The 144,179-nt window shown below is 45.1% G+C and overlaps 5 protein-coding genes across 7 annotated transcripts in view; 1 reads left to right on the top strand and 4 right to left on the bottom strand.

Annotated features, from left to right (window-relative positions):
* Window positions 1-160, bottom strand: part of LOC130124088 (complement factor H-like) — a 20,911-nt gene extending 20,751 nt beyond the window's left edge. The window contains exon 1 of the mRNA XM_056293482.1: window positions 144-160. The gene's annotated coding sequence lies outside the window, so the exon portion shown is untranslated. The remainder of the gene's footprint in view (window positions 1-143) is intronic.
* Window positions 161-57,689: 57,529 nt separating this feature from the next.
* Window positions 57,690-100,434, bottom strand: cdc73 (cell division cycle 73, Paf1/RNA polymerase II complex component, homolog (S. cerevisiae)). Its single transcript, XM_056293036.1, has 17 exons — window positions 100,297-100,434; window positions 99,427-99,532; window positions 99,166-99,235; window positions 98,410-98,472; window positions 98,005-98,057; window positions 96,794-96,882; window positions 96,323-96,536; window positions 94,128-94,226; window positions 91,153-91,228; window positions 89,970-90,034; window positions 74,376-74,433; window positions 69,466-69,501; window positions 69,097-69,184; window positions 65,158-65,319; window positions 64,949-65,049; window positions 61,953-62,094; window positions 57,690-61,648 (listed from the first exon to the last, which is right to left on the bottom strand). Exons 1-17 carry the CDS (start codon window positions 100,425-100,427, stop codon window positions 61,612-61,614), a joined length of 1,590 nt encoding a protein of 529 aa, XP_056149011.1. The 5' UTR covers window positions 100,428-100,434; the 3' UTR covers window positions 57,690-61,611.
* LOC130123753 (beta-1,3-galactosyltransferase 2-like) lies at window positions 80,194-85,284 on the top strand. The gene is made up of 2 exons (XM_056293037.1): window positions 80,194-80,215; window positions 83,330-85,284. The coding sequence occupies exon 2, from the start codon at window positions 83,593-83,595 to the stop codon at window positions 84,865-84,867; it is 1,275 nt and encodes a 424-aa protein (XP_056149012.1). The 5' UTR covers window positions 80,194-80,215; window positions 83,330-83,592; the 3' UTR covers window positions 84,868-85,284.
* Window positions 100,435-100,944: 510 nt separating the features above from the next.
* Window positions 100,945-111,166, bottom strand: ro60 (Ro60, Y RNA binding protein). 3 transcript variants are annotated; one of them, XM_056292978.1, is made up of 9 exons: window positions 111,088-111,130; window positions 109,476-109,934; window positions 108,912-109,132; window positions 106,653-106,799; window positions 105,777-105,914; window positions 105,554-105,670; window positions 104,066-104,182; window positions 103,695-103,841; window positions 100,945-102,782 (listed from the first exon to the last, which is right to left on the bottom strand). In XM_056292978.1, exons 2-9 carry the CDS (start codon window positions 109,891-109,893, stop codon window positions 102,630-102,632), a joined length of 1,458 nt encoding a protein of 485 aa, XP_056148953.1. In that variant the 5' UTR covers window positions 109,894-109,934; window positions 111,088-111,130; the 3' UTR covers window positions 100,945-102,629. The 3 variants fall into 3 exon arrangements, 2 of the variants coding, with proteins under 2 accessions (XP_056148953.1, XP_056148952.1); XM_056292977.1 differs by lacking the exon at window positions 105,777-105,914 and having other exon boundaries at window positions 109,476-110,077; window positions 111,088-111,166; XR_008811345.1 differs by lacking the exons at window positions 100,945-102,782; window positions 103,695-103,841 and adding an exon at window positions 105,038-105,145 and having other exon boundaries at window positions 104,118-104,182; window positions 109,476-110,077; window positions 111,088-111,166.
* Window positions 111,167-143,849: 32,683 nt separating this feature from the next.
* Window positions 143,850-144,179, bottom strand: part of LOC130124376 (regulator of G-protein signaling 8-like) — a 1,521-nt gene continuing 1,191 nt past the window's right edge. Inside the window, exon 5 of the mRNA XM_056293832.1 lies at window positions 143,850-144,179. This exon is cut by the window's right edge and continues 36 nt beyond it. Within this exon, the coding sequence (XP_056149807.1) occupies window positions 143,850-144,179 (330 nt within the window).

Below are 144,179 nucleotides of genomic sequence, written 5' to 3'. Positions count from 1 at the left end.
ACTTAAAAAAATATGAATAAAGTTGCAAAGGTTAATCCCATCTTTGTGAACCAGACAAATGCCCTCTATTCAATAATGATAATTGAATTTATCACTATCAAATAACTATATTGAATTATAGATGCACCATCAAGCATACTCACCCTCTCTGGCAAAAAGCTCTTTAACTTACAAACTGAAGGACAGCTGTTGGGACTTCAGATCGTTCACAATGATTTTGTGCACCGCTGGGATCAGAGTTCAGGATGTTGAAATATTGATCAGCACAGACAGGCTCTAGGAGTTAAAATTTAACCCAGTGGCAGGGATGACAGTGGGTCCACCATTTACTAAAGATGATGTCGTTAGATAAAATAATGGATAACCACAATATAAAGGAAAGAAGTGGCTTTTTGTCAGCACTGTTAACCCACAGGAGGATGGCCTAGCATCAATCCCAATCCTGCTGTTATCCACTACTATAAAATCAGGCAAATCACCTAATCCCTTCAGCTCCTGGATATTATCTGTAACTTTTTTGTAACATGCACTAAGTCTTTCAGGATTTTTTCTCAGTTTTACAGATGATGAGGGATCTAAAGCCTTTTCATTGCTTTTCTGTAGGCTGGATTTACATATGAAGCATAAACTCCAGTCACGAGTTTCCATGATGGCAACATCTAAGTGTGTTGTGGGACTACTTTATTGTTCGCATTAATACAGTGGCCTATAAATGCTACGTTGCCGCTAGAGGGCATTGAGTGTAGTGACAGCGCATCTGATTGTAGTATTCCCATGTACCAGTCGTTCTCTATTAAACCAGTAAACTTATATCTTGCCTCCTCGTGATACTGCCACCTACAATACATGGTGTCAGAAGTCTACGTATCCATAGCCACAGAAGACAATCGGACGAAATGGCGAAATTCTCACCACCAGAAAACTTTGATTTAACTCACCCAGAACAATGGCCGGAGTGGCGCCAACGCTTCAAACATTACAGGACTGCAACGGAGCTCCGTAAGAAAGACGGAGAGGCACAAGTCAGTACATTGCTATATTCGTTGGGCAAAGAGGCTGAACAAGTCTACAAGACGTTCACGTTCGGAGCGGATGAAAAGGAAGATGATTATGAAATGGTGTTACAGAAACTAGAAAATTATTTTGTGCCCAAAGTCAATGTTATTCACGAATGCGCCAAGTTTCACCAGCGGATGCAAAGGCAGGGTGAGTCTGCAGAAGAGTATATTAGGAGTTTGCATAAGCTGGCATCCACATGTTCATTCGCAGCTGTAAAGGAGGAGAATATCCGAGACAGACTGGTCGTAGGGATATTAGACAGAGAGCTGTCAGAGAAATTACAGTTGATGCCGGATTTGACTCTAAACAAAGCAGTCGAGCTAGTGAGGCAGTCAGAGCAAGTGAAGAGTCATGTTAGCGAGCAAGGAGCTGCAGCTAACTGTAGCACACAGCTAGACGAAGTGGCTAGCAGCAGATACACACCCCGTGGTGGTGAGAGAGGGAGAACAGCAGGCTACGACAGGACTGGACAAAGAAGAGCCACAAATGCACAAGGAACAAGAGGTAACACAAACGGATACAAGTGTAACAGATGTGGCAGACCTCATGGAAAAGCAGACTTTTGTCCTGCCAGAAATGTAGAATGTAGAAACTGTAGAAAGATAGGCCATTATGCTGCAGTATGTCTCACCCGTGTGGTCAATGAAGTAACTACACCGCAAGAGGAGGTAGAAGTGAGACATTTTCTAGGAGAGATAAACCAAACTGACTCAGACAAAGCATGGACTGTGAAGCTGCCAATAAAAGGGACTAATGTAAACTTTAAAATCGACACGGGAGCTGACGCGACCATCATATCTGAAAGCACCTTTCAAAGCCTAAAACACAAACCCCAACTGCAGAATGCTACGGCCAACCTAGTGAGCCCAGGAGGCAAACTGATGTGTGTAGGGCAGTTCACAGTCACAACCAGAGTAAAAGGCCGCTAGTTTATGTTTACAGTATATGTGATAACAGGGTCAAATGTTAACAATCTGCTAGGCAGGAACATAGCAGTTGCCATGGGCTTAGTGAAAAGAGTAGAGGAGCTCAGTAGTGCTTCCCCACCCCAGATAGGTCTCTTAAAGATAGAGCCAATCAAGATAAGCCTGAAAGAAGATGCTGAGCCGTATAGTGTCAATACATCTTGGCGTGTCTCGGTACACATGCTTCCTAAAGTGAAAAAGGAGCTGGACAGGATGGTTAAAAGTGGCGTGATAGAGGATATCCAAGAGCCAACACCTTGGTGTGCAGCCATGGTTCCTGTCCCAAAGAAGAACAGAGAGGTGAAAATCTGTGTTGACTTCAAGAGAGAAGTACGTCCTACCTACCATGGACGACATTCTTCCAGAGCTAGCCAATACACAGGTGTTCTCACTCTTAGATGCAGCCAGTGGCTTCTGGCAACTGCCACTAGATGAAGAAAGCGCCAAGCTCACTACTTTCATCACACCATTTGGAAGGTACTTTTTCCATTGGGTCCCATTCGGTATTACTAGTGCTCCAGAAATATTCCAACGAGAAATGTCAAAGGTTCTGCAGCACCAGGAAGGTGTCGTCGTCTTCATGGATGACATCCTGGTATATGCAAACACGCCAGAGAAACATGAGCAAAGACTTCAGAACATGCTCAAAGAGGCAGGATTACAGCTCAACAACGAGAAATGTATCCTGCGCCAGACACTGTTCCGCTACCTAGGACACATCATAGACAAGGATGGGGTCCGTCCAGACACAGCGAAGGTCGAGGCCATCACACAGCTGGAGCCACCAAGGAACACCACAGAACTCAGACGGGTGCTAGGGATGGTCCACTACCTGGGCAGGTACCTTCCACATCTATCGGAAGTGACAAAACCACTCAACAACCTACTGAGAGGCGACACGGCATGGGTCTGGAGTGCAGTACAAGACGAGGCCTTCAGAAAGGTGAAGCTACTCATCTCAGAAGCACCAGTGTTAGCCTTCTATGATACCACCAAGCCCACAATAGTCAGTGCTGATGCTAGTAGCCACGGCCTAGGGGGGGTTTACTACAGGACCACGATGGACAGTTAAAGCCAGTAGCATATTGCTCACGAACCCTCACGGACACAGAGGTGCACTATGCACAAATAGAAAAAAGAATGTTTGGCAGCTGTGTGGGCATGTGAAAAGTTCTCTAGGTTCCTCTATGGTTTAGATAGCTTTACCCTTCACACAGACCATAAACCACTCGTACCACTGTTCAACAACAAAGACCTTGATTCAGTGCCATTACACTGTCAGAGGCTACTTATGAGGATGATGCGGTTCAATCCAACGGCAGAATATGTTCCAGGCAAGCTGCTGGTTGTTGCTGACACTCTCTCCAGACATCCAAGACCGGCAGTCACCCAAGAGATCACAGAGCTCATCAGCGACATCGGGGCAGTTGAGGAGGCAGTCCACACTGCGTGGCCCATATCACCCACAAACCTAGACATGGTCAAAGAGCAGACCGAGCAAGATGAGGAACTACAGATGGTGAAGCAGTACGTGTGTGCTGGGTGGCCCAGACACGCAGCTGACATCCACCAGGTAAAACCATACTACACCGCACAACAGCACCTCTCTTACTCCCAAGACCTGTTGTTACACGGAGAAAGAACAGTCGTGCCGCGAGCTATGTGCAGAGAAATACTGCAGCGCATTCATGATGGCCACCAGGGCATCGTTAAATGCAGGGAGCATGCCCGACCAAGTGTCTGGTGGCTTGGGATAGGGAAAGATATTGAGAACATGGTCAGTAGTTGCAGACACTGTCAAGAGTCAAGGCCAAGTCAAAGGAGAGAACCTCTCATGACAACTCCATTACCAAACCGCCCCTGGGAGAGGGTAGCTGCAGACATCTGTGAGGTGGACAAGAAACATTACTTGGTAGTTGTAGATTACTTTTCCAGATATATAGAAATAGCCTACCTACAGAACCTGTCAGGAGAGACTACTAGAGCACGCTTAAAGAACATGTTTTCACGCTGGGGATGCCCTGATGTTCTTGTAACAGCTAACGGCCCACAGTTCACTGGACAAGCCTTTGACCAGTTTGCTACTGACTTTGATTTCCAGCACATCACCTCGAGTCCCCACTATGCTCAATCCAATGGAGAGGCAGAAAGGGCGGTGCAGACAGCGAAAAAGATCCTGAAACAGCCTGACCCCTTCACAGTTCTGATGAGCTACAGAGCAACACCACTTCAAGCCACTGGAGTGAGCCCAGCACAACTCATGCTGGGCAGGCAAATCAAGACAACGGTCCCCACACTCAAGTCAAACCTACAGCCGGCATGGCCAGACTTTGAGCAGGTGAGACAAGCTGATGAAAGGGCAAAACAAAGCTACAGACGTAACTACAATAGGAGAAACAATGTCAGAGACTTACCAATACTCCATCCGGGTGCCAGAGTGGCTGTAAAGCTGGACAATGAGCAGGGATGGGTGAGAAATGCAACAGTCACACGACAATGTGACACACCTAGGTCTTACCTTGTACAGACAGATAGAGGGGTCCTTCACTGAAACCGACGTCACCTGAAACCAATCACTAGCACTGCCGCGCTTCCATCTGAAGGACAACATGAAAGCGATGTACCACACCCACCTGCTGCCAACGACAACCAGACCTAGCTGCTTCCCACGAGGATCTGCCTGCTGCAGCAGAGGCACCACAAGCCCAAGAGAAAATGACATCTCGTGGCCGAGTTGTTAGACCCCCAGAAAGATTTAGACTTTGTTCCAGAATAGTACACAGTATGCATTGAGTGGCAGAATAATCCACTGCAACTGTGCTGGTGACTGGCAGTCTACACAGATCATCTTAGAGTAGGACTAATTCTTGTTTAATGACTTGATGATGTTCAGTTTGGAAACGCAATCATTTTGAAATGTTTCCTAAGTTAACTTTAACAAAAGGTTTCCTTATAATATGTTCATATAGAAAGCACTGTCTCAAGGACTCAAAGGAAAGGAGATGTGTAGTGGGATTACTTTATTGTTCGCATTAATACAGTGGCCTATAAATGCTGCGTTGCCGCTGGAGGGCATTGAGTGTAGCGACAGCGCATCTGACTGTAGTATTCCCATGTACCAGTCGTTCTCTATTAAACCAGTAAACTCAAATCGTGCCTCCTCGTGATACTGCGACCTACAATACACCAAGTACCAATCTGAAATGAGAAATAAACTTATCATGAGATAGATAAGATGATAAATGACATGCATTCACAAAAGTAAAAATCAAACAAATAATGTAGCTAACTAACTAGCTAGCTACATGTAGGTATTACCAACATGTGCTTGCTACAATCGAATAATGAAGCAACTAGTTACTAGCTAGCTAGTTATTAGTTATCTAATGTTAGAAAGGTTTTGTACTCAATGAGAAGGTAATACAAACCTCAAAGTGTTGACTTTAATCTCAAATTTCTGCCATCTCCGATCTTCAACAGCTGTCACAGCTGTCACAGCCCCTGGCGCTTGGATGTGTTGTTGCAGCAGCAACCGATTTGCATAGGCTACTCCTGATTAGTCTAAATCTCATGCTACTAAAGGACACATGTAATGTATAGAAGTAGCTGCACCGCTTAAAAAAATAAAAAAAATTAAAAGAAAAGATATGGAAAGTCACCCTGACAACGCTTGTTTTTTTTAATTAAATTTGCGCACACCCCCCCCCCCCCCCGCCATTGTCATGGAAAGGAGAAAACTATTGGGGGGTTTTTTAGCCTTGAAACCAATTTAACTGGATTCCTTGACCCCAAAAAATGTAAAATTGCCACCTATTTTGTCATTATAGCTATAACGGAAACAAAGATATCAGGTCTGGTGTATTGTCGGCGCATTCAGCGGCCATTTTGAAAAAAAAACGCTTGTATTTCAGATACAAAGGGTGATCTCACTTGTGTCTTTGGATACATTTCTATGGCCCTAAGGTACTTCTATACCAAAGGGGACCTTTGCATCATGACTTGAAGTCAACATCCTATCTTTTGCGCTTAACCTCCCTACTATGTGTGGCATGTCTCTCCAAAGTTGTGCATGGTAAAATAACTGGGGAATCTAAATTGCCCATAGGTATTGTCGCGGGCTGATATTTACACCTCAGTGTTGACGAGTGGCGTGGGCGAATACACGATGCCGCGACAGACCGGGTGGCCGTTAGCTACTGTTAGCTAGCAATAGCGGCTAGCGACCGCGCTATGCTAACCTGCTGTCCTGACGCTCGGTAGCGTCACGTTAACTTTATGTTTGTAGACTCACCCTTTTGGTGTTCAGCGACGAAAGGGGGTCTAGCTGATCACTCTGTCTCTCTGGCTCTTTGCTGGTATAGGGGTTTGCTTGGGGCTGTAACCTGGCGGGTCCCGGCATAGACGGGAGGAGCAGCTCGACTCGCGTCTATACTTGTAGGATTCCAGATAACAACTGCCTACGCTCCTGGGTCAAGCTGGCTATCCCCGCGACAGCGCGTGCCCCCCATCCAATAGCAGCTTCCCTCTCTAGTAACCCTGACAACAGCCCCTGTCCCGACAATCTAGCTCGGTATTCGCCACACTACCCCCCCCCCCAGACTGCTGAGTCCCTTCAGCACATAATCACTAACTTATTAAAATAACAGAACACGCTGCCTAGTAACTGCAGTAAACGTAAAAGTAAAAAGTCTGGCCTGAACCGCCAGCTATCTTCAATTGCCCAAACACAACTAACAGGGCCTCTCAAATATAAAAACAAACACTTAACTTATCTAACCCCAATTATCTCTGCAACTGACCTGACTAACCCTTAACTAATGTCAGTCAGTCGCGATCTCCGTCAGTCAGGAGTCGTGTTGGTAGCGGGCAGGCCTGGTTATGGACCTGCCCCTCCTGGTAAGTTGGGCTGGGTTGACAGCTTCTTCGTCTGACCCAGAGCTGGAGCCACTCGGGGGTGCCGGTTGGGTCTTTGCTCTTGCTCTTCGTCGGCGACGACGTGCAGCAGGCTGTCCACGGCGCTGCGTCGGTCGAGGAGATATCGCGGAGAACGCTCTGACCTCCGGCGGTCGCTTCATGGAGAGATCGGGGGCATCTGTGTCGTCCTTGGCTGGATTCCCAGGATGAGTGGGGGTACTTGCAGGAGAGCTGGTGCAGACAGGAGGTGTATGTGCATCCTCCACTGCGTCCTTATCTTCATCCTCCTGCAGCAGTGAGTGTTTTAATTGGTTCAGCCATCCAGGCACAGCGTCAGAGGAGCAGGGGATTAGCCGGTCATGATGAAGGACTTTGTTGTTCTTTGGTTCTCTGATTTAGTACAGAACTGGGCCTAAGCATTTGGTGACGAGACAAGGACCCTTACATGGTGCCTTTAACTTAGGGCTCTGGCCTTTCTTCTTGGTACTGTCTCTGACGTAGACAAGGTCTCCTACTTTATAGGCTCTTTCTCTTGCACGCAGATCATGTTCTTTCTTCTGTCTCAGTTGTGCAGTCCGCAGATGTTTTCTCGCCAACTCACGTGTCGTCCTTAGCTGTTCTTCCAGTCTGGCCACAAACTCCAGTGGTTGTGTTCTTGCAACACTGACGTCAGCGACCCCCAGCGAGACATTCTGAGGCTGAACTTCACGGCCGAACATCATGCGATTTGGTGTGAATCCCGTGCAGGCATGTGGGGAGCTCCGGTATGCAGCTGTGAGGAGCGGTGAGTGTTCGTCCCAATTCTTCTGGTTTTCATTGACGTAGCATCTGACCATTTGCAGGAGCGTCCGGTTAAACCTTTCCACTTGGCTGTTAGACGATGGATGATAGGACGTAGTCCTGGTTTTCGCCACTTAAAGGAGACGACAGACTTCTCTGAAGAGCTCACTCTCAAAGTTCCTGCCCTGGTCTGTGTGTATTTCGAGAGGAGAGCCGAACCTGGCGATGAACTCATAGACGAGCTTCTTGGCTGTGATCTCGGTGGTCTGTTCTGGGATTGGGACAGCTTCCACCCACCGGTTGAACTGATCGATAAGCACCAGGATGTTGCGGTTCACCCCACCGAAATTCCACATTCTTCCCCTGGAGTTCGTGAAGGGGGCTGCAGATCTCAGAATGCCTTCAGTTGCGGTTCACCCCACCGAAATTCCACATTCTTCCCCTGGGGTTCGTGAAGGGGGCTGCAGATCTCAGAGAATGCCTTCACGAAGCGTCGGTAGTAGCTGCAGAGGCCCAGGAATGCTTGAAGCTCTGGTAGGTTCGTGGGAGGGCTCCAGTCCTTAACAGCCTTGATGACTTCCGGGTTTGGGCTGATACCTTGTCCGCTGACAACATGACCGAGAAATAAAACTTCATCCCTCAGCAGGTGACACTTGGCTGGTTTGAGTTTCAGTCCGTACTGTTTCATGCACTCGAAGACTGTTGCCAGGTTGCCTAGGTTGTCGTCAATCCCCTTCCCCAGGATTATGACATCGTCGAGATATATGAGCAGACTCTGCCACCGTAGACCTCTGAGCACGACCTCCATGGCCCTCTGAAAAGTGCTTGGGGCGTTTTATAGCCCGAAAGGCATTCTGGTATACTCGTGCAGCCCATACTTCGTGATGAAGGCTGTCTTGCACCAGTCTTGCTCATGGACTTCGATTTTCCAGTAACCACTCCGAAGGTCAAGTGTTGAAAAGACAGTGGGGCCCCCAAGGGTGTCGAGGCACTCTTCGATCTTCGGTAGTGGATAGGCGTCCTTCAAGGTCAGCTTGTTGAGCTTCCTGTAGTCGATACACCACCTGACTCCGTCGTTTTTTTTTCTCGAACCAGCACAACCGGAGACGCCCATTCAGAGGTTGAAGGGGTTATGACACCAGCTTCCAGCATTGCTCTGAGATGTTTCTCTTCTTAATCTTGGAACCCAAGTGGTGTGCAACGTGTAGGTTGTCTAGCAGGCCGTCCATCGCCAGTGTCTATCCTGTGTTTGACTACATCGAACTGGCCCAGGTCTCCATCGGTTGCCGCAAAGATGGACTGGTACTTCAGGAGAAGAAGGAGAAATGCCTCTTGCTGTTCTTCACTCAGGCCCTCACTTGCTGAAGTGAACAGTTCTCGAAGATGGAGAGGCAGGTCTAGCACACTCGCTGGCTTCAGACGTCCTATCTGCTGTGAGAGCTCAGGAGCCGGTGGTGGGGTTTTGAAGAAGAGATCAGAGGGTTCCTCCATGGCTTCGATGAGGATTCCAAGGCAGGTGCCTCCCGGAAGGTTCGTGGTGGAAGGAGACAGGTTGCAGATTCTTATAGGCACCCTTTCATCCATGTCTACAACGACGCTGCCTGACGACACACCGTCCGCTAGTCCAGCTGGCTCCAGGACTGCTGTCACTCCAGGTTTGGGATCCTCCACCACACCCCATACGTCACATTCACTTTCCGGAGGAAGGGTTGATGGGTTCAAGAGAAGCACTCTGGAGACAGCATAGTTCTCCACTGACCTCCCAGCGATGAAGCTTGTTAATGGCTCTCCCTCGATGAACACCTTGCCTCTGCTGAGTACTGTCACATCCGCCGCCAGCATGAAGTCTAGTCCCATGAGGAGGGATACGCGGATAGGTGCTACGTACACATCCCAGTCCCGGCTTTTACTGCCCATCTTAATTGTCACACTGTATCCTTGTGCAGTCCCCATCGCCTTTCCAGTATTGGCATTCAAGAGGCAAGCTGGTTTACTGTTCGAGTGGTCCGCTAACTGGAGCTGCTGGAACACTTCTTGTGACATTACAATGGCTTCCGCACCTGTGCCGATGACGCACTGGACGGGGATGTGATTAACTGTGATCGGGACCATTAGGCCGGGGCCTTCGCCCTTGGCTCGGGCTATATTGATGACTTGTCGATGCTCAGCTTTTTCATTCTTGGGGGACTCCGTTTTGCCGCTTGTGGAGCTGGCCAGGTCTGGGCCATTGGACCTGGCCAGTTCTAGTTTCCCGACCTCCTGGGGCTGGGTGACCTCGAACAGTCCCTCTTGAAGTGACCAACCTCCCCATAGTGGTAGCATGCGCCCTTTTGAGTGGTAGATGGGCTTGGCGATCTGGGTCGAGTTGTCGTGTTCGTGGAGCCCGGCGATTGTGTGGGGGAACTCCCGCGCTCCTGGTCGACCTTGGGGGTGGAGCCTGGAAGGGCTAGCTGCAGCTGTCGTTTCATTTCTTTAATCACGTCTGCTACCAGGACCTGCACTTCCTGCTGTAGCTGAGGAGCTTGTGTTGATGGCGTGGCCGAGGCTATCTCTCTTCCAGGATTCTCATCAGCCCAGGAAATGCACCTGACTTTCCCTTTCCCCTCCGCATCTCGACCCAGGGTTGCTTTGTAGTTATACTCATGGCTCTCCGCAAGCTTCTGGGCTTCTGCCAGTGTTTTTGGATCAGCGTTCATGACTTCATAGGCAACCTGCTGATTTCGGAGCCCCTTGAGGAACGCATCCACTGCCTGCCAGCTGTTCCTGTAGCTCTAGGTCGACCCCGGGGTAGGCTAGCGTGATGAGCCGGCGGACCTCTTCCGCGAACTCAGCTGAGGAGGCCTCCTTCTGCTGACGGACCTCACTCAGGTTACGCTGCGCGGTGGAAGGTGGAATGTGCTTCCCATAGCGCTGTCTCAACTGCTCTGTGAGGCGCTAATAGTCTTCTTTGATATGTTCTGGCAGAGAACTGATAAACCGTACTGCAGGGTGTCACGTATCTGGAAAAACCAAAAGGAGACGGGACAACCAGGTAAGGGAAAAAATCAAGTCTTTATTGATGTAGCCGATCCCAGGAGTAGAGCAGGCGTTGGGTCAGTGGCAGGGAGACTGGCAGGCTGAAGTCCTGAAGAGCAGAGAGCAAAAATCAGACAGGCAGGAAAGAATGCAAAAACTATGAACATCAGAGAATGCAGGCTAGGACTGGGACTGGATGTGCAATAACCTTTAGGCAACAAACCATGAATGGCAATGTTCCAGCGAAGACTGGTCCACAGTGGTGGCTTCTAAAATCTGAGGGTGATTGCTTGATGGCCAGCAGGTGTGTTGATTGAAACCATGGGCAGGTGTGCCAGAGTGAAGGAGGGGTGAGCAGGTGTCAAGGGAGAGGGGGTGATTGCTTGATGGCCAGCAGGTGTGTTGATTGAAACCATGGGCAGGTGTGCCAGAGTGAAGGAGGGGTGAGCAGGTGTCAAGGGAGAGGGGTTGTGACACAGGGCCTCTCAGCCACTCGTGAAGCCTGTCCAACCGGTCTGCAATGGTCAATCCCTTCTTACAGGCCATCCTCTCGAAAGGCACAATGAACGCATTCCAGTCCTCACTTCCGTCGAAAGCGGCCAGAAACTTCGTACTGGGGCACCATGCAGATGGGTGGGGTTGACCAGGTTGGGGGTGACTCTGCTTGGTGCAGAGCTATGATTTCCCAGACCATTGTCGGCCCGCCTATTGACTGTGCTGGCAGGGAAGTTCACGTTGACAGGGGTGGTGATGAACCTATTAGAATTAGATGTTCTGTCTTCTCCTCTGTGCCGTCGGCGGGCAGCTGGTTCCATATCCGTGTATTCTTGGCCATCCATGATTAACCTATTAGGTGTTGGATAATCACATCTTCTGTCTTCTCTGTGCCGTCGGTGGCCAGCTGATTCCACATCTGTGTATTCTTCTCTGTCCCAACTAACCAATGGTGTGCTCTGGGAGGGTCGCTAGATCACGTCGAGGACAGGAGCGAACTCCGGGCCTTGTTGGGAAGCTGGAGTCGACAGTCCTCCAGCTGCAGTGTCCCCTTGGTTTGGGGTGCTGTTTGGAGAGAGGTCAGGAGGGCCCAGGACGGAAGCGGACGCCGCTCCCAGGTGTACACTCGCATCTGCACCACGATTGTCTGCGCCAACAGGTTGCTGTGTTGCGGTTCCAGCCCCCTCCTTCTTCATTATCCCCACCTGCTCCGTCCTTAGCTGCTCATGCATTTGTTGCACTTGCTGCATTTGCAGCATAAACTGCGTTTGTTGTGTTTGCATAAACTTTTGCTGTTGCGTTTGCATGTGTTGCATGAACTGTTGCATTCGCAACATCGTTGGCTGTAGCCATACTGGTGCCTGCTACTGCGGCCTCCCTTCCCCTTCAGCTAGCTCTCCCTGGTCATTCTCTCCGTTCTCCCCCATCTTCTCTGCCTCCCCTCCTTTTCTTCCTCTGCGTATCCAGGTTTGAACCGGCGCCTGCGCGCGCGATAAGAGGCACCGACACGCAGTGTTAGCGTTCCGAAGCTAGCTAGCTAACTAGCTGTTAGCACAAACGGCTAAGCTACTGGACTGTTCCGAGACTTCTTCTGACAGACACAATCCCGTTTCCTGACACCATTTGTCGCGGGCTGATATTTACACCTCAGTGTTGACGAGCGGCGTGGGCGAATACACGATGCCGCGACAGACCGGGTGGCCGTTAGCTACTGTTAGCTAGCAATAGCGGCTAGCGACCGCGCTATGCTAACCTGCTGTCCTGACGCTCGGCAGCTTAAAGTTAACTTTATGTTTGTAGACTCACCCTTTTGGTGTTCAGCGACGAAAGGGCGTCTAGCTGATCACTCTCGGTCTCTCTGGCTCTTTGCTGGTATAGGGGTTTGCTTGGGGCTGTAACCTGGCGGGTCCCGGCATAGACGGGAGGAGCAGCTCGACTCACGTCTATACTTGTAGGATTCCAGATAACTGCCTACGCTCCCGGGTCAAGTTGGCTATCCCCGCGACAGCGCGTGCCCCCCACCCAATGGCAGCTTCCCTCTCTAGTAACCCTGACAACAACCCCTGTCCCGTCAATCTAGCTCGGTATTCGCCACAGTATGACTGGGAGTGTGAAATGGACCCTATGAGGGACATGGGACCAGTCCGTGTTGTCTCCCACCTTCTCCTTTTAACCAATTGCCCACGAGGTCAATAATAATAATAATAATTTATTATATTTACATAGCGGTTTATCTAGACACCCAAAGCGCTTCACATTGAAGGGGGTAACTCATCCCAACCACCACCAATATGTAGCACCCACCTGGATGGATGCACGGCAGCCATTTTGCACCAGAACACTCCCCACACATCAGCAAGAGGTGAAGAGGGAGGAATCATTGAACCGATACATGGGGGGATGACTAGACGGCCAGATGGAGAAAACCAGGTTGGGAATTTTGCCAGCACACCGAAGGACCCCCTACTCTTTGCAATAAGTGCCATTTGACCTTTTTTGGGGGGGGTGTTTCTGCCCCCGTTTTCTCCCCAATTGTATCTGGCCAATTACCCCACTCTTCCAAGCCGTCCCGGTCGCTGCCCCCCCCCCTGCCCATCTGGGGAGGGCTGCAGACCACATGCCTCCTCCGATACATGTGGAGTTGCCAGCCACGTTTTTTCACCTGACAGTGAGGAGCAGTGGTGGCAAATAATGAAGTGAAAATACTTCGTTACTTTAAGTATTTTTCGGGGATCTGTACTTCACTTGAGTACGTTTTATTTATGTCTACTTTCACTTACTCCACTGCAATTTTAAAGACAACGTTTACTTTTTTACTCTGATACATTTCCCCCGCCAAGTGTTTGTTAAATTGGTGTTCCAAACCAATGAAAAACGTTTTCTTTTTGAAAAAAAGAGTGCACAAACTCTTTGCCAGCATACTAATTCCGCTTGCCCTGTCAGCACAACGAGAAGAAAAGCTCGATGGTGTTTTAAACCCCCAACGTACTCTTCAAGGCAGCGCTGCATAGAAGGCACTCCCCGCCCCCTACAGTTTCAGCCAATCACAGCACTGGCGCTAGATTTCAACTTTTTCCCTCCTTCTGCAGTGAAGGAATTGGACTCAAATAAACGTCAATCTTAAAAGTGCAGCGTTTGACGTAAATATCCTTTTAAACGAAAGTTTGACTCGTGTACATTCACAAAAAGACCCTAGATTGCATTTTGGCGACAGTTTTGCTTTAGCTTACTTAGCTGCTATGTCTAGATGTCTTACAACTTACCTAGCAACAACTGGATGCCTAAAGGAGTTTTGGAAAGACACCCACTCAACCATGCCTTTGTGCAGCTCACTTAAAACTAGGTTGTCTCGTAGTTGTTTAAATAAGCAGATTGGGAGACATAGGCTAATGCCTAACTACATAGCAATAGCACTACTCAGTCGCTCTCATAACCACCCCAAAAATGAATTGTCTGCCTGGAACTTAGCTAGTGCTAACTGCTAGCCCATTACTAAGTAAACTCTGTCCTGCACGGATAAGTTTAAAAGTAGTACATGCCAACATAAACTGAATGCTCACCACTGCCAGCTATTTGAACAGATTGACTGCATTTGAGCTAACCTTGGCTTAAAATAGTTAGCTAAAATCTACCACTGCAATCTGTTTACAGTTAGCTAGCTGAGGTGTCCGTTCAGCAAAGAAAATCCTTAGCAGCTAGTGTTGGCTATATTTCAAAGCATATGTCATTAAAAAAACATTTTGATTGGATGAAACTGTTGGGGGCGGGGAGTGCCTTCCATGCAGTGCTGCCCGGAAGAGTACGTTGGGGGCTTAAAACACCATCGAGCAGAAGAAAATGCAGCTTTCGCTGCGAGCAGTGCCCCGGCTGAAGTCTTTTTTTTTCCGGGTCACTGAAGTCAAGGGAGATTCTTATCGGGTGAAATGTCTTCTTTGACTGCCACGGGTGAATGAAATTTCGGCATCAAAAATTCACCCTCAAATTTGAGAAAACATGTTGAGGTGGGTTAACGTTAATGTTAACTATTGTTAGCCAAGTGATTTCATATTTAAACTTGCCTTGTAACGTCAGTCAAGTCAGCTAACGTTAACAAACATATTGTTAACTCACTCTGGCAGACTTGGGAGTGTGTGTGATTGAGCCGTAAGGTGGTTGCAGGAGAGAATCAAGCTAGTGGGCTAGTTCTCCCTGCATGCTGTCGATCGGGTCATGGAGGATGCAGACGGAAAAGCTGACCAGTCAGGTTTGGAGCTGGAAAGTGTCCTGGAGCCTTGGCAGCTTTGGTGCTCCGCGGCTGACCTGGCACGACCACCAGCCCTGGGATGTGCCGTCCTTATAAGCAAGGTAAGTGTAATATTTGCCCTGTGGCACAATTACAAACTTAATAAAATAATAAATGCATATTCCGGCTCAGTACTGTGTTTAGCACTGTGTTTATTCATTCCACCATCTTGGATCACATACATGACTGCTCCAATCTCGTGGGACCTGCCGATGTCACTATTCTATGGCAAGCTGTAAGGTACAAAGGTTATGCTGAATAGAATATCAGAATGTTGCATCTCCCTTTTTCTGAAAAGTGTTTTCTTACACGCTACCAGAACAATGCTATTGGTGTAACGTTTCTCTAATACAGAACAATACCTTTGTCACCACAACACATGCTTATTGTAGAACATTAAGCTGGGACAACATAAATTCCACATCACATATATTCTTTGGTCGACGCAATGCTGGTAGCTTGAACCTGCCCAACAAATGGAAAATGTCTCTGTTATAACTTCAACAGAGAAACGATGTGCCCTGTATGAACATCCAGTATGCGGGAGGTACTGGATCTCATCAAGTCATCAAGGTGCAAAAGCTCTGTGATGACAGATGAGGAAGACAAAGCATGAACAGGTAGGATCACTACTGGTTAGTGCATTCACAGGAATATGAACAGGTAAGTGCAATAACATTACAGGTAAGTGCATTCACATGCATTTTTTCCTTTTTTTCCCCATACGGCAGTGATCCGCCTACACCTGTCACAAATTCTCACAAATCAAGAACTTGCCTTGGTTTGATGGTGCGACCTGATCGTGTGGTATAGCCAAGCTGCTGTCCGTTTGGCTGACTGTCCAGGTCTGGAGGTTCAGCATGTTCCTGCTGATGAACCTGTGTGTTGCTGGTGCTGGGCTCCGTCTGCTGGGTATCTGTTGCACTTATATCTTCTTTGCTTTCGCGGAGGTGTTGGCGGTTGCATCGATAGGTCTGTCCTTCTTTGGTTTTGATGTGGTAACTTCTATCTGTGTCTGCAGGCCGTGTTACCATTGCGGGTTTCCAGGATCCATCTTCCTGCCAGAAACGAATTGGTGCACCTACGGGCAGGTGGGGCAGAGGTCTGGCAGATCTGTTATAGTATGCCTGTTGGCGGTGTTGGCATACCTCTCTCCTCTCGTGTACAGTCTGCTGGCACGTGACCTGTGGCTGAAGTTGTTTTGCTGTTGCTGACAGGATCACCCCCGACTCATTAGAAGCTGTGCTGGTGAGTTCAGGTTGTCTACAGGTGTGTTGCGATACTCCAGTAGACTCAGGTAGGGGTCTTTGTTTTCGGCTCTGGCTTTGTCCAGTATGCGTTTGGCTGTCTGGACAGTCTTTTCTGCGAGGCTGTTGCTCTGTAGGTAATGGGGGCTTGTGGTGGTGTGAGTGAAACTCCATGTCTCGGGGAATTGCCGAAACTCACCTGAACTGTAACATGGTCCATTGTCACTGATGACAGATGCAGCTATGCCATGTCGAGCCATCACTGTCTTGAGTTTGGTGATGACAGCTGATGAAGTATAGCTGTATAGTCTCTCTAACTCAAAAAACCTGCTATAATAGTCCACTATAACAAGGTAGTCCTGTGAGATCCATGTGAATAAGTCTGTGCCTATCACTTGCCATGATCTCTCAGGTATGGCATGTGATAGCATGGGCTCTTTTGGGTTTGCACTGCATCACTCCTGGCATATGCTGCAGGCTTCCACTGCCACCTCAATCTGTTTTCCCATGCCAGGCCAAAACAAGATCCCTCGCTTGGTTTTTGCTTTTTTCCACACCCATGGGACCCGTGTGTATGCGCTTCGCTCAGAGCTTATGGGGAACGATGATTTTCACACCTTTAAACAAAATTCCGTCCATTTCAGAAAGTTCGTCTCTGTGATTCTAGTATTCCTGGATGCTGGGTGGACAGCTTTTCTTTGTGACAGGCCAGCTGGCCAGTGTAGCTTTTCTCAGTGCGGCAAGCTGTGGGTGTTGTTGCCTCTTTGATTTCTGTCAGTTTCTTGTCACCCACAGGGATACTGCTGAGGACCGTGTGCACCTGGGCCTCCATACCTTCATGCAGGGCGTTACCATGGTACTTGATTGACTTTCGTGACAGTGTGTCAGCCACCGGTATCTCTTTTCCGGGGCAGTGGAGGATGTGAATGTCGTATTTTTGTAGTTGCAAGATCATCCTCTGCAGCCGTGGTGGCACTGCTGCCAGTGTTTTTTTTTTTTTTTTAAGTATCGCTTCCAATGGTTTGTGGTCTGATTCCACAGTCACTCAGCTCTGAAGTAGCTGACCTCCAGCACGCGAATGCGTCATTTGTCAGGGTTTAGCCTCACCCCTCTCTCCCTTGTGCATTTCAACATAGCCCTGAGGCGCCTGTCATGTTCCTGTTCGGTTTTGCCAAACACCAGTATGTCATCGACTATGGCTGCTACGCCATCAAGGCCGTCATATGTTTCATCCACACCCTCTGGAACTCGGTTTGAGCCGAAATAATGCCAAATGGCAATCTGAGAAAGCAGTATCTGCCAAACACTGTGTTGAATGTGGTCAACATCGATGAATCAGTGCTTAATATTATAGCCCAATAGCCTGACCTAGCATCTAAGAGACACAAAAATAGTGCTCCAGCAAGCTTCGTGGTGACATCCTCTAAAGTAGGAAGGGGGTAGTGAGGTCTTTGTATCACCTTGTTAAGGGATCTGGGGTCTAAACACACTCTGAGTTTTCCTGTCTTGGGCTTTTCAACTACAACGAGTGCATTCACCCATTCTTTGGGTTCCATGGCCTTGCAGCTTATGTTATTTTTCTCCATGCTGTCGAGCTCGTCTTTTAGTCTGCTGCGTAGCACGATGGGGATCCTGCGTGGTGGGCACACTATGGGCGTTGCGCCTGGGGCAATGCGAAAGGTGCACTCGCCTGGAAATTCGCCTATGTCTTGAAATACATCTGCGTACTCCTCTGGTATGCTCTGTGAGCCAATGTCTCTCATCTCATCTCATCTTCAGCCGCTTTTTCGGGGTCGGGTCGCGGTGGCAGCAAGCTAAGTAGGGCACTCCAGATGTCTCTCTCCCCAGCAATGCCCTCCAGCTCTTCCTGGGGGGATCCCAAGGCGTTCCCAGGCCAGATTGGACATGTAGTCCAAATGTTTCTAGAGTTGAATCCACATTGTTCCTCCTGGATCTGAGGTTTGACAATCGGTCAGAGCCTCCTTTCGAGCACCCTAGAGTAGACTTTCCCAGGGAGGCTGAGCCATGCGATGCCCCGATCATTGGAACACACCCTCTGGTCCCCCTTTTTGACTATGGGAACTAGGGGTGCAACGGTCCAGTTAGCCCACGGTTCGGTTCGTACCTCGGTTTTTGGGTCACGGTTTCGGTTCGGTTTCGAATTACATTGTTGGTGAAATAAGTTCGGGAGGGAATAACGTAGCGCAGATCGAGCGTATGCATTAGATGACGAAAGCCCACATCTCCAACCACCGAAAAGGGCTGCATGTCTTTAGCGATGAACACCCCCGCTGCACGGGTTATTTTTTTGTGTTTCTCTGAGCTGACGCTATAGGTTTGTTGAAAAGCATCTCCGATAGACGGTTGTTTTGTTCACTGGTGCGGTTACCTGTGCGTCTGTCCTGCTTCCAGAGAGCGAGACATCTGGGTGGTGACGGCGGAGATGCTGGCTCATATTGGAAGTGTTTCCACTTGCGTAGTACGGGACATGGGTCAAGCAATGCTTGCAGCACACAGTGTTATTTCTGTCCACTGTTTTGTCTCCCTCATCGTTGTATTCAACAGCAAACCCGAAATGTCCCCAGATGTGTATGAAGATGGTGCTTCTTCAAACTTTTCTCTCTCTACTCCTCCACTCGCCATGACTTTTTTTCTGCTTCTGCGAACTACCGCCATCTTTTCAAATCGACTGTCTGCTCCAGTTACAAGGGGGGTGGGGTGTTATGTATGCACACATCGACAGTGCTGCATTTGATTTGGTGCTGTTCTATTGTGCTGGGATCGATTGGTGATGCCTGCGGGCTCTGGGTTGTTTGATCGGGTCTGCCTTTGATGCTGTGTCAGTCTAAATAAAGAATGCCACGGAGAGGTTGTGTCGAGCGACAGCGCTGTGTCCTGACGTGATTTCTAAACTTAATATTGGCGACGAGAATGGCTGATATCTCCCTCCCACCACCTGCCCCCTTCCTGGCATTACCTGGCGAGCCTCCGGTACCATGGACTCGCTGGCTACATAGTTTTAAAAATTACATCATCGCTTCAGGGCTCGACGACGTGAGCCAGGCTAGGAAGACGGCTCTGTTGCTACACTGCTTGGGAGCAGAGGGTCATCGTGTGCTCGGGTCTCTGGGGAACGTCACAAGCTTTGCCGAAGCTGTGGGACTTATGAGCACCCATTTCGCTGCTCCACAGAGTGCCCTCCTTCGGCGATTTATATTCCGTCAGCGACACCAACTGCCTGGTGAGTCTGTGCGGCAGTACGTAGCTAATTTGCGAGGGCTAGCTAGCTCATGCAAGTTTGGCGCGCTTCAGGACGAGATGGTTCGCGACCAGCTAATCGAACACACCAACAACGCAAAGGTGCGTGAGACTCTCCTGCTGGAAATAGACGATCTGCTGCTGTCCAGAGCAATTACCATCGCACTACAGGTTGAGGTAGCAGCTGAGTGTGCTGCTATGCTAAATACACAGCAAGTGGCCACCTCCAGTCAAGCTGCCAACGACTCCTCCCTCTACTCACGGCTGCCCCTCGGGACGCAACCCAGCCAGAGCGAGGCGGGCGCCGACTCCACTGGGGACGTCTTGCAACTGCAACGACGGCGTTCTCGGCCCCGCCCTCAACAGTCCTGTGGTAACTGTGGATCTCGGTCTCATGTTTCAAGGGCTCAGAACTGCCCTGCCCGTGGCCAGACATGCCGTAGCTGCGGTAAGCACAATCACTTTGCCAACGTCTGTCGATCTTCCCCGGCTGGGTCAGAGGGCCACACCCCCCAGTCTTCAACCGCCGTCATTCACAAGGTGAGCTCTGCGCCAGTGTCATTCAAATCATGCACAGTCAACATTAATGATGTGTGCATTCCCCTGCTGTTGGACACCGGTGCAAGTGTGTCTCTCCTGAATGTTGATACCTACAGTCAATTTTTCGATTCACTGCCACTGTCCGCACCCTCAGCTGTCCTCTGTGGGTATGGTGACTCCAAAATCGATCTGGTTGGCTCTCTCCAACTGACTGTCCGCTATGGAACCAAGCTGGTGCCTAATGCAGTTTTTCATGTGGCACGCCGTGGGGCCAACCTGATGGGCCTGGACCTGTTCTCCGCTCTGGGGTTCTCCCTCTTAGACACAAGGGGGGCAGCAATCCTGACTGTCGCCACACCTTGGCAGCAGAAGTGGCCATCGCCGTTTATGGGGCTGGGCTGCCTCTCCGCCTTCACCCATCAACCTCTCCTCAACCCTGCTGTGAAATCTGTCATCCAACCACTGCGCCGCATCCCGTTGGCTCTCCGTGATGGGGTCTCCGCCGAGCTGCAACAACTGCTGGAAGCTGGCATCATTGAACCGGTGGACGCGTCAACTTGGGTCTCAAACCTCGTGGTGGCTAAGAAGAAGTCGGGGGGCCTGCGTGTCTGCGTCGATCTACGTGCAGTAAATAAGGCAGTGGTCCCTGATAAGTATCCACTGCCCACCTCAGAAGAACTCACTGCTCAGTTCTATGGCTCTGTGGTGTTCTCCAAGCTCGACCTCAGACAGGGGTACTTACAGGTGCCCCTCCACCCCAGCAGCCGAAACCTCACAGCCTTTGTGACACATGCAGGAGTGTTTCGCTATACCAGGATGCCTTTCGGTCTCAGCTCCGCCCCTAGCTGCTTCCAGAAAATCATGGTCTCCGTGCTGGCTGGCATACTGGGCGTGGCCATTTATCTGGACGATATAGTGGTACACGGGCCCACCAGTGAAATCCACGACAAGCGCCTTAACATGGTCTTCGCAGCCCTGTCCAAGCACAAGCTAACTCTCAATGCTGAGAAATGTGTCCTCTCTGTGCCAGCCATCGACTTCGTGGGGTTCCGGCTGTCAGCGAGCGGTGTAACTCCACTACAATCCAACGTGGACGCCATTCAGGCCATCCCTGAGCCCAGCTCGGCCGCCCAGGTCGCCTCCTTCCTGGGTATGACAAGTTACTACCTGAGGTTTCTTCCCCAGTACTCTGCGACCACAGCCCCCCTGCGCCAGCTGCTGCGTAAGGACGAGCCATGGGTGTGGTCAAAGGCATGCAGTGATGCTGTGCGTGATCTCAAGACTCAACTGACTTCACCACCAGTGTTGGCTCACTTCAACATCTCCAGCTCCACCTTTGTGACCTGTGACGCATCAGCCACAGCGATAGGGGCCGTGCTGTCTCAAACCCAGAACGGTGTGGAGAAGCCCATTGCCTTCGCCTCCCGTGCCCTCAACCTGACCGAGCAGCGGTACTCCGTGGGTGAGCGTGAGGTGTTAGCCTGTATCTGGGCTTGTGAAAGGTGGCACCTCTACCTCTATGGCCGCTCCTTCACCCTCAGGACAGATCACCAGGCCCTGACAGCGCTGCTGTCCACATCTGGGACAGGCCACAAACCCCTGAGGCTGCACCGCTGGTCTGACCGCCTCCGCCAGTACAACTTCAGCCTGCAGTTCACCCCAGGCAGAGACAATGTTGTCGCCGACCTGCTCTCTCGCTCTGTCTCCACCCCAGCTCCACAGACGGACACTGACTGTGTGGAAAAGGACATTGTCCAAATGCTACACACACCCCTCCAGGCCACTGTCTCTCTGCAGGAGCTGAGGGCAGCCTCCGAACAGGACCCTGTCCTCTCCCAGCTCCGCACCTACATCCAGAACGGCTGGCCTCACAAGGTCCCAGAGGAGCTGGTTGCGTTCGCCCGAGTCAGACAGGAGCTCTCCTGCTGGAACGACACCTGCGTGGCACGTGGGTTTTGCACAGTGGTCCCAGCTGCTCTCCGTGCACGTGTTTTGAATACGGCGCATGAAGGCCACCTGGGCATTGTGAAACTGAAACAGCGCTGCCGAGACCTGGTGTGGTGGCCGGGGATAGACAGAGAAAGCGAGGCTCTGGTGAAGGACTGTTCTGCCTGCCTTGTGAGTGGCAAGACTGGCCACCAGGCTCCCCCACCCCTGCAACCTCTCGCCTGGCCCTCTCAGCCCTGGGAACACCTGCAGTTGGACATTTGTGGTGAGATCCATGGAGTTCCCCACCACCAACGCTTCATGGTGGTCGCCTACGATCTACACTCAAAATGGCCTGAACTCACCACTTCCGGCACTGTGACCTCACAGATCATCATCGACTTCCTGGACTCTCTTTTCTCTCGCTGGGGCCTCCCAAAGGCCATCACCACTGACAACGGCCCTCAGCTGGTCTCTGCTGAGTTCGCTGCTTATCTCGAAAGCAAGGGCATCCGTCATATACGCACTGCGTACTACCACCCCCAGGCCAATGGCAGCGTTGAACGTTTTCACCAGTCACTGAAGAACGGCCTCAGAGCACACATGGCCCAAGGGTGCTCTTTCACGCAGGCCATCCGTCACACTCTGCTGCACTATCGGGCCACACAGCACTCGACCACAGGCGTCTCCCCAGCCTCTCTCATGCTAGGCCGGGAACTGTGCATGCCCCTTGACAGGATCCGCCCCTCCACACCTCAGGCACCTCACTCTGGGGTCAGAGCCTCAGTCACTCGTCAGCAGACGCGGATGAAGCAACGGTTTGACCAGTCAAAACGAACCAGGGTGCCAGACATCAATGTGTCAGACTGGGTCAGGGTCCGCAGGCCCCACAGGGACAATAAAATGGCTTCATACTGGTCCTCTCCTCTCCAAGTCACCCGTCAGCTGGGCCCAGCCACTTACCTCCTCAGCGATGGCACTCGGTGGCACTCCAGTCGTCTACGGAAGGTGTCAGCTCCGCCACACACAGCTGGTGACACAACCATAGCGATTCCCTCAGCATGGCGAGACGCCCCGGGGCTTCATGCAGCTCCTACACGGGCCCCAGACATTTCTGGGCCTCAGCTCCCCCTGCCATCTCCCTCCCCACCTCGGCCTGCCCAGCCTCAGGCCGCCCCGCGACCTGTTCGCACACGTTTACGCCCTGGCCACCTAGAGGACTTTGTGTCAACCTTTCATGTTTGAAATCCTGCCGGGGGGGGGGGTGTTTTGTATGCACACATCGACAGTGCTGCATTTGATTTGGTGCTGTTCTATTGTGCTTGGATCGATTGGTGATGCCTACGGGCTCTGGGTTGTTTGATCGGGTCTGCCTTTGATGCTGTGTCAGTCTAAATAAAGAATGCCACGGAGAGGTTGTGTCGAGCGACAGCGCTGTGTCCTGACGTGATTTCTAAACTTAATATGGGGGGCTAACAGTGATTGGATATTTACTCGGGGGCGGGGTTTTCTGCAGCAGCACACAGGCACACAGTGAAAAATCCATTCTCCGGCAGTAAGAAACGCCTGTCAACTATTCACGCACATTTTAACTGCAAAACCGAAAACCCACGGTCCATATGTAGCCCGTGGAATTAGATACCACACAGGACACAATTACTTCCGGGGTTCTTGTAGCTTTAATTTTATTGTTTGAACCTTCGAATGCAAATCGTTTTACTGAGTGCATAAATTCCTGTCTCTTTCGAGCAAACAGCTCATAAATGTTCACAGATGTGGCAAGTTTAACAGAAAAGATTTTAAAAGCAAAATAATAAATACAAAATACGGTGCAAAATACGGCAGTGGACTATGTATGTTAAACAGGGTTTAACAAAGACATGTGGAACTTCCTGAAGATTGCGCAACTTCTCACTCTGTCAGTTACTTTTAAGCAGAATTAAAATGCATATATAACCTTTACATTTCCCTTACTACCCAAATACAATGGCATGGTGTGGCTTTATGCACGCCAACATTACCTTGTCATGCCTGCAATGGCGAACAGTGGTCGACGGCTCGCGCCCAAAATCACCGAACATCAACTCCAGTAGCGTCTAAATCAAATCATCGTGTCAAATTACCGACATACAATATTGTTTGGAATAATGTTACAGGTATATTTCACAAGATATTTACACCTACTTACTACGGAGTCAGAGCACCGTCACGCCGCAATCTTCAGGTGGTTCACACAAGAAAAAAGGAAAGAATACCCAAGATGCACTTGGATAACTTGCAGAAAGAGTACCCAAGATGCACTTGGATAACTTGCACGGAGTTACAATAAAAGTCCGCAACACTGCCACTTACTGGTCAAAACATGCAATGACAACCAAAACTAAAAATACACTCACAATCTGCTTCACAATTTAAATACATCAAATGACATTTTACAAGGCTTGACAGTGTAACGATTACATATATTAACAGTTAAACTATACTAAATTTAAGTGGAAAATCATTTAACATATTTAACAGATTTACCACCCGGCTACACATAAGGGCGGATTGAACCGTACAGGGTGGACCGTACGGTTCGGTTTTAAACCGAAAACCGTTGCAAGCCTAATGGGAACCACCACCCCGGTCTGCCACTCCACAGGTACTGTCCCCGACCTCCACGCACGCTGAAGAGGCATGTCAACCAAGACAGCCCAACAATTTCCAGAGCCTTCAGCATCTCAGGGCGAATCTCAGCCACACCGGGCGCCTTGCCACCGAGGAGCTTTTTAACTACCTCAGAGATCTCTGCCAGGGATATGGGTGGGGCTTCCCCTGAGTCTTCAGACTAACTCCTCTACTTAGGAAGTATTAGTTGGGTTTAGGAGCTCCTCAAAGTGTTCTTTCCACCGCTCGACAACATCTCCAGCCCGGGTCAACAGTTCCCCTCCCCGGGTGAACACAGCCTGAGTCAAGCCCTGCTTCCCCTTCCTGAGTCGCCGGATGGTTTGCCAGAACTTCCTGGAGGCCAACCAAAAGTCCTCCTCCATAGCTGCGCCAAGCTCCTCCCACACCCGAGTTTTTGCTTTCACGACCGCCGAAGCAGCAGCCCTTCTGGCCTCCTGGATTTCAGTTGAGAAGGAGTAACTTTCGAAACTCCAACAAGCAGGAGACTTTTTCAGTAAAGTCATGAAGGTGTTCATTCACAAGGAGAGACACATGGATTTCGTGTTCAAGTAAAGTAAGATAACATATTTCTATAACTTAATGTTATGGCTGTTGGTTCATACTGTTTGTTAGCCTGATAAGCTGATAGTGATCTGATTTAACTGCTGTGCTAAAAAAATAAGAGGACCAAAGATTGGAACACTGGTGAAATCGATGCCTTTGCCAACAATCAAAATAACAAGACGCAGTTCTTTTATGAAGACATCTAATGGTGAGTGACAGTCTTATAATGGCGCTGTATTACTAGTTACGGTATTACCTTATAACAGTTGTTCTCATGCTTCAGCATTATTCTTTATGTTCTGTAAGTTATTCTGTATTCGACGAGCTGTGCACTCATTGCTTACTAGGGAGCCAGCAGTATTGCTATATACCTGGAAATGTATGTTATGCTAGGTGTCTAACGGTTTGTTATGGTTTTTTGGGCTATTGGAAAGAAATGGCAGTCACGTTGTGTTGTATCGCGTTTGTACAGTTTTGGTTTTGATCTGGCTCGAGGTCTGATACACTGTTTTTAGGCCAACAGTGGTGCATGAGGTTTCTGTCGCTGACCCGGTCTGTTTGTTTGTGTTTGTGTATGCGCATACAGTGTGCGTGCACACTGTTTTGAGCTTGAAGCTGATTCTGTCGTACTTTTGTATTGCTCAGTGTGTGTGTATAAGCCACTCTTAATACGTGCAATTACATTTGGTCATGCGTGCATATACTGGTATATCCACAGTTCTGTAGCACCCTCAATTAATAGTCAAAATCCAAATCCAAAATCCATTGAGCTGAGCACCCCCAATAAAAATCCACTGGCGCCGCCAATGCTGTTTAGCTTCTGTCATTCAGCAGAATCAGGGTACATGTTGGTATGGCTGCTGGCCAGCCCCCCCACAGATAGATCTGTTGTGAGATTTTACCTGATCATTGCTGAACTCACTTTTCATATGCAGCCTTATCATTACAGAATTATAAGTAGTATGCTATCTTAGTTTAAGTTTACCAATATCTTTGCCCTTCATGTCAAGTCTTGATAGGAGGGATATTCTCTGTGCTTTGTATTTCTCACCTGTACAGGATGTCCTTTGCTGTGCAAATGTGCCGAAAATGCATAGACACATGATTTCCAATGCTTTGTTTTCCGTTCTTTTTCATGTACATTGGTAGAATACAAATTTGGAATAATACAAGAATAAGTAAATACGTGGCAGCATACGAGCAAATCTTCTTTCTGATACAATTCAGAAACTAATCACTTTCAATTAATGTCTTGATACATGCTCAATAATCCAGGTAAGAAAATCAAAGAAGGTTGAATCAGTTCATTTGGATACAACGTTTATTGACATACGTTTCATCACTTAAGTGATGAAACGTATGTCAATAAACGGGGCTTTTTTTTTTATTGGGAGTTCACTTTCAATGAAATACAAATATCCATTTGAATGCAAAATTCAATGAAGTGTGTGTGAAAGGTAAAGCTCAACTCTTTCCAGACTGCTGCTGCAAATCATTGCTCACTTCATGCTCCTCCATATTGAGATGTTTGGAGTATTTTTTCTGGAAGAAAGCAATGGAGGGAGGCACTTTAATTTCAGATTGTTTAGCCCCCCTCCCCATAAGATAAGGAGTGAGTGATTTATCAGTAGAAAAAGACTGATGTCATTTTGTCTGCTGCAAAGTTATACAGTGGTGATCACTACTTTTATTGTTTTGCAGACTTTGAACTCTGGGCCTGGATACATGGGAAGGGGAATCTGATGAGACTGAAAAGCCCTTTTTTTACCTCCCCCCCCCTTTTCTTCCCAATTTTGTCCGGCAAATTACCCTACTCTTCTGAGCCATCCTGGTCGCTGTGCCACCCCCGGACCTTTTATGAGTGAATACAATAAGTGCTAAGAACAAGTAACAGGGTAGTAGTTTTTGAAGAGGTGAGTTTTCAACCTGCGCCGAAAGATGGGCCACGACTCCGCTGTTCTGACATCAGTAGGGAGTTCATTAATTACGTCATCTGCCTCTTGAAGTTTTCTGATAAAATATGACGCAGCAACATGCAATAACTGAACCAAATGATAAGCAACGACATTGGCTTTGAATTGTCTATTCACGTCATTTGAAAAAAAGCCATAATGCCTTTGAAGATGACCTTTACCATGATTAGAGATGCTTTAGTGAAATGTGTGGTGTCCAGCTGACACCTGTAACCCTACCACATTGCCAGCACACAGTCCAGTGTAAGTGGAGAGTTTTCTTTCAAGTATAGTTTGTGTATTTTCCAGAAAGCGCCATAATCAGCATAAACATTGCACACTTAGAAACACCGTATACGAGATGTACTTAGCTATGATCCTTAAATGCTCATGTGTACAATTTTTTCTTAGATAGGCCTTACTGCAGTGTTGCGTTAATATTGTAACCGGTTATTTTCTTGCCCGGTGCGGGATTCGATACGGGGTGTACTGCACCACAAGGCAACATCACTAACCGCTCGGTTAAAGGGTCAGACCCGTTAGCTAGGGACTAACGGGTCTTATTAGTAGTTTACCATATTACTCATCTCACATGCTCCGAATGCATGCGAGATGAGACTACATTCAGAGGTTGGGTTCAATTTAAAGTTGAGCCGCACATAATTTTACTCCTCTTCAAAAATAGCTTCATAATCTCATGTGGCTTGGTTGTTTTGTGCGTTTACCCTACAAATCCTTCTAAAAGCATTTACATAACCCACACCAAGACTCATACAGCTCCTCCCCCCTTCAAACGCACACACACACACACTCGTGCTAAATGTAAAATATTCTTCTTGATAAGCCATTCTCTTCCGTTTGATCCTCTTCCCTCTCATGCACATCGGTGGCTGTCAATGTTAGAGTAACGAAAATACGCCATCGCTACCCCCCCCCAGTGTCACTGAAAGCATGATGAAATGTGATGATTTTTGAAAAGCAACATTATATGACTATGTCACACCCGAATCCACTAGCATTCTGTCTTCTTTACACCCCTGGCATCCTTCACCATGGTAAGTATTAGCTTGCGGAATAGACCTCAGTTTTACCCTGACTTTAATGCTTTTTTTTTGTTTGTTTGCACAAATCACAAAGCTACAGAGATACTATACGCCCATTTCACGCTGCGGCCATCTTGGATTTAAAAAAAACAAGCGGTGGGAACTTAGCCACGCCCCCTTCTTCATTGAAAACACTGCTGGAAGCAACATGTCGTACTGCTGTGTACAATCCTAAATTCAACTGACACATTAAGATGCCATATGGCTAAATGTTTACTCCTCCTGCTATTATTGCAACAGACATTATGTACATGTAGGCCTACTGTATGCATTGAGCTGCAGAGGTTGCACCATGTACAGCCAGTTACATAATATTGGGGTGACCAGTTTTCCTGTGACTAAAACATTAGAAGGGAGACAGAACTTTGACATTGAAAAATGTTTGCAGTCGCATTGGTGACTTAATAGCGGAAGAAGATGAAGAGGAACATGAGGGAGATAGGCGAGTTGTTAGTCAGTACAATACAATTTTTCAAACATGTAGATTACTGCATTGTATAATATATATATATATATTCACTAATCTTTCAATAGTGGATAGCTCTGTTCTGACATATCATCTTGATAACAGGAAAATGTGTGGATTTATATTGCTTCCCACATGTATGACATATCCTCATGTGTCCAGTGAGGTTTGGGCGACTCTACCTGATCATGACGACTACGACGTGAAGCCCCTTTCTGTGGAAGACCAGCTTGACGCAGTAAAGAAACGCATCGCTTTCCTGGAAGACGAAAATAAAAAGCTAAAAAGGAACGTTTTGGTCTAGAACGCTTCCAGTGTGCGCCCAATCTGATCAGGTTTTACACTGGTTTTAAGGATTACCACACCCTCAAAGCGCTCTTCCTAGCTTTACAGCCTACTGCAGAGTCCATGGTGCGATGGACTCAAATGCAAAGGAACAGCCATAACCTAGAACACATTTCTGTGTCTGGCTTCCATGCAGAGCATTTATCGCTGATTGATCAGTTTTTCCTGTTCTTATGCCATGTGAGGCAGGACTTTTTTGCTCTGGATTTATCTGTATGATTCAATGTGTCGCCGGCCACAGTCAGCAGGAGCTGTACGACATGGGCCAACTATTTGCTCTTTATGTTAGCCTAGTAGAGCAGCAGTAGACGAGCCAATGCCACCAGTATTCAGGGAATTCTACCCAAACACAAGAGTGATACTAGACTGCACAGACTCGCATTGAGACAGCTAGTTCGAAGGTTTTGAACACCATGACATACTCCCATTATAAAACACTACACTGAAATCACTCCCTCAGGGTCAGTTAGCCTGGTAAGTAATCTATACACAGGATGTATTTCTGATAAGGAGATAACTAAGAGGTCAGGTGTTCTGGACCTCTTAGAGTCAGGTGATGAGGTCATGGCCGATAAGGGCTTCCTTATCAAAGACCTGCTCGATGAAATAGATGTAAAACTTGTCATCCCTGCATTTTTAGGCCCAAGTGGACAGTTTAGCTGTGATGAGCTCACAGACAGAGTATTGCTGGCTTGAGAATACACGTCGAACGGTCAATAAGACGCATAAAGGAGTACCACATTTTTGATGGAGCCATACCCCTTTCACTAAGTGGAACAGTCAACCAACTGTGGACGGTGTGTGCTCTCCTAACACATTTTCAGGGACCAGTTTTAAACCTTTGTTAAATTCAGCTGACAAAAAAATAGTGCACACAAACCTTAGATAGATTGAAACATATTTAACTTCATTTCAGTACAGTCCCATTTTTTAGCCCACACCTTGAGATGAGCAATCACTATCTTAGTTTAGTAAACAATTGATGATTTGAGTTGGTAGCGAGTTCCAGTTTATTGCTACAACAGAATGACAGTTGACTGGACATATTTTAGTTTAAAATGAACCTACAGTTTTGTTAAATTTAAAGCACAAGAATGAAAATATTGTAGATGGGACAGTCTAATGTATAAATATTGAATGTACAGTATAAAAATGAAATGTGTAGAGGAGCTCAAGCAGGAGTCGTGTTCAACTTTCTCTTTCGGCTACACAACGTGCACCATTTATTCCTTCCACCATTACAACAACAAAAAACCCACACAGCGGGAGTGTACCACTGTAAACCCGAACCGAGAAAACAGCAGCTGTAAACAAACGTTCCTACCAGCTCAATAAGGGGAATTATGTATCCCCATAACCACTGCACGTCCCCCCAGAATTCGCCTTAAACGAAAAGTCAGTGTGGCGAGGGGGGCGGATCTCTTTGCCCCAACGGCTCCGCTGAACAGGAGCTGGGGGCTGGTTAACCGCAGGCAAAAGCAGCAGAGTCCTCACAGCTGGACCGGGGAAAGGGAGGGGAGGGGGGCAGGGCAAGACCAACAGGGCGGTCTAAATCGAGGTGAGCAGGCTTGAGGTGGTCCACAGAAACCCGCTCCAGCCTGCTGCCAACCTCCACCACAAAGTGCTTATCTCCAGTGTCCCGTACCCGAAATGGGCCGTCGTAGGGTGGCTGCAGGGGACCGCGGTGCGCGTCGTGACGGATGAAAACATACTCCGCCGATCGCAGCTCCGTGGGGACATAGGACAGAGCCGCCATGCTGAGAAGTGGGGACCGGTGCAAAAGCCCTGGCTTCCTCCTGCAGCGCAGTCCGTTGGCAGCTGGCGGACCAGGGAGCTGTGGCGGTGGGAAGGAAATCCCCCGGGACCCGAAGTGGCTGTCCGTAGATCAGTTCGGCGGATGAGGACTGGAGGTCCTCCTTGGGGGCCGTCCTGAGCCCAAGCATGACCCAAGGCAGTCTGTCGACCCAATGGTCGTCCTTGAGGGTAGCCCGCAATGCGGCCTTCATCGAGCGATGGAACCTCTCGACCAATCCATTTGCCTGAGGGTGATACGCTGTGGTGCGATGGAGCATCACCCCTAAACCCGCGGCGATCTCCTCGCAGAGCGCTGACGTGAATTGCGGCCCTCTGTCCGAGGAAAGGTCAGATGGGGTGCCAAAGCGGGCGACCCAGGTTCCGATGACCGCTCGGGCAACCTCAGGCGCTGTTGTGGATGAAAGCGGGACGGCCTCGGGCCATCGCGTGGTCCTGTCGACCATGGTGAGCAGGTATGTGAAACCACAGGAGGGGGGTAAGGGGGCCTACCAGGTCCACGTGGTCGAACCTCTTCTCAGGTACCGTGAAAGGTATCAGGGGCGCTTTGACGTGCCGGAGCACTTTGGGGCGTTGGCACTCCACACAGGTGTCAGCCTAGTCCCTCACATCCTTTTTAAGTCCATGCCAGACAAACTTTGCCGCCACCAACCTCTGAAGGCTTTCTGCCAGGGTGAGACAGCCCATGGACTGCGTCGGAGACCCGCCGCCTCCAAGCAGTCGGAACGACGGGGCGGGGCTGACCCATAGAGACGTCGCACAGGAGCGTGGCGCCGGCGTCGTCGAAAGCCGCATCCTCCAACTGCAGCCCTGTGACGGCGGTCCTGCATGCCTGCACTCCTGGGTCAGCGGCCTGGTCAGCCGCCATCTGGCTGTAGTCGATTCCCAAATGGGCGGCACCAGCGATGGACCGGGAGAGACAGTCAGCGACCGGGTTGGACTTCCCAGCGACATGCCTCACATCGGTGGTAAACTCTGAGACGTAGGCCAACTGTCGCTGCTGGCGGGCTGACCACGGCTCTGCCACCTTGGCCATCGCGAACATCGAAAGCCGTGAACTGACAGCCCTCCAGAAGGAAACGAAAGTGCCTAACAGCGAGGAAAAGGCCAAGCAGCTCACGATCAAAAGGTGCTGTATTAGCGCTCTCTCAGGTTCAACTGCCAACTGAAGAAGGCAAGCGGCTACCACGCGCCGCTCACCCACTGCTCGTAAACCGCGCCGACAGCGTAGTCCGAAGCATCCATCGTGATGGCGATGGGCGCCCCAGACACGGTGTGCCAGCATCGCCGCGTCAGCCAGGGTGGCTTTCACATCCTTAAAAGCCTTGTCCCTCTCTGCAGGCCAGTCCATGGCGTGTTTGGGGGCTGTGCCCTTCAGAACCTCATACGGGGGGCGGAGGAGATCGGCAGCCCGAGGGATAAACCGGTGGTAGAAGGACACCATGCCAATGAACTTCCGGAGGGACTGGGCCGTGGAAAGTCTGCGACGGCCTCCACCTTAGATGGAAGGGGGGCCGCCCCGTCTTTGGTGACCCGGTGGCCCAGGAAGTCGATGGTGCTCAGACCAAAACTGGCATTTGGCCGGGTTAACTATCAACCCGTGCAGGCTGAGCCTCTCGAAAAGGGCTCTGAGGTGGGACAAGTGCTCGGACACGGAGGTGCTAGCGACCAGGATGTCATCCAGGTACACAAAGAGGAAAGGCAGGTCCCGCAACACTGAGTCCATGAGGCGTTGGAAGGACTGCGCGGCGTTCTTGAGCCCAAACGGCATGCGCAGGAACTGAACAGTCCGAACGGAGTTGTCACAGCCGTTTTGGGGACATCAGCGGGATGGACGGGCACCTGGTGGTATCCACGGACAAGGTCCACCTTGGAAAAGATCACTTTCCCAGCCAGGTGGGCGGAGAAATCTTGGATGTGAGGGACCGGGTAGCGGTCCGGTGTTGTTGCGTCACTGAGCCGACGGTAGTCACCACCCACCGCCAGGCTTAGGCACTATGTGGAGGGGTGAAGCCCACGGGCTGCTGGAGCGACGGATGATGCTGAGGCGCTCCATGTTCTCAAACTCCGCCTTGGCGACAGAGAGCTTGGTCGGGTCGAGGCGCCGAGCTCGGGCGTGCACCGGCGGGCCAGTGGTGACGATGTGGTGCTCAACCCCATGTTTGGTCGTAGATGACGAGAATGTGGGCTGAGTGAGGTCAGGGAACTCAGAGAAGATGGAGAAACACGTCCTCGTTGGAGAGCATGCTGGACAGCCCGACGGAGCCTGTATCGCTGAGTGCACACGCGTGTGAAGCGAAGGTGACGGCATCAATTCCTGACGTTCACCAGCAGCCCATGATCACAAAGGAAATCTGCACCGAGGAGGGGAAATGCCACGTCGGCGGTGACAAAATCCCAGCTGAACCGTTGTCCGTTAAAACATGTCAATGTGTGCCTCGTGCCGTACGTACGGATAGAGCGGCCGTTAGCAGCTTCCATGGGAGGGCCGTGAGCGCCCGACAGGGCGTCCACACTCGATGCAGGTACGACACTCCTCTGCGCCCCAGTGTCGCATAGGAAACGCCGCCCCGAGATGGAGTCTTGCAGGAAAAGTAGCCTGTTGTCCTCCACGCCGACGCCCATGGTCACTAGTGAGCGCCAGCCTTGGCGTTTCCCGACGAGCTGAAATTGCACTTTTACGCCTTGGCCCCGAACTTTGCATGGTAAAAGCACAGGCCAGGCTCCTGTCGCCGACCGGGGGTTGCCGCGGCGACCACCATTGAGTCACCAGGTGGTGGCGTGTGGGGGTGGGCAGGGGTGAGCGCGGACGCGCAGTGCTGCTGTTGGCTGGCCAGGAAGAACTTGTCAGGTTCTTCAGCTAGCTTGCGGCAATCAGTAATGCTGGTGTTAGCCAAAGCGGCCCCACCTGAGCAGGCAGTTGTCGCAGAAACAGTTGTACAAAGAGAAAATCAGGTGTGTGCGCCGGTCCCAGCAGATTCAGCATTTTGTCCATGAGCTCGGATGGCTTGCTGTCACCCAAGCCTTGCAGAGAAAAGAGAATCTTCAAGAGGTGATCTTTGAGCCCCTTGTATTTGTCTGCCGCCAGAGGATTTGTAAGGAGACTCACCACTCTAGTTGCAGTCGAACACCCGAGCGCCGATACCACGTAGTAGTATTTAGTAGCCTCATCTGTTATTTTGCGGACAGCAAACTGTGCTTCCGCCTGAGCGAACCATGTCGTCAACCATGTTCGTCTGAAAGATTGTCTCTGATAACTACCAAGAGACAAACGTCGGGGTCACCAGTGTGGAGGAGCTCAAGCAGGAGTCGTGACAACTTTCTCTTTCGGCTACACAACGTGCACCATTTATTCCTTCCACCATTACAACAACAAAAAACCCGAGCAGCGCAAGTGTACCACTGTAAACCCGAACCGAGAAAACAGTAGCTGTAAACAAACGTTCCTACCAGCTCAATAAGGGGAATTATGTATTGTAATAAACAAGCCCGATATGGGCTTCGTCAGAGACCCAAAAGACACACTACACCAGTCGAGGAACATGGAAAAACAGACAAACCTTTATTTCATCCCAAATGATATTAAAAGGCATACAGAGTTGAACAGATAGGCCTGAGGACCGGCGACTACTCACAGATAAGTACAGTCTGTTTACTGTAGTGCAAACCACACACATGGACTAGGGCACACTTTAAGATCAGGCACGGCACGCATGCATGCAAACACCACACCCTTTACGCTCCGCACGCTGGAGACGCTGCACACGGGGAATAAAACACTAGGCTACACCTCCACTCAAGGAGTAAACGGGTGCTATAACGCCTGCTCAGACACTGCAAATAAAACAGTAAACGTCCCCACCACCCGGGTAACTTCAGCCACCCACTAGCCCTCTGCTTCTCTGTAAAAAAGCCGGCACAATAAAACTCACCAATGAATACTTATATAAAACATATTAAAAAAGGAATAGGGAAATAGCAAAAGTTAAAACTTAGCTCGCTCGGCTGGCGAGACCCTCCCCCAGGGTCTAAGCTTTATTGGCACCGTCCGACAGCCGGGGAAACAATCGCGTGCAGTCGGCGGTACAGGCAGCGGGCGGCGGCGTGCCGACCACCGGAACCAGGGCTGGAGAGCGGAGGTCCGCGAAAACACTCCTAAGCGTTCCCGGCCCTCTCTAACTAAAGGAGGCAACTAGCCTCCCCTCCTAATCTGGAACAGCTCCCCTACCGTTGTGTCTTCAGCGCCGGCAATACTATAAACTGCGAACGCCGCCTCCCCCCAATGAGTGTATCCGCAAACCAACCAAGTCAGCTCTCTCCAGCAACCCCGAGGGACTGCTTAGCCCTCTCTTTTAACTTACGTCTCCTCCAGTCTAGTTGCGCGGCTGCAAGCAATCAATTCATTAAAGAGCCACGTCTCATGTCAATCACCTCCCGCCGCAGGTTTACTACAGTATCCCCATAACCACTACAAATGTATCTTATTTTTTATTTTATTGTGATTAAATAGCTTCTTTGAATACAGCCCTGTGTGTGTGTGTCTCTCCTCACTGGCACAGGAGAGGCAGAAAGTACTCGAAAAAGAAAAGATCCAGCTTAGTTTTCATATTGTGGTAAATGACGGTAGGTGCTCGAGGTTGGTAGTCCAAACCAAGTTTGCTGCTGGCCCCGGCTGCATTGATTTCCGATTGAGTAAGAAGGGGCGTGGCTAAATTCCCACCACTTGGTTTTTTAAAAATCCAAGATGGCCGCGGCGTGAAATGGGCGTATACCTCTAAATAAGCTACGCTGGAGCAGGGTCATGGAAAAAGAGATGCAGGGAATCAGGTGAGGTGGCTCACAGCAAATGTGGAGCATGGTAACATGCTCCAGTGATAATGTTCTTCCACATTGTCTTATCTCATCAGATAAAGGCTCGGAGCAGAGGCACATGAGGCATCTCAAAAGGTTTCAAAAGATATTGGAGAAGCACTCATCCTTTGATTGTGAAGTCCAGAGTCCCTTGCAATGGTCTTCTCATGTGACATTTAACCTCTGCCAGTAATTATGAGCTGGGAGAAAAAGACTTCCAACATGTTAACTATGATTGAAAACTGGCCGACAGTCTGGAATACCATTTTTCCCTCATCTAAAAATAACACCCATCAGATAATCCACTTTAAATTTGCACATTAAGGGGCATCTGGGTAGCGTAGTGGTCTATTTCATTGCCTACCAACATAGGGATTGCCGGTTCGAATCCCCGTGTTACCTTCGGCTTGGTCGGGCATCCCTACGGACACAATTGGCAGTGTTGTGTCCTGGTCGCTGCACTAGCGCCTCCTCTGGTCGGTCAGGGCGCCTGTTCGAGGGAGAGGGGGAACTGGGGGGAATAGCGTGATCCTTCCATGCGCTATGTCTCCCTGGCGACACGCCTCACTGTCAGGTGAGAAGAAGCGGCTGGCGACTCCACATGTATCGGAGGAGGCATGTGGTAGTCTGCCGACCTCCCCGGATCAGCAGAGGGGGTGGAGCAATGACCGGGACAGTTCAGAAGAGTGGGGTAATTGGCCAAATACAGCTGGGGAGAAAAGGAGGAAATTTAAAAAAAAATGTGCACATTAAAAATTGCTTTTGCCCGGAGTGCAGATTTAGACCAAAACTAGTCACCAACACCTTATGTCCTGACTATCCCGGCTCTGAGAGAGGAGGCTATTCACACATGTTCTGGCTTTGGCCCAAACCTATTTGGGGATGTATTAACATGATTGTTGGGACCATCACTGATAAAGTTCTTCCTGTCTGCCCTGCTGTTTTTCTTCGTTTCAACTCAAATACACTGTACCCTATTCATCTCAAGATAAACTAAGCATTTTGACAGCCTCCGAAAACTATAATTAAGAATTGGTTTGACCCCACTTCAGTCATGAGGAGAACGTGGCTATTTATTTTTATTTTTTCTTTCAGATATTTGTTCACTTGAAAGCCAAAATCCGTGATGCAAAAGTCGACGCTCATCAACTGGTCTAAGGCTATCGAGGTCATTAGACCTATCCTGTAGTCCTAAATGGTAAATGGGCTGCATTTATATAGCACTCTTCTAGTCTATCAACCACTTAAAGTGCTTTACAATGCATGCCTGACATTCACCCATTGATTGATGGTGGAGGCTCCCATGCAAAGCGCCAATCTGCTCATCAAGAGCAGTTAGGGGTTCAGTGTCTTGCTCAAGGACACTTTGGAGCCGGGGATCGAACCAGCGACCTTACAATTACTAGACGACCGCTCCACCCCCTGAGCCATGCCGCCCTAACCTTTTCTTGACCTCAACCCCCTATACTTAGCCCTTCCTGCCCATACTAAAGGCTATGTATGTTTTTATGTGTTTAACTTGTACTTCACCCTGGTTTCTCATCGCTCACATAGAAACACACACACACACACACACACACACACACACACACACACACACACACACACACACACACACACACACACACACAGCTAATGGTTCTGGCCATGTAATGTGACTGTTGTAATATCAGCTGTATCCGAGGCCACCGGTTTATGAGGCTGCCAGGCGGTGTGTGAAGCGGCAGATGGAGGGAAGGAGGCAGTGGAGGAAAATGGGAGGGATGAATACAATCATGAATATGTTCCAGTCCCTCAGGGATGGTCATAGTTAAGTCCAGTGCCCCTGCCAGAGACCCGTAAACCAGGGGGTGATGTGGAGCAGTCCATCTTTTTGCCTGCTTGAGAGGATGGATAATGATTCCAAGCCACAATAAAGCCCTCTGTCAGCCTTTTAACATGGACCTGTATTGGGTTGTTGATGACCTCTGTTAACCTTAAATAGGGTTGCAATGGACACCCCAGAGATTTACATGATTTGATTTCATCGTTTCTCTGCAAAAAAAAAGAAAGGTAACTTTGCTCTCATATCAATGTGGTTCTGCTACGCTATCACCCATGTATGAAGCAGGGAATCATTTGCTTGGAATTCATTTATCCTGACTACGACCTCATTTCTCCTAGAGAAGAGTAATCCCCTGGAGGCCAATTATGAAGCAGTGCAGTAGCCCTCCGTGGGCCATAGTACATAGATTTCACATTCCCTCTCATTATAAGTGCAGCGCTTCAGCATCAATGGTTGCCTTTCCTCCTGCTCTGCTCCTGTAATTTGAATGATAACTTGAACCCTCATCTATTAGAGCAGTGTCTAGAAACTTGGGGGTGGGGGGTGGAGAGAGCATGCGTATTTAAAATGGATTGTAAACTCAGTTGACACTGCTGGAATCGGGCACTTGTGCCAGCAGCTCTTGCTAGCTTCTCAGTTCTGCTTGAGATAAGAGATTTCTGCAGAGCAGGAGTGAACAGAAAAACAGATTATAAACAGGCCAAGAATAAGAGAACATCAGTGCTTGGACTATAGTAAAGAATGAACATCACGCTTTAATTGTAAGAAATGTGACATGAATAAAAAAAATTACAACTGATATTTCAACATTAGATATTTTATTTTACGGGCTAGGTACTGTGCCCTCACAGGGTACCGATGAAAACTGTACAATCCGCTGTGGCGACCCCTGAAAAACGGGAAACAAGCTGAAAGAAGAAGAAGTAAGAAGATATTTGCAAATAACAAATCATCAGTGAAACTGAATCACACTTTTTCTACTTGTGAGCTCAACAAGTCAGATTATTGGCATTGTAGAGAGGTTTTTGTTCCGTACAGGTTTAAAAACTTGTTTATCATTTTTAACATTATCCTTTCCTGGGGTGTCCGGGTAGCATAGCAGTCTATTCCGTTATCTGCCGACATGGAGATGTAGGTTTGAATCCCCGTGTTATCTCTGGCTTGGTCGGGCGTCCCTACAGATCAAATTGGTCGTGTCTGCAGGTGGGAAGCCAGATGTGGGTATGTGTCCTGGTTGCTGCACTAGCGCCTCCTCTGGTCGGTCGGGATGCCTGTTTCGGGGGGGAGGGGGAACTGGGGGGGAATAGTGTGATCCTCTCACGAGCTACGTTCCCCTGGCGAAACTCCTCACTGTCAGGTGAAAAGAAGCGGCTGGGGACTCAACATACACTATATGTACAAAAGTATTGGGACACACTTCTTAATCATTGAATTCAGGTGTTTCATTCAGACCCATTACCACAGGTGTATAAAATCAAGCAGCTAGCCATGTAGTCTGCATTTTAAAAAATTTGTGAAAAAATGGGTCATTCTGAAGAGCTCAGTGAATTCTGTCATAGGATGCCACCTTTGCAATAAGTCAGTTCATGAAATTTCTTTCCTGCTAGATATTCCACGGTCAACTGTAAGTGGTATTATTGAAAAGTGGAAGCATTTAGGAGCAACAGCAACTCAGCCACGAAGTGGCAGACCACATAAAGTCACACAGCAGGGTCAACGAGTGCTGAGGCGCATAGTGCGTAAAAGTCTCCAACGCTCTGTTGACTCAATAACTGCAGAGATCCAAACTTCCTCTGGCATTAATATCAGCACAAAAACTGTGCACCGGGAGCTCCATGGAATGGGTTTCCATGGCTGAGCAACTGTATGCAAGCCTTACATCACCAAACACATTGCCAAGTGTTGGATGGAGTGGTGTAAAGCACGCTGCCTCTGGACTCTAGAGCAGTGGAAACATGTTCTGTGGAGTGACGAATCACGTTTCTCTGTCTGGCAGTCTGATGGACGAGTCTGGGTTTGGCAGATGCCAGGAGAATGTTACCTGCCTGACTGCATTGTGCCAGCTGTAAAGTTTGGTGGAGGAGGGGTAATGGTATGGGGTTGTTTTTCAGGGGTTAGGCTAGGCCCCTTAGTTCCAGTGAAGGGAAATCTTAATGCTTCAGCATACCAAGACATTTTGGACAATTCTATGCCTCCAACTTTGTGGGAACCGTTTGGGGAGGGCCCTTTTCTGTTCCAGCATGGCTGTGCCCCAGTGCACAAAGCAAGGTCCATTAAGACATAGTTGGGTGAGTTTGGTGTGGAAGAACTTGATTGGCCTGCACAGAGCCCTGACCTCAACCCCATCGAACACCTTTGGGATGAACTAGAATGGAGATCGTGAACCAGGTCTTCTCATCCAACATCAGTGCCTGACCTCACAAATGCGCTTCTGGATGAATGGGCAAAAATTCCCACAGACACACTCCAAAATCTTGTGGAAAGCCTTCCCAGAAGAGTGGAAGCTGTTATTGCTGCAAAGGGGGGGGGGCAACTCCATATTAATGCCTATGGATTTAGAATGGGATGTCATAAAAGCTCCTGTAGGTGTAATGGCCAGGTGTCCCAATACTTTTGTACATATAGTGTATATCGGATGATACATGTGGTTGGCTGCAGCCCTCCCCGGATCAGCAGAGGGGGTGGAGCAGCAACCAGGACGGCTCAGAAGAGTAGGGTAATTGGCTGGGTACAGTTGGGGAGAAAATAGGAGGATTTTTTTTTATCCTTACCTGAGACAATCACTAGGCCCAAAAATGTGGCTGTGTCACTGTGATATTCTGCAGAATTGGATTTCCATCGGCCACAAACTGATTCCATAACTTCTTACTGCTTCATGAGTTCAGCAGAACATTTTTTGTTGTCCTTTGTTTAGACAATCCAAATGGGCATATGACTTGTATGCTTGTTCAGATGTGTCTAGATGTAAACGCACATAGTGAATAGTATACCCAGGTAATTTGTCTCGCGTAAATGACCCACCTGTCGGATATTTGGTAGCTTGGCCGTTTGATTACATGGCTCATCATCATTTGACTCATAATGCAGGAGGTTTAAAGAGAGACAAATCCTGTTGTATCATATAATTTTTCTTGAGCAATAATTCATAATGTCAGTAGTGTTGACTAGACCAAAGATTGAATGAGCTGTAGTGTTAGCTATTTTGTCTACCTGAGACCAGTCATTAGTTTATCACAGCAGAGGACACGTCTGACCTCTGTGGGAAAACTGAGTTCCCATCTGGAAAAAAAACCCTGTGTGGAAAAGGGGCTCTTCCAAAGGAATTGAAACAAGTGCAACTGTACTTGGTATATATCCGTGAAGACGTTTCACCTCTCATCCAAGAGGCTTCATCAGTTTGTGCCTTTCTGACTAGACCAAGCTAGTCTGACTGACTGGTGATGAAACTAAGATATTTATCCTCTTTGGAGTCGTTATCAGAGCTATCGATGTCCATGGCCCTTTGTGTTCCGATGTGTAGCAACGCCCGTCGCTATCAGAGGTATTGATATGCGTGGCTCTTTGTGATCCGATGTTTAGCAGCGACGGTCGTTGGAGGTGTTAGTTTCGACTTCGTTAGTGCTCCATTTAGTGGTCATGAGTCGGAGCAGTTAGTGACCGACTGTTGTTCTTGGAGGCTAGGCTTCTTGAGTCTCCTGGGTAGAGATGAAAGGACGGCATTGTAAGTGGGAGGTAGGTGGTGTCGCAGACCTCTTCCTCTGTTGAGGGATGGTTTTTCCAGTTTCGCATAGATGGCTTCCTTCACTCTCTTTCAAACCATCTGTCTTCCCTGTCCAAAATGTGTATGTTGCTGTCATCGAAGGAGTGTGTCTTCTCCTTTAGGTGTAGATAAACTGCTGAGTCTTGTCCTGAGGAGTTTGGCCTTCTGTGTTGGGCCATCCGTTTGTGTAGTGGTTGTTTGGTTTCTCCTATGTATAGGTCAGTGCAATCCTCATTATATTGTACAGCATACACCAGATTGCTTTTCCGGGTGTGTGGTACATGGTCTTTGGGATGAACCAGTCTTTGTCGGAGTGTGTTGCTGGGTTTGAAGTATACCGGGATGCAGTGTTTGTTAAAAATTCTCCTGAGTTTCTCGGAGACCCCAGAAACATACGGGATGACTATGTTATTCCTTTTTTCCTCATCGCTCACCCGGTTGGTCTTTTTGGAACGTGTTGCAGTTTTCACAAAGGTCCAACTGGGGTAGCCGCAGGTTTTTAAAGCTCCCCTCATGTGTTTGTGTTCTTCTCGTTGGGCCTGAGTGCTGCTGGGCACATTGTCAGCTCTGTGTTGCAGAGTTCTGATGACGTCCAGTTTGTGTTCCAGAGGGTGGTGTGTGTCAAAAAGTAGATATTGGTCTGTGTGTGTGTAGGTTTCCTGTAAACCCCAATGTGGAGGCTCCTGTCTTCCCCAAAGTGGATGTCACAGTCCAAGAAGGGCAAACTGTTGTTCTTTACGTCTTCCCTTGTGAACTTAATGTTCCTGTCCACTGAGTTGATGTATTTGGTAAACGCTTGCACCTCTTGTATTTGGATTTTGACCCATGTGTCGTCCACATATCTGAACCAGTGGCTCGGAGGTGTTCCTCTGAAGGAGTTCAGGGCCCTGTGTTCTACCTCTTCCATATATAAGTTGGCCACAATGGGCGATACTGGTGAGCCCATTGCACAGCCGTGATTCTGTCTGTAAAAGTGGCCCCTGAATTGGAAATATGTAGAGTTCAGGCAAAGGTCCAGTAGTTGGCAAATCTGGTCTGGGCTGAGGTTGGTCCTATCGTGGAGGGTGTCATTCCATAGCAAACGTTGCCTCACAGTTTCCAAAGCCTCCATGGTTGGGATGCAGGTGAATAACGAGGTCACGTCATAGGATACCATGGTTTCATTCGGTTCCAGTTTTACACCTTGGACCTTGTTCACAAAGTCAATGGAGTTTTGGATATGGTGGGGTGTTTCGCCCACTAAAGGGGTCAAGATGTTGGCTATATGTTTGGCAATGTTGTACGTGACCAAGTTTATGCTGCTGACGATGGGCCTGAGGGGGGTTTCATCTTTATGGATCTTAGGGAGTCCATATATGCATGGAATGTTATCTTGTGGGAAGAGACGGTGGTATTGTATCCGATCAATGGTTCCTCCTTTCTGTAGTTTCTGTAGGTATTCTATTATTCTCCTCTTGTAACCACTAGTTGGATCGCGTCTCAGAGGGTTCATAGGTGTCGGTGTCGCTGAGTAATGACGTGATCTTGGCGTGGTAGTCTGTTGTGTTGAGGATAACCATGCATCTCTCCTTATCTGCTGGAAGGATAGTGATGTTTTCATCCATGCTCAGGGCTGTCACGGCTTTCCTTTCCTCCATGGTTAGGTTGGAAGGAGGGAGTTTCGCATTGGACAGAGCTGCTGATACCTTTAACCTAAGCTGTTCCGCCTCGGTTTCCGTTAGATTGTTTTTCCTTATAGCTGATTCTGTGGATGTGATGAGGTCAACTATAGGTAGTTGTTTGGGTGTCATGGCGAAGTTCAATCCTTTGGCTAAGACCTCCTTCTCTGATTGGGTAAGTGCCTTGTCCGACAGATTTTTGATCCATCTGTTCTGTGTTCCGTTTTGTGTGGGATGTTCTGTCTTTTGTCTCTCAGTATATCTGCTTGTTGTTGTAATGTTGTAATGTTGTTGGTTTGTTGCTGTAAGTTTTGAAACTTCCTTGTCTGCCTTTCTTTGGTTTTGTGGTGTTGAGATAGTTGGGCTTTATTGGTGAAATCAGTGATCCTCTCCAAGACTGCACTAACATTGCTGCTTAACATCGGATCACAAAGAGCCACGCATATCAATACCTCTGATAACGACGGGCGTTGCTAAACATCGAAACACAAAGGGCCATGGACATCAATAGCTCTGATAATGACTCCAAAGAGGATAAATATCTGAGTTTCATCACTAGCCAGTCAGACTAGTTTGGTCTAGTCAGAAAGGCACGAACTGATGAAGCCTCTTTGATGAGAGGCGAAACGTCTTCACGGATATATACCAAGTCCAGTTGCACTCGATTCAATTCCTTTGGATAACCATGACCTGGATGAATGAGAACATTCACAGACAAAAGAGACTCTTGTAATACAGGACTTTAGACAGATAGTGAAGATGGCATAGAAATGTCTTGATGTATGCTCAATAATCCTGGTAAGGACATCACAGAAAGTTGAATCAGTTCATCTGGACACGTTTATTGAAAACGTTTCATCACTCATCTAAGTGATCTCTTCAGTCTCAACTGATTGCAGGTGTCCCCACCCTTATAAACAATACAGGGGCATAACGACCGAAAACAACAATCAGTTTCATATGCAAACGTGGGCGTGACCATTAACTAGAGTTACAATGGCCATGTGTACTATTCACAGACGATTTGGGAATGTTTGCAATCATAGCATTGTGAGATGGCGACTGATGTACTCTTAGGCCCCCCCTCGGTTCAGGGATGGTCATTCCCTCTTAACATAGACGGCCTCTTTGACTCCCTGTTCAAACCAATGTTCCTCCCTATCAAGGATGTGCATGTCCTCATCCTTGAAAGAGTGGCCCCTGGCCTATAGATGGGTGTAGATGGGGAGTCCTGGCCTGACGTGTTAACTGTCCTGTGCTGTGCCATTCTTTTGGCCAGCGTCTGTTTGGTTTCCCCAATGTACAAGTCACGGCCATCCTCCTGGCAATTGACAGCGTGCACTATAAGGTTTAAAAGGGTAGTGATACCTGCAGTCAGTTTAGACTGAAGGAGGTCACTTAGATTAGTGATGAAACTTTTCTCTCAATAAACGTGTCCAGATGAACTGAGTCAACCTTCTATGATGGCATAGAATTGTGTACCTTAAATGGGAGATGTGAAAATAAATGGGTCAAAAGCGTATAAGGTTTTCAATGTAGCAAAAATATAAAACAGCAATCACAATTCCCTAAAAGGCTTTTTTATGTTCATTGTAATGTCACATATGCCCATATAAGGGCATAGGTGACATTCCAATGAATTATTGGCTTTATTCTTTAATATAACTTCTATAAAAGTTATATTCAAGAATAAAGCCATTAATTTTTACTCTGATTCACATGAATGTACCTTGGTAAAATATCATACAGTATAACTGTTTTTATTTATTTATTTAATTTTATGCCCATTTTTCATAATCACAGGTCCATGCTTAGACTGGCAGAAATGTAACTACCCGGAAAAAAATGACATTATTTTATTTTGAATACCACATATTTGACTTGCAGTCAAGATGGCGGAGGCAGCTGGTGGAGGTCCCACTTTTTTATCTCGACTAAAACCAGAGATATACACAGCTGTCGATGGTAAAATTATTGTGGAAGATGAACTCTTAAACTTCCTTGTCATCAAAATGAAAACGTTGAGCCAGGACGACATTATTTTACTGGCTGTGAACCACTTTGGATCGGAGTGGATTGAGAACTCAAAAAAAGCTCTTTCTGAACTCTGCCCAAGTTCTACCCAGTGCTTTGTATCACACAAAGGGCCACAAAAAGACACTAACAACGTTAAGAGTTGTTTAAAAATACTTAACGAGGTTAGTGAAAACATCCCTTGCTTTGTGTCTCACCACCTAGATGAGTTTCCACCTGTGACTTTCAACAGTCTTGACGTTTCTTGCCTGCTTAGCAAAATTGAAAGTCTAAGGTCAGACATTTCTACCATGAAACAGGTGATGTTTGTGCAGACAGATGTCTGCGAGGATCTCCGTACGGTAACAGCGGATATTAATCAACGCTATGCGTGATTGACCAACCTGGTCTGGGCAGAGGGGGTACGCCCTGCGAGGAGGCCCTGAGCGAGGTGTGGAGACTGTGGCGCAGGCGCCTGGAACCTTGGGCCTGGAGCGGCCTGATTTAAGTGGAGGGGGTGCCCTCACGCCCCAGGTCTGCGAGGAGGCCCAGGGCTGTGGTGTGGAGAGTATGATGCCAGCGCTTGGAGCCCTGGCCCTGGATGTAAGCACAGCAGAGGGAGGTTCGAGCATGGAGCGGAGCAGTGACGCGGTGGTGTCACCTGTGTGGAGCCATGTAGGAAAGGGGGCTCCCGTCAAAAACATGGCAGTGGAAATGCTATTATGCAGTCCAAAACCCACCTGAATCCTGCCAGAGAGAAGAAGACAAGCGGCATTGTTGGAACCTGCACTGGGGGGAAAATACGAGTAATAAAGACTAAGCTGGTGAGTGTTTTCACTACAAAATTCTCCTTTGACTTAGACTCTGAGACACTGATTAAATACCTGAAAGACCAACTCCACCTTGATGTAACACGTCAAAAGCTAGACACTGCTCAAAGTCGGTCCAGCTCCTTTAAAATATCCGCTGAGTGCAATGATGTGGGAGAAATGTATGAACCACAGCTTTGGCCAGAAGGGATTTTTTGTGCGGCATTTCTATGAGGCGCGCAAGCCCAGGACTACTGCAGGGCCAGTGGATGTAAAAACACTTATTGCCACAAAGAATATGCATGTACCTGAGGCTGGGGCATCTGATGCAATGTAGACATAGTTTGTGATTCATGAGAGTTGTGTCATATAACTCGCGTGGCTTGCGCCTTGGTCAGAGCGCTGGGGACAAAGCGTAACATATTGTTACAGACAAGCTCCTGGAGAACGCTGATATGTAGCTTGTGTATACAAGAGACTTTATTAGCTAAACAAGACCTAGACAAACTTAATTCTGTTAATAATGATTTCCACGGGGCAGGGGAGTCCACAACAGACCTAAGCATGGGGATAGTGCGTGGCAGAATATCTGGGGGAGTGGCCATTCTCTGGCACAAGAAGTATGAGCCACTGATCAGTGTGATTAGAGGTGGACTGGTGCATAGCAATCAAAGTTGTACATAAAAAGAATGTCTTTATAATTTTAAATGTTTACACTCCTTATGAATGTTACCAAAATGAGGATGAATACCTTAATAAGCTCGCTTTTATTAGTGCATTTATTAACGAAAGTACATATAGTACTTGTATATTTGTTGTGGGAGACACGAATGCTGATATCTTGGATAATAATTCCTTATTTGGTCAACACCTAATCCAATTTTGTCAAGATTACAAGTTGGTTCTTTCTAGTAAAGTGCTGCTGCCCATAGATAGCTACACATATACCAGTGAAGCATGGCTACAACATCCTGGCTGGATCACTGTATATGTACAACTGATGCTCATGAATGTTTAGAGAAAGTGGAGATCTTGTATGGTCTGGCCACAACAGATCACATACCTGTGTCTATGATGTTAAATGTGGAGAGTCTACCTGAGTTGACCAGTTATGATAACCATGAACAAAGTGGGAAAGTATATTGGTCTAGGCTTACAGAAGATGATTTAAAGCATTATAATTCACTGACTGATAAGAGCCCAAGTAATATGCATATACCATCTGATGCTATTCTGAGTGGCAGCATTAACTGTAAGACCCAAAACCACAAGCATGATCTATATATAATGTATGATAAAACTGTGAAATGTCTAAATAATGGCAGTAAATCATTCCACCAAAAAGGGCTAAACAACACAACATCAGGCCAGGATGGAATGAATATGTAGCTGAACTACACATAGAGACCAAAGAAGCTTTTAGAAACTGGGTCTTATCAGGAAAAGCTAGGCATGGCCCAGAGTGTGAACACAAGAAACAGGCTAATGCAAGACTTAAATATGCTGTACGTTTTATTAAAAGAATGAGCAGGCCAAGAGGGCAAACTCCATAGCCAAAAAGCTTCAGCAGAATAATGTCTTATGACTTCTGGAAGGAAGTTAAGGTTATCAATAATAGTAAGATGGCCTTGCTGTCCAGCATTGATGGGATTACTGGGCCTGAAAATATTGCTGAATTGTAGAGAAAACACTATAGAGACATTTTTAATTGCGTAAAGAGTGATGGATTTAATGTTGGTGATGTCTCTAACAATGATGATTTGGTTATTAGACCTGATGAGGTGTGCTATGCCATTGAGAAATTGTCAGTGAACAAAGCATGTGGCCTTGACCAAATAACAGCAGAACATCTGAAGTATGCTATCCACAGAACCTCAGTGTTACTGGCTGTGTGTTTTTCTGGATTGTTAATGCATGGCATCCTACTTGACTCTATGTTGTCTGTCTTACTAGTGCCAGTAATCAAAGACAAAACCGGTAAAATATCCAGCATAGAAAATTATAGGCCAATTGCTCTGGCTAGCATACTTTCCAAAGTATTGGATAGGCTTCAAGAATATACAGTGCTGCTTGAAAGTATGTGAACCCCTTGAGCAGTTTAGATTTTTCTGTTGTTTTACCATAATTTTCTTATTCTATCATCACCAGTTTTTATGTATGAAATGTCAGATATACGTTTATCAGTTGCATGTACTTGTTTAGTGGGACTTGTTTAAGTAGCCCAAAAACTGCATGAAACATGGAATTAGTGTATGTGCAAAAGTAAGTGAACCCCCAGCTGCATTGATTAAGTCAAGCAGGTAACAGACTCGGGTGAAACACATTTGGGTGCTTAATTAATCATTTAAGCAGACCAATGAAATGAGACATCCTTGGGAAAGGGTTTGGCCTGCACTAATTAAAAGAGAGAGGAAACCAACCAAACCACTGTGGTCCCATACAAATCAACAATGCTGAAAGCAAAGGAGATATCCGAGGACATGAAGAAGAGGGTAGTGGTAGCCCATCAGTCTGGGGAGGGCTATAAGACCATCTCAAAAAGATTCCAGCTCCATCCATCCACTGTAAGACAAATAATTTACAAATGGAGGGCCTTCAACATGACAGTAACTCTGCCTAGAAGTGGATGCCCATCAAAACTATCACCCAGAAGCACCAGAAAAATAATAAATCAGGTAAAGGCCAACCCACACATCACCTCTAGAGAGTTGCACACCTCTCTGGTAGCATCTGGGACAAATGTGCATGCGTCTACAATCAGACGAAAATTGAATAGCCATGATATTCATGGGAGGGTTGCTAGAAGGAAGCCTCTGCTCTCAAAAAAGAACAAAACTGCCCATTTCAACTTTGCCAGAGAGCACTTGGACAAACCAGAGACCTTCTGGAAGTCCATTCGCTGAACAGATGAGTCCAAAATAGAATTATTTAGTCACAATCAAAACCAACATGTTTGGAGAAAGGCCAACACTGCATATGAAGAAAATAACCTCCTCCCAACAGTGAAGCATGGTGGTGGAAATGTGAAGGTCTGGGGCTGCTTTTCTGCTTCTGGACCTGGACGACTCCATATTATCCAAGGAACCATGAATTCTCTGGCATATCAACAAATTCTTGACCAGAATCTCCTGCCATCAGTCAGGGAGTTAAAGCTGGGACGAAAATGGATTATGCAACAAGACAATTACCCAAAGCATTCCAGCAAAACTACAAAGGAATGGCTTCAGAGAAAGAGGATTCGTACTCTGGATAGGCCCAGTCAAAGTCCGGATCTTAATCCAATTGAATTGTTGTGGCGAGACCTGAAGAAGTTGGTACATACCAGATGTCCCTCCAACCTCTCTCAACTGGCTGAGTTCTGCAAGGAGGAGTGGGCAAAAAGCCCCATAAGTAGATGCGAGAGACTGGTTAGTGGTTACAGAAGACGTTTGGTTGAAGTAATGGCTGCAAAAGGAGGAGCCACAAGCTACTAATACAAGGGTTCACATACTTTTGCATATGTTAAATTTTCCGTTTTTGTGAAATAAACCACCTTTGTTGAATTAAATAATGAAAATATATCTCTTTTTGTGTGTGTGTCCATTATTTGGAAGGTGTGCTTTACAAATTGGGATTTGGATGTATGTGTAATAAGCTTATTTTCATGTTTATAACAAAAACAGTGACCATGTCTGGAGGGTTCACAAACTTTCAAGCAGCACTGTATATCAACTACTGACAATCAACTTGGTTTTAAAAATAAACACGGCACAGATTTGTGCATATATGCACTGAAAGAAGTTGTTAGTAAATATAGAAGACATAACACTACAGTATTTGTGTTTTCTGGATGCATCAAAAGCTTTTGACCGAGTTAATCATGGCAAATTGTTTGTTAAACTACAGGAGCAAGGGCTGCCCTCTTATTTGATAAGGATCTTGCATTTTTGGTATTCATTTCTAACCATGATACTGTAGCGAAGTCGCTACCCCGTCAGAATTGTGCCGTCCTGTTTTCCCCATCAGGCACTGTGTGCAGATTGTCAGTTGTTATTAAATGTTTTGTAAGTGTTTTATGTGGTATATGTGTTTATGTGATTACTATTTGTTGTGGTGTAATTGTAGTTGTCATTCTGTTGTGTTGTGTAACCTTGGTACTGAAACCCTTGTTCGAGTAGATGACCCCCATGTATTGTGTCACATTTCTCGTAAGTTCTTGTTTCTGCGTGAGTTCAATAAAGGGGCTGCAAAGTTACCTTTGTCGTTACTTCTACGTTCACCACAATATGAATACCAAATTAGATGGGGTAAGAGTATATCTGCACCCTTCCCAGTAACCAATGGGGTCTGATAAGATGGAATACTGTCGCCTGTTCTCTTCAATGTGTATATGGATGTCTCCTTATAGTGCTGGCTTACAGCAACGGCTCAGAGTCTGCTCAAGTTATGGTGTGCAGCATGACATTAAATTTAACTCTGAAAAGACTGTTGTCATGATTGCTAAAACCAAGGAGGATCAGAAGCAAAATTTTCCTTCTTTCTTCTTGGCAGACCAAGCACAAAATTAGACAATGGCATCTACAGTGTAAATATAATGTGCCTTGACATACCTTAAAATGTCTTAAAACAGTTTAAAATGATATTCATACAAGTAAAGATGAATTGCATGATGACATTTTGTAAACTAGTGAAAACATGGGATCTTTTTTTGGGGGGGGGACCCTCGGGGGGGGACCCTCCCCCCCTTTTTGTCCCCCAATTGTATCCAACCAATTACCCCACTCTTCTGAGCCATCCCGGTTGCTGCTCCACCCCCTCTGCTGAACCAGGGAGAGCTACAGACTACCACATGCCTCCTCCGATACATATGGAGTCGGCAGCCACTTCTTTTCACCTGACAGTGAGGAGTTTCACCAGGGGGATGTTGCGCATGGGAGGATCACGCTATTCCTCCCAGTTCCCCCTCCCCCACGAAAAGGCACCCTGACTGACCAGAGGAGGCGCTAGTGCAGCGACCAGGACACATACCACCATCTGGCTTCCCACCTGCAAACACGGCCAATTGTCTGAAGGGATGCCTGACCAAGCTGGAGGTAACACGGGGAGATTTGATCCGGCAATCCCTGTGTTGGCAGGCAATGGAATACACCGCTATGGTACCCGGACACCCCCTGGGAAAAAAAAATCTACTGTCAGTCAGCATAACAGATGACATTTTGGTATAACACGAAACTTTTGTTGTGTTGAAGGACAAAAGTGTGATACTGAAGGACGGATTTCATACATAAACATATTTAACAGGTAGTTTCCTTGGCGACCTATATAAAGTAATGACCTTGACCTATAAAGATTATCCGTACTTTTCATATTTAATATATAGCTTTTTTTAAATAAAATAATAACATTAAAAACATGTTTTCCGTGGTGTACTGAAGGACATGCATTTTTGTTACAAAGGTTACAAGAGGCGAAAAAAAAACCAGCCACTGAGGAGGTACAAGCCAGTGCATTCTTAGTGCTGGTCCCAAGCCCGGATAAATGGGGAAGGTTACGTCAGGAAGGGTATTCGGCGTAAAATCTTTGCCAAATCAAATATGCGGATCATAAATCAGATTTCTGTACTTGATCGGTTGAGGCCCGGGCTAGCAACAACTGCCACCGGTACTGTTGGCCAGCAGGGTGCTGGTGGAAACTATGCTACTATTTGGCAAAGGAGGAGAGGAGGAAGGCATGTCCAGAGGCAGTGCGAGAGGAGGAAGGGTAGGAGTGTGGAGGTGAGAGTCGGAACTTTGAATGTTGGCACTATGACTGGTAAAGGGAGAGAGCTGGCTGATATGATGGAGAGAAGGAAGGTAGATACACTGTGTTGAAGAGACCAGATTGAAGGGGAGTAAGGCCAGGAACATCGGAGGTGGGTTCAAACTCTTCTACCATGTTGCGAATGGGAGGAGAAATGGGGTAGGGGTAATTCTGCAGGAAGAGTATTTCAAGAGGGTGTTGGAGGTGAAGAGAGTGTCAGACAGAGTGATGAGTATGAAGCTGGAAATTGAAGGTGTGTTGTTATCAGTGCATATGCCCCACAAGTTGAGTGTGAGATGGAAGAGAGAAGAATTCTGGAGTGAGTTGGATGACGTGGTGGAGATGGTACCCAAGGAGGAGAGAGTAGTGATTGGAGCGGACTTCAATGGATATGGTGAAGGCAACAGAGGTGATGAGGAGGTGATGGGTAGGTATGGTGTCAAGGAGAGGAATGTGGAAGGACAGATGGTGGTGGATTTTGCGAAAAGGATGGAAATGGCTGTGGTGAATACATATTCAAGAAGAGGGAGGAACACAGGGTGACATATAAGAGTGCAGGGAAGTGCATAAAGATGGACTATATCTTATGTAGGAGGTGTGATCTGAAAGGGATTGGAGACTGCAAGGTGGAGACAGGGGAGAACGTAGCTAGGAAGCATCAGATGGTGGTCGGAGGGATGACTTTAGAGACCAAGAAGAGGAAGAGAGTGAAGGCAGAGCCCAGCATTAAATGGTGGAAGTTGAAGAAGGAAGACTGTTGTGAGGAGTGAAGACAGGCACTGGGTGGTAGTGAAGAGTTGCCAGATGGCTGGGCAAGCACTGCAGAAATAGTGAGGGAGACAGCTAGGAAGGTACTTCGTGTGTCATCTGGACAGAGGAAGGAAGACAAGGAGACTTGGTGGGGGAAGGAGGAAGTACAGCAAAGTATACAGAGGAAGAGGTTGGCAAAGAAGTGGGATAGTCAGAGAGATGAAGAAAGTAGACAGGAGTACAAGGAGATGCAGCATAAAGCAAAGAGAGAGGTGGCAAAGGCAAAGGCATATGGTGAGGTGTATGACAGGTTAGACACTAAGGAAGGAGAAAAGGACTCGTACCGATTGGCTAAACAGAGGGACCGAGTTGCAAAGGATGTGCAGCAAGTTAGGGCAATCAAGGATAGAGATGGAAATGTGCTGACAAGCGAGAAGAGTGTGTTGAGAAGGTGGAAGGAGTACTTCGAGGGGCTGATGAATAAAGAAATGAGAGAGAGAGAGGGTTGGATGAGGTTTTTAGGACAGATGGCAGTGGAGTTTTTAACTAGATTGTTTAACACAATCTTGCCTGAGGAGTGCAGAAGAAGCATACTGGTACCAATTTCCAAGAATAAGGGCGATGTGCAGAACTGTAGCAACTACAGAGGTATAAAGTTGATCAGCCACAGTGTGAAGATATGGGAATGTAGTGGAAGCTAGGTTAAGAGGAGAGATGATGATTAGTGAGCAGCAGTATGATTTCATGCCATGAAAGAGGACCATAGATGCAATGTTTGCTTTGGGACTGTTGATGGAGAAGTATAGAGAAGATCAGAAGGAATTACATTGTGTCTTTGTGGCTTTAGAGAAAGCGACAGGGTGCTGAGAGAGGAGGTGTGTTATTGTATGAGGAAGCCGGGAGTTGTAGAAGTGGTGCAGGATATGTATGAGGGAAGTGTGACAGTGGTGAGGTGTGCTGTAGGAGTGACAGATGGGTTCAAGGTGGAGTTGGGATTACATCAAGGATTGACTCTGAAGCGTCCAGGTAGCATAGCAGAGTCTATTCCATTGCCTACCACCACGAGGATTGCTGGTTCGAATCCCTGTGTTACCTCCAACTTGATTGGGCATCCCTACAGACACAACTGGCTGTGTCTGCGGGAGGGAAGCCGGATGTGGGTATGTGTCCTTGTCACTGTACTAGTGCCTCCTCTGGTCACTTGAGGCACCTGTTCTGGGGGGAGGGGGATTTGGGGGGAATAGCGTGATCCTCCCATGTGCTGCGTCCCCCTGGTGAAACTCCTCACTGTCAGGTGAAAAGAAGCGGCTGGCGGCTCCGCATGTATCGGAGGAGACATGTGGTAGTCTGCAGCCCTCCCTGGATTGGCAGAGGGGGTGGAGCAGCAACCGGGACGGCTCGGAAGAGTGGGTTAATTGGCCGGATACAACTGGGGGGAAAATTCCAAAAAAAAAAAAGGATCGGTTCTGAGCCCTCTCTTGTTCCTGTTTGTAATGGCGATGAACAGGTTGATGGACGAGATCAGGCAAGAGTCTCCATGGACTATGATGTTCGTGGATGACATTGGGATTTGTAGAGAGAGTAGGGAGCAGGTTGAGGAGAGCCTGGAGTGGTGGAGGTATGACCTAGAGAGAAGAGAAATGAAAATCAGTGGGAGCAAGACGGAATACATATGTGTGAACGAGAGGGAGGACAGCAGAATGGTGAGGATGCAAGGCGTAGCGGTGACGAAGGTGGATGAGTTTAAATACTTGTGGTCAATTGTTCAAAGTAACGGGGAGTGTGGAAGAGAGGTGAAGAAGAGAGTGCAGACAGGGTGGAGTGGGTGGAGAAGAGTGTCGGGAGTGATTTGTGACAGAAGGGTACTAGCAAGAGTTAAAGGGAAGGTTTACAAGATGGTAGTGAGAACAGCTATGTTGTATGGTTTGGAGACAGTGGTGCTGATGAAAAGACAGGAGGCAGAGCTGGAGGTGGCAGAGTTGAAGATGCTAAGATTTTCATTGGGAGTGACGAAGAAGGACATAATTGGGAATGAGTATATTAGAGGGACAGCTCAGGTTGGACGGTTTGGACACAAAGCAAGAGGCAAGATTGAGATGGCTTGGACATGTGTGGAGGAGAGACGCTGGGTATATTGGGAGAAGGATGCTGAATATGGAGCTGCCAGGGGAGAGGAAAAGAGGTAGGCCAAAGAGGAGGTTTATGGATGTGGTGAGGGAAGACATGCAGGTGGCTGGTGTGACAGAGGAAGATGCAGAGGACAGGAAGAGATGGAAACGGATGACCTGCGGTGGCGACCCCTGACAGGAACAGCCGAAAGTAGTAGTAGTTACTAGAGGGTGAAAAGGTGAAATCATCAAATATTTCAGAGATTTACTCACCTCATCACTTTGATAGAGGGCATTCAATGGGTCTTCTTTGTGACGTCACACAGTGTCACATAGTTACCATGTGATATGCTTTAAAATGGCTTTTTGTCTTTGTTATTAAACATAACCAAACAAAGAAAACATTCACACAAGGTATACATAAATCAGAGAGTGGGAAAAAAAAAGAAAAGCTAGGCACTTAAACTCTGGATTTTCTAACTACACACAACTACAGTACAGTTAGCACGCTCTCTCTGATGTGTGTAGCCCGGAGACTATTTAAATGTGTTTCTAAAATTAAGATCAAGACTAGATATAGAGCCACTGAGCAGCAGTATTTGACGTCATTCCCACATCTTATCCATATAAAACCTCAAAGGTAAGCTGAAGACCGACTGCTTGGAAATATTCATGGAAATGTTGAACCGATTTCAAATTCATATTGATAATTTTTAAAGAAGTACTGACCCCATATGAGCCTGATGGAAGGGGCTCATCTTAGCGTCTAAGAGGCTGTTTACACCTGGTATTAAAATGTGTCTTGGGTGATCCGATCACAAGTGGACAGCTCTAAGTACAGATGTGAATGCACCCAATGCATTCTCAATGCGTCGTCAGATCTGATCGCTCAGGTCACATTCAGAGGTGGCCTAGAACGCATTTGTCCACATCGCATTTGAAGAGTAAACGCACATGTGTCCCACGCCACATTGAAGGACCGCCTAGTCAACTAAAAGTCCTCTGCCTACCAAAGCCTCCTCTGGCTTTAGTTTTGTTTTTTGTTTTGCTTACCTTGTCTGTAATTTCTGACACAACTGTGGGAGAGCCCCCGCCCACTTGCACATTCAAGTTCAACTTCAGGTTCAAGTTCATTAATCCACCACAGAGCAGAGCCCGACCCTCTCAAACCCACTGGAATAATTAGATAATCTGAGCTTGAACTGACGTGATTGGGTCGAGCTTGACAGGGTTTAGGTTGAGAATTTCAGACTCTAGTGTTAAGACATTTACATTTTCCCACATAACGAGTTTTAAGAAATTTGATAATGTCTTTCACTCATTCACTTGCATGGGCTAGTCTCCCGCGAGCCACGCTCTCTCTCTCCACTGGCAGCCGAGGCTAAACCACACTCCCTACCACGTGACGTGCATGCTTACATGCATATAGAGCAGGGACGTCAGATTCAGTCCTAAGTGGTCACTAGGACGCATGTGGTGACGCATTCTAATGCCAGGTGGGAACTGATGCACTTAGAGCTGTCCACTTGTGATTGGATCACCCAAGACGCATGTTAATATCAGATGTAAACAGCCTCCAGATTTATGACCAGAGGGGACAGGGCCTTTCCAACAGTTTGTTGTGTCTTTCTGCACAAGCTCAGGCCAAAATCTGTCTCATTTTTGAAACACTCCTAAAAACTAATCTTTAAGGACAGGCCATTTTGTAAACCTATATTTTAGATCCTTGATCCTTTCTGTCTCTCTAGATATAAACAGACGGGGGGGGGGGGGATCCATCCAGCCATTATCCAAACGGCTTATCCTGCTCTCAGGGTCATGGGGATGCTGGAGCCTATCCCAGCAGTCATTGGGCGGCAGGCAGGGAGACACCCTTGACAGGCCACCAGACCATCACAGGGCCCACACACACACACCTAGGGACAATTTAGTATGGCCGATTCACCTGACCTACATGTCTTTGGACTGTGGGAGGAAACCGGAGCACCTGGAGGAAACCCACGCAGACACGGGGAGAACATGCAAACTCCACACAGAGGACAACCCAGGATGACCCCCCAAGGTTGGACTACCCCGGGGCTCGAACCCAGGACCTTCTTACTGTGAGGCGACCTCGCTAACCACTGTGCTACCGTGCCACCCATGAGACAGAGACAGAGACTACAGGTGACAAATTGAACGCTTGACAGCGAGAGGGTCTGAGGGCCCTGTTATGCTGTGGGGGGACATTTTCTTGGCATGGTTTGGGTCCACTTGTCCCCTTAGAGGGAAGGGTCACTGCAAATCAATACAAAGTTATTCTGAGTGATCACCTTTATCTTATGATGAAACATTTCTATCCTGAGGGGAGTGGTCTCTTCCCGGATGACAATGCCCCCATCCACAGGACACGAAGGGTCACTGAATGGTTTGATGAGGATGAAAATGATGTAAATCATATGCTATGGCCTTCAGTCACCAGACCTCAACGCAGTTAACCACCTATGGGAGATTTTGGACCGACGTGTTAGACAGCACTCTCCACCACCATCATCAAAACACCAAATGAGGAAATATCTTTTGGAAGAATGGTGTCCATCCCTCCAGTAGAGTTCAGGGACTTGTAGAATCTATGACAAGGAACATTGTAGCTGTTCTGGAGGCTCCTGGCGGCCCAACACCTAAGACACTCTAAGTTGTTTTTTCCTTTGTCGCCTGTCTGTGTATGTGTAGTTATGATGAGCAATTCTGATATTGTCCTCAGGTATGAATGTAACTCCATTTCCAGGGAGGAAAAACCCTGCCCACCATCTCTCTTATGACTGAGGGATACACAAGCTTTTTTGCTTTGCTTCGAACATACAAGTACAAAGCCAAAACCAAGGTTCAGACAGTGAAGATGTTTTAAAAATCTCTACAAAGGTGCAATACTAAAACTCTTTACAGTACTGTATTGTGTATGCCCTTAATTTTAAAACCTTGCAACTACTTTTCCTGATTTGGTGCCATTATGCTCATGATTTAGTCAATCCACATTCCTCAAACAGTTACTCATTATTCAGTCCGCTCTGTTACGGCTCCAATTTTCCTATTATACCACTGAGCCGATATTAGGTACATCTTGGTGCTCTGGATTTTGCTCCATTTGAACTAAGTATTCCTATCCTGATATTCAATGACCTTGTTTTACCAGGCCATGTTTGTGAATTGATTTGTAGTGACAGTTCATGTTGACTGAAAAGCAGAATGAAATAAAACTACAAACAGGACACATCAGGCGTCCAAAGTGTATTATGGGCAACACACACACGACCTGAAGATGGTCTGGCGATATTATATGAACATAAATTACAGGTTTTACGAGTCTATGGATGTGCTTCCACAGCATAAAAAGACAGAGCCCTGGTCTGGGTTTTTCTACAAGGCTTTATTGCCCGTTTTCGTGTGAGGACAAAGCAGTACTTGCCAGAATTTGGGTCCTTCTTTCATAACCCCGTCAAGCAACAGAAGACCTACATACAGTGCCTTGCAGAAGTATTCGACCCCCTTGGCAGTCATCACTAATTTCTGGATTAGAAAAGATACTCACATTTGTTCCTGAACAATGCTATCTTTGTGAACCCAAAAGCTCTAACAGTATTTTGATTTTGAGATACTTTATTGATCCTCGTAGGGAAATGACGCTCTGCATTTAACCCATCCTAGCTGTGTAGCTAGGAGCAGAGGGCAGCGCCATGCAGCACGTGGGGACCAGCTCCAGTTTGTCTTGCCATGCCTCAGTCAGGGGCACAGACAGGAGTATTAACCTTAACATGCATGTCTTTTTTTGATGGTGGGAGAAACCGGAGCACCCGCAGAAAACCCACTGGAGACACAGGTAGACCATGCAAACTCCACACATAGGACGACCTGGGATCAGGAATCGGGAACACTTTGTCATTTCATGTCATGCACTTGCGTACATTAAATGAAACAAAATGCAATTTCCCCCTGCCCACAGCAGTACAACACAAAGACAAAAACACGTCCAAAAACTACAAGAACACACATATCCAAACTAAACAAAAAATAATTATCCAAGGGAACAAACGCCAGCCAGGATGACTGTTGGAACCGCCGGTCTGCATGGGCTAGCGGTTAGCTTAGCCTGCCCCACTTCTGCATCCTGTCAGACTGCCCTTGGTGTTTCCTCCTCGGGAACAGCTCCAGGCAGGGCCCATGGTCCCCAGGCCCACCGAACAAAGCAGACCAAGCTCTCCCAGCCGATCCAGCGCCAGCTCTCCCAACCAGACACCCTCGACAAACCTCCCCACAGTCCTCACGACAACATTAAAACTACCACAGTCAACGCCAGGTGGAGCTGCCGCCAGACTGCCCTCGGTGTTATCGGAACTGCCAGTCTGCATGGGCTAGCAGTTAGCTTAGCCTGCCCCGCTCTCCCAGCCATCAAACGAAGACAAAACTAAAGACGCAGACAAAGACACTACATGGATGGTTACTCGGTGAGGCCGCTGCCAACATGAATTCGTGCAGCCATCTTCCCACATTGGAAGCAGACTACCTCCAAGGTTGGACAACCCTAGGGTTTGAACCCAGGACCTTCTTGCTATGATGCGACAGCGCTACCCACTGTGCCGCTCAAATGTTCTCAAACCCAAAATAAGCTTTGTTTTGCTGACTTTTTATTAATAAATTAAAAACTAAAATATAGTGCTTAAGTAGTCCCACTTCCCCACTTAAGTATTCAACCCCTTGTGCTCTGAAAGCTTCAAGTTTACACAAATGACAAATTATTCCTAAAACAAACTCAGGTTAACACAACTGGACTTAGTGTGCACCTGTTATTAAAGTAACGGTCAAGTCAAGTCAATTTTATTTGTATAGCCCAATATCACAAATTACAAATTTGCCTAAAGGGGCTTTACAGCAACACAACGTCCTGTCCTTAGACCCTCGCATTGGATAAGGAACAACTCCCAAAAAAAACCCTTTAACATGGACAAAAAATAGGAAGAAACCTCAGGGAGAGCAACAGAGGAGGTCTCATTTATGGGTATAAAAAGCACTCTTTGTAAAGTTCATTAGCCGGGTTTGAACTCCATCAGAAAATGAAGACAAAAGAGCATAATACTTAAGTAAGAGACAAAGTGATTAAAATGCAGAATGTGGGAAAGGGATACAAAACAATATCCAAGTGTCTGGGTGTCCCACAGAACACTGTTGGAGCCACTGTCAGAAAGTGGAAGCTGTATCACACCACCCAAGTGTTTTGTAGGACAAGCTCTCCCTCAAAGCTAAGTGTCTGAGCAAGACGTGGGCTGGTGAGGAAAGCCACAGATGATCCTGCAATCACTTTGAAGGAGCTCCTGAGGTCAGTGGCTGAAACTGGAGTAAATGTGCATGAGTCAACCATATCACGGGCTCTCCATAAATCTGGCCTGTATGGGAGGGTGGCAAGAAAGAAGCCGTTGCTCAAAACTATGCATATAAAAGCAGACTTGGAGTTTGCTACTAGGCATGAGAGACCCAGTTAGGATGTGGGTAAAGGTTTTGTGGTCAGATGAGACTAAAGTTGCGCTTGGCTAAAAGTGCAGTGCAAAACTAACACTGCTCATGCCCTAAAAAACATCCTCCCTACAGTGAAGCATGGCGGCGGCAGCAGAATGCTATGGGGTTGCTTTTCATCTGCAGGCTCTGGGAACCTTGTTCAATCTGAGGGAAGAATGGATGGAGCTAAAAACAGGGAAATATTGGAAGACAACCTATTACAGTCTGTCATAAAACTGAAGCTTGGGAAAAGGTTCACCTTCCAGCAGGACACTGACCCTAAGCACAAGGCTAAAGCAACAATGGCATGGCTCGGCAACAAAAAGGTGAACAAAATGTTTTGGAGTGGCCAAGTCAAAGTCCGGACCTCAACCCCATTGAAAATCTGTGGCACAGACTGATAATCGCAGTCCAGGGGCACCATCCCACCAACCTGCAAGACCTGTACAAATTCTGCCAAGAAGAATGGGCAAAAATTACTCCAGAAGAATGTGCAAAGCTTATACATACTTACCCCAAGAGAATCATGGCTGTTATTGCAGCAAAAGGATACTCTACAAAGTACTGATATGTTGGGGTTGAATACTTATGCAAGCACTATATTTTAGTTTTTAATCTATTTACAAAAGTCAGCGAAACATAAGTTTTGGCTTTGGGAACATGCTGTTAGAGCTTATGAGTTCACAAAAATAATATTGTTCAGGAACAGATGTGTGAGTATCTTTTATAATCCAGAATTTAGTGATGACTGTCAAGGGGGTTGAATACTTTGCAAGGCACTGTATGATCATCGCATTACCCAGTGAGGATCTGTTGAACACATTTTGAGGCCAATTTGAGCTTGTAAATAAATGAGGTGTGGATTAGCGGAATATTTTGTAAAACAGAACCAGTAAAATAATATTCTAAAGGTTTTAGTTTTAGAACTCATCTGCCACCTGCCCTGCTGCCAAACCCACAATCCAACCCCTTTCTCAAAAACCACTGCTCAAAGTCCTTTAGCTCTGAGACATTTTATCATATTTACACTCTGACCACAGATAACCCCTATGATTTAGATGCTTTACATTAGACCATACTGTGAACTAAATCCAAAACAAATAGAAAACACCAGATGTCTTTTGCATAAAGAGAGCAGACAAAAACAGTGACAAGAAAGTCAAACTCCTCATGCCAAGCCACAGTTTTAGTTGTACCAACAATCACTAAGATTTTCTTTGACTAGCCAGTTCCACATTTAATTCAGGAGGAATCCATTCTATAATGGAAATAGAGGGGGGGGGGACAAATTGCCCCCTCCCCAACACATGGGTCTTTCATTTCCCCATCCCCTTTTTTACACTTTCCTGCCCATTCTGTTGCTTAATATGTCTAGCTGACCCCTCTCCCCCCTCCAGTGAGAATCACTGTTGATATAAAATATAGTTTTGGTATATTGTTAACTAAAAGAGACCATCTCATCACACAGAGTCCAAAGTATCATATCCATTAGCATCAAGAGTCCTCAGAAAGGGGGATGGTGGTGGTGGTGGAAGGGGCAGGTGGAGGGTCCACTGGCCATCACATCCATGTGTCTGGGTGAGCAGGGGGAAGGAGGCGTAGGTGGGCTCAATAGGAAAGTAGAAGACTTCACCAGTGGTGACTGGATGCCACAAAATGGACTCAGAACCTGAGGTGGGATTTGTGCTTGACCATGTATCTAACAGAAGAGGAGAGATAGGACAATTTAAAGAGGAAAGAAAAAAAACTGCTTGACAATGCCAACTGTGTGTTTCTGAAAGTTTGTGTAAATCAGAAGCAGAACAGGTTAGAAAAAATACTATCCCAACAAGCAAGTGCGCGCACACATACATAAGCGCGTGCGCACACACACACACACACACACACACACACACACACACACACACACACACACACACACACACACACACACACACACACACACACACACACACACACACACACACACACACACACACACACACACACACACACACACACACCTGTCAAGGGTCTCCCAAAAACGCAGAAACACAGGTCGGTCCAGATGGCGTCTGTGGTGACTCAACTCCAGGACGGTCACATCCCACTTCTGCACGTTGGGGTCTGTCTTCGCCTCATCATACTTCAAGTGAAAGGCTCGAACTATGGGGAAAAGGACACTCGTAAATGTAGTGACCTGCAGGTCAATACTCTCTCTGCATGCTCAAATTAAGATCCCTGAAGGAAAAGTTGTAGATTAGTCCCATGGCCAACTTGTGTTTTTGCCAAGTACAGCTAGTTAGTTTAAAAAAAAAAATCAGCACACACAAAAAGACAAATTTATCAATTTAGGGATGTCCCAATTCCAAACTGATACGAGAGATCGGTATCCAAACTAATAAAGGCTTATTTTAATTGATCAGCATCGGCTATCTTAAACTTGATCAAATTCCAATTCTTTGTTTATATTACTCCCTTGCTCTCTGTCCATGCCAGCTGTAATGTAGGTGTTGTTAACGCCCCATCGTACTCCGTCTCGGTGTCATGAGGCACATGTTTAAGAAGTTAACAACAACAAGCTTCTAAAATGTCTGCAGTGTGAAACTCTTTTGAGCTGTAAAGTGAAAGCAGCCCAATAGTCACGTGAAATGTCTGCAATGCCCGTGTTTCATGAGGCGGTAGTATAACCGAGTGACCTTCAACATGACTAAATGTATAGGGCACTTAAAATTAAATTATTTGAAGGAGTATAACAAGTTCATATAGTATTCGGAGTAAATTTGTCATTTTGTTTAAAAAAAGGGCCACAACTGTCCATTAATGTTTCTTTTCTTTATGCAAAGCTATGAAATTGTCAAGCATCTCGCTTAAACTAGAATGGTTCTGCTAACTTTAATGTGATTGGTGCGCACTGTTCAGCTGTATCATGCAGGAAAATATAAATATTTGATTGTGAATCAGTTACTCGATATTAAGACACCGATTGGATACTCGATGTTAAGACACAGATTGGATGTGTGGCAAAAAAAACAAAACATCCATCATCCAAACCACTTATCCTACACAGGGTCGCGGGGATGCTGGAGCCTATACCAGCAGTCATTGGGTGGCAGGCAGACACTCTGGACAGGTCACCAGTTTATCCCAAGGCGCCCGCCCGCCCACACACACACACACACACACCCACACACACAAACATAGCCTGGCATAGCAGCCACACACACACAAAGTATTATACTCGCCTGGCTGGTCCAACGATTTATATTCCAAAGCGATTTATATGCCGTAACTTTGTGGGACGAATAAGCTCCATTTCAAATGCGGCCACTAGATGGCACTGTTTAATCTTGTGACTCAATTGAAAACCCTATACTGTAGTGATTGATGTGTATGTCGGGCAGGTTTGGTTAAACTTGTTAGAAAATATCACGGATTCGGGCGGGCAGGTCAAAAAGTGACAAAGCAGTGTTCTGACCAAATTATCAATAACGTACAGAAACGTTGCATGCGTTAGGGTAGGCTGTGCATTGCTAGTCAACCTTCTCTTCTCCTCTCTCTCTCTCTGTCAAACACACACGCATGCACGCAAGCAGCTTTATCATCAATTTGTGATCATGGTTTTGGGCAATGCATGTGTCTTAGTGTTGAGGCTTTACCTACAAATTTTTTCACTAAATTGTATCTGTAGCTTTTGTTTACACTGCCAAAACTTTTTTTTGGTCAGAAAGAAGAGGCTTGTGTGTACACGCGTGTGTGTGTGTATATGTGAGCAAGCTAGTGAGGGAGACAGAGCTCATACCTTTAATGATAGGTGTTTTGCTGCTATTCAACAATAAAGAACACCATTTGGAATAATTTGTCTGTTTATTTAGTAGTCTAGACCCAGACGCTATTAGTCTAAGATATAAAAGGCTATGCCTTGCAATCAGTGTATTATGCTGGGCAAACAGCCCAAAAACGAAATAGTGCAACACTGCTCACTTTGCTGTGGCCTATTTGGAGGTTTGCGGGTCAGGTCGTGTTCGGGTGGTTAATTAACGCATATTTTAGCAGGTCGGGTGGTGCAGCTTGGCTCTCATAACAGGTCAGGTGGGTGTGGGTATTAAAAAAAAAACCCTGATCCGCGCTTCACTACTATATCACCACATAAATGTGACTTATACATGTTTTTTTTTCCTTGCAACATGTTTTTTGCTAAGTGCAACTTGTAGTCTGGGAAATACGGTGATTGATATATATGTCTGTATATATATATGTATGCGTGTGTATATATACACAAACACATACACACACACACACATACACTAACTGGATTATATATATATAAAATCGAGTTAGTCAAGTACATTCTCTATGAGAGTACAAGCCAGTTTCATGCTATAAGCAATTATCACCTGATGACTGCTTATAGCATGAAACAGGCTTGTACTGTCTCATAAAAAACGTACTTGACTAACTGGATTATTTTGCTCCTTATTTGTTGAACACTATCCCTGCCATTGAGTGTTTCTTTTAACAAAGCCATATATATATAGCAATATATCAACACGGATACAGGAAAAAAGTAAACAATTTTTCCTTTATCCGTGTCGATATTCCATTCCTCAGTCAAGCATTCAACACCATTGACGGTTTCGGAAAAAAACGCTATATAGCAATATATATTATTTTTTTGGGGGGGGTGGGGTGGTTAAAAGAATGAAAACTGTGTGTGAGTGGGTGTGTGGGGTGGGGGCTTAGTTATTTATGTTAGATAATAGCTAATTTTCACCAAAAGCTAAGAGGAAGTCAATTAGGTGCAAGTAGCACACCATTGTGTCCATAGTGAATAACCAAACCATTGTTTTCCCCCAGCTCCAGCTACAATGACAATGGTGTGTTCATACTATATTGCCATTTGGATTTACATCACTCTCTTGACTTTGGGACTGCAACCTTATTAGAGCAATGCCAATAACTCATGTGGTCCTCTCATGCTCCCCCTGAACCTCACCACTCGATGTCCACAGCAACTTACTTTTGGCAAAAATATCAACTGGGGATCCATCAGGGAGCAGCCAAGGCCAGCCCTTGAACTGCCAGGCAGGACCCTGGACAAAGACCGCGACCACACGATCCCTGTAAGGAATAAACAAGGGCAAAATGTATCTTTAAAAAAAATAGTAGAGTAATGAAAAGTGTGCTTGTTACATAAATATTGAATTAAATGAACATGCTGTGACTGACCAGTCTTGCGGGGCCAGTTTGAGAGGCTGGTCAATTACTCGGTAGGGCACGGTGACACTGAGTGTCGTCCCGCCAGGCTGGATCTGGTCTTTGCGCCTTTGCAGCAGCACCTCATTGTCCCTCTGGATGCCCTGCTTCTTCTTCTCCTCTGATGTGACAAATCTGGTGGGTAGGGGATGGGCATGACAGTGAGAAAGAGAGACCTGGTTTACTGGATTAGTCTTGATTGACTGATTTTTAAGAATTGTCCCCGCTGAGGGAGGATATGGAAAACTTGCTGATTTGGGGTACATGGAGGGAAGTTATTGCTTTATTAAAAGCCGATACTTATATTCAGTTCTAGTCTGGGTTGAAAGGTTCAGAGGCTTAAAAACACAATTGTGCTCTCACATGGGCATGAGTCTAGTCTGCTGTTATCAAGGGCAATTAATAAGCTGTAAAAACACATACTGCAAAGCAGAACGAATGGGGACATACACTGCATCCGGAAAGTATTCACACCCCTTCACTTTCCCCACATTTTGTTATGTTACAGCCTTATTCCAAAATGGATTAAATTCCTTTTTTTTCTCATCAATCTACATACAATACCCCATAATGACAAAGTGAAAAAGGTTTTGTAGAAATGTTTGCAAATTTATTAAAAATAAAAAACTGAAATATTGCATGTACATAAGTATTCACACCCTTTGCTATGTCACTCAAAATTGAGCTCAGGTTCATCCTGTTTCCACTGATCATCCTTGAGATGTTTCTACATCTTGATTGGAGTCCACCTGTAGTAAATTCAATGGATTGGACATGACTTGGAAAGGCACACACCTGTCTATATAAGGTCCCACTGTTGACAGTGCATGTCACAGCAGAAACTAAGCCATGAAGTCAAAAGAATTGTCTGTGGACCTCCGAGACAGGATCGTATCGAGGCACAGATCTGGGGAAGGGTACAAAAAAATTTCTACAGCTTTGAAGGTCCCGAAGAGCACAGTGGTCTCCATCATTCGTAAATGGAAGAAGTTTGGATCCACCAGGACTCTTCCTAGAGCTGGCCGTCCAGCCAAACTGAGCAATCGGGGGAAAAGGGCCTTGGTCAGGGAGGTGACCAAGAACCCGATGGTCACTCTGACAGAGCTCCAGCGTTCCTCTGTGGAGATGGAAGAACCTTCCAGAAGGACAACCGTCTCTGCAGCACTCCAGCAATCAGGCCTTTATGGTAGAGTGGCCAGATGGAAGCCTCTGCTCAGTAAAAGGCACATGACAGCCCGCTTGGAGTTTGCCAGAAAACACCTAAAGGACTCTCAGACCATGAGAAACAAGACTCTCTGGTCTGATGAAACCAAGATTGGACTCTTTGACCTGAATGCCAAACGTCACGTCTGGAAGAAACCAGGCACTTCTCATCACCTTGCTAATACCATCCAGTGAAGCATGGTGGTGGCAGCGTCATGCTGTGGGGATGTTTTTCAGTGGCAGGAACTGGGAGACTAGTCAGGATCGAGGAAAGATGAATGGAGCAAAGTACAAAGAGATCCTTGATGAAAACCTGCTCCAGAGCGCTCAGGGCCTCAGACTGGGGCGAAGGTTTACCTTTCAACATGACAACGACCCTACTCACACAGCCAAGACAACGAAGGAGGGGCTTCGGGACAAGTCTGTGAATGTCCTTGAGTGGCCCAGCCAGAGCCCAGACTTGAACCCCATTGAACATCTCTGGAAAGACCTGAAAATAGCTGTGCAGCGACGCTCCCCATCTAACCTTACAGAGCTCGAGAGGATCTGCAGAGAAGAATGAGAGAAATACCCCAAATATGGGTGTGCCAAGCTTGTAGCTTCATACCCAAGAAGACTTGAGGCTGTAATCGCTGCCAAGGCTGCATCAACCAAGTACTGAGTAAAGAGTGTGAATACTTACGTATGTACATGCAATATTTCAGTTTTTTATTTTTAATAAATTTGCAAAAATTTCTACAAAACCTTTTTCACTTTGTCATTATGGGGTATTGTATGTAGATTGATGAGAAAAAAAAGGAATTTAATCCATTTTGGAATAAGGCTGTAACATAACAAAATGTGGGGAAAGTGAAGGGGTGTGAATACTTTCTGGATGCACTGTATATTGGGACTATATAGTGGGAGAAAATTGGGCTTTTTTTAATTAACGATGTTCCCCTATTTTTCTGAAGCTACTGTGTTTGAGGGTTATGGTACAGTACCATCTGGATGTCTGTGTTAAAGTAGTATAAAAAGTTGCTCATCTCTCAAAGCCAGAGAGGTTGTGAGCAGGGTCCCATGCCGTTTCTGTGCTCTCATTAATAAATTTAGTGTTTAGATCAGGCCTCCAGTTTGCTGCAGTTTTCTTTTAATTAAGGTTCACACATCCAACTTGTCTCCAAATTTAATTTTGAGTAATTACAGCACTACCTTGCTCTCCCTCCATACCTCACAGTTTTCTATGATCACCCTCACCAACAGTGAAGTTCAGCCACTGACGTTCAGTGTTGCTGTGTAATACTTGGAGTTGGTAACATAATACTTTCCAAGCAGTAGTTATGTACTCAGTTGCAGCTGGTAGTTGCCTAACTTTCAAAACCCTGTTCATGACGGCCAGTGATTTATGGCTCCAATTACACTGTCAGATTGCAATGATGACACAGTGGGGTAATTTGCACAAGGCTATTCTGCATGGTTTATTGGTGTGCCTGTATAGTCCTCACTAGATAAGCATCCTTTTCATACTTCATCTTAAGGGTTGGGAAAGATAAAAATATAGCACATGTAGGCTTTTCATATATCGTTTGTTACCCCCACTCCAACAATTTGTGGTAACAAGTAGCTGTTACATGAATTAGTCATCTAGTTGACTAGATGCTACTCTACCACTAGGTGACACTAAAGTCAGATTTTTGCCTTGTCACTGCACTTGTGAAGTCACAGGGCAATAAATAGCAAGCTGAGGCCACCATCAGCAAGCTGTGGAGGGTGACCACCCTGGGGTCTAAGGTCTGCAGAAAATGGTACTAGGGCTTCCAACTGCTGTTCAACCAGAGGGCAGTGAGGAACGTAGTAAAGATTGCCAGGCACACAACATATAATGTCAACACTTGCTTCCAGATCCTTCCCTCTGGCAGGAGATGTAACGTTCCCTATTTCAAGAAAAACAGAGGGAGAGACAGCTTCACCCCCCCCCACTATATATATGACCAACTAAACAAGTACAGACCCCCTGAATCCCCCACACCATTTTTTCCCTTGCCCCAGAAGACCTGGACCTACTGCTCTAACCCCTCAGGACTTCCTTATTCTTATTCTTATTCCTGCTTTGTTTTTAACCCTAACTTCTAGTTGATGCTTGATGTTTTATGTTTGTTAATCCAAGTTGTCTGGGTGCTGTTGTACACTGTCTGACCTGAACAAAACAAATTTCCCTTGTGGATAAATAAAGACATCTTATCTTAAATAAAGTAGGACAGGGCAGAGCAAGAGCAGAACAAAATGGCAAGTTGAACAAACAGGGAAGAATACATTACAGATTATTAGATTGCTTCATTTTTATTTCCAATCTCAAAAATGTTTTATGCCATGCACATTTATTAAACAATGCCCACTAGGCTAGCAACAGTAGACAGAGACTAGCTTCAATTAACACCTTCACCAAACATCCTGCTTTATCAGACAATAAGTGAGAGCAGATCACTGGTTTGCTTGAAAGTTCCAACATTTAAAATATTAGACTCTTGGTTACAGTACAGTGAAAGGGATTTTAAGAACTACTAGTTCTTGATGACTTAAGCAATGACTAGTCCACAAATCATTGACTACTGTGAAGCATTGAGTGATCAGTAAAAGACAGAAGTTGGGCAACCCCTGGTAAAAAAACAGAGGCACAGCCCAAATAAGATATAGAGAAATAAAGCAATATACTGCGTGAATTGCACCTACTTGAGGTCCTGCAGAAGGTCCTTAGCATTGAGCATGGTGATGAGAGAAGTGGTGCCGGCTGGGATGATGATGATTGGGGTTCGGGATCCTGCAGAGATGTAAACACATTACATGTCATACAGGCAAATAAGGGTGCAGGTAACCAGTCAGATTCCGGTAGTGAATGTCAAAATAGACAAAAAAAATTATGCCAGGGCTTGCAAGGAGATTGGAAGGTCAATCAGACCATCAAACAGGGAAACAAAAAAAGCTAGGGATATTAGTTAATACTGACTGTCTGCTTGAAGCGAATGATGGCCTACAAAAAGCATGAACAATTCTATATTTTCATGCAAAATCTGCTATCGAATAGACTGAAGTAATGTGTACCTTTCTTCTGATTTGGTGGTGGTCTGGCTTGTGAAACTGCAGAGAAAAAGAAAGGCATTCAACATAAACAAACCCGTTCATATATTTGTATCTTTACCTACATTACATTTTCTCAGTCAGCAGATGCTTTTATCTGAAGCCACTTAGAGAATCAGGAAATTAGCAGATAAATTCAAGTATCACCCTAAAGCAATCTTAGAGCAATGAAAAGTATCATAATACCCAAGAGTGCAGGTCAAATGCAACTGGTGCAAGTGCATTGAGTACATCACCAATAGTGATGTAAGACTAACTGTGATGCTATATCCACAGTAGATTTCTTCTGTGTATCTTAAGATACAAAGCAACTCATGGACCTTGGTGAAGGTGCAGTGAGGTGTGGCAGTAAGAAAATAAAAAAAGAAAAAGAAAGAAAGAAACTGATAGGGCAGCTCTAAAGTTTAGATGTGAGGACAGAGGCTTGAAAATGAAACCAAGTAAAAATGAACTCCAAGTGTTCAGCCCCTGCAAATTCCCTTCAGACGGACTGTACTCTTATTCCTGCTACTATGAGCTGCTTACAAACATTTAGGCTTTGTTTCCAACAGGGACACCCAGGCATGCCAGCGCTGGAGGTACGTGCTTACACAGTGCCTAAGGCTGCCACGGGTGGTGATCGCTGGGAGAAGTCACATTTTTACAGTTGCTATGTAACACAAAATACAGCAAAGCTGTGTGTTGACATAAAAAACGTTAAGCTGTCTCACCCCCCCCTTTTTTGTTTTGTTTTGCAGAGCTTATCAGCTACTCTGACTTTTTTTCCCCCCACAGTATAGATGTCCTCCTGCATCAACAAGATTAGCTTTTACATCTTTTTTCTTTTTCTGCTGTGCCATTTGTTTGCATCTATGTTGATTCCTTTCTGTTTGTTGTTAAATCCTGCCTACACGTCATCCCGATTGGGTAGTGGTACTCAAAGTGACATCGATGAGCACTGTGCTTCAAGTTAAAGCTGACATTTCTCAAACTCTCAAACAGGTGAAGCACTTAAAGTGCTGAAAAGAGGTCGACAACCTGCATAGGTTGAGGACACTGGAAGCGCAAATTCACCATAGAAAACAGGACAAGACAGCTGCCCAGTGACAGGTCTCTGGTGGAAACACAGCCTTAGTGACAAAAACCCTTTTAAACCTCCATCCATCCATTATCCGAACTGCTTATCCCGCTCTCATCCTATCCCAGCAGTCATTTGGCGGCAGGCGGGGAAACACCTTGGACAGGCCGCCAGTCTATCACAGGGCTGACACATTCACACCTAGGGACAATTTAGTACGGCCGATTCACCTGACCCACGTCTTTGGGCTGTTGGAGGAAACTGGAGCACCCGCAGGAAACCTATGTAGACACGGGGAGAACATGCAAACTCCACACAGAGGACGACCTGGGATGACCCCCAAGGTTGGACTACCCCGGGGTTTGAACCCAGGACCTTCTTGCTGTGAGGCGACCACACTAACCACTGCGCTACCATGCCACGCTATTAATTTTCATTTAATAATAATAATAATAATAATACATTTTATTTGTAGAGGACTTTTCAGAGTACTGAGACACTTTATACATTAAAATGAACATCAAAGCAACATAACAAAAACATTAATTACACATTAAAAGCAATTCTGAAAAGATGAGTTTGGATCAATGACCTGAACGTGAACAATGTTGTTTGTTTTCCCTTCGACTCCATAATTTGACAAGGGAGATCTTGCTTTATTTTTCTCTCCAATCTTGCCCCTCCTGCATTTGTATTCGTCAGTAGAATGAGAAGTGACACCAACGAGCTGTTAGTGATACTTAATCATGTGCCTGTTAATGCTTCCCTGTCTGGTTTCAGGTGTGCTAAATAGTGCAAACCGCTGCCGGTGTGGTGTGTTTGGATGAAAACCTGCATACACATGGTCATCTATGGTACATGACTGAGTGCCAATGGGCTGTGCACTTGAGCAGAATTTGAATTTATTTCATGTTTGGAAAGAGGTGGAGCACTAAGCTCTAAAAAGGAGGTTAGGTCCCAGCATTGAGTCAAGAGAGCTCCAAGTGTGACCTTTCCATGCAAAACTAAACTAAAATAGAGGAAGATCTGCCCATATAGACTGCATTTCTAGATGAAAGAATTTAAAAAAATCACCGGAATAGATTTGCTGTCCTAATTTTAATGCTTACATCAAGTTTTTAACCTTTTTCCTCTCATCAAACAGAAGTGGTTTTGTGTTCAACTTCACAATGAATGGTCCAAGAAGTGTGACAAAGAAAAATAAATAAAATAAAAAAACTTCAGGCTATACCTGTAGATATACAATGCTTTTTCTGCAGGTACTTACGGAAATAAAGTGCAATATTTAATCAGGAATCCCTCAGAGATGATTTATTGGAGATGTATTGAAGATATCTTGAGTGGCATGTCAAAATAACAACCAAATTTCTAATTAGTAGTAAAAAAGCAAGACTGTAACAAGAAATTATGTTTGAAAAATATAACTGCGGTGAGAAAAATTGGACAACCCATCAAACATTTTAGAATTATATCTTTCTCAGCAGATGAACATTGCTTTGTGGATGCATGCTTCCCATGCGTACTGTTGGCAGTTAATTCATGAGGGTTTCATCCCTGCTTTCCTGTCTCCTATCTTCTACTTGAGTCTGTTATTTAAACCGAGCTCATCCATTAATCTACATCACCACTGTGGTAAAAATGTGCCAGTCTGCCTGTCAGGCTATCATTCACAACACAGATGGACTTTTCTATCACACAAGCAAACACAAGCACAAGCACATACTTCTCTACAAAAGCAAAAGAGGTGGCCCCACATCTTGGGCCAGCATGTTACTTTAAGAATGGACGTGATTCAGCCCATCACACAAAGAAGGCAAGTGATGGCTTGGCTTGGTGCAATGGAAAGAAGAGGTACCCGCCGCCTGCTCTCTCCTCTCACTGTGTTCTGCTTGGTGGCTGTGGGTGGAAGCTTTCCAAAGACCAACAATTTTTTGATAACCATCACATACCGCCCAACAGGCAACACTCTGAGGCAAGCATCTCAAATCTTTGACAGACAAGAATTTTAAAATACTGATGTTTGGATAGAAAGTTTCCAGACTGCTTAAGGCAAGGATATTAAGAGTAAAAGAATAGGTGATGGTAGCACGACGTAGTGGCCATCAAGAACTGCTTGACTGTGATCCTCCAAAATAGTGCTGAGAGGAAAATTCTTTATGTGGAACCTGAGTCACATAGTGGGGTTCAGTCCCACTGTGACCACACATGATGGTGATTTGGAGAGAACACCATCAAAAAACATTTGTTAAAGCGTCTTTACACATGCTCAATAATCCAGGTAAGAGTTATTAAAGTGAGAAAAACATTGACGACTGAAAAAGAAAATGTGGTACAGGGTCCTCCATTGGAAAATCTTTTGAGTTTTGAGACATCATTTCACTTTTGAGAGTTAATGGTGCAAAAAAAAAAGAAGCAAAAATGCCAAAATAAAACTAGCAAACAAGGACACTATTTGGGAATAATGCTATATTATGAATACAGTAAAATAATATAGTTTAAGTATCATTCAAAGAAATATCACTCGTGTCACACGAGCAGTTTTAAGTGCACGCGCACACACACACACGCACACACACACACACACACACACACACACACACACACACACACACACACACACACACAGCTAAGTGTTATGCTGCATAAAATTAGTTCCACTTAAGCCATAAGAAAAAAAATATTGCTCAAAAAACAGCTAAGGTTAGTAAGCTCTCCTCCTCGGCACATGCTATTAACAGTAAAATTAGTCTCTCGAAGGAAACTATGGCTACGATACAGGCTATGACAGAGTGCTGAGCTTCCTACTCATAACAGTAATATAGTATCTCTCTTTACTTGTTATTCATTTCAAAATGAATAAAAATATAAATTACTCTGGAAGCAGTGTTCCATTATAGTGCAAACTGATGAATTTGTTTGCTCATCTCTCTCAAAAAAGTTTAAAAAAAGAGACTGCTCTCTTCGAGTTACCCTCATCTGAGAGAGAACACGTACCACACAGCTTGGCAAAGATTGGATTTTTTTATGGCTTGCCCAAACGACTTAGCTAGATTTTAAATACTGTCAGATTAAAGGACACACTCCTTTTCCTCAATCAATTATTTTTATTAAAGTGCCATAAGCAGACTAAAATACGGCCCAGTGGCCCAGTGGTTAGTTAACACTGTTGCCTCACACCAAGAAGGTCCTGGGTTCAAACCCCAGACCGTCCAAGGTCCTTTCTGTGTGGAGTTTGCTTGTTCTCCCTGTTTCTGTGTGGGTTTGCTACAGGCATGCATGTTAGGGTTAATACTCCTGTTTGTGTCCCTGACCAAGGCAATGGAAAGAAGAACTGGAATTGGTCCCTGGGCGCTGCAGCTGCCCACTGCGCCTATACCATAGGATGGGTTAAATGCAGACGACAAATTTCATTGTAACCAAACAAATGTACAATGACATAATAACGTTGCTTTCTTCTTAACTACCCTCTTGTCAAAATCACGCCACCTACCAAGCCAGTTGCCTGTGACATAATGATTAAGTTTTCATATTGACAACGAAAACAAATGTATCTCTCCAATAACGGTTTTTGTGAAAGCCAAGGGGTATCAAAGGGTGTCACTTGGTCAAGTGTATTATAACCCTCTAAAAATAATTCACAGATTTCAGTTTTACAGACCTTTAACACAGTAAAAATTATGAGAACAGCAGATAAGGATGGGCTATGATAAAAGACATGGCATGCTTTTTTTCCCACTTCATCAATGTTTGTTTAGGAAGAGTTTCTCAAGTTTGACCGATTAGCGACTGCTGGGAATTGGATTTTGTAAGTACTAACCTGGGCGAGGGACAGGCTGCAACGCTGGAGTCTGGGCCTTCCTGGCAGATGCTCCTTCCTGGGGAACACACACACATACACCCGAGTCATTTACAGAAAACACCATTTGTCCTTTGTTGAAAAAGAAAGTGTGCTGTACTACCATGATGCATAAGTATTCTCAGTCATCTAAAAGCTCTAAACCAGACAGACAAGAGGGCGAAGACACATGCAGCCTATTAAAAGTCACAACCCACTGGCCAAGTGAAGTCTACAGTGAGAATGTAGATAAAGCTTCAACACTTGAGGTGTGAGTGTGGTTTCACTCAAACGCAACTCTTGTTTCATATTCATGAGGTTTCTCCTTATGAAAGATGCAGGTTTGCAAGCCATAGCTGTAACCTGGACATCTTTCACTTTCCCGTCAGGACAATGCAGATTTCCTTCTGCAGAGCAGGTGAGCCCATATATGTGTGCATGCACAGGTAAAATAAAGGGGGCCGTTCTGAGGGTCACAGTCTAGTAGTGATCAATCATCCAATGACATTATCACAAGTTAGAGCGTTGACTCACAGATGAGCCTCAGAAAAACATACTGCCAAGGACGACTCATGGCCGACACTGAGAGCACCCTGCCAATACAAGGTGCTCTCATATTCAGTACTGTCAAGAGTTAAACTGGGAACAAGCTTTGACACAGACAAGTTAATAAGTAGCATATGGCTTGGCCAGAACGTGCTATTTTGTTAAACCAGTTTTTCAAAGACTACTGAATTCTTGAAAATGTCTTGTCTTTCTTATTTAAGAAAGCTGTAGCCTTGAGAATTTGTGTCAACAATTTGGATGCTGACTGAAAGCATTCAAACTCAGCAAGCTTTAGCTTAGGTATCGATTACCAGAATCCCCAAAAAAGGGGAAGATTACTATGAAACAAGAGCCAACTGGAAGTTTAACATACTTCACATGATCTAAATCATTTAAGCAATTTTTTTCAACAGTCAAAAAATGGAACAGTGTGTGACTATTTAATGAGATTCATTTAAACTGTTGTCGAGCATCGACACTTTAATAAGCCTAGCCTCCATGCTGTCCATTGATGCCAGCAAAATCAATTTCCCCTTTATCCAAACAATAGACATTTAGATAGCATCAACAGATTGAGTTTGAGAGGATCCCTTTTGCGCATCTTGTCACTACTTTCAGCAATATCACAATAAGAATATCTAAACAACAGTCATCGTCACATACTAGTGTTTCTATATCCTCACAATCCAACCCATTTTCCCTTGTGCGGTTACCAACAGCTTATGGGGGTCTTTAAGCTATAGTCATACTGCAGCAGCTTAGGGAAAATCAGCGGTATTCTCTCACCACTAATACTATCCACACAATACGTGCTTTGCAATACAGCGATGCATGAACATGCATGCACACGCACACACACACACACACACACACACAAACAAAAGTATGTGGACACCCCTTCTAATGGAAATCAAGCACACAGCCACGCAATCTCCATAGACAAACATTGGCAGTAAAATGGGCCATACTGAAGAGCTCGGTGGCACTGTCATAGGATGCTACCTTTCCAACAAGTCAGTTGATCACATTTCTGCCCTGCTAGATTTGCCCAAGTCAATTGTAGGTCTGTTGTTATGCAGTAGCAACGTCTTGGAGCAACAACAGCTCAGCTGTGAAGTGCTAGGCCACACAAGCTCACAGAACAGGACCGCCGAGTGCTGAAGAGTAAAAATCATCTGTCCTTGGTTGCAACACTCACTACAGAGTTCCAAACTGCCCCCGAAAGCAACAACAGCACAAGAACTGTTCACCTGGAGCATCATGAAATGGGTTTCCATGGCCAAGCAGCTGCACATAAGCCTAAGATCATCACCATGCGCAATGCCAAACATCAGCTGGAGTGGTGTAAAGAGTCTGGAGCAGTGGAAATATGCTCTGTGGAGTTACGGATCATGCTTCACTATCCGGCAGTCTGACGGACGAATCTGGGCAGGGCTTAATTTGTGCCGGAGCACGCTCCGGGACCTCCCACATTTGGACCGGCACCTATTTGATTGGCTCTGCCACCTCTTTCGTCACTATAAAAATCTGTAAAAACCTTTTCTCTAATATTTAGCGTTATCTGTTCTGTCACTCTACTATTTCCCATTGATGTTTTTCGTAAAACCCTTGTTTTTCCTACATCTGATGCATTTTAAATCAGCTATTTTTTTAAATAGAGATAGAGAGAGAGAGAGAGAGAGAGAGAGAGAGAGAGAGAGAGAGAGAGACATCAATCGCTCAAGTCATGCTGTGCACACGATATTAGACTCAACAACTAGCCGCCTACTCTATAAAAAGCCATTGATTAGAAAATGTCAAAAAGACAGTCGAATTTGTTTAGTTTTTTCAGACCAGCAGGTCAGCCGAACCCAAAGAAAGCCATGGTAATTTCAGAAGACCAACAGGGAAGGGCACGACACAGCACAAGTGTGGCTGCACCTCCTACGAGCAAACATGACGAGCGGGAGGAAAAAGAGGAGTATAACGAGCCAGAGGGCAATCGAAAAAAACTTTTTTTCAAGGTGTACCCCTACATACAGGACGAACGAGCGATAGAACCTTGGACCAGAGGGCGTTTTTCGGAAGCCTGGCAAGGAATCTGGAGAAACGTATGCTAACACAAGGGAAATACCAAACAGGTTACAACAAGTTAATTGATGATTTAGAAGTACTCTTACCACAATATTGGTCGGACGACCCTGAGGCACTGTTTGGGGAAGATCAAGTCGAAAGACTCTGCCAGCAGTTTAGAATCGAAGGCGCGCGGAATGTCATTCGGGCATATAGAGAATATAGGGACAATGGTGGGACATTTGTCCCAGATGGGCTGAAAGACCTCTTGGCAGCAGTCAACACTGTCCCCATCTCAAGTACAGAGTGTGAGAGGGGCTTTTCCCAGATGAACCTACTCTGCACTGCCAACAGGTCATCTCTTCGCACATCCACCATCTCCACGTTACTCTTCCTTTGCCTTGTTGGACCACCGCTCACCCTGTTCAACCCCATTCCATATGTGAGGTCCTGGATTACTAAAGGACATAGAACTACACAGGACACTAGGAATAAACTAAGAAGCAGGGAGGAGGCTGAAGGCTCTATTGATGTTTTGTGGGCTGTTTTGGACAAATAAATAAAAGGTACTTTTTAAAAATTATTTTCCACAGTGTTGTTAATTGAGCCTTATAGTTTTGTGACGGTGATCAATGTATCGGGTCAAATTGCGTAATTCAAGCGCCATAGCCTATATGCATTGTATGCTGGCAAGTTGTTTGATGTTTTTTGCCTAAACACTTGAAAATTTCTTTAGCTCGGCATTAACTTGGAAAACTTTGCTACTATGCGTGTGTCTACTGCCTCATTGTCACGTCAGATTAGGCTAGGCCTGTCTATTTAATAAAAGCAACAACAAAATTATTGGTCGAAAAGCACATGACTATTGCGTAGCTGTTTCAGCATCATGAAAAGCACTGTTTTGTGTATTTTTAAACTGCGTTCCGTGACTTTTTTCTCTCACCCCTAACCTGCCGGAGCAGCACCCTCTCAGTGCTCCGGGACCTCCTCATTTACAAATTAAGCACTGAATCTGGGTGTGGTGGACGCCAGGAGAACGCTACCTGCCTAGTGCCGACTGTAAAGTTTGGTGAAGGAGGAATAATGGTCTGGGGCTGTTTTCACGGTTTGGGCTAGGCCCCTAAGTTCGAATGAAAGGCAATCTTAATGCTACAACATACAATAAGTCTAGAAAATTGTGTGCTTCCAATTTTGTAGCAACAGTCTGGGGAAGGCCCCTTCTTGTTTCTCACCGTGTCAGCCTCACAATGCCCCTGTGCACAAAGCGAGGTCCATAAAGACATGGTTTGCCAAGTTTGATGTGGAAGAACTTGACTGGTCTGCACACAGCCCTTTGCGATGAGTTCTAACACAGACTGTGTGTCAGGCCTTCTCCCCAACATTGGTGCCCGACTTCACTAATACACTTATGGATGAAGGGGAGCGAATCCCAGCAGCCATGTTCCAAAATCTAGTGGAAAGCCTTCCCAGAAGTTTGGAGTTTGGGTGTTACTTGTGTGTGTGTGTGTGTGTGTGTGTGTGTGTGTGTGTGTGTGTGTGTGTGTGTGTGTAGGGAGAGAGAGAGCGAGTGAGAGTGAGAGAACGAGAGCAAAAGCGAACATAACCCATGACTTTAAGCAGGTACAATAAAAGCTAAAATAATACTGTCAACTTACTGTGTTTCATCAGGCTGTGAGCACAAAGAACTAAAAGAGAGCTCAACAACTGTATACACTGAAGGCATGTTTGGCTGTACATTACACAGCTAAACATGCTTGCATTTGTGACACACCCACCAGGCAGCCAACAGCTAGCAAAGAGGGTGATTTGCTTCGCTGGCATGTCAATATACCACAATAAAGAGCTGTGTGGTTTATCTAAACAACTTTGGTATGCAGCATAAATTACACATATATAAGTTTCATAAAGACCCAAAATAAGAAGTGAATATAACAGCTTGAACAGGACTTTTTTTCTGGGTATGCAGAGTGAAAAACACAACAATTACTACAGTTACAAATGTCACTGGAGAAAAGTTGTAAGGTCAAGTGCAGTCGCTTCAGTCTCACATTGAACAATCAGCAGCTCTCAAGGAGACAGGACCAAACAGCTGACCTGACGACATTTTTCACCATCCCTTCGCCAAAAACAGAAATGGACACATCCTTTCTTCCTCTTTCTCAGAGATGGGTGTGAATACAAATGGGCCAGGAGCCCAAACCCCTCCCCGTCTCACAGAGCAGGCAGCAACAGCAGAGGCGGCAGGCAGACCCAGAGAGCATACCATCTCTAAGCTTGGAGCCGTCCATCAGACCCAACACATAACACAGCCTCCTACTCCTCTCCACCCCCTACCCACCCCCTTCCAGCTTTACCTCTGAAGCACAGAAGGCAGAGCGACAGCACACAGCAGAATGTTGCGGTAGATGGGAAAGGGTGGGAGGGAGAGAAAAAGAGTGCCAAGAAAAAAAGATGCAAAAGATTGCAAAGCGCGGGGGAGGGGCATGTGTGTGCGTGCGCGCGTGTGTGTGACGGGTATGAATGGGAGCGTGTGAAGCGGAGATAAAACTGGATGCAACGAGCGATATGAGGCTGAACACAAAACGAAAGGGTGAGGAACAAAAGAAGAAGCGATGAGAAGCTAGGGCACACCAAGAACCTTCCACAGACCATCTCTCTGGCCTGCGTCGACAAACGAGGAACTAACCAGAGGACAGTAAAAGGGACCAAGGGCTTCACTAAGACTGTCAGCTATTGTCCCGCATCTGCCTCTGCCCAGAAGCAGCAGCAGCAGCAGCAAAAGCAGCTCCAAGCCTCCAGGAACAATGCACCATGGCGGATGGAGAGCCTGCCAACACCAGAGCGCGGCAACATGTTCTGACTATGCGCGCGCACACACACTCACAAACACATACGTGCATTCTGGCAGAGAGACACATGTGCTTGGAGGACTGTGGGTAATATTTAACCTACCGAAAGACACGCTCTCTGAATGACAATCCCAAATGTAGGTATGACCGTTCCAACGACAATTCCAGCCGCACGAGCAGGAGAGAATCCGACACCCGTTGCAGAGGACATGAGCCATCGAGCCAGAGCCGGACATACAAGCCGAAGCAGTGTGTTTGAGCAGACAGTACAGTAGGAACCCAAAGGAAAAGGTTACACTATAAATAACCCATAAGGACAGGGTAAACTGCGAAGGGTGCAATATACCACACTGAAGATGATCCGAGTCAAAACAGGTGTGTATATGTGAAAGCTTAGACTCCAAACTCATATCAAGGTAACATTGGCTTCAATTGCAGTGTACAGTACAGATATTGTTCGCACAAAAGAAAACTGTCGCCAGGAGAGAACGGTTTGCTACTAAAGCTATTTTTGTTCAGATTTTTTAATCCATCTATTTGCCTTGATACGGCTTATTGTCATAGCCGTTGATAGATCCATGCAAGCCCAACATAAGTCTTTTCAGTGCTTCTGTTAGCTCTCACAAACAGCTCTTTGTCTTCTGGGGGTTCTTTAAGAGGGTAGTGTGTAATTCAGTAGAATGCAGAAGGATATGTCACTTCAGGGGGCTAGCTACCCACAAACAGAAGTGGCCATTCTAAACCATTCCTTATCCAGATTGCGTGCCCTTAACCAGGGAACGCAGAATATGTAAGAGGCTGCTTAATACACCCCAGCTCTGAAAGCAATCAAAGGCACTATTCTTCCTTACAGTGGCAAATACTTGAACATTTATGTCCTGAAACAAAGATTAGACAAAGGCTGGACAGTTCTTTTAGTTTCATTTCTTTTTTTGGTAAGCATCAGTAGGGCTTTCTCATGGTCTTAACGCTTGTACTTAGTTGCTAATAATACTCAAGTGTATTTCACACAGCAGTCACATCAGCAAATTAACTTTTTTTCCATTTAGGTCAGGATCACAGACAAATGCCTCTGTGAAAAATGTCACAAAAACCCTCCATTTAATCTTGACAACACAAAAACTACCCTTTTACATTTTGTCCTAATCATATTTCCCAGCATTAAACCATCAGTCAAATGAAACTATGACTAATCATACTCCCTTTTTACTTCATGGCTGACTATGGTGCGTTGTTCTGAATTTGTACTAAAAAAAAAAAAGGTGAAAATAAATTTGAATAGCACCACAGAGGGTGTTTATGGGCACTAAGCTTTAACTTATAACTGGTGATTAAACATGATAACCATCTAAATTAATATATAAATTCATATATTTTAAGTAGAGCCCAACCGATGAATTGGCGTGCCGATATTATCGGACAATATGAGCTACTTGCAGATAAATCGGTATTGACATTTATAACAGCCGATAAATGACAATTAAAGCAACGGAGAGAAGGAAGATTGTCGAACAGTTGCACACTTGTGTTTAGAATGCCACAAATCACAACACTCAGCTGGCCCAAGCAGAGTCGAGCAGAGTAGACTGTGGTGAAGTTACTTTTAAGTTGGATATTCAACAGACAATTCACTTCGGATCCAGCGGCTTCCCCCGTAGTTAAGAGCGAGTGCTCAGAGGTGAGCTAACTAGCCCCTTACTGTCAACACTGGGTGAAACCAACTAAGAAGAAGCCGCTGGATCCAGAGTGAATGTCTGTCGAGTATCCAACTTAAAACTAACTTCACCATGGTGCAGAGTGGCCCACAATGGAGATCATCTGTGTTCATGATAAGCTGATAATTGTCATGTGAAATACATTACTTAAATAATAATAAATCTCCCTAATCACTTCTCTTCACCTAAATAAGCCTGACAACATTCATGTCAGCCATGCCTGGTTTTGCTGCAGTAACGTGAAAGCTGGTATTGTCGGTCAAACAGCATCCCTGTGACCCTGAGAGCAGGATAAGTGGTTTGGACAATGGATGGATGGATGGACGGTTACTGTAGTTGAGTGGTCTAGACTAAGCTGTTGACAAACTTGATTGTAGGTTTATTTATGAAAGAGTGAGGCAGTTGTAGTGAGTAGACAAACAACAGTCCTACCATTTCTACCTCGTCACTTCTAAAACTTCTCTGGCAACATCGCTTACAGCAGCTTATAACGCTGTCCATTGCTCAATTAGTTTACACACAAAGCTAGCTAATGCCATCTTTATCAGTGCAAGACTGCTAATGTTAATGAGTGGTTAAAACTATAGCGTTTAACTTCTGTCTAAATGAAGCAACGATAAATATAGCTGCGACTCACGTCTGTAGTTACAGTCGGTGCATTGGAAAATATTGAAGCAGAGGGGACACGTATATAAACGTAAAAAGCGTGAGCTAAACAAGTATCTAACATGGTAGCCAAACAAAGTTATCCAGCTTCTCTTTCAAACTACTACTACTACTTTCGGCTGCTCCCGTTAGGGGTCGCCAAAGCGGATCATCCATTTCCATTTCTTCCTGTCTTCTGCATCTTCCTCTGTTACACAGACTTCTCTTTCAAACATGTAGTGTGAAATCCAAAAATCCAAAGTCCTCATTGCAGACCGTCATGTAGTATTCGATGTATTCAACAGCAGCGTTTACTCTATATCACTGTATCAGTTTACTGCATAGTTTAAGATGGGTTAGAGTTAGGTAGTATTTATGACAATGAAATAAGTTTATTTTTACACTGCATTATGTCATGTTATCTTGGTGAGGACTCATAACTACACATAACAAATGTTAGGGAAAATCATTGTTTAACGTGTTTAAAAAACATCGGTGATATATCATTATCCGATTTTTGAATCCTCAGAGATCGAAATCGGTATCGGTCTTAAAAATCCTATATCGGTCGGGCTCTAATTTTAAGTATTGGTGATGAAGTTGGCACAGAAATATATATAAAAAAAAACCAGCAGTTGGCAAGCACATAAGAGATATGTGAATTAGATGAACAGTTTATTTTAGAATAGAAAGGTCAAACTACAGTTCAGGTGTTGTAATGGTGCTGCTAATATTAATGGGCCTGTTGGATATAGGTGTGCCAGAGAACTAGCATTGACAGGACTATGGACAATAGTTAGTGCTGGCTGTGTCTGTCTGTCTGTCTGTCTGTCTGTCAATGCTGATAGGTGTGGTGGCACACCGAAATCAAACAGACCCAAAGTTAATTTTATTAGCTGCAGCTGAGTTTATCCAGGCATGTTTTTAACCTTAAGATACTTTTTAACCTGTAGCTGTCAGCAGAATCACTGAACTGGTGAAGGTCTAAGTTATTCTTTAAGGGCAAAATTATTTCAGCACTGATACAAAAGGGAAAAAAAATACAACTGATGCAATTTCTGATTTTACTATGAACATGTCACACTTGAGATTGATTGCGATGTTAAATGGGGTTTTCTCCATTTCCTAGATACAAAGAGTCCATGTTGCAGAACATTCAACGTCACAGCTAGCCTGCGCTTCAGGGCTGCTTCGTCCGATAATGACAGTGATTTACAGTGACACACATGGAAGTGCAACATCAACACATAACACCCTTGAGAGAGCTACCACGCACGCACATGCCACACTGTTCCCTGGGATCAAGAATTGGTTGGAGGTTTTTTGCAACTGACCCGACAAATGTGATCACTGTCTGAGTAAATCAGTAGTGTCATATTGCCTCTGGACACCATGCAGTGGAAACGACGCCACTGCTGTTCACACATCGCAGGACTTGTATATCTCCTCGCACTGCTGGGGGTGCTGGCTTTTGTGGTCCATCAGGACTGGCTACCCGGACTCACAGGTGCATTGTGGCAGAGAGGGCATCCTATGGACTACAGGGGTGAGGGATTACACACTACCAAGGCCAAAGGGAACACAAGCTCTGGACAGGCTCTTTGGAGGTTTGTTATTGTTCCTCAGCCAACCTTTATGTCTGATGCCAACACCAGCTCCCAGCAGGAAGAGGGTGACTCCTCCCCTCAGGCAGAGACAGGTCTTGAGAACTCTCTGGCAGCCAACACTAGCCAAAGTGAAGAGGGAGGCCCAAGTTACAAACAAACCCTAGGGCCTTACCCTTATATTATAAACGAACCATACAAATGCCCTGAAAGCAAACTAGCGCCATTTCTGGTTTTGCTGATTGCCACTGAAGCTAGGCAAGTGGAGGCAAGGGATGCCATACGGCAGACATGGGGCAATGAGAGCGTTGCTCTGGGCGTAGGATTCATCCGGCTGTTTCTGCTAGGGACAAATAAAGGGGAGCTTGGCCGCTTACAGCAACGGACCCTGGAATCGGAGAGCCTGAGGCACCATGACATCATTCAACAGGACTTTCTGGACACCTACAACAACCTGACCACTAAGACCCTGATGGGAATAAACTGGGTAGCAATGTACTGTCGAAAGGCCAGCTATGTCATGAAAACAGACAGTGATATGTTTGTCAATACGGAGTACCTTGTTCACAAGCTGCTCAGGCCTGAACTGAAACCCAAGAAGGACTATTTCACAGGTAATAACATGAGAGGCTTTGCGCCCAACCGGAATAAAAACAGTAAGTGGTATATGTCCCCTGAGTTGTACCCAAGTGAGAAATATCCCACTTTCTGCTCAGGGACAGGTTATGTGTTCTCTGGGGATTTGGCCACAAAAATTTACAGAGCTTCCCTAGGCATCCGGCGTCTGCATTTAGAGGATGTGTATGTTGGGATATGTTTAGCCAAGCTACGGATAGAGCCCACACCACCACCCAATGAGTTCCTGTTCAACCACTGGCGGGTGTCTTACTCCAGCTGCAAGTACAGCCACCTGATAACATCACATGGGTTTCGTCCTAATGAACTCATTAAATATTGGAATCACCTGCAAAGCAACAAGCACAACGCCTGCATCAACTCACTGAAAGACAGGATGGGCAAACATCAACAGAGCAGATCGAATGGAAAGAGGCCTGTGTCATGACTTACGAGATTGAAATACAACTTGATGTCAGGTCACAAGATCTGGCTCACAATTGAAAAAAAATTGTTTTTTTGGAGATACTCAAGATTGACATCTATACATTTTCCCCATGAACTTGATACCAACAGAGTACTGTTTTTTGAAAATGAAACAATGTATATTTTCTATCTGTTTATTCACATAAAACTAAAAACAAATGTGTTTTATAGAGGACTGTTTAATTGAAATGATTGTCCATAGGAAAATTGTTTTTAATGTCTGAAGAAGCCACACCGAGTTAATGTATTCAGGATATATTTTAAGTGAGTAAGAAATGATGTGGCTTTAAAAGAGGTACCAAGGGTAGTTTTGTAAAAATACAGGGTCATGGGCATGCTCAAAAATACTGTTGATAGGTAATGTTAGTGCCAATAAAAAAGTTAAAAATCTATGTAAAGTGGCTAATGTAGTCATTCCTTCAGAATGTCACCTTGAATCAAGAAGTCAGTTGGGGTAAAATGGAATTGAGGTATGAACTGCTGTTACATGCTGGCACAGTCTTTCCATGTGTAATTTCTAACTTTTACATCCCTAAAATGTTTGCCAAGTGTTTTAGTTCTTCCAACAACTCCACACTGTGCACTCAAGCTGATGGTCATGAGTAATAACATCATGAATATCATAAAGAAAGGTTAATTGTGATGTGTAAGTAAGCTACAATCCACAGAAGTTCTGATTAGAAAATGGACTTTATCTTGCCTCACTGAAGATGCAATCTCAGAAGAGCAGTTGAAAGTATGTTTCAAGGGTATTTAAATAGCAATGAAACACTAATGCAAAAGTGGACACCACTGAAGATGTCCATTAAGGATGACTGGAGCAGTGTGTTCCACAATGTTGTTCCCACTGTGTGCCACCCCATGTACTTCATTTAGCTTTGCTGGTCTAGTAAGGAGGACCCTTGGCCAACATTTCTTTTGGCATAGGGTTAAATCTGCTGTGGTAGTATTGTACATCTTGTGTGTATCAGTTTACTGGTAAATCTAACAAAAAAAATATCCCTCTAGCTCATTTGCACCCTATACCCACAACTGAGGAGGCATTTGAGAGAATCCAACTGACTGTATTGCTGCTCTCCCAATTACCAAATCAGGAAATTGGTACTTGTTGACCACCATGTGTGTAGCCACTTGCTTTCCAGAAGCATTTCTTTGTGAACGATCACAGCCAGAGTTATATCCAAGGCCCTGATTTGGTTCTTTTTAGTGTTTACTCAGCCAAAAGATCATCATCTTGTAGACAACATCTCCCTGACCTGGCAAACACGTTAATTAACAGGAGTCATCCAGCTATGGCCAAATAAACTCCGCTTCAGTGATACACTGAGGGGGTATTTATAATTTTTATCATTTCTTTAAACCCTTCAGACATATGTTAAGTATTGTGTTAAAAATATCATACATACTACAAAAGTATGCAAGTCTTTCCCTTGACTCTTGCAATTTAAATCTATAAAAAATTAGAAAAGAGCATTTGTATTACATTTTCAGTGTCACTTAAGGTATAGAAAAGACAAAACATCACAACGAAAGTGAAAAATTATTTTGGTTGTGATAATGTTAAAGAATTTGGTATACATACCAAAAGACTGAGAACAATCTTTTGCTCTTGCGCTTTAAAAAAATGTAATATTTACTTCAACATTTTAAGGTGGAAACATTTCACTTTCCACACAGGCACACACTAAAATGACTTTTTTTCTTTCTTCAATTTAATGTAAATCACTAGCTTAGTTAAAAATAAACATTCACTCACACCAGTCTACTACTAATACTTTCAGCTGCTCCCGTTAGGGGTCGCCACAGTGGGTCATCTGTTTCCATCTCTTCCTGTCCTCTGGCTCTTCTTCTGTCACACCAGCCACCTGCATGTCCTCCCTCACCACATCCATAAACCTCCTCTTTGGCCTTCCTCTTTTCCTCTTCCCTGGCAGCTCCATATTCAGCAGCCTTCTCCCATATACCCAGCATCTCTCCTCCACACATGTCCAAACCATCTCAATCTTGCCTCTCTTGCTTTGTCTCCAAACCATCCAACCTGAGCTGCCCCTCTAATATAATTGTTCCTAATCCTGTCCTTCTTCGTCACTCCCAATGAAACTCTTTGCATCTTCAACTCTGCCACCTCCAGCTCCATCAGTGCTGCTGTCTCCAAACCATATAACATAGCTGGTCTCACTACCATCTTGTAAACCTTCCCTTTAACGTGTCTGTGAATGTTCTCATTCATCCAGATCATGGTTATCCAAAGGAATTGAATCAAGTGCAACTGGACTTGGTATATATCCGTGAAGACGTTTCGCCTCTCATCCAAGACTAGACTAGCTTGGTCAGACTAGCTTGGTCTAGTCAGAAAGGCACGAACTGATGAAGCCTCTTGGATAAGAGGCAAAACATCTTCATGGATATATACCAAGTCCAGTTGCACTTGATTCAATTCCTTTGGCTTCCCTTTAACCCTTGCTAGTACCCTTCTGTCGCAAATCACTCCCAACAATCTTCTTCACCCACTCCGACTTGCCTGCACTCTCTTCTTCACCTCTCTTCCACACTCCCCGATACTTTGAACAGCTGACCCCAAATATTTAAAATCATATGCCTTCGCCACCTCTACTCCTTGCATCCTCACCATTCTGCAGTCCTCCCTCTCGTTCACGCATATGAATTCACACCACTCACACCAATAAATAGGCTATTAAAAGCAAACTTTCAATAACAATTAACATTCAAATTTAAGGTAGGCTGTTTAGTTCATTTTTCCCAAACAATGGAAGGGGCAAGGTGCCAGCATGCAGAACATGTTTCCGTGTAGGGTGGCAGCTTGCTCAAATTGGACATGGAGTATCCGCATATCTCCCTATGTGTAACAACTTGAAATGACTAAACATCTATTTACATTTAGATAATTCAGTGAAGAACCCATTTTTATTTAGAAAGCGATCATTATTAATGTGTGCTAGTTCACATATAGGAAATAAGAAGACAAGTATAAAAAAACAGATGGTACAGTATTAACTCTGAGCCTACATGGTTCTAAAACATGATGCATATGGGCTTACAAAGTACACTTCCCTGATGAATATTTATGAAAGCCGCACAAAGGGCTAAATCTAAGCAGTGGAGGAGTCCTGCATAGTAGAATTTTTAATAAATATGGCATTAGAAATTTTATTACCAATGATTGTTATTTTCCTATATTTAACTTGAAGTTTTTATTTTCTTTGATTAAATAATTTTATTGTTACTTATTGAGGTGAAGTGACTGAGTTTATATAGGCCACTAGAAGAACCCCGCTACAATGTAGCGGTTTGGTTATCCACCCGTCTAAATCTCCCTCCTCTTCATCCTGCCAGCTAACCGCCTTCCCCCTGCCCCTAAGCCCCCCCCCACTCCAACTCCCTCCCCCCAAATGCTCAGAATCATCTGAAATGCCGAGAAAAGTGGTTTACCCCCGCCCCACTCCAACTCCCTCCCCCCAAATGCTCAGAATCATCTGAAATGCCAAAAGTGGTTTTTTGCCATTTTTAGACAATGCATATTTTGCATAATTATTTTAATGTTCTGCTATTTTTCTGGTCCTCTCTGGAACAATACCTACCACCTCCAAAAAAATTAGGATCATAAGTGCATTTTTAGAAAAATGCATATTTTGCATAATGCCAAAACATTTCTAAGTCCCAGAAAATTTTTTTTATATAGGTGAAAAAAATCAAAGATGCTCGGAATCATCTGAAATGCTGAGAAAAGTGGTTTTTAGCCATTTTTAGAAAAATGCATATTTTGCACATTTATGCAGAATTATGCATAATTTTAATTTTCTGGGATTCTTCCCTTACTCTCCGAGACAATACTTACCACCTCCAAAAATAATTAGGATCATAAATGCTTTAGTTTTCGGTCCCGCTATCTACACTAACTAACACACACACACACACACACACACACACACACACACACACACACACGCACATTACGAAAATATGGGAGTTGAAGAAGAACCCCGCTACAATGTAGCGGTTTGGTTATCCACCCGTCTAAATCTCCCTCCTCTTCATCCTGCCAGCTAACCGCCTTCCCCCTGCCCCTAACCCCCCCCCCACTCCAACTCCCTTCCCCCAAATGCTCAGAATCATCTGAAATGCCGAGAAAAGTGGTTTACCCCCGCCCCACTCCAACTCCCTCCCCCCAAATGCTCAGAATCATCTGAAATGCAGAGAAAAGTGGTTTTTAGCCATTTTTAGACAATGCATATTTTGCATAATTATGCATAATTATTATAATTATTTTAATGTTCTGCTATTTTTTGGGTCCTCTCTGGAACAATACCTACCACCTCCAAAAAAAATTAGGATCATAAGTGCATTTTTGCAAAAATGCATATATTTTGCATAATGCCAAAACATTTCGAAGTCCCAGAAATTTTTTTTTTATATAGGTGAAAAAATCAAAGATGCTCAGAATCATCTGAAAGGCCGAGAAAAGTGGTTTTTAGCCATTTTTAGAAAAATGCATATTTTGCATATTTATGCATAATTATGCATACTTTTAATTTTCTGGGATTCTTCCCTTACTCTCTGGAACAATACCTAGCACCTCCAAAAAGAATTAGGATCATAAATGCTTTAGTTTTCGGTCCCGCTATCTACACTAACTAACACACACACATTCCGAAAATATATGAGTAGATAAATTGACCTCTATGTTGTCCTAAAAAAAAAATAATAAATTGTTTTTTAAAAAATTCCATCCACCTGTTCCTTTAATGGTTAAGGGTTATATATTCATGAAATTGGAGGTTAAACGTTGACAAAAAAAATTCTGATTTGCCCCAATCCTAATACTTGAGCCCATGCCCTTTACTTGTCAGCTGTAACAATTTTACCAAAACCCCCTCTTTTTTTTAATTAACTTCTGAACACCAGATGACACACAGTCCTGTAACTATAATCACAATTCCCAGTGGTGGGGACTGAAAAAGAATGAACGGTCAAAGGCAGACTAGCAGACTACAGAAATAGACACTTTTTTCCCCTCTCTGTCATCCACCCAGTAAAACAGCTTACCGTCACGGACTTCAGGGTCATGCCATGGTAGGTGCCCATGGTGTCGATCTTGAAGCCCTCCGTTTCTGTAAAGACAGTTTAATGATTGTGAGAGGCAGATTACTAGTGAAATAGAAGCGGTTAGACTCATCGGTGTAAATAATGTGTAAAACAACATCTAGTCAACAAGCTTTTTTTTCAAGCCTTGGATATTCAATACATTTTCCGAATGAATATCCAAATATTTGTTCTACATTGATTACAATCAAAACAAATCAAAGCTGAAGACTAGTGATGGATGAGGAATGCAGCCCAAGTGGTCATTTGTTCCCTTTACGCTGCCTGTAGATAATGCTATGAATCAGTTGACTGCTGACAAGGAAAGGTACACAGTCATCGTTGTCTTCAAGCAGTCAAATTACAAATGAAGCAACACATGCGCACACACACACGGCACCGAGTCACAACCGTGTTTGAGTGGATAGCTTCACCTTTGTTCATATATTGTGACAATAACGTTAAGTTAATCAACGTCATTAAAGCCAGTAGCCTAGCGACATATGCTAACAAATTAGTAGACCTGTGATACTCGACCATGTGCCATGGAGGGCCAAGAGTACCTTGGTTTTTCATCCCAACCTGACTCCATACCAGCCGATTTCACTGATTAGTACACCTTCATATGAAGGGAAGGACTAATAAGTAAAATCAGAAGGTGTGGTGTCTGGTTGGAATAAAAACCTGCGTATTCTTGCCCCTCCGTGGCTGAAATAGACCAAGTGTAACACTGAAATTACACTCCCGACCACGATTTCACTCCTCTTCAACCGAATCCGTATTAAGAACCTCTGCCACCATTTAGGATGCAACAGTCTCATATTCTTTTTTCCAGTACTCTGCTGTTCTCTTCAGTGAAATAAAACCTGTTTTCAAAAAGACCGCGCTAATTTGGATGCCATCTTAATCTACGTTACTGGATAGCTAGACAAGATACTCTACATAAAAATCTAGCATGGCATCGCAGAACACACACCAAAAAAAAACCAAAAGCATCCAAATACTGAAGTTATGTTTGAATACCACCCTGCCAAAAAACTACCCAAATATTAGTCATGAGCTCAAGCCAAGAATTCACTCAATTATACTCAAACAAGTGCGCACACAAGAAAATATGCACATGTGTGCACCAACACTTTAGACTTACCTTCTTTCCCTTTGAATCTCTCCTGATCATATCTGTTGTAGGCAGCTGGGATGGGCTGTTTCCTTATGGACGGGTCCTATATATTCAAAAACAAACAAAAACAAGTATGTACATGTCTTTAGATGCCCCTCCTAGTTACACCTTGGTGGCCTCTACAGACTCACCGTTGCTTGAAAGGGTAAAATGATCATTGACCTTTTCTGGATAACCCTACAGTTAATTTCAAGCTCCATTTCTTTGAGAAATTATACTTTCAAGGAGAGGCATTAATAGACTCTGTGAAATGTCCAAGCCATATACTTAATGAGGTTTATCATGGACAATTTAAATCTTGATAATTAAGTAGACTGAATTCATTTGAAACATCCCAAAAAACTGCTGTATTCCAAGATGATAAATTAGCATTGTGGGCTTTAAAACTGAACCTTGAAAGTATGTGCACAAGCATGTATGTATATGTTAAGACATTTGAATAAACTGCCTTGAGAAGATCAATTGAATTTTGTGCAAGAAAATGTTTATAGGACTCATTTTCTTTTCATAACCAAAAAGACTCAGATGTGACGCCACTGTCCAAAAATAGAACATTATTGTTCATAGGACTCATTTTCTTTTCATAACCAAAAAGACTCAGATGTGACACCACTGTCCAAAAATAGAACATTATTTCCATCTTTAATTAGACAGAGGGACATTTAACCCCACCAGCAACATGTAAAATTTAACAAGTGCAGACTTAGCAGCATCAACATTGCAGCTAAAGCTTACCAGCTGCTTAGTTGAGTATGAGGACCCTTTGATTTCCACTACACGGAAAACATGGACAGAACCGTGGAATGGAGACACAAAAACAGATTTCAGATGTAAATGTGGAAGTACTCGGAGATCCCCCAAGTCTGGGGGATCTCATGAAAAAGAAATTTACTAATGTACAGGTATGTAAAGTAATTTGTCCTTAGACCTATTGCTCTCACTATCGGGCTTCTGTTTCTTTGTGAATGTTCATATCACAGTGTGCACATATTAGCAAACACACATGGGTTTGTTATATTGGATAGAGAAAAGATTGTCAAAACAACCAGCGCCACAAAAGACAGCAATGTCAAAAATAACCTATGAAACATGGCATTAATGGCTAAATTCTGGGCAGAATGTGCAAAGTACCCATTCATATCTGTATAGAGACATGCCTGGCGTTGGAAGGACTCCAATGTTACCAGTGTTGGATGCCAAGAGCTTTTTTGGCTGCTGCCGACAATTTTTCTCCTAGGATGGTTCAGCCTAATATATTATTAGTGACATAAAGGTTAAATTTAGGGTTAAAATATGCTGGGTAAATCTCGTTACCAAACACGTCTCTGTACAAGCGTGGAAGGATACCTCGTGCTTAATATATCGACACTAAGGCAAAAGCACTGATACAGGGAGCTGTGGGATGAGAAAAGGCCCTTTGATTCAATTGAGCTCAAAATGCCATTTTGCTTTTGCTTTTATTATTGTAGATTACGCAAACATTCTTACAATAAAAATGGGTAAAAAGACAAAATTCCTGATTAAAATCAATAAATAAAATCAAAGAGGACAGAAATGGGGGGGGAAATAGAATTTGGCAAAAAATAAACTAAAAACGGGTTTCATAGGGCCCTACATCTGTTGGTGCCCTAATCTGGCTGACTATTTGTTCTCAGTCAAGTAAAACTAACAGACCCATGTTCAGGTCAGTTGTCATTGTAAAGTGTGAAAGCTGCAGCTTAAACACTTGTGTTTCATTTTATACTAAATATTTTGCCAATATCATAAAATTATTTTTACATATAACAATTCTGATTGAGACCAGCATCAAAATAATTCTTTTGGAGTCATCACAACCCATTTGCTAGATTTGTTCATTACTGAATTAAGGTGTATTGTCATTCCCTGGTTTTAGTGTTTTCCAAACCACCGCATCTTTTGTTAGTAAAATGAGAAAGAATGATGAAGAAGCAGGGAGGAGGAGTGACTGTGAGGTATGGGGGCACGATCCATTATGCATTCCATCGACTAGGTAAAATGGAGCGACCGTGTCAGAGTATATTTGCTACAGAAGCTCCCTATCTGATCTGAGTTTTTGGTGAAATGTGTTATCATTTTACAGTTTGTGATAATTACCAAGACAGGAAATCTACTAAGTACACACCCCTAGAATTGTACACTGGGTGTATATTATAACCACTCAGCAGGAGAAGGAGACAAATGTACTATGTAAACTACTGGCAGTCATTAGAAATACTGAGAATATGGCCAGATGTACTGAAATTCACTATGAAAATCGGTAAAAAATAGCCTTTACTTCCATTTTGAGGGGAAAATATCTTTGTTTTTCTCTAGGGTGGGAAAACTGAGTGCCCTGATTTTAAATTCAAAAAAAATCAAGATGGCATCACAAATACTTTGATGGAGGAAATCTATGGTTTCTCTTTCTCAAGAGGTAAAAGGCACATTATGACACTGGCCCCAATTTTCCTTCGTCATATGGGAGCAATAACTATGCCGATACCCCATATTACATGACCGACATGTGGGTTCCAATGTATTAGACCAATAAACTACAAGCACAGTAGAAAGACAAAAAACTGGTGTTGGCCAGCTAAACCCCCTAAGTAAGGTTTGGACTCGACCACCCTCCCTTTCTACCCCATTTTTCACCTTTGAAAATGTGAGTGGGCTGAGGCTGACTACAAAAAGTTTCTTCTTACTCTTCAACATTTACCAGCATTTTTTATGTTACCAAATAGCAAATGCTCAGATAGTTTTTATTTTTTACTTAATAACTTTAATAACTGACGAATACATAACTAACCAACACTCCATGTCACAACAGTTAGAGACCTGCTGGTTAATTAAGTGGGAACTGCTACTGCTGCATACCTGCTATCCCACATGGTCTATTTTTTTGGCCGAATGTGTGTGAAGTAGGTGGTGAATGCCCTCCTTACCACTTGAGTGGCAGTCTGTGTTGGTCTCTGCTCTGGTGCGTGTCCCTCCTCTCTGGCCTTTACAGACTGAAGGATGGCAAAGATGTTTTTGGAGAAGTTCTGCAAATGAGCAAGACATTAAACAATAATATGATAGATTAAAATCTTTATCTTTAAAAAAAATGTGGTCCCTTTACAGGTTTCACTGTTATTTCTACCCAAATGTAAGGCAGCAAAGTTTGTGTTTCTAAACAAAAGTTTAATTGGAAATATTGAACAAAATGTCATGCACGGCATTAACCCTGGAATGTCCAGTTGGATACAAATTAAAAAGGACATCTTGTACTGGACCGTTATGGTGAAGAGGGAACTGAGCCGGAAGGCAAAGCTCTCAATTTACCAGTCAACCTTCATTCCAACCCTAGTCTATGGTCATGAGCTTTGGGTAGTGACCGAAAGGGTGAGATTGTGGATACAAGCGGCTGAAATGAGTTTCCTCCATAGGGTGGCTGGGCTCAGACTTAGAGATAGGCTGAGGAGCTCAGACATCCAGAGGGAGCTCGGAGTAGAGCTGCTGCTCCTTCGTGTCAAAAGGAGCCTGTTGAGGTGGTTCGGGCATCTGATTAGGATGCCTCCTGGGCGACTTCCTTTGGAAGTTTACCGGGGAAAGCCAACTGGGAGGAGACCCCGGGGTAGACCCAGAACTTGCTGGAGGGACTACATGTCCAATCTGGCCTGGGAATGCCTTGGGATCCCCCAGGAGGAGCTGGAGAGCGTTGCTGGGGAGAGCGACGTCTTCAGTGTCCTACTTAGCTCGCTGCCACTGCGACATGACCCCGGAGAAGCAGCTGATGATGAATGAATGAATGAATCTTGGATGCATAGTGGTAATGATAACTACAAAAATATTTTGCACACAAATACATACCTTTGAGGCAATACTGCCATCTACAGGCACTATTCAAACACTCTTGTTAGTAGAGGAATATGGTTAGTAGAGGAATTTCTTCCCCAGGGCAAATAAAATAGAGTGGAATACAGTTCCATTACAAAGCATGTTTGTCTTGATTGTGTGACAAATACCTTGTTTCAATGTATATCCCTTGCACCACTAAGCACATGATAATCACAGTTCTCAAATTGTTCCATTGCCTGTACACACTTGCAAATTCTGTAATCATTATTTCACACTATATAATTTCATTGTGTAATTCAAAATACTCTGTATGCACAAACTGCATAAGTAGACAAAACTGTGCATTCATCAGTTGACAACACTGTTGTGAGATTAATAAAACAAAGTTTTTCTGCAAGTTGCTAAAAAATGACTTGATGTCTTCCGATATCAAGAAAAGGTGGTACATTAGTGAGGAAAAAAAATCTGAAAAATATAACAACTACCTTCACAATCGTATGCGATCAGAAAATTAAACAACCATTGACATAACACTGGACATGCATCAGCCTTTTGGCTTTGTTATGTTATTTTAAAGTATTGTGTTCAAATACTGTGCCGATATACTTCATAACGAGTTGCTGCCGGAAGTGGTGTTGGTGGGCCAGTAGGGGGCAAGCTTCCCTCTGGTCCTAATAAAAACAACAAATATCAAATCCCAATGCCCCAGTGCAGTCACGGGGACACTGTGCTGTAGGAGATGCTGCCCTTCAGATGAGACGTTAAACCGAGGTCCTGACTCACTGTGGTCATTAAAGATCCCATGGCACTTATCACAAAGAGTAGGGGGTTCCCCGGTGTCCTGGCAAAAATTCCAACCTGGCTCTCTCCGTCTGGCCACCTAATCATCTCCCCCGTGTAACTGGCTCAATGATTCCTCCCTCTCCACCTCAAGCTGATGTGTGGTGAAAGTTCTGGTGCAAAATGGCTGCCATGCATCACCCAGGTGGGTACTACACATTGGTGGTGGCTGAAGTGAGTTACCCCCTTCAATGTGAAGCGCTTTGGGTGTCTAGAAAAGCGCTATATAAGTGTAATGATGATGATTATTATCAATATTATTATTATTATTATACACTGCATGCTATGCTACACAGCTCAGTTAAAATGGATAGCTGTACCAAACAGGATTTTGTGTTGGATGTCCTTCAAATATAAATGATGAATTATATTTCAGGTGGAATTTTCCCTTACGAGATGAACTTTGGTTTCATGGAAATACGTTGAGGTTAAATATCACCACACTTGGGATGTGTCTGACCTTTCCGGTGCTCTGGAGAATGGTTGTCCTGGTCCTCCAGACCCTCTCCCTGCTGACAATGTCCCTGGTGACATCCACTTCCGCATCCACAAAGCTCCTCTGCTTCAGAGTGATGTCATCATCCAGGTCAGTTTTAATAGTAGAACGCTTCTTGGCCATGATCTTGGCCTTGATAGCAGCAATCTTCTCCACTGACATGGCCTCAGACAATGATCTGAACACAGGGGCAAAGGCAAAGTTTGTATCATTGAACAGGTGATCATGCAGAGTGCTCATCACAATAGATCCAGCATGGTGGTTTTGCTTGCTTTGGTAGGTGTTAATAATTGATAGTTCCACTACTATTTAGCCCATACTTTAACTCCAGTATGAACACAGCAAGTACTGCTGATGGTGAAATGATTTTACTTTGACATATGAATTTAACTTCAACTAATATGAAGAGCGAGTGATGTAGCAAAACCATGATACCTGATTTGGTCGGTCTGCACAATACCCTCTTTGTGACCTTCCAGACGAGCAGCCAGACGCTCTTTGTCAAGACGAACTCGTTCCTCATCCTGAAGAATACAGAACATTTAGTTCACATGCCACTTAAACTATCCGGACAGCGTATAAAGTCATATCACAATGCAAAAATAATTAACAGCAGTTTTTCTTGGGTTTGATCATAATTCCAAGTGAACTGACAAAAAAAACCGAAAAACCAGCTATTGAGTTGTGCAGGTCAGCAGCTTGTTTTTAGCAAATATAACTGCTATATAAAATGCAACATGATTGACTGATTGATTTAATTGCAGAAATGTTACAAATTACCATTAAGGTTCTGAACTTTGCTGTCAGCGGCTGATTTGGTACAATCTTTTATCTATTTCTCAGAAAAATGAATGTGATGGTCTTGATGCACAAGATCACCACTTGATTTTCTGACAAAAATCAAAATGTGATGGCCTTAATGCACAAGTATACAATGAATCATAAAGATACAAAAAAGACAATTAAATGTGTATTTCCCTGGCCATCTACTTTTTTTTGGGGGGGGGGATTTCCCCCCATTTTTCTCCTACGTTGTACTTGGCCAATTACCCCACTCTTCCGAGCCGTCCCGGTCGCTGCTCTACCTCCTCTGCTGATCCAGGGAGGGTTGCAGACTACCGCATGCCTCCTCCGATACATGTGGAGTCACCAGCGGCTTCTTTTCACCTGACAGTGAGGAGTTTCACCAGGGGGACGTAGCACATGGGGGGGGGGGGAAATCACACTATTCCCCCCAGTTCCCCCTCCTCCCTGAACAGGCGCCCCGACTGACCAGAGAAAGCACTACTGCATCGACCAGGATACATACCCACAGCCGGCTTCCCACCCACAGACACGGCCAATTGTGTCTGTAGGGATGTCCGACCAAGCCGGAGGTAACACGGGGATTTGAACCGGTGATCCCCATGTTGGTAGGTAACGGAATAGACCGCTACGCCACCCGGACACCCTTTGGCCATCTATTTTTATTCCTGGTCTTTCACAAGTAACCATTCCAGGGTTTGTTTAGAAGCAATCAATTGCATCAATTCTCTCAGGTGCAGGATCAGGGAGCCGATTATTGTTATGAAGTTTAAATGGTGTGTTCTGAAAACCCCTAGTTAACCAAACTAAGTAAGTAAACAGGCCAAAGACATTACATTTACCTCAATCCTTGGTTTTTTGGCCTCAGATGATACCTCATCGGCTGCTCTTTTGACTGAGAATGAAAAGAGCAGTTATAATTACACTTTGAAAATTCCTTGAGTAAAAGGTCATTTACGTAGACAACATCTCTTAATGGGAAAACGCAAGAGGTCAGTGGACACTAGTTCACTTGTTGAGTGCTGTGTCATTTATTTTTATGTACAAGCTTTATGTATAAATATCTTTATGTACAAGCTCAATTTCCATTTTTATCAGCTAATGAAAGAAAAAAAAAAGGAAAAAAAACTTAGTAAAAACAGCGGTTGTACCCTACTGGCTGGACCACTAATAACAATTACAAGTCACATAATAAAGGGATAGTTAGCTCTTTCATGGTCCAATGCCAAATTAGATACAAAAATTACCTTGTGTTGGCCTTTGCAAACCAATTTCTATGGGAGCACTTCTGTCAATACTAGTTGAAGTAGCTGTAAATGGAAAGCAAATGGAAACTGCATTAATGACAATGAGAAAAAAAAAGACTGAGCCCTACCACAAGTAGGCCCTTTGACAGGGTTCTTATCAATGAACAATTACTTGATAGAAAATAAACAACCTATCACCGACTATGGTATAACGATAATGACTCAGCTCACTCTCAATTCAAGAAGGCCTTTGCTTCTGAAAGCATTTGCATTTTTAAAAAACAGTATTGGTACAACACTTTTCATGAAAAAAACTTCAAGCCGCACATATGAACCATTATAGGAATTGACAAAATTTACTTCAGTCAACAGTGGTTGGGCCACCAGATAGAACCAGCAAAACTTACTCTATCATGGGCCAACCAGAATGAAGCTCTGCTTGGTGTAACAAATATAGTATATTAACACAAGACAGTAACAGACTTATACTTAGTTAGCGAGCAGTGATTGGTTCACCAGAAAGGATAGAAGCATCAAAGATAGTCAACTAGCAAATGATAGTAATTTAAAGGGAAGCAGGAATCTTTAATATTTCCACTTTAATTAACGGAGAATAATGCATTCAACTAAACTGACTACTATGGCACGCATAAAGCCATACTTAAAACAACTCTAAAAACTCGCTAAGTGTGAGATCTGAATGATTGTACATAGTTTAATCATATAAAGAGAGTGGTTGTTCCAAAAACTACTTACAACTCTCTCCATTTAGGTATGACAGCAATCCCTTTCGATCAGGTCTTCTGACAACTGGAATGTTCTCTGTCTAATGAAAACATGTCAACATATTAAACACACTATGCCAAGACAATTCCAAATGAATTTTGAAGACTTTGTGAATTGGATCAATTCAGAAACTAACCAAGGGCCAAAGGTGAGATTCATACAAGGGTTTATGCTTAGTTTTGAGATGTGACAGGGAAAAGGTATGAATGATAACTATTCCATGTCACTTACTGCAGCCCTTCGCACATAGGATGGATGGGGGAGATGCACATTGTTGAGCAAGAACAAAATTGAGTCTAAAGTATAGTACTCCTTGGGCTGCCCCTCCTTTCCAGTTCTGTGGGTAGAAACACAAAAAAGTCCCTAAATTCAAGCAAAGATGTGTTCCAACTGTCAAATTCATAATGTCCATGTATATGCCTTTGTCCAATATACAAACAAATTGTTTGTATCCGACAAATAAATTAATATGAATGATAATATGAATTAATATGAAACCACAAGAGTAGCCAATGGATGAAGTTTCTACGTCCAGGCATGATATGATCAACTCATCAAATCATGTCATCCCCGAATTAACATGACAATACGGAACTACAACTTGGTTTGTCAATACACTTATCAGAGTTCACTTTACCTCCAACACGAACAAAGTTTGAGAACGGCGAAAAACACATTGTAAACGGAAGGTTATGGCCATCATGGTCATAGATACCGCAAAGATGAGAATTTTCAAGGAAACTATTCCGGGATCCGTTATGAAATAACTTAAACGATGCTAACTGACTAGCATCACAACGCAAGATAGAAAACGCGAATCAATAAACTTCGTCCTAACTTTGCAGGCAGATTGTTTCCATCCACATTGCATAACAATAGAACCATGGCGAACTAAAGTTAAGATATAAATTTAATACAAAGCGAGTGTGTTAAATCGCTTCAGTGCTATTTATGAACTATAACGAGAGCAGGAGTTGGGTTAGCAATGAAGTGTTTGCTAGCCAGCAAGCCAACCGCCACTAGCACCACAAGGCAGAGAGATTAGCTTTTAGTTGCGGGCCTGCGAGAAGCGACCAGTATATCGATTCAACATAGACATACCCCCAAATTATGTAGTTGGTCTTGACATTTTTTGGCCAGGAGAACTCTCCAAATATAACTTCATCCCCCTTGGCGACAATTTCCTTTTTCTGAATGTTGTACTGCCGAAGAACACTCAATACGTCCGCCATCTTCACTAATGTTTAGTGTGGAGTGTTTGCAAAGCCCCCAGTTATCAACATCATGTGGCCTCGCAGGATGCCTGATTTCAAAGAAGTTACATTTCGGTCAATTTCTCCATAAAAGTAGACCACCCCGTTATTGTACACATTAGAACAAAATTATTTAATTATATTCCACTGCTTTGTTGGAGAAATCTCTCAGCGAAGACTAGCTGGTGCAATTTAATGCTTATTTATCCTGTCCGATCAATTTCCGGTGTACTCAGTTATATTTAGACAAGTTGATGTATTTTCATGTGTAGGAAGCCATTTTTTCCCCTAATTGTTGCTTGAAAAAAAAATCCGCTGCTCCTCATTTGAGTTCAAGGTAGTGGGATCACGGTAGGGAGTATTTCATCTTGCATAAGGACACTTCGGCAGACTGTGCTGGTGTGACAGGAAATCAAGCAATTAATGTGGTCACACACAGACTATTATTGACCCAGATTTTAAGAATATCGTTTATAATCCACATTCAATTAGTTTCCAAAAAATCTTTATTAGGGGTTAACATCGTCACTACGGTTGAGCACATGTCAAGCAAGTTACAACGAACTATGTGATGGAATCAAGTTGACCATGATGTAGAAATACTAACCAGCTACAACCCCACTTGATAGCAATATCCAAGAGTGTCAGACTTTGGACTACAACATGTAGCATTAAGGATCATATGGTTGCATTTTCAGGTTTTCTAGCATTTTGATACAGTTCAACACACCCGAGGCAAAATCTGAGCATGTTAAAAAAAAAACATGGGACAAAGAATCTGTCACAGTAACGTGGTCTGGGTTTGAATTATCTCTTCTTTGTAAAGGGTTTAATATACCATTAAAGAGAATGAGAAAAGCTCAGGAAATGCGATAATAGTAATTTACAGTGATTAAACAGCACCACTGTAGCTTAGGTTGTTCCCAAATTTTTAAATGGCTCCTAACATGTCAAATATTCTAGTGTTGTTTCTTTATTCAGGGAAATATAAAGCATTGCATCTTAAAACTCTAGTGTTACACATGTATTACAAAAAGTACATTCAGTTATATCTATTACACTGGAAAGGTTGGAATTTTCTGTTAGTCGACATCACTGACACCCTTACACTGCAGTTAAAAACAAAAGCATTACTTTGCTAGCAGCTTTAGTCTTGGTAAACCATTGTTGAATAATTTCGATTTCCTCAGTTATGATGCATAGAAATCATATTGACAGGAACAAAATCCATTTCCAACTTGCAGTAAATCTCACTTACAGTCCCAAACACTGGCATCATTGTCTTCAAAATAAAACAAAATTACCTTCATTAATCATCCCATATTTAAGAGCACCAAGGTTTTTTTTTTAAATAAAGTTCAAAAGAAACTACTCAATTTGGAAAAAAGACAAATAATGGTATCGGGGGGAAAAATGTAAATGCATTAGACACAAGAATTCGGACATGGCCAGAGCCAAAAGTCACACATCATTGGAATTCTAGACATGTTCATTTCAACTACTTGCCCATATACAATACACTTAAAACTTCTTTAACCAAATCAGAGAATTTTGCAGATCACAAATGCAAGTTTTTTTTATGAACCTTAGTGTTTTACTTATTTATTCCCCACCTGTTGATCTCATTTATAACAATGCTACATACAGACCTCAAGAGGCTTTAAATGGCCTGTACCTTCACCTGTGACTTGCTCAGTCATACCATAGATTTATAACCAAATCTACAGTATATCTCCTTAAGTGAACCTACAACAGCACTAAGGTTTCAACACTATACCGGTCTCATGCGTCACACAGCTTGTCTGAAAGTGTTGAGAAGGTCTACCATTTTTTAGTTTCTCATTTCTCACCAAGGACCACTAAAGCACAAAACAGCAAGTTACACAATTTGCTGTTTACATAAGATACTAACAACCTGGTATACAATGGCATATCAGGTTGTATACCGTAGTTCTTTCCCAAATTTCAGGATAATAAATGCAGATAAGTTTCAGAGTGAGGTCCAGCCTGCTGGACATGACCATTTGACTGGTCAGTGAAACGATACAAAATCAGAATTGTCAGCATCAACATCTTTTGGATTAGTGCTGTTTTAGGGCACTCTACGTGCTATGCGAGCCGAGTCTCTCCACTGACATTTCATTTTTGTACTCTTTACAAGACTTAAATAATGTCCTCATATCAGATCAGATCCTGGGCAAGATTGCGAATAATGTTCACAGCTCCAAGGTCGAAACCACAGATGTTCAGCAAACCCCGGTCCTCTGTGTCTGCGATGGCATGTCCAATGGAGGTCAACCCGCACATTACCAGCTTAGAAAATATTCCTGATTGCTGTAGTTAGAAAAACAAAACAAAACAAGGTAATTGTCTTTAAGTTAAATATTAGGTGTATATTTGTACCTGGACATAATTGAATGAAACACAATGTGTAAATCCTTATTTACACATCATCTCTAGGTATGAATGTTTGTGTGTCGGCTGTGTGATGGCCTGGCGGCCTGTCCCGGGTGTCTCCCCCACCTGCTGCCCAATGACTGCTGGGATAGGTTCCAGCATTCCCGCAACCCTGAGAGCAGGATAAGCGGTTCGGATAACGGATGGATGGATAGAATCGATGTCATATTTGTGCTCTATTCATTAAGTCAGGCTTTTGTTTAGATCAATTTTACACTGCTAGTTGCACGATTTATCCTGTGAAAATGAAGGGAGGGAGTTGCCGACTTGAACAACTATCTTGAACAACTATCTGGATTAACAAATAAATGCAGTTTTTCCCAGAACCTTGACTCACCTTTGATATTCAATTTTAAAAGCTATCCTCATGCAGTTTGCCAGGTAATAAATGCAACTATTTGTTTATAAGTACCATTTGTTTTGCACTACAATGATAAATGTGTTGTTTTGAATGGAATGCTTTACGCAACAGCCCTAAATGTCACCTTAACAGTAGACATCAACCGTACCCTAAACATTAAAGGCTACAGTCATATTGCATTTGCCATCATCAGCATTCATATTTCTGCAGGAATTATAAACTAGCAAGTAAAGAGGATCAATCTTTTTTTTTTAAAGTCCAGCAATTAAACATGGTTCTCTATACGTGCAACCTGAACAACTAATTCATTTAATGAGAACCAAGTGTAATCCTATTCTCTGAAACAATCTATAGCTGAGAGGACAATATGGGGGATAATGTAATTTTTAAATCCTTTTGACCAAGGACACATGGGTGAACCAACGCACTTGTCGGTGCTTCCTCAGAGTCTCTACAGGGCTGGCACTGAAGGTCCACAACGGGTTGTTGGTCAATACAACGAACATGTCCACAGCCTTCCTGTTCTCTGTTGCCCAAGTAATGGGGATGGTGCAGTCTGTGCTCCCACTAGGGATCTAGAAGAAATGGTTGACATCATAGTAACATAGCTGAAGAACAGAAATTTTAAGTAAAGTCATTTGGAACAGAACAGATAGGGAAACTGCTACATTCAATACATCAGCTAAAATTTGCTGTGTTCTCCAAAACCGACATGAGATGGATGGTAAACGGTGATTTTTATGCAATACAGTGACAGTAGCGATCACCCATTTCATATGATGCTGTAATGTGCCCTCACCTTAACTAGTTCAGTTGTCACATCAACAAGGGACATGTCAGCAGTGATGGTGCACGGGAACACAGCTCCTTCAGAGTAGATCAGGACCTGTGTGTCCATTTCTGTCCTTGATATAACCTGTGTCACACACAAACCTGTATTAAACACAGTAGAACCGTTTCCAAAAAGCAAATGGTCATTTTTTAAAAAAAAAACAAACTATTAAATAAAAGATTTTTCCAAAAGCAAACAGTTCTCAATTCTATTTCACAAGGCACATCAGAGGACAGCCAATAATTGCCAGAGGGCATGTGGACTCTAGATTATGGTGCTGTGGAAGGAATGTCACAGGAATCCACAGTATGTGTTAACAAACCCATTCCTTGACCCCCGGCTTCATCCAGAGATGAGACAATTTTCCGACCGTTAAAACTATTAATATTCTCTAATGTAATGCTACACGATATGGACAAAATATGAGATTTGTGATTAGTGTGCTACATAGTGATGATATGTGATATGAGGGGAATGGCAAAGTTTGTGCCAGGAACCAAATATTTATTGCTCCCATTGCAAGTTTCAGCACATATAATATGTTGAAAATCTTCTTTCGGCTTGTTCCCCGTTTCTCAGGGGTCACCATAGCGGATTTTACAGTTTCAATTGGTACCCTGTGAGGTACCCTGTGGCGATCGTTGTTAACCTGGGCCTTGACCAATCTGGTATGAAGCCTTGACCAATCCGGTACGGTCTTGTCAATCTGTATACTGATTTGGCAAAATTTTACATCAGCTACCCTTCCTGACAACCAGTAACTCTATGGACGGGGACACAGGTAAAGTGCGGGATGCCATCCCAGGACTCAGGGACTTGCGCCCATGCCTGTCAGTAGATAACAGACTGAGAATTTAGTACGTTAATATCATAAAAGGTATACTGCAAAAGATCATGAAAAATAAAAATGTAGTAAAATCAAATGATATTATTACTGACCAGTCAGAGTTCAGTGGCTGTGACAGTACTGGATTGCAATACAAACTCCAGTCTGACGCAGTGCTATGTTTTTTTTTCGCTTGCTGTTCCCCAGGGAAGTAGGCAGATCTATAAACAAGTTGATTTTAAGTTGACGATGAAGTGCACAGTGAGGCTGATGAAGGGTGCCAATATCTTTTTTTAGCCAAAGTATCTCCTTACAACAGATACACTGCCATTTTTGCAACCAACACCTCCTTTGTATTCAAACTGTCATCCAACCACTTGCTTTTATTTTAGTTCAGTGCGTTTTCTGTGTAGTTTATTTCTGGTCTATTTCATTTATGTCACATGTTTGAAAGGCTCCATTTGATTGGATTATCTGCTTTGTATGCAGAGTGTGGAATTTACAGTGAGTGACAGGCTGAATGTGATCATTGCTGATACTGTTGCGTTTTGCTGTACAAGTTGTGCATTTTCATACCGTGATGACAATGGAAAAAAATTATACATTATACAGCACTACTATGCCCTTACCATAGTAATGGCTGCAGCGACAATAACAGTGCTGACTGATGTTCCTGGAACAACGCTGCACAGAGATGAGCTGACATCCACTGCAACAGCAAACCGTTTATTTACAGGCTCCACATTCTGAAAACATGACCATGAAAATACAAGAGAGTATTTGTTCAATGTTTTTGCCTGGAGTCACCCTTGATGGCCTAATCAGGGGTGGAAAAAAATCAAAATGGCCCACCATAAAACATTTGTAAAATGCCGAGTCCAAGGCCTTGAGGATGCTGATATCAGGTTCCCACTTTACTTTGCCTTGAGAGCCATAGCCTTTTTTGTAGTTCTCAGAGGCCAATAGGATACTGAGCGGGTGGATTTTTGTCTGAAATTTTAAGACGAGCAGATTGAGTTAAGGGTTTGATGCAACATACTTTCATTCTATTAAAAGGTGATAAAAGCTTTCAGTTACTCTCTGCCGACCCAAATATAAAAATTCCAAGTCAAATGGGTGTGGAGAACAACAATGGTGAGGGAGGGGGAGGATATTGCCACCTGCACATATACCCACTACAGAAAAGATGGCAAGTGATAGCACCTTTGCCACAAAAGGGTAATTTGAGGTGGACGAAATCACCCCTTTCCAACACCAACAAATTAAACTACCAAATAATACAAAAATAGATGAACTAGATAAACTAAAAGTGAAATCCTTCAAAATTGCCCTGCTCGTTGAAAAAATTGGGCAACAGCCAGCTGAGGTGAGCAAGAAGAGGAAAGTAGATAGGGGTCGGTCACAATTTCAATTTCTGAGAAATGTAGCTAAACTGCGGGTAATGATAATTTCATTACAGAATAAATAGCCTTTACTAAATAAAGTAAGACGATACAACACTTCCAATGATGTTCACCTACTTTTCACCCCACCCCCCAAAAAGGGAATATTGATTTAGTGCCTGAAAAAAAAATTAACAGATGCAATTTGTTAATGTCTATTATCTGCTACCTCAAACATCACCCCCGATACCAATTAACATCAATAAACATGTTTTAGTGTTTCTGACCCCTTTAATTGCTTGCTTTAATAAAAAAAAAAATAAGATGATGTGATAGGACTTCTTACCTTCTTTAACAGTGCCTCGCTTTGGATTCTGTCACATATTGTTGCCATTTCTGAGCTTCCTGATTCTAGAATTTTGTCTGCTGTCATTTTACCCAAAATCCTTAGCATTGATTCAAGGGGCATTTCTTTCAACAAAGCTCTCCACACCTGCAGAAAAAAAAAAGTGTGTGTATATGTAATATACATACACTGATGAGCCAAAACATTATAACCACCTGCCTAATACGCCATTGTTCCTCAATGTGCCGCCAAACACAGTGCCAACCCACCGAGGCATGGCCTCTACAAGACAAGGTGTCCTCTGGTATCTGGCACTAAAACATTAGCAGCAGATCCTTCAAGTCCTGTAAGATGCGTGGTGGGAATTGTGGATCGGACTTGTCAGTTCCGCACATCCCACAGATGCTCAATTGGAATAAGCTCTGGAGAATTGAGGCAACACCTTAAACACTTCATGTTCCTCAAACCATTCCCAAACAATGTGTGCATTATCCTGTTGAAATTTCGAGGCCTCTGCCATCAAGGATACCATTGCCATGAAGGGGTGTACCTGGTCTGCAATGATGTTTAAGTATGTGGCCCGTGTCTAATTGACATCCACATGAATGGGTGGACTAAGGGTTTCCCAGCAGACCATTGCCCAGAGCGTTACAGTGGCGCCACCTGTCATCTTCCCACAGTGCATCCTAGTGCCATCACTGCCCCAGGTAAACGGTGCTCACATGCACCGCCATCCACGTGACCTAAAAGAAAATGGGACTCACTCATCGGACCAGACGATCTTCTTCCATGGCTACAAGGTCCAGTTCTAACACCTGTTTGTAGGTGCATTCAAGGGTGGACAGGGGTCATCATGGGCACTCCGATCGGTCTGTGGCTATGCAGCCCCACACACTGTAAGGTGCGATGTATTGTGTAATGTGACATTCCTCCCATAACCATCATTAAAATTTTCTGTGATTTTTGCCACAGTAGACCTGTCGGTTTGGACCAGACGGGATATCCTTCGTTTCCCTTGCACATCAATGAGCCTTGGGCGCCCAACACCCTGTCGCCGGTTTGTCAAGTCAAGTCAAGTCAAGTTTATTTATATAGCACATTTAAAACAACCACAGTTGAACCAAAGTGCTGCACAAGCTTAAAATACAATATAAAATAAGTAACACATATGAATATAAAAATAAATGTAAAAGTAAAATAAAGGAATTAAAATGTAAACAATAAAACACAAGCGTAAAAGTATATTTCCACAATAAAATCACGGTGTCTAGCTCAACTTGAATTGAATGCCAGTGAGAAGAGGTAGGTCTTTAACCAAGATTTAAAAGTCTCTAGGGTCTAAGCAGATCTTATGTGTATTGGTAAGTTGTTCCAGAGATCAGGGGCAGCAACTGCAAAGGCTCTGTCACCCCTATTCTTAAGCCTGGATCTCGGAACATGTAAGAGCATCTGGTTTGCTGACCTGAGTGCTCTGACTGGTGTATGATAATATATTAGCTCAGATAAATAAGATGGTGCCAGCCCATTTAACGACTTGAAAACAAGTAATAAAATCTTAAACTGGATCCTAAAACAGACAGGAAGCCAATGAAGGGAGGCCAGTACAGGCATTACGTGATCACGTCGCTTCTTTCCTGTCAGCAGGCAAGCAGCTGCATTTTGTACAAGCTGCAGGCGACGAAGCGACGACTGAGCTATGCCAACATACAAAGAGTTACAATAATCGGTTTGTGGTTTGTCCCTTCTCAGACCGTCAGTATGTACTCACCACTGCTGACTGGGAGCACCCCACAAGCGGTTTCAGGAATGCTCTGACCCAGTCATCTGGCCATAACAATTTGGCCCTTGTCAAAGTTACTTCGGTCTTTACTCCTGCATTCATCACGTTGTCTATGAGAACTGATTGTTCGCTTAGCATCTAATCTACCCAGACCTTGACAGGTGCCCTTGTTTGGAGATGATCAACGTTATTTGGTTCACCCGTGAGTGGTCAATGTTTTGGCTCATCAGCGTATATACATCATTCCCATTTGATTGGAGAAATCATAGCATATTTGAGGCAAAGAGTCAATTTGTATTACATTTCTGCAAAGACGGAAAATTACTATGTTATCATTTGTATAGAGTTTTGCAGTGTGGAATCACAATAATTGAAATCTGCACCTCTGAAAACGACCTCTAAAACAGACTATGCAATAGTCTTTTTTAGTTAGCTGGGGCTCCATGGTAAAATGTGTATTGAAAACTTTTAAGACTCACTTGTTTAGACTTCAAGTGGTCTGTCAGTAGTTGTTCCCTCTCAAGCCTGTGTTCCTCTATTAAATGGATGACCTCTGTTTCATCACAAGGATGCTTGACCTTCTCCACGACTTCGAGGTACGACAGCAGGTTGATGATCTCTTCGGAGTTCTCCTTATCTGCATATGCTACCTGAACTTCTTTCCATCCTTTTGTTACATATTTACTGATCAATGCAATTGCTGAAAGGACAAAGTAATATTCTCATCGGACATTGGTATTAGTGATATAGATTTGTGCATCTAGGCATTCAACAAATACAGGAACTACTATGTCATAAAACAGCTAAAGCAGTTAATCAGAAAGTTTGCAAAGCCTATGATTAACATACTACTGAAATAAGCTGATGTACATCAACTGCCCCCCCACTGACACTTACCTTTTGCTGTTTTTTTTTCTAGATCTGTTACTTTATTTTATCCTCTGTACCAACAACACCAAGCAAAATTCATAGTGCATATAACTAACGCACATGGCAATAAAAGAATTTGATTCTGATGTAGCCGTGTTTCCATGTTAACTTACTTTCATATGCTGGCCTTGCATGGGACAGCCTGAGCAGATCCTTGTGGGACCAGCCCTCTCTCTGTTTACATTTTGTCACAGCAACAGCCAAACTCATGGCATCCTGCTCATTGTACCAATTGGACACCGCTTTCCTAAGCGCACGTCCCCAAATCCCACATTTCATCCCCTCTTTTAGTTCCTTCTTGTACTGGATGAAGGAGAAGAGGTGAATGGGGATCCGGCAAACTTCCTTTAGGGCTTTGAACGCTGCCTGTCTGGTCTTCAGCTCAGAGTGCTGAGAGCAAACAGCCAGGGCAAATAGACATGCATTGAGCCTGACAGCTCGCTCATCCTGGGCAAACCTCTTTATCTCCTCCACCACCTCACAACCACGGCCTTCCTGTAGCAGAGTCAGCAGGGCTTCACTGCTCTCCATGCCAAGTCGGTGCTCCTCTCTAGCAGTATAAATGTCACCCTCTGAACAGAAGCAAAGGAAACGGCAAAGTTTGACCTTGTCGCTCAGCTCCAGTGGACAGCCACTACCTGCTGAGTTGAAGTTGTGGCTGCCTGATGGCGATGCTGTCATAATGCTTCCTGATGGCTCCATTGTAACGCCTGGACTGTAACAGATATTGTAGACAGTGCAAATGACTAGTTTACTTCATCATTCATAATAAAGTGATGATGCAGTAATTACAGACCCATTGATCGTAGATCTAAAGTTTACAAACTGTTTTACATTTCCCCACCAGTAAAATAGGAAAAATATATCAAGGTTTGCCCTTTGTTAAACAAACCTGACAACACTCAAATGCAAAGGCATTCTGTCCGAGTGAATCTCCCAAGCTAAGACTTTATCCTGTTTGACAGGATGGGGTGGAATAAACGTGTACCGCTCTAATAATAAATCCAATATGCCGTCACGCAGATAGACTCCCGGATCAGCTTTTGTCCAACAACTGACATAACTCATCAAGTTTAACTAGCTATATCGATCGCCACTATTGTATTTTGACGGCACAAGCAAGACAGGGCAACATCAGCAACTCGCGTTACTCGAAACTTGATTGTCAAAAATAGCTTCAAGCCGATTAGATTACAGATCGTGACACTAAAAACATACGATTCATTTGTAACCAAGCTGCACGGTGCTGTTGACATTATAAGCGAGTCGACATCTCATTTAACGTATTGTTACATTTTGACTGACCATAAAATGTTAATGTCAGCTGATCTGTACTTCGCTCACCAGTGCTTTCTACAGGGCAGGGACTGAACGAGGCAGCGGAGGGAGTCATTCATCGACCGTGCAAAAACTAGTTAGCACTAGTAGCTACGCTGTCTGCTGGGGCAAAACCTTGCACGCCTATTGTTAAATCTGTTTTCGTGGGTAGTAGACTTACGTTTCGCTGTACTAATGCCCAAACTTAAAACATGTCAAAAAGGTTTCTCCACCCGAACAACTAGGTTTCACCCTGGCGGGGCCCGTGTAGGATGGGAGTCTGGCTGAGTTAGCCAACGTCAGCTAAACTTCGTTAGCTTAGTTAACACTAAATTTTGCGATATGGGAAAAAAAAGTGATTATGACCATCGAAATGCGGATCTCATGTAAAAATGCAATGAAACCTACCGTTCTTTGGAAGCTGGGAACTTTAGCAGATATTTGGTGGCGCTAACGGGACCGAGAGGAGGACCCTCTAAAAGGCAAACTGCCGCCGCGGTGGCTGCTGGGAAAATGGACCGATGCCTTACTAGGCAGATTACGGTGCAATTTTATTTCTGTTTTTAAGGGCTCAAGACTGTTTATTTTGTGACTGATACGGCAACAAATTTTAGTTATCTTCGCTATTGATCATTTTGTACAGGGTTTTTTTGATCGCATCTACTCGCACATTTTTGCATTTGTCCAATTTTGACATGTAGGCCTCATTTATGCTCACCGTTAAATACGGATACGGACAGAAATCGGCGTTTATTTTGTCTGTATTTGCGCACATTTTCTGAAAGTTTATGGATGCGGACGTAACGGAGTAGTACCACCGGAAATCATAGGGGGCAGTGTAGCCAATAGTTCAATCGAGACACGGCGAAGACACTTAAACATGGCGGAACTCCGTTTTTTTTTTAAATACAAGGAAATATACAAAACAGGATAGGGAATAAATTTACAAAAAAAGATCAAGTTCAGACAATGGTGGAAGTAATGTCATCAAATTAAAAAAAAAAGAAGAACCAATTAGGTAAACAGATGGAGAGGACGAAGGAGCAGATAAAGAGAAATTTAAAAAAAGCAAGCGCCGAGTTATAGAAGCAGTTTTTTTTGCTTTTCTATTTGTTCCCCCCCCCCAAATATTTCAATGATTTGAAGTAATTTAAAAATTTATGTAAAAACATGGTAAAAGGGGGAGAGGTTGATTGTGTCAACCCCCAGTAATGAAGTACTAATAGAAACAGGAAAGACACCACTGGAGTTAAGAGAATCTCGCACTTGCATATTGGGTCAGATTAAAAAGGAAGTGGGTGTGATGGTCTCGTGTGCAATACAAACAGGCAGACAACTTATTAAACAAACGCGGAACTTTACTGGAGAAGCTCAGGTTCAACACATACAGCCGTACTGTGAACCACACTGTCTGACTGAGTTCGCGGATTCTGCCTCCCGTAATGCATGACGGCAATACGTCACTGTCGTAAATATTAATCACTAATATTGTACATATCCGTTAACATTACGTCGGGGAAGAAGACCTTACAGGATTGTTAGGAATATTCCAAGTTCCAGAGGCATGGGTGGGCAAGAGATGAAAGAACAAGGACATATGGAATGGAGGCCTTGGAGTTCACCAGGTCCACCCTCATTTAGTAGCATACCCCCTTGGCTGTTCCTAGAAGTAAAGATGGACATGAGTATTGTGGAAAAGAAAGGCGAATAAATGAAGTGGGAGTTAAAACAAGTGTGTACATGAGAAAGAGTTTCACAGTTATTTCAAAATCTACACAGATGGTTCCAAGAGCAAACGGGAACGTTTGGGGATCGGTGTGCATGTCCCCGAGTTTAAAATGATCTATTTCCAAAAGAATATCTGACCTGACCAGTTATTGGTATATACAGCAGAAATAGTGGCAGTTATTACAGTGGGTTAAAGAGGTCAGACCTGATAGGGTGATGATACGTACAGATTCAATAGCAGTCTTGGAAAGTATACAGTCAACAAAAACTGTCAGAGAAGATTTAATCATTGAAATTTACCATAATCTGCCAAGACCACACAGAGGTGGTATAGATGTACAATTCTGTTGGGTACCAACCAGCACATGAGGGACTGAAAAGGAATGGCTGTGCAGATAAACTAAAAAACGGCATTACAAAAGGAAATAACATCAGTTCCACTTGGAAAAGCAGTGATTAAGAGGAAAAGAATGGAGATATGGCAGAAAAGGCGGGAGGAAGACCAGAAAGGAGGGGGCATTACAAAATGTAAAAATCTGCCATAAAGAAAGGAACAGATGGGAGAAAATCATAGTAACAAGCCTAAGACTTGATCACACAGGATTAAATGGTACTTTGTTGATAACGGGGAAAAGGCACAGTGATAAGTGTGAGAACGTTACAGAAAACGCTGAACATGTAACATTGCACCTGTAACGACCCTCACTTGTGCAGGTGTTCGTGATAGAGATTCAGACCAGGGGTTCCTAACAGTGGCTTTTATTGCCTGCATTCACAAATAAAACAACAATCCATGAGATTTCTGCTGCAATGCGACTGCATACAAGTCTCCAGCGGAAATGGTCTAGCTCTCTCGCGCATGAGCTAGCAAACAATGTTTCTCCTGGCTAACCTCATGCGTTGCATAGTATACTAAACTTACACTACCGTTCAAAAGTTTGGGATCACATTGAAATGTCCATATTTTTGAAGGAAAAGCACTGTACTGTTCAATGAAGATAACTTTAAACTAGTCTTAACTTTAAAGAAATACACTCTATACATTGCTAATGTGGTAAATGACTATTCTAGCTGCAAATGTCTGGTTTTTGGTGCAATATCTACATAGGTGTATAGAGGCCCATTTCAAGCAACTATCACTCCAGTGTTCTAATGGTACAATGTGTTTGCTCATTGGCTCAGAAGGCTAATTGATGATTAGAAAACCCTTGTGCAATCATGTTCACACATCTGAAAACAGTTTAGCTCGTTACAGAAGCTACAAAACTGACCTTCCTTTGAGCAGATTGAGTTTCTGGAGCATCACATTTGTGGGGTCAATTAAACGCTCAAAATGGCCAGAAAAAGAGAACTTTCATCTGAAACTCGACAGTCTATTCTTGTTCTTAGAAATGAAGGCTATTCCATGCGAGAAATTGCTAAGAAATTGAAGATTTCCTACACCGGTGTGTACTACTCCCTTCAGAGGACAGCACAAACAGGCTCTAACCAGAGTAGAAAAAGAAGTGGGAGGCCGCGTTGCACAACTGAGCAAGAAGATAAGTACATTAGAGTCTCTAGTTTGAGAAACAGACGCCTCACAGGTCCCCAACTGGCATCTTCATTAAATAGTACCCGCAAAACACCAGTGTCAACATCTACAGTGAAGAGGCGGCTGCGGGATTCTGGGCTTCAGGGCAGAGTGGCAAAGAAAAAGCCATATCTGAGACTGACCAATAAAAGAAAAAGATTAAGAAGAGAACACAGACAAAAGAACACAGACATTGGACAGAGGAAGACTGGAAAAAAGTGTTGTGGACGGATGAATCCAAGTTTGAGGTGTTTGGATCACAAAGAAGAACGTTTGTGAGACGCAGAACAAATGAAAAGATGCTGGAAGAATGCCTGACGCCATCTGTTAAGCATGGTGGAGGTAATGTGATGGTCTGGGGTTGCTTTGGTGCTGGTAAGGTGGGAGATTTGTACAGGGTAAAAGGGATTCTGAATAAGGAAGGCTATCACTCCATTTTGCAACGCCATGCCATACCCAGTGGACAGCGCTTGATTGGAGCCAATTTCATCCTACAACAGGACAATGACCCTAAACACACCTCCAAATTGTGCAAGAACTATTTAGAGCAGAAGCAGGCAGCTGGTATTCTATCGGTAATGGAGTGGCCAGCGCAGTCACCAGATCTGAACCCCATTGAGCTGTTGTGGGAGCAGCTTGACCGTATGGTACGCAAGAAGTGCCCATCCAACCAATCCAACTTGTGGGAGCTGCTTCTGGAAGCGTGGGGTGCAATTTCTCCAGATTACCTCAACAAATTAACAGCTAGAATGCCAAAGGTCTGCAATGCTGTAATTGCTGCAAATGGAGGATTCTTTGACGAAAGCAAAGTTTGATGTAAAAAAAATCTTATTTCAAATACAAATCATTATTTCTAACCTTGTCAATGTCTTGACTCTATTTTCTATTCATTTCACAACATATGGTGGTGAATAAGTGTGACTTTTCATGGAAAACACAAAATTGTTTGGGTGATCCCAAACTTTTGAACGGTAGTGTACATGGAAATCAAAATGCACAACTCATTAATCTTCGTGTAAACAAAAGTACAAAACAAAACAAACAAAAGGACACACAGCACTGGCATAGAGCACTGAGTGATCGTATAGTTTTAACATAGAAATTCTTGACTCTTGCAATATTCATAACCAAGTTCTTGCACATTTACATTATACATAAACCACGTACCTGCATTCACAAATAAAACAATCCATGAGATTTCTGCTGCAACGCGACTGCATACAAGTCTAAAATAGCATAAAACCAAAATAAGAACAATGCTCTCCATAACGCAGAGCGCAGCGGGGTTGCCGCCAAAATTATACTTTAACTCGGTTAAAACACTTACAAATCACTTTCTATCGTTACTTTTCGAGTGCATTAGTTAGTACAACTTATATACATTTATATCCAACCCATAGTTTGCAAAGAAAAACATGTTCATTTATTAAAATATCTGCTTATCTCCAGCGGAAATGGTCTAGCTCTAAGGTACGGATAGCGCAAATGCCCAAAATGTGTCAAAGTGAGAATAAATAGACAAACAGTCGCGCAGCCTCATATTTAACCTTAGTGAATGCGGTACAACATCTGGGGTTTACACAAACCATCAAAAAGCATTGGATTACAATAACATGTTAAAATACAAATTTTGGGAGAATTAACTTTATCTGAGTGAGGTCATTTTCAACTCTGTTACACACCGTAACATGTATGAAGTGTGTAATGTCCGTAGACGCCTTGTCTTACTGACATAAGAATAATTCAAGAACGAGCCGACTTCGTAGGTTCTTAACTGTGTAGCTTTTACTAGCGTTCATCCGACATACAACCTTCATAACATGCGCTTCCAACTTCCTGTATACGTCACACGCACTGCACGTACACCCGTGAGTAGGTCAAGTTAAACACGTGACCTTTCATTCATTACATCTCCCCCTCTAAGATGATTTTCTAACCTGTATATCACCCCCCTTTTCACAAAAAAAATAAAAAATCCCCCACAGTACACAAGTCCATACGCCTCACAAATCCATCCGGATTGCTGGCTTGCTCACCCTGCCAGAGCGAGTAACATATGGTATGGAAGTTGGCATTTCTGCTGCTCGGGACTCATCCGTGTTTCCATTCTCCCCTGGAGTGACATGGTCAGGATCCCTGCTGACAAAGGTGAGTGTTTTGGGTGTGGCCAACAGGTGGCGCCTGTTCCTTCTGTAATGTTCACCTTGAGCTGTCTCCACTATGTAGGATCTGGGAGTGGAGCTCTGACTGTGAACAACTGCTGGCATTGTCCATGTTTTCTGTCCATCAAGTTTGGTGAGTACTGCGTCACCCGAGTTCAGTGGGCGCAGTGTCCGCACGCCGTTCCTGCGGTTGTAGTAGAAAGCCTGCCTCGATTTGGCTGCGGCGTCAGCGCTTTTGATCAGTTCCTCTTTAGGCCAGGCCGGTTTCAGGTTATGCTGCAATGTGGGTAAGGTGGTTCTGAGTCTCCTACCCATGAGCAATTCCGCTGGACTGGCTCCAGTGGAAGAAGAGGGTGTAGCTCTGTATGTCAACAGGGCGAGGAGAGGGTCTTCCTGCCTTAATATGCTTTTGGCTATCTGAACAGCCCTCTCTGCCTGTCCATTACTCTGGGGGTAGTGTGGGCTTGAAGTCACATGGATGAAATCATAATCCTCACTGAACCTCCTCATCTCTTCTGAAACTAGCTGTGGCCCATTATCGCTAACTACAATTTCAGGGATACCAAAACGTGCAAATGTAGCCTTCAGCCTAGCTACAACCTGACTGCTAGTAGTTGTTGGTAGATTTAGGATCTCCAAAAACCTGGAATAATAGTCAGACACTATCAAGTAGTTTTGCTTTTTGTACTCACACAGGTCTATGCCAACTTTCTGCCATGGTCTGGATGGGAGCTCACTTGACATTAAAGGCTCTTTTCTCTGTGTGTTCTTGTGTTCTCTGCAGAATTTACATTGCTGTATCTTTGTTGTAATGTGCTCTGTCATTTTGGGCCACCACACTGACTGGCTAGCTCTCTCTCTGCACTTAACTATCCCCTGGTGCCCGTCGTGTATTCTGTCTAAGATCACCTCCCTCATCTCTGTGGGAATGACGATACGACTGCCTCTGATGACTAAACCATCTACCGCAGATAACTCCCCTCTCACCTGATAAAAGTCTCTGACTGTCTCCGGCACTTTATCGACATACTCAGGCCAGCCGTGTCTGATGAAGCCCAACACTGTCTGGAGCTGCAGATCCCCATCCGTGCTCTGTTTTATCTCCTGCATCCTTTGAGGTGTGGCAGGCACCTGGCACACGATGGCATCAATGTGCGCTGCAACATCATCATGAGAAGCACCATCTCCGTAGCGCTGCTCTGGGCCTCTGGAGAGTGCATCAGCCACAGCTAAAGTTTTGCCTGGTGCGTATTCAGCCACTGCATTGAAACGCATCAGCCTCATAAACAGTCTCTGGCACCTAATGGGCACATTATCCACGTCTTTGCTGTTCATGAGAGGCACTAGTGGTTTATGATCGGTGACAAGTCTGAAATTGTCAAGCCCAAACAAGTACTTCTCGAACCTTTCACATGCCCAGACGCTGGCTAAGCACTCTTTCTCGATCTGTGCGTACCTTGTCTCTGCGTCACTCAGCCGTCGGGAGCAGTAGGCCACGGGCTTCCAGTGTTCCCCGTGCTGCTGGAGCAGAACGCCTCCCAGCCCGTAGCTGCTGGCATCTGCTGACACCACCGTAGCCTTAGTGATGTCATAAAAGGTGAGTACCGGGGCGGTGGCGAGTGCTGCTTTAAGGTCTTGGAATGCTGTGTTCTGTGCAGGTCCCCACAGCCACTCTGTCGTTGCTTTAAGCAGTCCATAAAGCGGCTGACCTACAGTGGACAGCTCTGGGACGTATTTTGCCAAATAGTTCACCATCCCGAGGAACCTCTTGAGTTCCGTCACGTTCTGGGGCTGAGGAAAGTTCTCTATTCCGGCCACTTTGTCCGGGTCAGGTCTGATGCCTGCCTCGTTGATGATATGACCAAGGAAGCGGACTTGTTTCTGTTTGAACTTGCATTTCGCTTGGTTCAGTTTGAGACCTGCTGTTTCAATGACCCCCAGCGCCTCTGCTAGGCGCCGGTCATGGATTTCCTCAGTCTCTCCATGTATAAGGATGTCATCCATGTACACCTCTGTGCCCTCTAGCCCGGTCAGAGTTTCCGCCATCTTTCTCTGGAAAATCTCTGGAGCACTCGTTATACCAAATGGAAGGCGGCAGAAAGCATACCTCCCAAATGGGGTGATGAAAGTGGTGAGCCCCCTGCTGTCTTCATGCAAGGGGATCTGGTAAAACCCACTTGCTGCATCCAACGTTGTGAAGAACTTTGACCCTGCGAGCCTTGGCATTATTTCCTCCATAGTGGGCAGCACGTATTTCTCACGTTTCACTGCTCGATTCAGCCTCCTGAGGTCAGCGCAGCAGCGAACCTCTTTCTTGTTCGGTTTCAGCACCGGCACCATAGCGGCGCACCATTCTGTGGGCTGAGTCACTTTTTCAATAATGCCCTCATTTTCCATGCGCTGCAGTTCTTTCTTAACCAGTGGTACAAGTGGCAGCGGTATCCGTCTGGCTGTATGCACCGCGTATGGCTGGGCACCCTCCACCAGAGCTATTTTCACTGGGTCTGTTTTCAGCAGTCCACTTGAACCGAAAACTCCACTGACCTCATTCATCCGCTTCACTAGACCCATATCCACTGCCTCTGGACGACTCAGCAGACAGCTGCCTCTCCCCTTGATCACATACACTGGAAAGGAGTATTGTTTCTCCTTGTAGTTGGTTGTGGCTTGAAACTGTCCTATGCAGCTGATGTTTCCACCTGGGCTTATGAAGCATGTGTCAGGAGGTCCCAGTTTTATGTTTGGCTTCAGCTTTTTAAATGTCCCTTGGTTGATAACAGTAGCGTCAGCCCCCGTGTCAATTTTAAAGGTTATTGGTACATCACTTATTGTTAAACTAACAGTCCAATCTTCCTGACTGCTCTCTTTGCCAACTTCTCCCAGAAAGTACAGCTGTTTAACCTCTTCAGTGACTTCTCTCACCGCTTTAGAGTGACATACACGCTCCCAATGTCCCTTTTTATGACACTTGTTGCACTTACTGTTCGTTGCAGGACACTTCCGCTCATCGGTGTGCTGCGTCTTGCCGCACCTCCCGCATTCATCTACTTTGTTGGTTGCAGGTCTGCTGCCACCATGACGCTGTCCGCCCTTTTTGTTTTGGCGTCCGTCCCGCCGTCGGACAACATTGACGTTAGCCAGCTGGGCCTCTGGTTGGTTAGCTTGGAGGCTTAGCTGCTTTGTTATTGCCTCCGCCTGGCGCACTTGTTCAATGACTTTCACCAGAGTAAGGTCCGCTGTGAGCTGGAACTGACGGGAGAGCACTTTGTCTTTTATGCCCACTACCAGACGGTCTCTGATATGTTCATCCCTCTTGTCCCCAAACTCACAGTGTTCAGACAGCTCATACAATGTCCGGATGTACATCTCCGCTGTTTCTCCTGGCTGCTGGCTATGTTGATAGAAGCACGCCCTCTCATGTATGATGTTACGGCGGGGAATAAAGTAGCCGTCGAACTTTTTCAGTACGATATCATAGTCCACTTTATCACCCTCCGCCGCGAAGTCAAACGAGCTGAATATCTTTTCAGCCTCGCTGCCCATTGCATAAATCAGCGAACTCACTTGAATCTCCCCGTCGTCTTTATCCAGCTTTGTCGCGAGCCTGAAGCGCGAAAACCGTTGTTTCCACTCCGGCCATTCAACGGGGCAGTCAAACTTGAATTCACTCGGCGGATAAAACTTCGGCATGACCGCTCGTGTTCAGATACACAGACTATTCTGACACCATGTAATGTCCGTAGACGCCTTGTCTTACTGACATAAGAATAATTCAAGAACGAGCCGACTTCGTAGGTTCTTAACTGTGTAGCTTTTACTAGCGTTCATCCGACATACAACCTTCATAACATGCGCTTCCAACTTCCTGTATACGTCACACGCACTGCACGTACACCCGTGAGTAGGTCAAGTTAAACACGTGACCTTTCATTCATTACAAAGTGGAAAGAGAAAAATTACAAGATAAGCGGGACGGGAGTGGAATCTGATGGGAATACTGGGAACAGAACAGAAGGAGAGGAATTAAATCACCAGGAAGGCACTCCTTACTTTAAGTGACACAAGGTTGATGGGTAGAATTTAAAAGGTAAAATGACATGTTACACTCTTGTACAGTAGGTGGCGGTATGCACCTTAAAGTTGTTTGTGAGCCGCCAGTAAACCCAGAGGGGAAGAAGAATGAGGAGCGGCCGTGTAGACATAATATGGGTGATTCTTCGATTAAGAGTTTGTCTGTCCACAGGATAGATTTTAAAAAAAAAGCATTGAAAAGAAAAAAGTAATTGCACTTGTTAGAGTTAGGTTGTGTTAGCGATGAAAAAAAAGGTTTGTGTCAGTGATGACAGTTTAATACTTTTTCAGTATGTTGAAAATTCAAATGTGCCAGAATTCCACCGTTTTGGGCTTGTCTCCAACCCAGACTTTTTAATTTCCCCTCTATCATAAAGTAATAGAAATGGTTACATTAATTAAAGCTTTACTTTGCATTTTCTCAATTTAAAAAGACATTTCAAATTCATGTGGTTTATATATATGTACAATTGGCACATTTTTTCATAGTTAAATATTGCTGTCCCTCATACTTCTTGTCATTACCATCACACCGAACATTTTAGAGAGCAATACCGTTTTTTCAAACAATGTTGTTGACATGGTAATGAGAAGTGCCAGAGGCGCGACCAGTCATGGCAGAAGCATGACTCGTGTCCACAAATCTAAGTAATCTATATATTTGTATTTCCTGATCTGAGAGTACGTTATTAGGCGTCATTACCAAACAAGTTACTGAGTATTTTAGTTCAGGAATTTCACTTTATTCATGTACAGTGCATCCGGAAAGTATTCACACCCCTTCACTTTCCCCACATTTTGTTATGTTACAGTGTAGAGCTGAAGGAACGGAGAAGACCGTAGGTTCACACTTTAGCCGTGTAGGCAACTTTCTGTAATCCACGGTAAATCAGAGAGACAACAAAACCACAGCTCGACTGAGCGGAGGCGGCAAGAATAACCAGAAAACTGGCTGAACAACCATAACTTAACCCTGCGTTAACCTGCCAGGGCAACCCTGACTTAACCCTTAGTTCCTGGGGTGAATTCTGTCCCCAATACGTGTCCACCACATGAGCCCCCCCCAGAATTCGCCCTAGTAATCGAAGTCAGGCAGGCGCGGGGGGACGACAGGCCGTTCGCGGCGGCTCCAGGTAACAGGAGCCGGAGTGTCTCTGGGAGGCATTGACGCGGGCCAGTGGAGGTCGGCCTGAGGAGCAGAAGAGGCAGCGCGGGCCTCCACGGGGAGAGGAGGCGGAGCCGGGGGACGACCGCGATGAGGAGGTTGGGCTAACTCCAACGGCTGCGTCAAGTCCAGGTGTGCGGGTTTAACTCGGTCGACTGAAACATGCTCGGCCGTGCCCCCCAAATCCACCACCAGGTGCTTGGTTCCCCGTTCCAGGACGCGGAAGGGGCCGTCATAAGGGGGTTGCAGAGGGGGGCGGTGTGCATCGTGACGGATGAACACGTAGTCCGCTGACTGCAGACCTGGGGGCACCTGGGACACCGGAGCGCCGTGTTGGGCGGTAGGAACGGGTGTGAAAGCTCTAACCCTGTCCAGCAAGGAGGCTCGTTGGTCCACAGCTGACCAGGGACGCATTGCGTTGGGCATGAAATCGCCTGGGACTCGCAGCGGCGTGCCATACACCAGCTCCGCAGAGGAGGCTTGTAGGTCTTCCTTCGGGGCGGTCCGCAGGCCCAGCATGACCCATGGGAGCTTGTCAACCCAGTTGCAGTCCTTGAGAGTAGCCCGAAGCGCAGCCTTCATGGACCGGGGGAAGCGCTCACATAGGCCGTTCGCCGGAGGGTGGTAGGCGGTAGTGCGGTGAAGCTTGACGCCCAGAGCCTCACCCACAGCATTCCATAGCTCTGAGGTAAACTGTGGCCCGCGGTCAGATTAAAGGTCGGAAGGCGTACCGAAACGTGAGACCCACGACCCAATAAAAGCGCGGGCCACATCAGCAGACGTCGTGGATGCCAGGGGAACAGCTTCAGGCCAGCGTGTAGTCCTGTCCACCACAGTGAAGAGGTAGGTGAACCCATGGGAGGGGGGTAGGGGACCAACCACGGCCGACGTGGACATGGTCAAATCGTCTCTCCGGCACTGCAAAGCGTTCCAGGGGCGCCTTAATGTGGCGGTGTATCTTAGTCCGCTGACAGGCAACACACGAGTCGGCCCACGCTTTCACGTCTCTCTTAAGTCCCTCCCACACAAATTTAGCAGAGGTCAGGCGCACGGATGGCTTACCGCCTGAATGAGAGAGGCCGTGCACAGCTTCAAACACGGGGCGTCTCCAGCTGTCCGGGACGATGGGCCTGGGCTGTCCTGTGGAGATGTCACACAGGAGGGTGACACCTGTGTCGCTGAAAGGAACGTCCTGCAGGCGGAGCCCCGTGTCGGAGGTCCGGAGACGGAGGATGCTCAGGTCCGTGGCCTGGTCAGCGGCCATCTGTGCATAGTCCAGGCCTAGGTGGACCGCTCCAATCACTGCCCTAGAGAGGCAGTCAGCTACCTGGTTAGACTTACCAGCGACGTGCTGGATGTCGGTAGTGAATTCCGAAATGTAGGAGAGTTGTCGCTGCTGGCGAGCGGACCATGGCTCGGCCGTCTTGGACATGGCAAACGTGAGGGGCTTGTGGTCCACGTACGCAGTAAACTCGCGGCCCTCTAGCAGGAACCGGAAATGCCGGACGGCGAGCCAGAGACCGAGGAGTTCCCTGTCAAAAGTACTATACTTGCGCTCTCGGGGTGTAAGCTGGCGACTGAAAAACGCCAAAGGCTGCCAAGCCCCCCCCACCCCCACCCACTGCTCGTGAACCGCACCAACAGCATAGTCCGATGCATCCGTGGTTATGGAACTAGGCGCTGTAGGTGAAGGATGCGCTAGCAGGGTAGCCTGGGAGAGCGCAGCTTTAGTCTCGGTGAACGCACGGTCCCGCTCTGCTGTCCAGCCGACCGCCTGGTTGGGGGACTTGCCTTTCAGCGCCTCGTACAGTGGCCGGATGATAAAGGCGGCTCGGGGAATGAAGCGGTGGTAGAATGTCACCATCCCGATGAACTCCCTGAGTGCACGAGCTGTTTGGGAGCGCGGAAAGGCCGCCACCGCTTCCACCTTTGAGGGCAGGGGGACCGCCCCGTCCCCAGTGATGCGGTGCCCGAGGAATTCAATGGCCGTCAGCCCGAACCGGCACTTCGCCGGGTTGACGATCAGCCCATGCTGGTTGAGGCGTGTGAAGAGGGCGTGAAGATGGGACAGGTGTTCTTCCTCGGAGGCGCTGGCGATGAGTATGTCGTCCAAATAGACGAAGATGAAAGGAAGGCCACGGAGCACTGAATCCATCAGCCGCTGAAAGGACTGGGCCGCGTTTTTGAGTCCAAATGGCATTCGTAGGAATTCAAATAGGCCGAATGGGGTAGTCACCGCTGTCTTGGGGATGTCCGAGGGGTGCACGGGAACTTGATGATAACCACGGACCAGGTCGACTTTTGAGAAAAGTCCTGGATATGCGGGACAGGATAGCGGTCGGGCGTGGTGGCATCATTTAGTCGGCGGTAGTCCCCGCGGGGCGCCAACCTCCATCAGGCTTAGAGACGATGTGGAGTGGGGACGCCCACGGGCTGTCAGAGCATCGGATGATCCCCATGCGTTCCAGGTGCTCGAACTCAGACTTGGCAATGGCGAGTTTGGCGGGGTCGAGACGCCTGGCTCTGGCGTAGACCGGGGGCCCCTTCGTAGCAATGTGATGCTCCACCCCATGCTTAGCGGTGGGTGCAGAGAAGGTAGGCTGGGTGAGGTCAGGGAACTCAGCGAGGAGGCGGTTGAACTTGTCTGCCTCTGAGAGAGAGTTGGCTAGACCTGCATAGGCCGCTTCCCCCCGCGTACATGCGAAGCATCCGGGGTGGTCGCAATTATCATTTTTGTTACTAGCATAGTTTGAGTTAGCTGTCATCAGCATGTTAGCTTGGGCCCTAACGTACTGAAGATGTGGAAATCTAAAACCTCAAAAAACACGACTGCAGACGACAGAGTAATTGAGTTTGGAAAACATATTTTACACGCTGATGGCGGGAAATTATTTTGTACGAGTTGTAATATCTCTTTAGATCACAGTCGACGAGCAACGATTCAGCGTCACTTGGAAAGTGAAACTCATCTCAACAAAAAGAGGGCTGCCGAAAAAGAACCACAAGGTGGAACCAACAAGAAGCAAAAAACAATTTCATCGATGTTTAAGAAAACAACCGAGAGCACCGAGTCTTGACATTTGGCGACCATGGAGCTTGTTGAGGCGTTTGCTAGTGCTAACATACCGCTGGACAAACTTGATCACCCGAAACTGAGGGACTACCTTCAACGTAATGTGAGAAATGCGGGCGGTTTTACCCAGTGCAAATAAGCTCCGACAAGACTACCTTCCTAAGCTGTTTGACGCACAATTTGAAGAGGTAAAATCTATCATAAATTCATGTGAATCGTTTTCAATTATTTCGGATGAGTCCACCGACGAGCAGGACAATTATGTTTTGCATGTTATTTTCGATTTCATGTCGGACAAGGCCAAAGATGTTGAGACTGGAACTCTAACAGCAGTGCTGGCCGACTGTGCTTACTTGGATGCTGTATACCACTGTTTCACAAGCCATAATTAAAACCCTCACAAAATATGGTGCAGACTTTAACAAAGTATCTGCTTTCATTAGTGACAATGCAACCTACATGACGAAGTCATACAAATCTGTACTCCAGGGTCTCATGCCAAACTCAGTGCATATCACTTGCAATACCCACATTATTTCTCTGGTGAGTGAGTTGTGGAGAGCTGAGTTTCCTAGAGTAGATAAGTTAGTGAGCTACGTCAAAAAAGTGTTTAAGCATTGTCCCAGTCGCAAACTACACTATCGGGAAAGCATTGCAGAGAAGACAGGGGAAACGGTGGGGAAAATTGCCCTTCCACCTGAACCAGTGATTACGAGATGGAACTCGTGGTTTCGGGCTGTACAGTATCACGCAGCTCATCTGGAGCTTTACGCAGATTTTGTGGAACAGGAAGTCGCACTGACACCCTGAACACAGGCATTGACCGAACTGTTAAATCTTTTACACGATCCTCACCTGAATGAGGAGGTCAAATTCATTTCCAAAAATGCCACTAAGCTAATGGACTTGATCACTTGGTTTGAATCTCGACATGTATTAATTCACAAGGCGCACAACAGGGTCATGGATTTGCTCTTTTGGGCAGAAGCACAGGCGAATGAAATTCACTCCGAGCGTGCAGATTTAAATGCCAGTGCTCATCACTTGTTTTCTGGCATGATACAAAAGATCAGGCAGTATTACTGCTACGAAGACGAGTCAAACGAGAACATTACGCAAAGTAGATTTAAACAACCAGCGGCCGAATTCCTGAAAGCAGTGCGCATTTTTGACCCTGCACAAATACTTATTTTGACGGTGGATTTAAAATCACTCAGCACAGACATTCCTGGATTTGACAAAAACTGTAGGCTGGAATTGCCGAACTACAAACACATCGCACAAGAGGTGGACACAACTTTACCAGTGCTAGCTTTTTGGAAATCCTCCGAATCTAGGCTACCACATTTTGCTAAAGTAGCGTGGCGCTGTCTGTCAATCCCGACGAACTCTGTGGACGCGGAGAGGGCCGTGTCAAAACATGGACAAGTATTTTCATCGCAGAGACAGAACATGAAGCCAAGCACCGTCGCAGGATGCTCAATGCTTACATTCAACCACTAATACGATTATGCTGTGTACAGTAGGCTGGGCTATTAAGGCCCTGTGTGAATAAAAAGTGTAATTTAATCATTGCCGTGAAATGTCGCATGTTTCTTATAGAATCCGTGAAATCTGTGATTTTCGAGAAACTAGGTCCGTGAAATTGAGCGAAATGTACCGTGAATTTGGTAGGGCCCTAATCATGAGCTTACTGTATACCTTTTCATATTCATAGAACAAAAAAAAAACTTGGTATAACCCATACTACTCACATTTCACACACCAAACATTGCCTTAGCAAATGTCTTCAGTTTTACCTTGGATGCGGGCTTCGTCATTACATCCATCTGGTGTAAAATCAAGTCATACTGAGCCACCTTCTGTAGAAGCACTCGAACACTTGTTAGGTTGGCTGTCGGCGAAAATGTCTCCCCATAATCCACCCCAGCTCTCTGGCTATATCCCTTTGCTACAAATCTAGCCTTGTACTTGTCGTGTCTGTCTATATCTGTCTTTATCGCATACACCCACCTTCCTCCCACTGTTTTCTTGCCCTCTGGCAATTTCGTAAGGGTGAATGTTTTGTTGTCTCTTAGAGACTCCATTTCTTCGTCCATTGCCCTGGACCACTTTTCTGATTCTGGCGATTCCAAGGCCTCTTTAAAGGTCAGAGGGACACACCGCACACTGCCCTGTATGCATAATCTATAGTAGTGAGTGAGCTGTCATCACTGTCGCCCTGACTATAGTCAATCAGGTATCTCGGAGGGTTGCGTTCCCTTTGGGGGTACCTCCCGCTGGCTGAGGCTTGTGACGTCACCCTTGGGTGCTCCTCGTCATCATCCTCGGGTGCTGACTGTGTACCGTCAGTCTGTACATTTTTCTGTACTCTAGGCTGAGTTGCAGCTGTCTCAACAGACTTTCTCTCTCTTACCCAGTCTTCTGGGTACAGACCTGGTGTCTGAGTCTCATTTTCACTAGTTGCCTTGTGTACAAACTTAACTAGTCTGTTTCTGTACTTTCTCTTGGTCAGGGTAGTAGACTAGGTAGGCCGGGCTGTTCTTGTCGTGTCCTACAAAACGCCCCCTCTCACATCTAGAATCTAACTTTCCCTTGTCCTGCTGGTAAGCATAGCATTCTGTCCCGAACTTTTGCATTCTAGCCATGTTGCACTTTTTTCCTGTCATTGCCATGTATGGCGTAGTGCCTGTGTGCTTGTTGAAGCATCTGTTTCTGGTGTGGGCTGCCTCCTGTACAGCATAATGCCAGAGGCTCTTTGGTAGACCACTATCTATTAGCATACACCTTGCCACCTCGAATAGTGTGCGTCCTTCTCTCTCTGCAACGCCATTTTGATGGGGAGAGTATGGGCAGGACGTCTCATGTCTTATTTTGTTCCGTCTCAACAGGGTTTGAAACTCCTTGCCTGTAAACTCAGTTCCATTATCCGACCTTATGCATTTCACTGTCCCATAGGGAGCTACATCTGCCAGAAATTTCTCGGTCGCTTGCACTGTGTCACTCTTTGTTTTTAAGAAATAAACACACACAGCCCCTGTGCACACATCTGTAAATGATTGCATGTACCTGAAACCATTAATGGACTCGTTTGCCACAGGACCGGCTAAATCAGTGTTTACCAACTCCAGTGGTGTCTTGGCTTTGTCTGTAGATTTCCTGTTCCTGTTTTGGGTAAACTTCCCTTCTATGCATACACACTTTACCCTTTATATGCATACCATCAGTGATATCCTGTAGCTTTATGATATCGTCATAGTTGCTGTGGCCCATTATCTCATGCCAAGTTTCTATATCATGGCTCACATGGCACTTTTCAACAACACATTCAGTTTGCAAATAGTACATTTTCCCCTGTACAAAAATGTCAAACCTGGTACCATCGGGTAACATCAGGGCATCTCTGCCCTCTTTGAAGAACACACTGGCTCCGTGTGCTGTCGCAGACTTCACAGAGAAGAGCTCTTGGGGATACGATGGAATATATAGTGCGTTCCGCAGTGTCACTCTACACCGTCGCCCCTCACTGTCGAGCAGACATACCGTAGCATCTCCCCTGCCCTGCACCACACCAAAGGTGCGCTTACCGTCCGCCAGCTCCATGCAGTGTTTCTCTCGCTCGAACGAGCTGTCAAAGCTCTTGAACTTCTTCTTATCATTGACGATGTGGGAAGAAGCCCCACAGTCCACAATCAATCCTGGTTTGAACTGTTGCCGTCGTCCTGGTCCTGCTGAGCTGGTCTCTCCAGCCTGCACTCTGAAGATGTAGTTCTCTTCTTCCGCAGCATTCCCCGGTCCCTGACCTCGACCTGCTCCGTGACCACCACTGCCGCCGCCACCTTGCTCGCGTGCACACCTGGCTCCATCAGCGCGGTCCTTCTTCTTGCACACTTTGTCCGTGTGACCCTTGACCTGGCAGAAGCTGCACCACACGCTGCGTGAACAGTCCGATTTCCGATGGCCTTTGTCACCGCATCGCCAGCACACCGTTTGTTCATCATCTCCCTCACAGCGTTTCACTGGCTTTTTCTTAGGCGCTGCGTGGGCCTTCATCACCCTCTCGGACGTCTCGTCCGATGCTGTAGCATTAGCTACATCTTCAGCCGCCTCAAAGTTTCTGAATTTGGCCTTAAATTGTCCCAATGTCAACTCACTGTCGCCATGTGTCACCATTAGAGTGAATGGCTTATATCTCTCGGGTAACCCCCTCATCACCATGGCCATCATTAGTCCCTCACTCGGTGCTTCTCCCGCCCTTTTGAGAGCCGTAATGATTTGTTCAGCTCTGATAATGTATTCGGTTATCGTCTCATTATCAGCTTTCTTTAGCCCAGTCAATGTTGCATACAGAGTGACAATCCAGGGTCTGCCCTTACCAATGTAATGTTCCCGCAACACCCGTAGACTCTCTCTACCTTTGTTCTTCGTTTCTCTGAAGATCAGTCCCAAACTTGTGTTGTCCAATAAAGGCGCCAATGCGCAGTAGGCGTCCGCGTTCCGCTCCTCGTCTAGGGCCTGCTCTTCCACTGTCAAAGGTCCCACGGGCTCGGTAGGAATGGTGGTTTTCAGCCCCACACCATGCATGCAACAGAGCATTCGCTCTTCCCACAGTTCATACTCATCGGCCTGTCCGTTGAATGTGGGCCACCTGCTCTTCTTCCGCTCCATCTCCCTAGGTAGCGTTAGCTTAGCTTAGCGTTCCGTTAGCTTCCCGATAGCCTCTCTCGATGCTAACTAGCTTCACACTTGCTAACTTGCTACTCTGTGCTAACCTGCGCGCATCCCGCCATCCGAGGTTATCACACTTCGTGTACTTCTTTTATCAAACTACTAAATAATCCAACGTTATCTGGGCCCATAACCTGTTATAAGACTAGACTAATACTTTATGTCTATCCCTGCGCAGATGAAGTGGATTATTAAACAGTTATAAAGAATTGTATTGACTATCGAACTTCTGCTGGAGGGAAAAATGCAGCCTTCGTTTATTCGGTCGTTTTGGGAGAAGAAGAAAATGAACAGCGTCTCAGTGACGTAATCAATCCGCGCATGCAAGCGCAACACCGCCCACTTGTGGACAAACAAAGTCGTAAACAAAATAATAGTACACGTAACACATAGTCATACAAATACACTGGTGTCATATCTCAACAGAAACCGCTTATCCTGGAAGCCGTAGCGCACTCCAGCGCTGCCACTACGTAGTAGTACCTGGTCTCGTCTGCTGTTATGTCTCTGAGCGCGAACTGTGCCTCAGCCTGCGCGAACCATGTAGCCGCGGAAGACTCCCAAAACTCCGGCAGTTTAATTGCAACGGCGTTACTTTCTTTAATCCACGGTAAATCAGAGACAACAAAACCACAGCTCGACTGAGCGGAGGCGGCAAGAATAACCAGAAAACTGGCTGAACAACCATAACTTAACCATGCGTTAATCTGCCAGGGCAACCCTGACTTAACCCTTAGTTCCTGGGGTGAATTCTATCCCCAATACGTGACCACCACAACAGCCTTATTCCAAAATAGATTAAATTCCTTTTTTTCTTATCAATTTACACACAATACCCCATAATGACAAAGTGAAAAAGGTTTTGTAGACATTTTTGCAAATTTATTAAAAATAAAAAACTGAAATATTGCATGTACATAAGTATTCACACCCTTTGCTATGACACTCAAAATTGAGCTCAGGTTCATCCTGTTTTCATTGATCACCCTTGAGATGTTTCCACATCTTGATTAGAGTCCACCCGTAGTACATTCAGTTAAATGGACATGATTTGGAAAGGCACACACCTGTCTATATAAGGTCCCACTGTTGACAGTGCATGTCAGAGCAGAAACCAAGCCATGAAGTCAAAGGAAGTGTCTGTGGACCTCCAAGACAGGATTGTATCGAGGCACAGATCTGGGGAAGGGTACAAAACATTTCTACAGCTTTGAAGGTCCCGAAGAGCACAGTGGTCTCCATCATTCGTAAATGGAAGAAGTTTGGATCCACCAGGACTCTTCCTAGAGCTGGCAGCCCAGCCAAACTGAGCAATCGGGGGAGAAGGGCCTTGGTCAGGGAGGTGACCAAGAACCCGATGGTCACTCTGACAGAGCTCCAGCGTTCCTCTGTGGAGATGGGAGAACATTCCAGAAGGACAACCATCTCTGCAGCACTCCACCAATCAGGCCTTTATGGTAGAGTGGTCAGACGGAAGCCTCTGCTCAGTAAAAGGCACATGACAGCCCACTTGGAGTTTGCCAGAAAGCACCTAAAGGACTCTCAGACCATGAGAAATAAGATTCTTTGGTCTGATGAAACCAAGATTGAACTCTTTGACCTGAATGCCAAACGTCACGTCTGGAGGAAACCAGGCACCTCTCATCACCTTGCTCATACCATCCCTACAGTGAAGCATGGTGGTGGCAGCATCATGCTGTGGGGATGTTCTTCAGCAGCAGGAACTGGGAGACTAGTCAGGATCGAGGGAAAGATGAATGGAGCAAAGTACAAAGAGATCCTTGATGAAAACCTGCTCCAGAGCGCTCAGGACCTCAGACTGGGGCGAAGGTTTACCTTTCAACACGACAACGACCCTAAGCACACAGCCAAGAAAATGAAGGAGTGGCTTCGGGACAAGTCTGTGAATGTCCTTGAGTGGCCCAGCCGGAGCCCAGACTTGAACTCCATTGAACATCTCTGGAAAGACCTGAAAATAGCTGTGCAGCGACGCTCCCCATCTAACCTTACAGAGCTCGAGAGGATCTGCGGAGAAGAATGGGAGAAATACCACAAATATAGGTGTGCCACGCTTGTAGCTTCATACCCAAGAAGACCTGAGGCTGTAATCGCTGCCAAGGGTGCCTCAACCAAGTACTGAGTAAAGGGTGTGAATACTTATGTACATGCAATATTTCCGTTTTTTATTTTTAATAAATTTGCAAAAATTTCTACAAAACCTTTTTCGCTTTGTCATTATGGGGTATTGTATGTAGATTGATGAGAAAAAAAAGGAATTGAATCCATTTTGGAATAAGGCTGTAACATAACAAAATGTGGAGAAAGAGATGGGGTGTGAATACTTTCTGGATGCACTGTATATACATCTATGACAGCTTTTGGTTTTCATTGATTAGCAATTTTTTAAAATTCAAGAAATCAATAAAAAACACACTTAAATGTGTTTAGATCAATAACTTTGCCAATATTTGACAAAGACACTTCAAACCAATTGCAGATTATTCTAGTAATATATATCCACCTATGACAGCTTTTAGTTTTCATTATTGATTAGGATTTTTTTTTAGATTCAAGAAATTAAAAAACAAATATCAGTGTTTAGATCAATAACTTTGCCAATAATTGACAGACACCTGAAACCAATTATAGATTATTCTAGTAATATATATATATATATATATATATATATATATATATATATATATATATATATATATATATATATCCATCTATGACAGCTTTTGGTTTTCATTGATTATTGATTAGCAATTTTTTAACGATTTGTAGACGAGGATATATATAGTAGTATATATCCATCTATGACAGCCTTTGTTTTTCACGAGTACTTGATTTAGTAAATTTCAAGAAATCAAGCATTCTGAGGAGGAGAGGAATAAGACAAATGAATTAAAAAATATCTTTAAAATCATATCTCGAGTCCACAGCACAATGCCCGAGTAGGCATTCGCATGTTTGTTCTGCATCCCTCAAGGCTTGAACTCAATCTTAGACACCAAGGGCAATTCATGAGCTTGTTGAGCAATGTGCCAAGTGAAAAGCCCAAGATGACTTCACAGTACGACTTAGGCAATCACCAGGTTTGCATGTTGTGGCAACCCAGGAGACAGGAAAGCCCACAAATACACAAACTCACTCGCTGTTACCATCCTTCACCAAGAAGGCACAACAGAGGATGTACTTCCCGAGGCAGCTGAAGAAGTTCAACCTGCCAAAGACAATGATGGTGCACTTCTACACCTCCATCACTGAATCCATCCTCACCTCCTCCAGCACCATCTGGAACATCTCCGCCACAGCTAAGGACAAGGCCAGGGTGCAGCCTGTCACATGCTCTGCTCAGAGGGTTATCGGCAGCAGCCTGCCATCCCTTCTGGACCTGCAACCTGCAGGGCCCTGCCACCCCAGTCAAACTCTTTCAGCCACTCCCCCCAGGACCAAAACAGCTTCTTCCCGATTGCAAGCAGACTTCTACAAGCGCCCCCCCTCCCCCGAACCCAAACTCTGACCTTGACCCTGCAGCACCACTGCACTTCACTGTACAGTGTAGCATATAGGACTACATCGCACACATCACCCTGCACATGTTGTACATAGGCCTACATTGCATATATTGCTCTTTCAAGTTTTTGCACTGTCCTGCCTTTTTCATTGCCCTGTCTTTTTTGCACCTTGTCTACTGTTGTCTATTTTAGTGTTATGCACCACTGTTAAAACAAATTCCTAGTATGTGTAAACTTACCTGGCAATAAAAACCCATTCTGATTCTATAGGGTTGTGCATTTCTTCTGCATCTAAAGCAATAGTTTACATAAGGACAGAATTCAGTTTTTGAGATAAAATTCTGAAAAATGGCATGCTACATTTACCATGTCATGAAACAAACATCGGAGATTATAGAGCGAGAATTTGCAGTAGCTGCATACTGCACCGTTTACAGTAAAACATTTTTGATGCATTGTGGGCTCTATTTTTGATATGTCAAAAATCCTGGATGGAGAGTTTGTGGAGGACAGTCTCCGGAGATGCAGTGTAGCAAATGTGGTGTGAATTGACCAAAAAGTGTGGGAGCAGACAGTTTCTCAAAAACTGTAAAACCTGAGTGATGGACTTCATAATTCATGCCAGCTCAAAGCATATGAAGGTTTCTGCTAACTTGGGCCTACATTTTGGTGGTGGTTGCAAAGGGATAGCACATATGGCTGGATTTTCAAAGTTTTAAGCTTTAAATAGTTACTGTAGCGCCACCATCAGGACTATTGGCCCACAATGCCTGTTGAGCTTGGAGCTATGTGCAAAATTGGTGATTTTTCATGAATGGGAAGGCAGATTTCCAAGAAGAATCAGAAGCAGAATATTGGCAACAACAAGAGGGACCGGCAGCTGAGCTGCCTGGCCCCTAAATACAAGGTATGATTGTGAATTGCAAGCAGTCCATATTCTTTCAGTAGCAGACCTATTGTGGAAATAGATTTCCTGACATTTTATTTAAACTCCTTGTCAGAAGTCTGACCACAGAGATGATGAAGTAGGAGGCAGATGAGAAAAATGTATAACAAAAAGGGAGTTTATTTACAAAAAGTAACCAAAAATATGTACATATATACACTGCTCAAAAAAATAATGGGAACACATAAGCAATGCAATGTAGCTCCAAGAAAATCACACTTTTGAGATATCAACCTGTCCAGTTAGGAAGCAACACTGATTTGTGAATCAATTTCACCTGTTGGTAAATTGTCTAATTTCCACCTGGTGGAAATTAGACAATTTGCAAGACAACCCCTATAAAAGGAATGGATTTGCAGGTGGTGGCCACAAACCATTTTCCTGTCCTCATCTTTTCTGGCCGATCTTTGGTTAGTTTTTCATTGTGCTAGTGCCCTCACCACTAGAGGTGGCATGAGGCGGTATCTGCAACCTACAGAAGTTGCTCAGGTAGTGCAGCTCATCCAGGATGGCACATCAATGCGTGCGGTGGCAAGAAGATTTGATGTGTCTCCCAGCACAGTGTCCAGAGCATGGAGGAGGTACCAGGAGACAGGCCAGTACACCAGGAGACGTGGAGGGGGCCGCAGGAGGACAACAACCCCGCAGCAGGACCGCTATCTGGTCCTTTGTGCAAGGAGGAACAGGAGGAGCACTGCCGGAGCCCTACAAAACGACCTTCAACAGGCCACTAATGTGCAGGTTCCTGCTCAAACAGTGAGAAACAGAATGCATGAGGATGGTATGAGGGCCCGACGTCCACAATTGGGGCCTGTGCTCACAGCCCAACACCGTGTAGCCCGATTGACCTTTGCCAGAGAACATCTTGGTTGGCAGATTCGCCATTGGCGCCCTGTGCTCTTCACAGATGAGAGCAGGTTCACACTGAACACATGTGACAGACGTGAGAGAGTCTGGAGATGCTGTGGAGAACGTTCTGCTGCCTGCAACATCCTCCAGCATGACCGGTTTGGCGGTGGGTCAGTGATGGTCTGGGGAGGCATATCCTTGGAGGGCCGCACAGACCTCTACGTGCTAGCCAGAGGTACCATGACTGCCATTAGGTACCGGGATGAGATCCTCAGACCCATTGTCAGACCATATGCTGGTGCAGTGGGCCCTGGGTTCCTGCTCATGCATGACAATGCTCGTCCTCATGTGGCCAGAGTGTGTCAGCAGTTCCTGTATGTCGAGGGCATTGATGCTATGGACTGGCCTGCACGTTCCCCAGACCTGAATCCAATCGAGCACCTCTGGGACATCATGTCTCGTACCATCCGCCAACGCGATGTCGCACCACAGACTGTCCAGGAGTTGACCGATGCCCTGATCCAGGTCTGGGAGGAGATCCCTCAGGAGACCATCCGTCGTCTCATCAGGAGCATGCCCAGACGTTGTAGGGAATGCATACAGGCACGTGGAGGCCACACACACTACTGAGCCTCATTTTGAATCGTCTTGAAGAATTTCCACAGAAGTTGGATCAGCCTATGTTCTCATTTTCCACTTTGATTTTGAGTATGATTCTGAATCCAGACCTTAATGGGCTAATGATTTTGATTTCCATTGATCATTCTTAGGTTATTTTGCTCTAAACACATTCCTCTGTCTAATAAATAAAGATTTTCAGCTGAAATATTTCATTCATCGAGGTCTATATTGTGTTTTTAGGTATTCCCTTTATTTTTTTGAGCAGTATATATATATATATATATATATATAAAAAAAATCAAATAAATATTACACTTGGCAAAAGTGACAGGCTCCATTCCACAACACAAGGCTGTAGTAGGGCTCGGGAAACATTCCAATGCCGCCTGTTGATAGAATGTTTGTGTTAGAGTCTTATAGTTCTGTCAGTGAGAGGAAGTCATTTTTCCTTGTGTCAAGGGGCTTAATGATATACATATTATACCTACCCGAGTTTATCCTTTTTAACTGCGGAGACAGCACTTCCACTCTTGACTTCACTGAATATTGAATTCCCTCTGCGTCATACTGAGACACTTCTGAGTGGAACCACGTCATGCACACAGAGCAGGCAAGCTGCCAGATTTAAATCAGAAAAATATCAATGAAAGTAGCACTTGATACTAGATTCAAACTACTGTATGATTACACATCATCATTGGTGAAATCCATCATAAAGATTGAATACTGGATGGTAGGTAGCCCAGTGGTTAGAGCACCTGAAAGGGCCAGGACACTTGACGATCATTGCCATAACAATAGTGCTCTTGAGCACATAACCCAAACACCATCTCATAATATTGCCGCTTTGGATAAAAGCACCTGCTAAATGACCAAATTGTATTTGTACTAGCTGTTACTGTGGTTGTGCTGCAGTAAACCTCTGAATAGGGTTTCAGACCGAGATGTTCTACACCAGGTGTGTTTAGGCATTCTACATGAGCTGAGACTGTCATGACAAACTTCATGGGAGGCTTGATCTACTCGCCACATGGGGGATATTTTTTTTACTCCTCCTCAGAGGTTGCTGAGAAAAACAGGTACTGTAGAAAGGTAGTGTGTGGGCATCTCCCAGATAATTGGTTCTCATCCCAACAAGTGCCAGTTGTAAAAGGAACCAACTTGAGCTGCTAATTAAATAATTTTAATTCATGAAATGTGGATCGCTGGCAATTATTAAGTAATGAGCCTTTAAACGTTACAACCACTTTTCTTTGAATTATGTTGCACTCAGTGAATTTAATCCAATTTATCTTCTACAAATAAACATTCAACATTAAAGGCAGAACTTAAGTCTGTGTCAGTCTATGTCCTGTCTTGTCGAATAACTCCCCTGGCTCACGTTTCCACAGGAAGGAGATGGTCGTAACACCAGCTTCCTTCAAACTCGAGTCGGCTGCTCTCGCTATTTTACACGCTGAAGCCTCGCATGGATTGGCTTGCATTACCTTCAGGCCGCGAAGGAGACGTAGGGAGAATGCTTTCGGTTGCAGGCACCCAGATGGGCCAGAGGGGTCGCTGGAGAACGACGAGTCCCCGAACACTACACCGATCTACACCCACTATCCCTCAGGTAAGGGTGGCTGTTACGTTCCCCGTTAAAGATCCAGTGGATGAGGGGAAGTAACAAAGAAAATAAAAGTGTCCCGGTGGAATAACACAAGACACGGCACTGGGGCCGTAACAGTGGCCTAATGAATGCCTTACCCCGTGGACGCTCTGGCCGTGACCGATTACGGCAAGTCTGAGATACGAACCTCCCAGACACATGACGAGCGGATTACAAGAACGGCGGTTTATTCCGCTCGGCCTCACCTTGACATGTTGATATTGGAATATTAGGGTGCAGCAAGGACTAATCGTCCGGAATGACTTGGAAAATATGTCAGTCCAAAGTTTTCAGAGCTGGTAGGTGCCAGGCAGTGGCTTAATATTTTCCCCATTTCTTTCTTTCCATTTCAATGTGGAATGTCTTGGATCTCGTTTGTATTTTTCTCATCTAGTATATGTAACCAGGTTAAAATTAATGTTTTTATTTTATTTTGTTTGAGTATGAAATATCACCAAATCCTGTCTGTGTGCTGTTATTTGTGTTTACTACATTTTATTTTATGTCATTATTTACTTTTATGTGTTTTACAACGACCGTCATATACGTGTACTGTCGCTTTAAGAGAGAGGTCTTATGGGTACACGGAAGACGGAACGCGGGAGAGGCCATTTTTGTTTTGTGGGAGGAGTCTCAAGCAGCAATCGAGCCGAGCCAGACGTGTTTCTTACCGTGGGACAGTTTTGCTGGTTGAGGAGAACGTAACCTTGAGTATCCCTGTAAGAAGATACTGCAAGCTGTGGGATAAAATACTTGTTTATCCTTTCTTACATTGGAGTCCCGTGGACGGTTTCTCCTTCCAACGCACACGAGGAGTCCGGGCAGTGGTTGAACTTCGACCCCCACGTCCGTAAGAAACACCGCTCCCGCTGGAGGACTGGACGGTTGTCGAAGGGTTTGAATCCAAAATAAATGGCAAGGTGGGCCAAATAGAGTCCTGTGTGTCCCCGCTCCTTCCTTGATCATGATGATTGGGATCTTTGGGGATCTGAACTTCACGAAGCTTTTGTGCTATCTTGATGATCTTCTTGTCTTCGCGCCGTCAGAGGTTGAGGCTCTGTCGAGGCTCCGCACTGTGTTTCAGAGGTTGAGGGAGAACAACTTGAAACTGGCTCCGAAGAAGTGTCATCTGCTGCAGAAGCGGGTGCGGTTTTTGGGCCACGTGGTTGATGGCGGAGGTGTGTCTGTCGATCCCTCCAAAGTAGAGGTCATCTCCAACATGACAGTGCAGGATCTCATGGAAGGTGATGGGTGCACGCCTTCTGTTCGTAGGATCAAATCTTTCCTTGGTATGGTATTTTACTACCAGCATTTCCTCCCGAACTGCTCCTCCGTGGCTAAGCCCCTGTTCGCCCTTACAGCTGGACAAAAGAGGAGGGGGAGGTCAGCTAAGGATAAGAAGCCCCATGGCAGCTTCCGTAAGCTTACCTCCGCAGACTGGACGGTGGAATGTGGGGAAGCATTTGATCTGTTGAAGACGATGTTACTGGAGTGTGTGGTGCTTGCCCATCCAGACTTTGAGGTGCCTTTCATTTTGTCGGTCGATGCGTCTTTGGACGGACTCGGCGCGGTGCTGTCTCAAGTGCCCCGAGGAGAGTCCAAGGCCAGACCTGTTGGTTTTGCAAGCAAGTCCCTCAGTGCCTCACAGCGTAAGTATCCAGCTCATAGACTGGAGTTCATGGCGCTGAAGTGGAGTGTTTGTGAAAAGTTCAGCCACTGGCTGAAGGGTCAAAGCTTCACCGTTTGGACAGATAATAATCCGCTGACTTATCTCCTAACGAAGCCGAAGCTTGACGCGTGTGAGATCCGCTGGGTGTCTAAGTTGGCGTCTTACACTTTCGATCTCAAACACCTGCCAGGGAAGAAAAACGTGGTGGCGGATGCCTTGAGTCGCGACCCTTTTTCCAAGCCCGTCAGTCAGAGGCTACTTAGGGAGCCCTACCCGGCCCTTGTTCAGGAAGCCGACGGGGTTGAGGGGGACTCTGTGCAGGATGTTTTCAGACTCAGTTGCCAGTCCCAAACAGTGAGTAGTGCGCGATCTGGGTTTGCTTGTGATGCAGCTGAGGTCAGGGCTTTTTGTCAAGCCAAATGTGACTGGCCTGATGCATCAGTATTCACAGCACTCAGTTTGGTCCAGCACGTTCAGCATCTGTCGGGTGGTCAGGATACACTGCCAATGTTATCCACCGAGGAGCTCAGGTTGAGTCAGGAGCAGGAACCCTGCATCTCCAAGGTGTTGCCCTTTGTCGCTGTTCGGAAGCGGCCATCAAGACGTGAGAGGCATGGTGCTGACCAGAAGGTCCTCAGGCTGCTGAAACAGTGGGAGAAGTTGGAAGTCAATGATGGTGTCTTGTACAGGGGGACAAAGGACCCAGTGTCCAAGCAGAGGAGGTCTCAGTATGTTTTACCTCTGAGTCTGAAAGACAAGGCACTGTCTGGCATCCACGATCACGCTGGTCATCAGGGCCAGGACCGTACTCTCTCTCTTGCAAGGCAGCGTTTTTATTGGCCTGACATGGAGAGGGATATCAGAGCATATGTCAGATGCTGTCGGAGATGTGTGTTTGGGAAGACCCCAGAGCCAGCTGCTTGCGCGCCCCTGGAGAGCATTAAAACCTCCGCACCGATGCAGCTTGTGTGTATGGATTTCTGGTCCGCTGAGGACAGTAAGCAGCGGTCGGTCGATGTCCTAGTGGTTACTGACCACTTCACTAAGCTTGCTCACGCGTTCCCCTGCGCCAATCAGACAGCGAAGCAGGTCGCCAAGAAACTCTGGGATCATGTATTCTGTGTTTACGGGTTTCCGGAGAGAATACATTCTGACCAGGGCACAAACTTTGAGAGCAACCTGATTGCAGAGCTTCTCAGGTTGGCGGGTGTAGCGAAGTCCCACACGACGGCCTACCATCCTATGGGTAATGGCGGGACAGAGCGGTTTAATCGCACGATGGGGAATATGCTCCGTTCCCTTCCGCTTCAGCAGAAGCAACAGTGGCCTCAGCAGATCCATTCTCTCACGCTCGCGTACAATGCCACTGTTCACGAGACCACGGGTTACGCGCCTTTCTTCCTGATGTATGGGCGTGTCCCAAGACTGCCGGTGGATGTTATGTTCAGGCAGGTTTTGCATGACCCTCACGTTGTTGATTATGACTCTTATGCTCAGTCTCTGCTTTCCTGTCTAAGGAGTGCAATGGAGATCGCTCAGAAGCACTACACGGCTGAGCAGCAGCATCAGGCGCGACAGTACAACAGACATGCCAAGGGCACTGTCCTGTCTGTCGGGGATCGTGTTTTGGTTGCGAACCAGAGTGAGCGAGGGAAGAGAAAGTTGGCTGACAAATGGGAGAACGGAGTGTACACGGTTGTCGGTGTCAACCCCAATATCCACATCTACAAGATTCAGGATGCAGAGGGGCACACCAGGGTGGTGCACAGGAACCGTTTGTTGGAGGTCAACTTCTTGCCCCTTCCTGAGTTAGATCAGGGTGAGGAGTCCAGTACAACCAGTCAGTTGCTTGACTGCGCAGGGTCCAATGAGGAGGACAGTGCAGATGGCCTGACGGTCTCAGGGGATGCAGTGGGGCTAGCAGTCTCATCACTCGGAGACTCACCTAGATCTGAGTGGGCAGAAGCGGAAGAGTTCATTCCATCTAGTCTGGTAGTCAGTCCTGTGGGGGCCACTGCTCAGACTCCACCCAACACACACGCACCACACAACACACATGCACCACACATAGAGGCATCACACTCACTCGATGTAGGTGTTATATCTCACACTGATTCGCACACAGGGGCCCCACCCTCACTCGATACAGATGTTGCAGCTCGCACTGTCTCACGCACACAAGTAGAGAGCGATGGTCGGGTTAGGACACGCACAGGGAGGGTGGTGAGGTCAGTGAACAGGTTAATAGAATCTATGGCTCAGATGCCATTTCTACGGAGTGTGAGGGTTTGAACTTTGATGGAGGTTGGAGTCATTCAAACTAGTTTAATGTGAGTTATTAGGTGTCTATCAGACAGGGTTGTTTTGGGCCAAGTGCATGGTGTGGCGTATCAGGCGTCACATTGATCTAAGGGAATTCTGAGACTTGATCAACCTCATTATTTTCTGGACCTCGTAACCGAGGTAGCTCCTAAGTTGACTGGAGGACTAGGTCCTTCTTTTCACTTGTGCCAGTAGTCAGTGATGGGCTTTTCCTTTCCTCTTTCTCTTTTTATCCTGCTGTCAGGATGTTGGTGAATTTCAGGAGGGGTGAATGTAACCAGGTTAAAATTAATGTTTTTATTTTATTTTGTTTGAGTATGAAATATCACCAAATCCTGTCTGTGTGCTGTTATTTGTGTTTACCACATTTTATTTTATGTCATTATTTACTTTTATGTGTTTTACAACGACCGTCATATACGTGTACTGTCGCTTTAAGAGAGAGGTCTTATGGGTACACGGAAGACGGAACGCGGGAGAGGCCATTTTTGTTTTGTGGGAGGAGTCTCAAGCAGCAATCGAGCCGAGCCACACGTGTTTCTTACCGTGGGACAGTTTTGCTGGTTGAGGAGAACGTAACCTTGAGTATCCCTGTAAGAAGATACTGCAAGCTGTGGGATAAAATACTTGTTTATCTTTTCTTACATCGGAGTCCCGTGGACGGTTTCTCCTTCCAACGCACACGGGCAGTGGTTGAACTTCGACCCCCACGTCCGTAAGAAACACCGCTCCCGCTGGAGGACTGGACGGTTGTCGAAGGGTTTGAATCCAAAATAAATGGCAAGGTGGGCCAAATAGAGTCCTGTGTGTCCCCGCTCCTTCCTTGATCATGATGATGATGATGAGAGACTGAGGGCCCCCCCACAACACCTGGGGCCCCACACAACTAGAACACAACGCAGAGCTACTGATGAGAGTGACGGGCATGCAGCAGGCTGACCAGCATAGAACAGCATAGGACTGCCCCCGTTACATATAGAAGGGTCATTTGTCTTCTGCAGGAGCAAAGAAATGCTCGAAAACAATCCCTTGCGTAGTCACTTTTCATGCCCTACCCACATCCTTTGTATATAGAAGACGATAAGGTCAAAACACAGGTCATACCTAAATTGCTGTTTTCCTTTTCCTACCACCAGAGGACGTTGCTGTTCAATTAGTAAAATGGGACCTCAGAGCCAACCATGAGTTGAAGTTGTAGTACCAAATTGCCTTTCTATTTGTAATGTTGTTTTATTATTACCCAGGCGGGGGATTGTGCGTCTGTTCGCGCGCCCGTGTGTGTCTGTCGGCGGCTAATCTCCCAAACTACTGGTCATATCAGTTTAAAAAAAAACATGCACCGTTATGACTATGATGAGGAACCTCTCGTGGTTGCAGTGATTCAAACCCTTCGAAAAACGTTTGTTCTCGCGATTGCCACTCCTCCTCCTCATTCACTCTACCTCACTCGACCAACGGAGCTCGCTGTCGCGGGCCGAGCCAAGTCAACCGTGCGCATGCGCGACTCACATCAAAGTACAACTGTAGGGACACTGGATGAAATAAAAATAATAATTTCTTTCTTTCTTTTCCCAGGGTTAGGATTAGACCAAAATGGTTGCGTAGCAAACCTTTTCTTTTTGGAAAATGCAAATTCATATTAGACTTGGTTGCATTCGTGTGAGGGTCCGCCTAAGAGGCTGCACATCCACAGACTGACAGGCAAAACGTTTTTTTTAGCTTGAGCATTGCATATTAAAAATCACAGAAATGTTAATCAGTTCATCTGGACACAACGTTTATTGAGTTCAGATGAACTAATTCAACTTTCTGTGATTTCCTTACCTTGGGATTATTGAGCACACATAAATGCATATTAAACACTTTTTTCCATGTTACCCGTTCAATCGACTTCAGCGCTGTGCAAAAATCCATGTGTGCGTGTATCTCTCCACTGCTAATCTCACATACTACTGGGCCTGTCCGCCAAATAACTTTTGTGCACAGTTATGGCTGCATGATCAAGAACCTCTCATGGTTGTGGGGATTCAAAACCTTTGAAAAACCTGTTTTATACCACAATTGAGTGCTAACTCCTCAGCTGATTTGTCTGAGCACCCGAGAAGGGGAGATATGTCTGGCGGGGATCTGCACTCTACTAAGTGCATTCTTCTAGTTTCTTCCAGGGACATTTTATCACTCTAAAACAGTGTTATTCTGGGATTGTCAGTGCAGTTAGACATGAGTCTAAAATGCATTTTGAAGCTTATTTATCTATTCATTTATGTAATTTAGTTGGCTAAAACGCTGGCATAGCATGGAGTTGGCGTACTGAAAGAAAAGCCACGGGCTGCAGTTTTACATCGTCTCTGTGATACTGTCAACCCAAGAGTGTCCCGTGAAAACAGAAATGTTGATGCAAATCAGAAACGTGTGCTACGTTCAAGTTCAGTTCCCTCACTGTGAGGGAACTGACCTTTTGTGCCTCATCATCTTAATACATCTAGTAAATATAGCAGCAGCGTTCATATTGGATATATTTACATCATACACACAAAACTGTTGCTCACTTAGCAGCTCACTTAACAAAGAATGAGAATATTTTCACAAGATTGAATTTACTCTAAAAACTGAAACACCGTTGAGTGGCTGTAGCACATTATGTAACTTAAAACAGGTTAAGTTTTGTGATAGGTTCACGAGACCTAGACAGCAATGGAGTTTTGGCTGTATTTTTTTTTTGCATCTTGTTTGTTTGTGTTCTTCTTGGTGTGTGGAAATAATTAAAGTGGGCCTACATACAGACACTAAAATGCTGCAGTGTTTATGATGTATCCGTGCCACCAACAAGCCATTTTCCAGGACATTGTCATTATGCAAATTTGGAAGTGAGGTAACAGTCTCCCTGCAATAGTGTGAATTTGTTCTTGACGTTGTCCACATACATGTTTACATTCAAGATCAGATGAACACAAAGGCTGTTTCAGTCATTAGTGCCACACAATTACAAACCATGAAGTCTAGTTCATGGCTGGCATTTATTTTGCCTCAGATATCGCACGTGTAATTTCCTGTCCATAGCAGGGACTGGCGCATCCCTACAGTCTTCTACAATATTTTAGTCACTAGCTTGTAAAGTCACATCTTTGGCAAGGGAGAGTGTCTGCACTATGTCTGTTCCTGTGTCAGTGCAACACTCTTCCACAGGGCCTTTGGCATCAGAAATTGTTTCTGGAAAAGAGACTCTGTTACTTCCTGGAATTACATTGTTCTTTGACTTAAAGGCCTTGCGATGCTTCCCTAGGCTCTCCGGCCTGGAGGCGGTGGCAAACAGGTTCTTGCAGTAGTCAGACTGAATGAAGCGTGGAAAGACATCATTCTCCATCAGGTTATATATTTTCTTCTGTGCCGCACTGAAACAAGATGGGCTACCCGAGTCCAGGTACTG

This window comes from Lampris incognitus, chromosome 14 (genome assembly GCF_029633865.1).
Source record: "Lampris incognitus isolate fLamInc1 chromosome 14, fLamInc1.hap2, whole genome shotgun sequence".
Classification (NCBI taxonomy): Eukaryota; Metazoa; Chordata; class Actinopteri; order Lampriformes; family Lampridae; genus Lampris; species Lampris incognitus.
The sequence above is the reverse complement of the archived record's forward strand: the minus strand, read 5'-3'. Positions and strand labels throughout refer to the sequence as shown.

Bases quoted from the DNA above. Each gene is read 5' to 3' on its own strand.
- ro60 (XM_056292977.1), bottom strand. From the start codon at position 110,064: ATGGAGCCATCAGGAAGCATTATGACAGCATCGCCATCAGGCAGCCAC. The intron at 105,671-106,652 runs GTAAGAAGTCCT...TCATGTTTTCAG, and splicing joins GCGAGGCACTGTTAAAGAAG to AATGTGGAGCCTGTAAATAA. The intron at 102,783-103,694 runs GTGCGTTGGTTC...TTCTAACTACAG, and splicing joins CTCTGAGGAAGCACCGACAA to CAATCAGGAATATTTTCTAA.
- cdc73 (XM_056293036.1), bottom strand. From the start codon at position 100,427: ATGGCGGACGTATTGAGTGTTCTTCGGCAGTACAACATTCAGAAAAAG. The intron at 98,473-99,165 runs GTAAGTAGTTTT...TTCCATTTACAG, and splicing joins ATACCTAAATGGAGAGAGTT to CTACTTCAACTAGTATTGAC. The intron at 98,058-98,409 runs GTAATTTTTGTA...TTTCATTCTCAG, and splicing joins TTTGCAAAGGCCAACACAAG to TCAAAAGAGCAGCCGATGAG.
- LOC130123753 (XM_056293037.1), top strand. From the start codon at position 83,593: ATGCAGTGGAAACGACGCCACTGCTGTTCACACATCGCAGGACTTGTA.